This window comes from Eschrichtius robustus, chromosome X (genome assembly GCF_028021215.1).
Source record: "Eschrichtius robustus isolate mEscRob2 chromosome X, mEscRob2.pri, whole genome shotgun sequence".
Lineage (NCBI taxonomy): Eukaryota > Metazoa > Chordata > Mammalia > Artiodactyla > Eschrichtiidae > Eschrichtius > Eschrichtius robustus.
This window is the reverse complement of record NC_090845.1, coordinates 118095100-118239278: the sequence shown is the minus strand read 5'-3', so window position 1 is coordinate 118239278 and position 144179 is coordinate 118095100. Positions and strand designations below refer to the sequence as shown.

The 144179-nt window shown below is 40.1% G+C and overlaps 3 protein-coding genes and 2 pseudogenes across 5 annotated transcripts in view; 2 read left to right on the top strand and 3 right to left on the bottom strand.

Moving 5' to 3' along the window:
* The window catches only part of LOC137757271 (small integral membrane protein 10-like protein 2A), a 1783-nt gene extending 706 nt beyond the window's left edge, over positions 1-1077 (bottom strand). The window contains exon 1 of the mRNA XM_068533958.1: positions 1-1077. This exon is cut by the window's left edge and continues 706 nt beyond it. Within this exon, the coding sequence (XP_068390059.1) occupies positions 612-845 (234 nt within the window). The 5' untranslated portion in view covers positions 846-1077 and the 3' untranslated portion in view covers positions 1-611.
* A 42949-nt stretch (positions 1078-44026) lies between these two features.
* LOC137756434 (transcription factor A, mitochondrial pseudogene) lies at positions 44027-50933 on the bottom strand (annotated as a pseudogene).
* Positions 50934-51747: 814 nt separating this feature from the next.
* MOSPD1 (motile sperm domain containing 1) lies at positions 51748-74182 on the top strand. 3 transcript variants are annotated; one of them, XM_068533986.1, is made up of 6 exons: positions 51748-51849; positions 63499-63753; positions 63865-63940; positions 65405-65610; positions 69712-69873; positions 72248-74182. In XM_068533986.1, the coding sequence occupies exons 2-6, from the start codon at positions 63600-63602 to the stop codon at positions 72277-72279; spliced, it is 630 nt and encodes a 209-aa protein (XP_068390087.1). In that variant the 5' UTR covers positions 51748-51849; positions 63499-63599; the 3' UTR covers positions 72280-74182. The 3 variants fall into 3 exon arrangements, with proteins under 3 accessions (XP_068390087.1, XP_068390086.1, XP_068390085.1); XM_068533985.1 differs by having other exon boundaries at positions 65390-65607; XM_068533984.1 differs by having other exon boundaries at positions 65390-65610.
* A 17755-nt stretch (positions 74183-91937) lies between these two features.
* On the bottom strand, positions 91938-143620 carry LOC137756433 (P2R1A-PPP2R2A-interacting phosphatase regulator 1-like). The gene is made up of 10 exons (XM_068532692.1): positions 143511-143620; positions 137905-137983; positions 126179-126235; positions 116390-116433; positions 114890-114947; positions 113647-113779; positions 110808-110904; positions 110030-110040; positions 108858-108996; positions 91938-91983 (listed from the first exon to the last, which is right to left on the bottom strand). The coding sequence occupies exons 1-10, from the start codon at positions 143618-143620 to the stop codon at positions 91938-91940; spliced, it is 774 nt and encodes a 257-aa protein (XP_068388793.1).
* Positions 128393-129674, top strand: LOC137757399 (annexin A2 pseudogene; annotated as a pseudogene).
* Positions 143621-144179: the final 559 nt, after the last annotated feature.

Below are 144179 nucleotides of genomic sequence, written 5' to 3'. Positions count from 1 at the left end.
ATGCTCTCCTTGTACAGTTTGAAATGTTTGTTTTTCCCAGTAGGTTCTGTTTGCCGTTGTCGTTTCTCTTGGGATGAAGAAATGTATGCCTTCCCGATCATGCGATAAATTTCTGTTGCCTGGAATCAATTCCATTCAGTTGGAAGTCTATTCACTTCTTTTTCTAATTTGGAGGATTTGCCTCCTATTTGGACCATTCTTGTACAGTTTATCTTTTTTTAAGTTGTTAGTAACTTTTCCTTTTTTCCCCCTTAGGGCATCCTGTGCTTATTGTCATTTCCCTACCTTCGGTGCTGTCTTTTGTTTTATGGATGCAAGAACTTCTCAAATATTTCTGAGGATTTTCAGATTTTTAAGTTCTGTTCTTTGAATTAGCTATTTCCTTGAGATTCAACTTTTCATTATATCTTAGGCTTTTTTGGTTATATTGCAGGCTTTCCGCAAATGACTTCTAGCCGCGCATTTATATGAAAAGATGGGGCAATGGCAAGACAGGCCGGCAAGTCTGTGTGCGCGAGGCGAGCTGGTCGCTTTGCTCTAGGGCGGCTGAACTGGTGGGTGGAGGTCAGCCATCCTGCTGGGCACCCCCCAATGCCACAGAGTTAGTTGCTCTAAATATGTACCTGCAGGCGCACGTTGAGAATCACTGAAGCCACGACGTAGAAGTAGGGGAAGTTCACGCGCAGCCGCCAGGCCAGGTCGAAGAAGGTGATCAGCGTGCGCGTGAGCCCCTTGCAGAAGGCGCCGTAGGAGCCGCGGGCCGCGGCCGAGCGAGACAGCCGCACCGCCAGGCCCGACAGGGCCGCCGCCGCCGCCGCCGCCATCGGTCTGGTTTGGCCTCCCATACAGCGCCCAGAGCCCGGGGCCTCCCGCCGGCTCCGCGGACAGAGGGACGCACGCGGGGGAATCGGCGCGGGAGGTGGATCGCGCGGCCGCAGATGCGAGCTGCGCTGCACGGCGGGCGCCCTCCTCCTCCTCTGGCTGCGCTCGGGCCACCGCGGTCCCTGGTGCCCCTCCGGGCCGCCGGGCTAAGTTGCCTCGGGGCCGCGCGGGGCGGGGTCAGGCTGGGCGCCAGGGATCAGGAGCCCCCGGACGGCGAGGAGGGGAAGGTGGGGGGGGAGCCGGGGGGAGGGGGGAGCCAGGGGGAGGGGGGAGGGGCGTGCAGTTTACCCGGGAGACCTAGCTTCCTGACCCCGGTGGTCTTTTTTTTTTTTTTAATTTTTAAATTTTAACGGAAGCAAAACGAAACTTGCTCAGAACGTTAGAAATGTTCCTTCATAAGCACGATCTTGAGCAGCTTCGAAGCGTGAACGCGTTTCCTGTTCCCTCAAATCCCTTTAGGAATTTTTTCAATCCTCAGTTGTGAGCTAGTACAAATACACCAAAACCACTAATTTAACTTTAAGATGTGTACATTCTGTTTTACTCGTTCAAGCGTCTTATTTTTGCTTTTGCTTTACATCTGTAGTATTCTGCTAATGGGAAAAGTTATACAAACAAGTTTTTAGAGATTGTCAGCAGCACAATGAGAACAGTGGAAAGCAAATTCCCTGCTTAGCTTCCCATTCCCCACCCCTCCCCCGCCGTGAACTGAGGTTACGTTTCCTGTATGTACTTCCAGATGTGATGTGTTGATACAGTGCTCTTACCATGTCAATAATGTACAACTACCTCACTCCCTTTGACGACGGATTATTACACCAATACATATGTTGACTAATAATGTTCAATAATTCGTTTAACAAGTCCCCTGTTGATGGACGTTCTGAATGTTTCCAGTTTTTCTTATGCCAAAAATTGTTGCAGTGAGCATCAGTGTACACATGGATTTGCAAGTGGCAGAAAAGGATGAATAATATGATCCCATCTTCATTTATAAAAAGCAATCACATAAGCATATATATTTAGTGTTTGAGGTCAAAAAGTTTTACTAATACATGTGGTTGATCAAAGAAGTTTAGAGATGAGGCCTCTATTCAACACTGAGTGTTAATCTTGGAATTTTTTTTCCTCAGCATCATAGACAATAATTACATCTCATTACTCTTCTAATTTGCTTTTATTTATCAGAGAAGCTGAGCAACTTTTCTAAATTTCTTAATTTTTATTATTGTTTTACTTATTGCTTGTAAAACATTAAAACTTAAGTATATATTATGAGAAAAGTAAAGTTCCTAGGATCACAACCCCCCAAAAGAAAGACTATTAACAGCTTGGTATATATTTTAATCAATTATTTACATATTTAATAAGCAAGGCATATATACATATTTCACACACAAATCGTAAAACAAAAGTGAAACCGTACTAACACACTGCCCTGACAGTTGTTTTTAAAGATAATGATATATCTTGCTTATCTTTCCCTATTGATTCCTTTCTTTATTTATTTGGTTGCCCCGGCGGCCTCCTTAGTTGTGGCATGCGAACTGTTAGTTGCGGCATGCATGTGGGATCTAGTTCCCTGACCAGGGATCGAACCTGGGCTCCCTGCATTGTCTTAACCACTGCACCACCAAGGAAGTCCCTCCATATTGATTCCTTATGATCAATAATACGGTGTATTATTCGTTATGGTTGGCCAGTAATTAACTGAAGGATATTTGGATGGTTTCAAATTTTTCATGATCATAAGCAGTGTTGAGATTAACATCCTTGCATGCATATCTTTGTACATGTCTCTGATATTTCCCTGGGATACATTCCTAAAGGTGGAATTCTTGGATCAAAAGGTTTTCACCTGTTTAATGATTTTGATACATACTGTCAAACTGTCTTCCACACAGCTTGTACTAAGGTATCCATGAACATCCTCAACTTTCGTAATAATGGGCATCGACGTTCTTTTAAGTCTTGGACATTCTAATAGGGTGAAAATGCTATCTCGTTTTAATTTGCATATTTTGTTTACTAGCGAGGTTAGACATCATTCATATGTGTAGATTTCATTGCACATTTGTATGTAAGGAACTACTCTTTCAAAAGATTTGCAATCTTATAGAAAACAAATTTATGGTTACCAAAGGGGAAAAGAGGGTGAGGGATAAATTAGGAGTTTGGGATTAACATATACACATTACTATATATAAAAGAGATAAACAAAAAAGACCTGTGTAGCACAGGGAACTATATTCAGTATCTTGTAATAACCTACAATGGAAAAGAATCTGAAAAAGAATATATATATATATGATCACTTTGTTGTACACCTGAGACTAACACAATATTCTAAATCAACTGTACTTCAATTGAATATATATATATATGTGTGTGTGTGTGTAAACATTTGGACAAGCTAAAAAAAGATTTGAAGTCTTAACTTTAATCAGTATTTCCAACTTCCGTGTAAAAAATGTTGTACCAATTTCCACTCCCTCAGGCAGTGTATGAGGCTGTCCATTTCTCCACACCCTCACCCATATTATTATGATGTATTATTTTATTATCGCTAATCTAAAAGCAAAGCAAATAGTTATTCTAATTATTTTAATTTGCTTATATTTGATTACAGTTGAGGCTGAATATTATGTTCATTGGTCATTTACAGTGGCATCAAAAGGAAGGAGGGCCCCGTGGATGGGATGACTGAAAGGCAGAGGGAGGGCTTACAACTAATATGCAGACTAAAGGGTCCTAGAGACCCCAGGGGCAGTGGCAACAGCAGGGAAGAGGAGAGTTAAGCAACTTTCCCCTCTCTTCCCCTCTGTCTCCTTGCCCCTCAGGCTGCCCAGGCTCTGGTCCCTTTGCTCATTTTTATATTAAAATTTTTGCCTAAGGCAGGCAGAACAGCACAAGCAGCCGGAAAATGATGAAATCTCAATCCCAGCTTTAGGAGAGACATAGAGTACACAAAACAGCCTCAAGTAATGCATTAAACAAAGGAAATAATGCTTCCTTCTCCCTCACACCAGACACCACGAATATAAAATAGTTGTAATAGGCCACAGTTGTTGTTTTTGGGAAACTGTACAATCTTTTAGCTCTTCTTTCCCACAATAGAGCGTATATACCTTGATTCTTCTGTCTGAATCACCCACTCTTAGTATGTATGGGAGGAATATAACGTTTTTAACTGCTATATTGGTCCAGAGATAATAGATTTAAATTTAATGAGAGGCTTTTGAGTAGAAGACACTGAATGGAACAAAGGTGTTTACCTCTCCAAAACAAATAGAAAAAATTATAAAGAAATGCAAGGTAAATTCATTCATAAAATTAGTGGAAGGGGTGAGGGTAGTGGCCCAAAGTGTCTGATAAATTCCTGGAGTGAATACAGATTGGCTCAAACTGAAAAATAAATCTCAGGCAAAGGTTACAGCAGAAGCAGAGCCACTTTGGGGGAAGAAGGACCAGGTATGGAGAGTGGACATGGGAGGATGAGGTAAAAGGAGAAGATTATTTTAAAAGTTATTTGAAAAATGGCTGAATAAGTTGGGCTCTACTTCCACCATCTTCCCCTCCTCCATCACCAGTGGAGGATTTTATCTCCTGGACGAAAATGAAAATGAACAGCGTTTCTCTAAAGAAATTGAGTGATCTGCCTGCAAAGGGCTAGGGCTCCAGAATGGGGGGAGGAGGATGGGTGCCTGTGGCAGAGTAAAAATCGCCACAAATGTTTCTTTTCCATGAACCCATAACTTTGCCTTGACATTGCAGATCTGTCAAGAGGTGATCTGTTTCATTTTTCTTGAAGCTACCTTCTAACTTGCTTTGGTCAATGCGACATTGGCAAAAATAGTGCAGACAAAAGCTAGAAAAGTGCTTATGCATTGGGACCTGCACTCTTGCTAGTCTTGTAAACCTGCTGCCACCAGACTGGATGACGAGACACATGACCCAGTTATCCCTGTATCCCCAAATGGTAGCCAACCAACCCCTAGAAGTAGTGTCACCAAGACTGCTAGCAGCAGCTGATGACAGACACATGAGAGTCCAGCTGACACAAGCACAAGAATAGCTCAGCTGAGCCCAGCCCAAGTTGCCAGCCCCCAACAATTGTCCATTAAATAAATGGTGGTTGTTTTAAGGCTCTAAGTTTTGAATGATTTGATATTTGGTGGTAATTACTTGAATCATGGGGCCCCTAGGACTGAAAGAGAAACATGACCCATTTAACCAAAAGAATTCTGGCAAACAGAAAGTTGGGTCACCATGATAGAGTGTCACAGCCCCTCAGGTTGTATATCCAGGGTCCCTAGGATGAAGGGGAGACTGGGAGCCTTGAGGAAGGATGTTATGGTAACACTGGAATTATGTACTGTAAATCTTCCTAGTTACCCCCCGAAGGACCCACAGCGGTTTCCCAAGGTAACTGTGCAGAGGAGAGATAAAAATCCCCACACTCTCCAGGGATTATTAGACAATGGCTCTGAGCCAACACTCATCCTGGGGATTCAGGGCACCACTGTTGCCCACAGTCAGAGTGAGGGCTAATGAATGTCAAGCGATAAGTGGAGTTCTGGCCTAAATCCAGCTCATGGTGGGCCAGGAGGGTATGCAAACCCACTCTCTGGTAATGTCCCCAGTTCCTGGGTTTAAAGTTGTAACAGGTAAAACCAGCAACTGGCAAAACACCTCCATTGGCTCCCTGACCTGTGGAGAAAGAATTTTTCTGTTAGGAAGAGCCAGGTGGAAACCTGGAACTTATCCTCCTTTCCAATTTTGTAGCGGTAACACCCAACATGAATATAGCACTTGTTACATGCCAGATACTCTTCCAAGCACTTTACATACATTAACACGTTATTCCTCAAAACAGCACTACAAAGTAGGTACTATCTTTTGTTTTGTTTTGTTTTTTAGGTACTATTATTTTTTTATAATTTGTTTTTTTTATTGAAGTATAGTTGATTTACAATATCGTGTTAGTTTCAAAGTAGGTACTATTATTGTACACATTTTACGGAAAAGGAAATTAAGGCATTGAAAGCTTAAGTAGCTTGCCCAAGGTCACCAGTTAATAACTGGTAAACTGGAGCTTAAACCAGAAGCAGGCTCCAGAGTCCATGCTCTTAACCATTATATTGTACTGTCAAAATAGTAAACCAAAACCAATATTGCAGGCATGGGGGACTCACAGAAATTAGGGCCACCATCAAGACTTTAAAATTCCAGGGTAGTGAACCCTATCACATCCCTGTTTGATGTACCTGTTTGGCTAGTGAAGAATACAGAGGGCTCTTGAAATGGAAATGATATCTATGGATTGGCCTTGAACAGGTTCTGAAGGCACAAGTAAGGTACATGAGCAGTGGCTCACACTTCCAGTGTGCCTACAGCTGCCACATTGCCTTCCCTTTGCCAATCCACACTTACGGTTTCATGGGGACCGTTATAGACTAAATTGTGCCCCTCCCAAATTCATATGCTGAAGTCCTAACCCCCAGTATCACAGAATGTGACTGTATTTGGAGACAAGGCCTTTAAACAGGTAACTGAGGTTATACAAGGTCATTGAGGTGGGCCCTAATCCAACATGACTGGTGTTCCTATAAGAAGAGGAGATCGGGACACAAATAGGCCCAGAGGGAAGACCATGTGAAGACACATTGAGAAGATGGCAGAGGAGAGGCCTTCAGAAGAAACCAACTCTGCTGATACCCTGATCTCTGACTTCTAGCCTCCAGAACTGTAAGGAAATACATTTCTGTTGTTAAGGCCACCCAGTCGGTGGTACTTTGTTATGACAGCCCTACCAAACTAATATAGGGGACCTCTTTATATCCAGTTGTATTAGTCAGGGTTCTCCAGAGAAACAGAACCAATAGGATATATATAGATCTATATAAGAGAAGACTTATTGTAGGAATTTTCTCACACAGTTATGGAGGCTGAGAAGTTCCACAGTCTGCTGTCAGTTAGCTGGAGAACCAGGAAAGCCAGTGGCAGAATTCAGTCCAAATCCAAAGGCCTGAGAACCAGGGGCGCTGGTGTAAATCCTGGAGTCCGAAGGCTAGGGACCAGCAGCTCCATCGAATGTTTGAGGGCAGGAAAAGATGGATGTCCCAGCTCAAGAAGAGAGATAATTCTCCCTTTGCCTTTTTGTTCCTTTCGGGCCCTCAAGGGATTGGCTGATGCCCACCCACATTGGTGAGGGTGGATGTCTTTACTCAGTCAGGAATCTATTGAAGCACAGCTTTGTGTGACATAAGGGCATTAGCCGGAAGCATATTGCTGCGGCATCCCAGCCCCACACAGGAGTAGCCCAGAAAGACAGTGAAAAAGTAAAATCTTCCCTGAGAACATAATTTCAAGTGGTATATCTGGTTGTTCACTTTGCTTGGAAGGAGAAATTGCCTAAGGTATGGCTCTATACTGTCTGATGTTCAGGAACTTGGAAAGAAAAAAATTGTAGTACTGGTGACAAGAAGGTTTGGGAGAAGTCATATGTGGTTGGACCTCTAGGAATGGCCACAGAGTATGAATACATTTGTGTTCCATATAAATGCCCAACAGAGAACATCAACTGTGATGAAGGCTCCCAATAATCATGTGAACAAGATGACTTACCTAAGAATGTCAGCCAGCCCCACTCTGAAGCTTGCTCAGGGGCCCATGTGCGAAGTGGCCGTTGTTGCAGGGACAGACGCTCTGCATGTCCCCTCACCAAGGCTGATGTAGCTATCAGAACTGTTGAATGTCCAACCCCGACCTGCCAATAGCAGAGGCCAATAACAAATTCCCAACACGTGTCATTTCCTTGGGGTGGGAGGGGGCTCCAACCAGCCATCTGGTGGCAGGTTGATTACATTGGACCCCTTCCATCATGGAAGGGACGGGAGTATGGACTTGCCTTCCCTAACTACAACACTTCAGCCAGAACCGCTTTCATGGGCATACTCACAATTATGATAGCCCACACACACTGCTTCTAAGGAACTCATTTTACAGCAAAAGGCAAGAAAGAGCTAAACAGAATTCACACTGGTCATACCTTATCCTCCATCATCTAGAATGGTGAATTGCCTATTCAGTGTCCATTTGCAAGTATTTTCTTCATGTCCCCTTGATTTTGGCCTCTGCTGATTTCAAGGTCTGATTATTAGTCTACCGGAAGAAACAACAATGATTCCATTGAATAGATTGTTGAGACCACAACCTAGCCATTTGAGCTACATGCGTCACTGGTCCAACAGGCAGAATATGGGTTTGATTGGTGTGATTGATCCTGATAATCAAGGGGATGTTTGGTTGCTCTTACACAATGCAGGCTGGGAGAATTAAGTCTGAGACTCTGGGGCTCCTCTTAACACTGCCATATTCAGTGGTCAAAGTTAATGGAAGATTACAGCAACATCACATAGGCAGGACCACTGAGGACTCAAACCTCTCAGTAATGAAGCTTTACCTCACCCTGCCAGGCGAAGAGAACTTGATAGCTGAGAAACTGGCTGAGGGCAAGAGAAAATGGAATGAGTAATGGAAGAAAGAAGTTACAAATACCAACTATGGCTTTGTGACTAGTTTCAGAAACAAAATGGAAGTAGCTGCTCATATTTTCTTTTTTCCTTATTTGTGTGTGTGTGTGTGTGTGTGTGTGCATGTGTGTGTTTTGGTTATTACATGATTATGGTGAACTTAAAGAGGAATGAACATGGGTCAACAATCCTAAATTTAGAGCTGGGTGTGGTAACTTGTAAGACTTTGGGTATCCTCTTTTGGGGAGAAGTTGAGTGTGATTTGTTTTGTACAAGGTGTATGGAAATGGAACATCTTATTGTTGCTGTCGTTGTTATTTAGAACTTCAAGTGTGGAAAAAGATTGAATAGACACTCATCATTATTTAAATCTAATCTGTTACTGAAAATATGTTGGATACCGCATTTTTGGATAGCAGAAGCCTATCTTTTATTAATTTAAGTGGGGAAAGTAATGTTTCTTAGCTCACCCAAACCAATTTTCCCAAATGTTACTAAAAGACTCTTTAAAAGTCTATATAATCCACCAAAGTTTTCTGCGTAATATGAAGCATTTATAACCCAACTATCTAGCTATTTAATATTTAAGGAACTCACTAGTTTATATGTTTGTGTGTAGTATGTGATGGATGATGCCATAAAGTATAGGATATGAATTACCCTCCGTTCCACATTGCAGGAAACACATTCTGTAATATAAAGAGAATCAAGTCTTATGCTTGCATTTTATCTATTTTACTTTTTAAATTATTACACTATAATGTTACAGTAATCAAACAGTGTGGTATTGAAGAAGAGATAAATACACATATCAGTGGAACAGAAGAGAGCCCAGAAATAGACCTACACACATACAGCTAACTGACTTTTACAAAGATGAAAAAGCAATTCAGTGGAGAAAGGACAACCTTTCAACAAATATGTTGAAACAATTGAACATCAATAGGCAAAAAAAAAGAAAAATTGAATCTTGACTTAAAAATAATACTTTATTAAAAAAGTAATCCAAACTGGATGATAAATCTAAATGTAAAACATAAAAGTATAAAAAACTTTAGAAGAAAGCACAGGAAAAAAATCTGTGTGACCTGGGATTAGGCAGAGAGTGATTAAGCATGACACAAAAGCACAATCCATAAAACAATGGATGAATTGGACTTTATCAAAATTTAAAATGTGTGCTCTTTAAAAGTCACTGTTAAGGAAACGAAAAGACAAGGTACTGTCAAGAATTTGATAGGATATGAGATTTTACCATACTTAGAAGATAAAAAGTTAACCTGTTACAGTTTCGTGGATACTGGCAAAAGACTCCTGGGTTTGAGACAGGTGGCCTTATTACTCCTGGAAAAAGTCATAGGTAGAGGAGGTGATGCAAAGGCTCTGTCATGGATGTTGGGACACGCAGGGGGCTACGTTACAGGAGAGGGACAGTGGGCTTGGGGGATTCATTGCTTTTATAACAAGTGGAAACAAACCCTCTCTGTCTAGGGGAAGATGCCACCTCATTCCTCAAGGCTGTTTGCAGTGATGAAAACACAATCCCAAGCAATGGCCAGGTAAAGAGCAGTCAGGGTCTTCTAGTCTTGGCATGCCCATCAGAAAAATGTGCAAGGGCGTTAGTGGCCCATGGTGGTCCTCTCTCCCAACATTCCACCCTTCAGCCCAACACATTATTGGCCAAATGTGAATTTTTGCATGAGTATGCCACTCTAATCTGACCCAGACAGTCTGGGATCAAATCTGTTGAATTTGTCTCATAAACTATTTTCAAAAGAACTCCAAGCTGCAGGATGAGACCACCTCGCAGCAGTGACCTCATCCACCCCTCCCAGAGTCCCGGTCTCATCCAACTCTGAATAAGTCCTAGCGGGGAACACTAGGTCTTCTTTCAGACAGTAAGAATAGAGTCTCAGTCCAGACGATTATCCGTAACAGCCCACAAAAGGGAGCTTAGACATCCTGATGATCTTTGATATCATTGCCAATAATTATAAGGGGGAATAGATGGTCCAAAAAGCAGTCTCTATTCCCAATGGAGAGGGTCCGTGGCTCATTTTCTCCCACATACAAACATATAACCCGAAGGGGAACAGTTCAGGATTTGTTGACACCTTTACATTGGTTTGCTTACGCCACATGGGCAGTGTCACCAAGTATTTGCAGCCTCAATCTTCATACATGGCATAACCCAAGGCCACTTGGATGTCAAGAGAAACATATGAATTGGAGCTAGATTGAAACAACATTGTACAGGATCGTGTGTTTATACATGTTCACTTTCAGGCGCTGCCACTGATGGCATCAGGAATAACAAAATAGTTCTAGACCTGTCATAACCACGTGAGTTTTTCTGAATTCATAGCAGCTGCTGCCTGACTCAAGTGACAATGCTAGCTAGATCCAGGAGACAAAGACAACATTAACTGCCCTCCATCCTTGTACCTCCCAAGGTCTAAGGTGTTCTCTCCCAAAGTGCTGGGGATTGGTAATTTCCCTCCTCTGCCACATGATCGGCGTGTCCCATCCCAATACCTATAACTTCACCTTTTCTCCAATCACCCCTCGCTTGTATCCAGACCTTTCATCCTGGTCATTGCACAGGAGGCAGTCAAGAGATCTCTTTCTGGGGATAGCTGCATTCAGTGACCAGACTGCCCCACCAAGGTGTGTGGACCAAGCGGAAGTAGAGTCAGAAGTCGTTCCAATGCTTAACAATATCAGATACTAATGGATGGTAGGGTGTGTGGAATGTTCATCAAATACTTTGACTATTGGCCCATTACCCGGTAACATTTGAGAGAGAAAAAAAAAGGATGTACCATTTGTCATGCTGCAGATGGGCTGGAGAACTGAAAACATGACACAGGTAAGACTCACAGAAGCCGTATGGTGTGGTTGGAGTCAGCTGATCAGACTGAAACAGCAACACATCAACTTAGAAAGTATCAAAAGTGCTGAGACCATTGGTAGCACTGAGGCGGACAGTCAAAGGTCTGAGGTAGACAATCTGTCAGGAGGGAGCAGGGTCAATGCCCCATGCCTTGGGGCCGCCATTGTTGCAAGACAAACAGGCCACCTGTTGGCAAGAGTCACAAGTCTGGCACATAGTAGTGGTTTCTGCAGCAGAAGCAGAGTCCTTTAGTTTGTGCCCAGTCCCCGATGCCAGATGTGTTACCATGTCTGGTGGCATTCTGGCAGTGCAGGCTTGATCAGCAGCTTGATTTTATTTAGTTGGTCTCTTCAAAGAACAGACTTTTACCGTGGGCATCCCTGTGAGTGACCCAGGCAGTCCCATGAACACCCACAGTTTGTGTTTCCACAGCTTACGACCCCCAAAAGAGGGGGTAGTCTGCAGCCTTTCAACTGACAGATCCAATGGCCAGGCCATTGGCAACAGCCCCAGAGTCAGTAAAAGTATAACAAGTTTCATCAAGGGAAGGGTTGACCAGATTTATGAGAACAGCCTTGAATTCTGCCCATTGAGCACAAGTGTGGTAACACTGCAGTCAGGGCTGTTGATTTGGAGGAATTCTGACGTCATCTATACCATAGAAACTTTGGACCTCAGAGGATAAAGGCACTCACAGCAAATGCTGCACCCCTCCCCCCCACACACACAGGTGGTAAACAGCAGGAGTTTGTCCCAGTAGCACCTTTCTACTTGTGTCAATGCCCTGAATGGAAGGAGCTCCTTTGAGTCTTTTTTTTTTGGCTGCCCCGCGCAGCATGTGGGATCTTAATTCCCCCACCAGGGATCGAACCCGCGCCCCCTACAGTGGAAGCACGGAGTCTTAACCACTGGACCGCCAGGGAGATAGGTCCCTCCTCTGACTCTTTATGAGCATTTATTGTACAGTACAAGCATTTAACACATCAATTACCTTATACATTTTCTCATCAGTAGGTTGAATTGGCACAGAGGGCTCTAACTACAAGATCACTTGAACTGTTTTCCCTCGTCTAGAGTTTTACTCACGCTCTATCAGTTGAGTTTAGGTTCTTTTTGTTCCCTCTGGGAGCACAGACCAGGTTGTTTAGCATCTGCACCGGGCAGCCCCAGGTGTGGGAGGAGGGAAGAGGGGGAGGGGATTGGAGGAGGCCAGCCTGAATGGAATAGCTGGAGGCTTTTTCTCCTTTGCTTCCTAGTCCCAGGAGCTCTACCCTGGAGACCTCAAGGCCATTGGCCACCTGTGCGCCCAGCACCCTCTCCAGCCGAAGGACTGGGTAGGATGGTGACTTGGATGCTTGTTGCCAACAGTCATCAAAGTTTGAGTCCCTCCCCCTGCCAGTTCCCCTTTTTTGTTCTTTAAAGCAGCTGAAATCCGGGTAGAGGAGGAGGGAGGCGTCAGAGGGTGTGGAGGGAGAGAGCAGCTCTGCACCAGTGAACAAGGCTTTCCATTTCCTTTAATTTTGAGTAGCTGCCCACTTGGGCTCAACTGTTGAACCTTTAATGTTTTTCATCGCCTAACGCTGTACATCATCATTTCTGACACTGTGTATTTCAGCCTCAGAGACCCTTTGACTCAGCAACCATATTCCCTTGAACTAGGGATCCAGGGCTGTCCCATTGTCATGATAATGTTATTGTCATGATAACAACCCTTCCTCTGCCCTCCCAGAGGAGAGGGATCAAGAACTAAGGTACCAAACTAGTAGAAGAGATTAGACTTGTGGTGGGGGGTGGGGGGCGGGGGCGTTGAAGGAAGGTGGTCGAAACGTACAAACTTGCAGTTATAAGATAAATAAGTACTAGGGATGTAATGTACAACATGATAAATAGAATCGACACTGCCGTACGTTACACATGAAAGTTGTTAAGACAGTAAATGTTAAGAGTTCTCACCACAAGGAAAAATATATTTTTTCTATTTCTTTAATTCTTGTATCTATATGAAATGATGGATGTTCGCTAAACTTATTGTGGTCATCATTTCACGACCTATGGAAGTCAAATCATTATGCTGTACACCTTAAACTTATACAGTGCTGTATGTCGATTATATCGCAATAAAACTGGGGGGAAAAAAGAACTAAGGTACCCAGCAGAGGAATTTTTGTGTCATAACTGAAAATGCCCTAGAGAATGGTGACTTCTGAAATGGATACTAAGTCACAAGAAAAGTAGGTGGTTGAGGGGAACTATTGCCTAGAAGCTAATAACCTGCATGTATGGATACCTTTCCCTTGAGATGGTAGCTATGGGGCCCCTGGCGGGGTAGGGGGTGGGGGAGGAAGAACTAAGGTACCAATCAGGTGGCTTGTTTCAATCTTGCCTCTCACCACTTAGTCTCTAATATCATTCATTAACTGGTAGGACAGTGAGGGATCCTTAACTCCTCACTTGCCCACCATTTGGGCAAGAGCATTCCCTACTGGATCCCAGGAAGTCTTCTCCTATTCTCTAGCCTGGCTTGTGTGGGCCCTTATCCTTTCTCTTCCGGAAATCCCTGTCTCTTTCAGCCTCCCCCGGCTTATCTCCAAAGCTGTCAAGCACTGTGCAGGATCTGAGGTTTTATCCTACTTACAAACCAACAAGTTAGCCTGTTATTGTTTCATGGATGCTGGCAGAAGACACAAGGCTACAGAATCAGAGACAAGGCACATTATTATTCACTGTAAAAGTAGTAGCCAGAGTGTTTGTGTGATGCTTGTACCAGCCCCTTACACCCAAGTCCTGCGGTGCGATGTGAAGGGCCCATCATGGGTGCCTGCACACACAGTGGACTGTGTAACTGGAGGAGATGCTAGTTTGGTGGACTCACTGCTTTCATAACAAGCAGAGGCGAGCCTGCTCTTCGCTGGGGTGAGACAGCACACCCCTCAGGGTGAGAGATGGCTAGGGTAAAGCGTGGTTAGGGCCTCACCCAGCAAAGAATGTGCTGGGACACACAGGGCCTGTGGTGAATTGCCTCTCACAACAGATACAGACCAGGAGAAAATATTACAAATCACATATCTGGCAAAGGACTCATCCAGAATATTTATAAAGAACTCTCAAAACAACAGTACAATAACGCAATTTAAGCATGAGCAAAAGACTCAGATGCTTGACAAAAGGGAATATACAGATGGAAAATAAACATGTGAAAAGATGTTCAATGTCTTTCCATGAGATGTTCAACAATTTCCATGCAAATTTAGACCACTATTAGACACCACTATGGAGAAGACGGTCATCTTCTCATTGTAGCCTCACATGGCAGAGAGCAGAGAGGGAAAGCCAGGTCTCTCCTATCTTTTCTTGTCATCCCATCAAGAGAGCTCCACTCTCATGACTTAATTACCCCCCAAAAGCCCCACCTCTTAATACCATACACAGGGGATTAGGGTTTCAACATGTACATTTTGGGGGGACACATACAGAGAAAAGTCCACAGCAGTACCTATTAGAGTGGCTGAAATTAACAATAGTGACACTACCAAATGCTGGTGAGGGTGTAGAACAACCAGAACTCTCATATATTGCTGGTGGGAATGCAAAATCGTACAGCCACTCTGGAAAACAGTTTGACAGTTTCTTATAGAGTTAACCATATACTTACCACATGACCCAGCAATTCCACTTCTAGGTATTTACCCAAGTGAATTGAAAACTTATGTTCCCACAAAAACCTGTACACAACACATATAGCAGCTCAATTCGTAATTGCCGGAAACAAGAAACAACCCAAATATCATTCAACCAGTAAATGGATAAGCAAACACTGGTATATTCATACACTGAAATACTAGTTAGCAATAAAAAGAAATGAACTATTGCCATACTTAACAAGTTGGATGAACCTCAAAGGTGTGCTGAGTGAAAGAAACTAGCCCCAAAGTTTACATACTATATGATTCCATTTGTATGACCTTCTTGAAAAGACAGAACTAGAGTTATGGAGAGATCAGTGGTTGCCAGAGTATAGTGGTGGGGGGAGGGTATCACTATAAAGGGACTGCAGAAGGGAGTTTTTTGGGGAGTAATGGAACAATTGTGTAACAAGACTATTAAAATCCATAGATCTTTCTGCCCTCCTCCCCTTCTAAAGCCCCTACCTTTCCTAGCTTCCCTTGCTGCTAAGTCGTAGACATACAACTTAGCTTCTGCCAATCTGATGTCATTGTGTTCAGCTTTGATTGCTAAGTTGTCCCTTGCCTCTCCACCGGAGTTGGTCCAAGAAGACCAGTCTAGAGTCTGTTCCACTACCTTTTCCACAGATTTTCTAACATACCTAATACACCTATAATAAATTGTTGCTGATTTAAACTGGTTGAGTGGATTCTGTTGTGTAAAAGCAAGAATGCTAATTAACGTATCTGTGTGTGACTGATGGTGCTATTCAATTCCAGACCAAGGCCTGCTTCTCGAACATACCATGTAACCATGATAATCAGTTACTAACCATGGCAAGCAACCATTTTCAGAGAGGAACAATTGGATGTCCTTTTAACGTGGCCACAGGAGGAGCTGTGAGTCCTTCCATGGCCAAGTATTCCATAACAGTTCCTTGGCACTTGAAGTGGTAAAATACTGATTCTAAGTAGATTAGTCAATTGATTGCAAAAAAGGTCCCAACAATTCCTCCCATCACTAGATGTGCAGCCCTTTGCACTGGGACTTTGCCAGTCTTTCCATCAAGAGGTGGAGTCTCTTTCTCCACCCTCTTGAGTCTGGGCTGGCCTGTGACTTGCTTTGACCTACAGAATGTGGTGGAGGGGATGTTGTGGGATTTCTGAGCCTAGTCAAGGAGGCTCTTGGAACCTCGAGACCTCCGTATCTGGAGGCCTGGTAGCCTAAATCTCCTGGGGAGCTCTGAAATATATAGACTCCTGAGCCACACTGCAACCAGAGCTACTGAGCACGAAGTGAGAACAAGCATGTCCACCCCTACCCCTACCCCAAAACTTAACCTGGAAAATATTGACTTGCTATCTGGATCTGACGCAAAGGACCGGTGGCTCTTGGCCAGAGCGAAGTCCCTGAGTGCCGTATCGGCATGTATTGGCAGTCCACAAGCCGTCCTCTGGGCAGCAGGGCGTGGAGGTGGGTCTGGGCTCTCTCCAGCACACATCTCACAGGCTGCCCACTGCCATTTTCTGAATTCTTGCTCCCTGTCAAAGCTGTCTTGCAGGTTCATTCTCACCAGAACTCTGTTTTGTATGCGTGAGTAGGCTAGAGCTGAGCGGAAAGAAAGAGTACACACGGTGAGCAGACCAGGCCCTGCCCTCCCATCCCACAAGAGGCAGCCCCTCCCATCTTGGTCCACAAGATTCCCTCTGCTCTATCCTGTGGGCTTGTGATCGGCGTCACACCCCACTGAAGTCTCATGGTCTGCTGACAAAGGTTCTCTTCTTGACCATACTCTAGCCAGCCTCCTCTCAGGCTTCAACCTCGGTCTATAAAGACGTGAACAAACACTAACATAGTTTCTGATAGCTCAAAGTCTCCTCCCAACGATGACCTTAGTCCCCTTTAAAGTGTCTGTCTGAGAAAAGTCAAGGCTGCCAAAAGAATTTACTGTTTCTTCCAGGCAGCAACTGAGCATAGTGTCCCTGTCTCCCAGGCTCTGTGGGAGGGTAGGACCTAACGTTGACAGGCACCAGTTAATAAACCCAGATGGGTTTCACACAGACCAACTACCCTCCCCCAACTTCCCACGTTTTATAATTTTTTCTCTTCCCTGACTCTATTGAGCCTTCACTTACTCCCTTCCCTATTCCTTCATTTTCCTTTTAAAACACCCAATCACCTCCGTACAAATCAAAGTTCATGCTGGACTATCTTCTCTGTTGCAATAGTATGTTACTGATTAAAATCTGTGCTAACCACTTTAGTGTCTGGCTTTGTTTATCTTTGACACTACCACCAACAACTACATGTACACAAATCTTCTAGACGGTACTGTGTCATTCAGATGGCATGTCCCAAAGGAAAAGGGGGAAAAATGACCGCACTTGCTGTATGAGTGGGGTGGGATTGTGGCCTCGTTTTCACTCCTCACCTTATACAACTATTTCCCTTGATGCTGCTTTGAAGCTGTTTTGCAGCAAATTAAAAAAATATATAGGTGTGAAAAAGCACGTCCTTCTCCACCAATACTTCCAGACCCAATGCCGTCTAGGATGACAGAGCCTGTCCTAAACATGATGAATGTCGAAGGCGCTGTCTAGAAGATGGAGTTAACCCTACAGAGCTCACCTTGCCTCCTGGCTACTCAGGAATTCAGGGAAATAACAGTGACAGGAAAGGTTGTGGGCAAGGGATTTTGGAGGCCAAAGGCTTTCTCATTTCACGTTTTCCAAAATGAGACTGCGCACTGTCATTATAATTATAGATTTTCAGGCTTGAAGCCTCCTCCCTGTGACTCTGTGTAAGGATGGTGGGAAGGTCCAGGGCTTCTGCTCAGGGACTTGGGATGATTGTTTCTGCCCTTATCATAAGCAATGGCTTACCTTGCTATACGCGTGTGCACGCGCGCGTGCGCGTGTGCATGTGTGTGTGTGTGTGTGAGCATGACGGGGAGAGCATGTGCCCATACTGGGCCTGCTGCATTGGTATCTGCTTTTGTGGTGAGATAGGGAACAGACAAGCCTCCTCCTATTGCAAGGCTTTCTCAGCATTTCACAGTTGCCAGTCCAGAGAGAATGGCGGAGGAGTAGAGTTTGCTCTTTACAAGATGTAGGACATCGTCATTATGGCAGCAAGGAAAGGCAAGGGTTTCATCATGCAGATGGCCTCTTCTTCCTCTGGGGGATAGAGCGAGCCTATGGGACAGATTACCTTATTGGTGCTTGACCAGAAAAGTACAGACAGGTTGATTAAGATTATATTTCTGGGAGAGGTTAAAACTACGATTCGATCAGGTATTAAATGTAGGTTTGGTATCATGAGCTTTTAGCATGAGTGATGCCGTTTGGGGCCTGTGGTTGTCTTTTTATCATCAGCTACCCTTTACCCCCAATCCCCCACCCCACCCCAGTTCACAAAAGAAGAAATGGTAGCTGATGAGCATTTGGGGGGGGGGGAATGTTTAATTTCATCAGTAGCCAAAGAACATGCCCCTTACTAGCTATTACACACTGCCCTGTTTCTTTCCTCTCTGTAACACGTCATCCAACCCAGAATTGCTAGTTTATCAGTTTACTTTGTTTCTGGCATGCCCCATCTCCCTAGAACATGAGACTGGGGAGAGTGGAATGGTATCTGTCTTACTCCCTCCTGGGCTCCTAATGTACGGAATATGACAATGAATCAACGCTCAATAAATATTTCTTTTACATTTGATTTTTGAAGAGGTACAATATAAAACAACTCTGAAGTAATATGTTGCCTGTCAAGCTGGCAAAGACTTCAAAAGATAGGAACAGTGTTGCAAATGACAAGTCCAAAGCAGCATTCTCTCACACTTCCAGAGAGAGCTGAGTTGTCTTTCTGGAAAGCAACTTGGCAATACATGTCCAAAACCTAAAAGGATTACATTGTCTCTGAGCCAGCAATTCCTCTTCTGGTCATTAAGCCCCTAAACTAAAGGGCTTATCTATGGTATTGAAGGGGAGCAGAGCTTGCCACCCCAAAATATGCCTCTTTGGCTTACTGATCATTTGGGGCTGATTATTTCTGAGAGGCTGCACAGGGGAGAAGCTCTGAAAACCAAGTAGAAGTTACTCTTTTATAAGATACATTTACACTTCTGAGGGAAATCTCCATTTGTAAGGGTGTCTCCTGCTCTGTACCAGGAAGTGGGGGTGGTGAGGAGGGCAGGGATGACCTTATCCCCAGGAACTCTTATCAATGGAGAAAGCAGATTTAAATCTGCATCACAACTCTACCCTTGTTTACTGTGCTTTTCCTGGTCACATCCCATAACTACCCCCGACCCCCTAACATCTCCTTTTGTCTTTAGCTGGAGATGGTATTTAACGTGATAGCTTGGGCCGTTTGGGTGAGTTACTCAGTTTTCCTGGGTCTCTCCCCTGTATACAGGAGGTATCCATGTTATTGAACGTGTTTTTCTCCTGTATATTTGTCTTTTATTACGGGGTTGGGCGGGGGAGGTCTCAGCCAAGAACCTAGACGGGTAGAGGGAAAATTATTGTTCCTCCCCTACTGTATGCACAGAAATTAAACCACAATGAAGTATACTGTCCATGTGTTTTGCAATATTTAAACGTTAGAAAATAATGCCATAGAAGAATAAATAACACCTTGGAAAGATCTTTACAAGATTTTGTTACAAAGTAGAAACAAGATAGTATGTAGAGAAATACTACATTTAAAATTTATTTACATTTGGGTAGAGGGGAAAAATAATGTAAACAAAATGCCATGATGTTCTGAGGGATTATCTGATGTACAGGATATCAGATGATTTTTATTTTCTACTATTGGTTTATCTGTATTTTCCAAATGTTCCCCACTTTTGTAATGAGGCAATTAGAATTTACTAGAGCATCTTTGCCCCCTGCTGGTTTATTCAGTAATGGCCCTTGGTCTGAGGGAGGAATGTCGTCCACTCAGATAGAAGAGCAGATACTACTGCAGGCTTTAATCCAAAGGCAGAACTTTCAATATTCCCAAGTCCTTTGCTAGGACAAATTGTTGTGTCCTAGGGGAGCAATCTTGCGGAACTCTGCTACCTTTGACCATATGAGGACAATATGCTCTCTGCTGCCGTAAGACAGAGAAACAGCAACAGCAGGAAGAGGAAAATAGTTTCTGGGATCAGCAGGGCACTCGAGGCAGGGCCTCTGCCATCAGAGGGCTGAAGAGGGCAGGCGATTGGAGTTGGGGCGGCGGCCTTGGGGTTGGAGGAAAGAGGACCCACTGAAGTGGGAGTCCGGGGCAAAATGGATTTGGTGACTGTCTGCAGGGGATCAGTAAGAGGGTGGGCACGAAGAGCACACGGGGTGAGTGGGGGACGGTAGTGCAACCCCCAAGGGGACCAAAAGCAGCAAAGTACAGGGAAGGTAAGGAGCTCTGGTCCGGGCCAGCGGCTGCTGAATCCAGCCAGGCAGCCAAAGCCTTCTCCTAGACATGTCTTACCTCATCATGTTGTCAAGGGCCACCCACCACCCCCCCCCCAACTCCAAGTTCTTAGGGACCCATGGTTTCCTCTTAAGGATCACTGAGAGGACCTAGAATTTTCCATAAATAGTGGTTTCCCAGTTGACCTCTCTTTATTCACTGAGTGTAACAGAGAATGGGCAGCATTGGGCCTGGGCTGGGCCTGGGGTTGAGACCGGGACTGCCCTTACCTTAGTTAGGAGGCTTGGATAGTTAGGGGTGTCAGGGGATAAATGCAAGGGTGGAAGGGGAGAACCCACTGACATAGGAGCACTTTCCCATGACTCAGGGTTTAATGTCCTGGCAAGGACCCACGGAGCCAGCACTAACCTGCTGCTGGGATAGCTACTTGAGGCTGAGCAGGGGCACCAGCTTCTCTGGGAAGATCAACAGTGGTTGTCTTCTGTAGACCAGGATTGACAATAGGAGATGCTGTGGTAGAACTGGGCGCCCCAGTATCAATGGAGATGATAGGATTTTGCGATGGCAGAAGCCAATGATGACGTTTAACTGACCTAGGCAAGACTGAAGTAATTACCATAATGGGCTGTGTTATCGTCTGAATTGTGTCCTCCCCCCTCAGATTCATATGTTGAAGCCTTAACCCTCAGTGTGATAGTATCTGGAGGTGGGGCCTTTGGGAGGTAATTAGGGTTAGATTAGGTCATGAAGGTAATGCCCTTATAAAAAGAGGAAGAGACAGGAGATTCCCCAGCTCCCTCAACCAGGACCAAGAAAAGGCCATGGGAAGATATAAGGAGGGGGAGAGCCCTCACCAAGAACTTGGTCACGCCAGCACTCTGATCTTGGGCCTCCAGAACCATGAGAAATAAATGTTTGTTGCTTAAGTCACCCAGCCTTTGAGTCTGTTACAGCATCTTGGACTGACTAAGACATATGTCAAAGACAGAAAGGTCATCACAAGTGAGTATCCAGAAGCCAGACGTCCAGGTGAGGCAGTGTGTCAAAGTCAGTTAATCCCCAGGAGAGTAGAAGCAGACATAATTCCGGTCAATTTTGTTACCTAATAGTTGAAGCTCAACATATCCTTTTCTATCACCCATCTCTTGGTTCCCATCAATAGCAGAGTCCTGGACTGTACATACTTGAGTGTTGACCCCATTTGCGTTCCTTCTATTTTTACATGTTTTGGAATGAGGCCGTGTTCTAAGGTGACCCAACTAGCTAGAAAGCAGCATCATTTAATAAAACCACCTTGTTAATTTAAAATGCAAGGAGCTGGAGAAAACAGAGCACTTCAGAGGATTTGGATTGGACAATATTTTCATCAAAGAAAAACAGATGATAAATAGCGGCTATACCATTTTTGCAAATTCATATCAACCTACCAAGGTTTCATTGCATTTCCTAACACCCACCTTTCAACACAGAAAAGCCTCAGGCCTAGTGAATCCTGAGGAGGCAATCTGAGCATTGCTTTAGCAGCACCCGTGAAACTGGACTGGATTAGAGGATGGTGTTGCTCCTGGTTTAAAATCTTCATAAATGAATGCTTGCTGTTTGCTGTTATTCATTACATGGATGCTCTTAAGAAAGGAATTTTAGTTTTGACATGAAGGGAATTCCTGTAGGTACCTTAGTAGGTCACAACCCATGCAGCAAGTACTTAGCAAGAAGCTAGGGTGGAGATTTCTTTCCCTGCTAGGGCTACAGTAACCATCTGTTTGAGATGATTGTTTTCTATCATTGAAGAAGAGGTTTTGTCCTGTACATAAACTGAGTAGCATATGATTGTTTTTAGCTGACCAGCTTATACTGAGTTTTGCCCTCATGCTGAGGCAGAAGCTTACTGGGAAACATCTATGTCAGATCTCAGGGCAAGGTCCAGTTTCCCACAGTGGGACCACACCAACTGAGGGGCTGAGTAGTGGAGCTGGGGTCTTCCCACGAGGAGCAGGGCCAGGCCCGGAGGGATGGAGACAGCTGTGGAGCCCTAGACGAGGAGGCAGCTTTGTGTTTGGGTGTGTGGTCAGAGTAGGTTGAAGGGTTCCAACGTGAAGTGACGAGAAGAATATCGATAGACTCTTAGAGCAAGAAGTGAACCAGAACCTCTGAAGGGTCATTCTGAGGAACCAAGGCCCTGGTAGCTGAAGTGTGGAGGATGGAGGGAAGGTCACCAAGTGGGAAGAATACAGGGACCTAGCACTTATATTGGACACCCTGGAGTCTCCACTGGAATCTCACTACTACATGATGATGTCTCTCCTCCCTCCCTGACACACACGTAGGAGGAAGCCAGATGTAGAGCAAGGAACATAGGTTTTAGAGTCAAGCAGACCTGGGTTCAAATCATGGTTCTGTCATTTATTTACCTGCTGTGTGACCTCGGACACATCACTTGCCTTCTCTGATCTTCAATTCCCTCATTTATAAAACAGGAATAATAAGAGTAGTTATCATATAGGGTGTTTTTAAGATTAATGGGGACAGTGAGGTGTCATTAGGTGTCACTCATTAGGGGTATATACCTAAAATGGCTTCATTTTATTTCTTTCATATTTCCCGGTAAATATCTCAACTGCACTGTGGTCCTGATGGAGGCATAAGACCACACTCCGCTGAGGTGTGAAACTCTTTTCCCCCATAAGATGGTAGTTTTTGGTAAGACCATGGGCCCCAATCTTATCTATCATTTTGGGACAATTCCTGGGCTTGCAGACAAATGCCATATATATCTTACTCCTCAAGAATCAGGAAATTGAGCCTTTGGCCCCTTTTCCGCCTGGCAGTGCCCCAGGTCTCCATCTCTCCCGAAGTCCCTTCCTGTATGCCCCGGCAGCATCAGGCACAGTGCCAGCATGGGAGCTTTGCAGCTTTCAGAGGAAGGATAGACACCCGTCTCCATCTTAGTAAGATGGTGGGTGACTTCCAATGACTCTTGTTTTTATGAGTGGATCTCTTAGACCTTCCCCTGTCTTGGCTTGGGGAAGGGAAACATTGCACGGTCCCTAACTAGACCTCTTCTATCAACTGGGCCCTGGGGCATAAAGCTGGTTTTCCCACAGCCAGGTCTGTGGGCTGGTGGCTGGCCCTATTTGTTGCTGGTCCTCTGAATTTAGAATGTGGGGTATTGAGTGTCTTTTGCTTTAAGTTTTAGGCCCTTAGCTATGATTCCAAGAGAACAGGCAAACTACAGAGACAGAAATCAGATTAGTGGTTGCCAGGAGCTCAGGGTAGGGGTTAGGGGATTGACTGTGAAGGGATTTGCAGAAACTTTGGGGGGTGATGGAAAGGTTCCACATCTTATTCTGGTGGTGATTGTGTGATAAAACCCATTGAACTGTGCACCTCAAAAGGGTGAATTTTACTGAATTTAAATTATACCTCAATACAAGGGGGGGAAAAAAACAGGGAACAGGAAAAAAAATCTCTTTGGGTAACTAAGAGTGTCATATCACTAGGTAAAGGGCCTGGCACACCGATTTCAATACCCCATAGCCACTGTTCCTGGCAAGGGCCAGAGCTCTGCGGGAGCCCCGTCAGCACTGCTGCTCAGCAAGCTATGAGTCTAGTCACCTCACTGCTACCTCTGCTGGGCTGTCCTGTCACCTGTGGCTGCTATTTGGCACCAGTAATACCCACACTGGTGATATTCCTATTTCTGTGGGCCTCAGGCCTGCTTCAGCATTCCTGCTCTGGTTCTCTGAAGGGGTAGAGCCGGGGTGGAGGTGGAGAATCCTTCCAGATGGGACCGAGTTCCTGACCACCGAGAAAACCTGCCCAGGACCTCCCAGGAGACTGGCTGGGCTGGTCCTTTGGGCTCTGCTCTCAGCACGGCCTTTCCTGATGGCCCTGTAGAGAGGGACCTCACCCTGAGCCAAACTCACTTATTCTCCTTCCCAGGAGCCCTGGTGTGGGTACAGAGGAGACAGTGAGATAAAGCAAGAGAAAGAAGCTTGTGTCTTGCTGGCTCCCGACCCAGGAGAGAAGCTGATAAGGCCTTACTTATGGAGGATGCCTCCTTTTTTCCATCAGCAACTTTGAAATATTTTTATTTAAATATCTCAAGCTCTTGAGGCTTGACAATTTAGAAAAGGAGGCCTTGCCCCAGGCTGTCGAATAGCAGTTACAGAGCAAATGAGTGACCATCTGGGGTGGGCAGGGGGGTTCTGTGAAATGAGATGTCAACTGGGGTCACCCTGTCATTTGAGATTCCCATAGAATTAGCTTAAAACCCTGTCCGGCATCCATGGGAGCCACTGCATGTGTCTGCGCATTCTGAGGAGAACCTGCTTTTTTCCTAATCACACACCTCTGGCTCCGAGTTCTTGCTTGGGCTGAATCAGCTTAGTAAACAGAGGCTCTCACCATCTCACCCTCACTGACACTGTTCCCCACACCAGAGACTGGAGACCGGGAATGTTGAAATGAATAGCCCAGCCCTGGCTGCAATTTGCATCACCTGGGGAGCTTTTAAAACTCCCAATGCTGGGACTTCCCTGGTGGCACAGTGGTTAAGAATCCGCCTGCCAATGCAGGGGACACGGGTTCGAGCCCTGGTCCGGGAAGATCCCACATGCCGCGGAGCAACTAAGCCCATGTGCCGCAACTACTGAGACTGCGCTCTAGAGCCCGCGAGCCACAACTACTGAAGCCCACGCACTTAGAGCTCATGCTCCGCAACAAGAGAAGCCACCGCAATGAGAAGCCCACGCACTGCAATGAAGAGTAGCCCCCGCTCACCGTAACTAGAGAAAGCCTGCACGCAGCAACGAAAACCCAATGCAGCCAAAACTAACTAACTAACTAAATAAATTTGCTAAAAAAACAAAACAAAACAAAACTCCCAATGCCAAGGCCGCAACCCATGCTGATTACATCAGAATCTCTGGGGGTGTGGAACCCAGGCGTCAGTATTTTTAAAGCCTGTGTTGTGCAGCCAAAGTTGAGAAACAGTGCTTTCGAAGTTCAGACAGACCTGGCCCTGCCACTTCTGGGCTCATGGACCTTGAATAAATTACCTAAGCTTTATGAGTCTCAAGTTTCTTCATCTCTAAAACAGTTTGTATGAAGAGGCCATGAGTTAATCCTGATAAAGCCTGGTGCCTTGTAGAGACTAAGCACCTAATAAATGGAAGCTGTTAATGTATTTTTTATAAGACAGTCTACTGCTGTTATTAATGGTGGATAAGAGCAATTTAACACCCTTAAAACCGCTAGCTTGGGAAACCGGTGCTCTGAATGGAGGAATAAGAGAAGATAAATTCTAGCCACAAATATTCATTGTGATTCTAACTCATGCTAAGCTTCGAGGGGACCCAGTGATGGTTTGATCTACGCTTTCCAGGGACTCACAAATCTAGTTGTGGGGAGACTAGATGTGTAGACAAAGAAGGAGGAAGTGAACTTTAACTTACGTTAGACAATGAATAGATTCAAACTCTGTGCTGGAATGGCCAGGAGAGTTTTCACTGAGAAGGATGTGGCTTTGAAATATGGGTAGGATGAGGGAGAGTGTCATCAGGGAGAGGAAATGGCTGAGTAGAGATTCAGTGGCTGGAATAAAGATGGGTGGACTGTTCTGAGTGAAGCAGAGGCTTTGTTATGGAGAGCACTGGGGGATAAATGTAGAAAAGCAGGTTTGGGAAGAACTTGAATCCCAGGTGAAAGGCTGTGGACTTGATCCTATAGGTTCTTAAGGAGTGTGTGTGTGTGTGTGTGTGTGTGTGTGTGTGTGTGTGTGTGTGGTGTGATGGAATCCTCTGAGCATTCAATGAAAAGCTACTTATATGGTGGGGGGGATCAAGGATGGTAATGAATCACATCCCTCCCTTATGGGATCTGAACCAACAGAGAAATATACATGTGAATCAGAATCAAAGTAGGAGCTCTGTTAATAATAAAGCTGTGTTGGAGAACATAGCATGGCCTTAAGGCCAAAATGGACTTCTTACTCCTTCCTCTAAAATTAGATGAATTTAGCCATCTAGTCACAAGCAGGAGAAGCCCTGACCTGGTTGCAGAAGCAGGAAGCAGAGAGAATATTTGCCACTTGTACAGAGAAATGTAGCAAGAGGTCAGGTCATTTATTTGCAGTACCTTGAACATATTAATCTCTGACCAGAATTGGAACCAATGGAAATCAGGCCATCATAAAATGGCAAGTTTATAATTTCAGAAAGTTTATTGACTCTCTCGGAGTACATGGACCCCAGAATAAAGATCCCTGATATAGGCGATGATAAGTCACAGGTTTTTTTTTTTTGGTAAGGAAATGTAGTAGCAGATTTATTCATCATAGCCCCAAATTGGAAGCAACCAAAATGTCCTTCAACTTTTAAATGGTTGAACAAACTATGGTACATCCATACCATAGAATACTACTCAGCAGTAAGAAGGAATGAAAAATTGATACACAGCAACCTGAATGAATCTCCAGAGAATGATGCTGAGTGAGAAAAGCCAATCTCAAAAGGTAACACACTGTATGATTCCATTTATATAACATTTCTGAAATGACAAAATTATAGAGTTGGAGAATAGAACGGTGGTTGCCAAGGCTTAGGGATGTTGGAGCAGGGAAGGAAATGGCTTTGGCTATAAAAGGGTAGCACAAGGGATCTCTGTGATGGAACTGTTCTATATCTTGACTGTGGTGGTGGTCACATGAATCTACACATGTGACAACATTGCGTATAACTACACACACACACACACACACACACGAGTGCATGTAAAACCGGTGAAATCTTAATAAGGTCCGTGGATTGTATCAATGTTAATTTCCTGGTTGTGACAGTATTCTATAGTTAAGATGTGACCGTTGGAGGAACTGGTGAAGGGTGTATGGGATCCTCTGTTTTATTTCTTACCGCATGTGAATCTACAATTAACTCAAAGTGAAAAGTTTTTTTTAAAAAAGCAAGTTTCACAGAGCATTGAGTGTAGTATGATTCTGTTTGTATTCATGCCCTCAAAAGGATACATTCATATATATGTACTTATATAGGCATAAAAATATTTTGAGAAGGCCACACAGGATACAGTTAATAGTCGTAGTTTTGTGGGCCTGTGGTTAATAAGGAGACCTACTTTTCAGTGTACATCCTTTTATATGCTAAATTATTTTAACAACGTGCATATTTTCTTTTTAATTTTACAGGAAAATTAGTTGAAGCAAATAAATTGTTGTAGTCACTGGAATCAGATATGCCATGTTATCATTGGAGTCACTGGCATCTGATTCGTCTTCCTTTGCTGCACTCTGCACAGGAATGAACACTTGCATATACATAAAATGTTTCCGGAAAAAACTGTTCTCAGTGGCCACCATTAAGGAATGGCGTGGTAAGGAAAATAATGTGGCCTCAAAGTTGTCCATGTCCTGATCCCCAGAACCTATGGATATGCTTTGGCACATGGCAAAGGAGAATTAAGATTGTAGATGGAATTACGGTTGCTTATCAGCTGACTTTAAGATGGGGAGATTATCCTGGATTATTCGGGCATGCCCAATGTAATCACAGGAGTCCTTATAAGTGAAAGAGGGAGGCAGGAGAGTAAGGGGTCAAGGTCAGAAGGAGACTTGAAGATGCTATACTGCTAGCTTTCAAGATGGAGGAAGAGGCATGAACCAAGGAATGCAAGTGGCCTGGAGCAGCAGAAAAGGCAAGTGAACAGATTCTCCCCTGCAGCCTCCAGAAGGAATGCAGCCCTGATCGCCTTGATTTTAGCCCAGTGAGATGCATTTTGGACTTCTGACCTACAAAACTATAAGATGATAAATCTGTGTTGTTTGAAGCCACTAAATTTGTGGTAATTTGTGATAGCAGCAATAAGAGACATATAAATGGCTATGAAGGTAAGAGAATACGCTGAAATATTTTTACTTTTCAATTGACACTCTTCTTTAAGAGAAAAAGAAACAAACTCATCAAGTTTAAGAGCTAAGTGGTGACCCTAGATAAATGGTTTTCATCAAAACTCTGGAGCCCAGAGGGAGAGAGAGGCTCTGAATGGATGGGGCTCTAGGCCCACTCAACCCTGTCAGAGCTGAAGCTTTTTCACTTGTATCTGTTATTTATATTGGGCTTTGGTGGCTGTATTAGTCAGAATTCTCCAGGGCAACAGAGAGAAGGAGAGGGAGACGGAGAGAGAGGAAATGGATTTGAAAAACTCTCTTCTCCTCTTGCGTCTTTCTTGACTCTCACACAGAACCCTCATAACACTCTGATCATTCTAATACCAGATGTGTGGGGTTTTTTCCCTGCCAAGCCATTCTCTGTGACACCGGCTGGGTGTCCTACACTTTAACTCAATTCCCACACTATCTACCTGGAGACAGCGTCAGATCCCAGAGGTTAAGGGCTCAGTCCCACAAGACTGCCCATCCCACTTCTGACCAATCGGCGGTAAATCTGAGTTTCCCATGAGCCCCTCCTCGGGTTCAATTAGTTTACTAGAGCAGCTCAGCGAACTCAGAGGAACGCTTACTTACATTTACCAGTTTACTATAAAAGGATATGATAAAGGATACAGATGAACAGCCAGATGAAGAGATACACAGGGCAAGGTCTGGGAGGGTCCTGAGTGCAGGAGGAGTTTCTGTGCCCATGGAGTTGGGATGTGTCACCTTCCCAGAAAAAGCAACCAGAAAAGTGGGAAACTCAGATTTATAGATTTATAGCCAACTGGTGAGAAGCCCAAGTGACAACTTGGACTCACCATTGGCATCTGAAGTTTGAGGGGGGGGGGCAGCAGTCTTGTGGGACTGAGACCTTAACCTGTGGGATCTGAACCTGTCTCCAGGTAGATAGTGTCAGAATTCAGTTAAACTGTAGGACACCCAGCTGGTGTCAGAGGATGGCTTGGTAGGGGAAAACCCCCGCACATCTGGTATCAGGGTGATCAGAGTGTTACGAGGGTTCTGTGTGATAGTCAAGACCTCTCTCTCTGTCTCTCATTGTGATTTATAATACAAAATATCTATTTGGTCTTCCTCCCCAGTCTCTGACACAGGGCTCCTAAAACCCTTGCAAATCTCTAAGTGATAGGAACACTAGACGATCTTTTGTTCTAATGGGGGACTCTGGGTGGGCTCCTGGCTGGCTCCTGCATGGAGGGGGCTGGTCACCAGAAAGACCAAGTCATGAACAGAAGCTTGGAATTTTCAGCCCCGCCCTCCATTCTCCAGAGAAGGGTGAGAAGTAGAGTTAATAATTGATCAAGCCTACGTGACAAAACCTCCATAAAATCCCAATAGTAGGAGGTTCAGGGAGCTTCCAGGTTGGTGAACGCATCAGAAAGTTCTTGGGTAAACAAAGATATGATTAGGAAGTACAATGAATACGAAGTAGACAGCCCAGGAGCTAAATTAGATTCTCAGGAAGACAGAGAAGCATGCACTAGATTTCAACTTTAACGTCAAGCTTGTAAAAGAGAAAAATATTTTCAGAGTGGTTTCCACAATTGTTCAGAAAATCCCTGCTTTTGCATTCAGTGTTAATGGGCTCCTGTAGGTAGTCTTCAGGTCTATAACTTGTTTCCAGATTTGGTGGCACAAACATCACTATGAAAAACAGCATCCCTCAAATTTGGAAGAACTCTTTGAAAGTTTTGCTCTTCATATCATAGGCAATAGTTAGACTTAGTAACTGATAAAATAAAGATTAGCCATTTATAAGGACTAGAATTATTCAGTTATTAAGGAGAATCCAGGGGCTTCCCTGGTGGTGCAGTGGTTAAGAATCCGTCTGCCAATGCAGGGGACACGGGTTTGAGCCCTGGTCTGGGAAGATCCCACATGCTGCAGAACAACTAAGCCTGTGTGCCACAACTACTGAGCCTGCGTGCCACAACTACTGAAGCCCGCGCGCCTAGAGCATGTGCTCTGCAACAAGAGAAGCCACCGCAATGAGAAGCCCACGCACCGCAACAGAGTCGCCCCCGCTCGCTGCAACCAGAGAAAAGCCCACGCGCAGCAACAAAGACCCAACACAGCAAAAAATAAAAGAAATAAAAATTAAAAAAATAAAGAGAATCCAGGAATATTTCAATTCATACAATTAAACCTGGACAGAATCTTAAGATATCATCTCAGTTTTAGGAAAAGAAAGCTGAGTAGGTGGGTTTTTCAAGGTCACCTAGAGCCGTAGTATGGAAAGTGGCCTCCAGATTTCTAACCCACTGCAGAATGGAAATCAATTTAAAGCTTGTGAACAAACCAAGTTATATGATTTTCGAAACTTTAGGCATTACTTCAATTGAACAGTCTTTCACTAATAGCAAAAACAATAGCTACCTTACAAAATAACTTTTAAAAAAGAAACCTATCCAAAGAGTTTTAGAGAAACATAAGCAATTTAGTTCAATTGCTGGCAGGGTGACAGGGAAGCCATTTTGGTCTTGACCAGGATTTAAACGCCTGTTCTCAAATAAATGTGCCCATTCCAAATGTCATTCGAGGGCTCTTAGACACAAGTTTCCATAGCGCTATGATGACCAATAAGAAGTCACATCTCAGTGTCTTTCACATTTGATGAGTGATGTCTGTAGCCTCACTGAAGTGAGGTCAACCTCTGGATCTGATGCTTGAGAGCTATTAAGACTTTGGACAAGTGACCTTTTTGAACTGTAAGATATTCAAGAAGTTGTAGCTATTTTTATTATTATTACTATTATTATAAATTCCCATTTAAAATGGGGATAATTAAGTACCTACTTCATAGGATTGTTACGGCAATTAAATGAAATAACGCACTTAGCACTTTGGCATATAGTAATTGCTCAGCAAATGGTAGTAGCTATTAATAGCAGTAGTGGTGTGACATCTAATGTGAAAGTGACATTATAAAGTCAAGTCGAAATCCCATTAAAATTATTCTCAAAAAGTCCTACGAACATCCTGAAGTACACTATCTGTGCCTTTGCGTACATCCTGTCCAGCTGATTTCCTTCTGTCTCACGCTCATCCTGTGGCATCTACTCACTGAGTAGATTTTATTTTCCTGTATTGGGCGGGGAGGGAGGAGCAGCACACACACACAGTTGAATTGGCCTCAATTAAATGTGGTAGATGGGACATCACTGGTTTATTAGTCCTAGGAAGCTGGCTCTTTTCAGTGTTATCTCCTGTGAGCCCTACCCTTGGCTACTTTCTTGTTCTCTGAGCCGAAAGACATCAAAAGTTTTAAAAAGGCTGACCACATTAAAAGTTTTAAAAAGGCTGACCACGAGACTCCTTTCTATAGGAACTACAGAATTTTAGAGTTGCAAAGGGTCTTGAAGGTGCTGACCAATGCACTGGGTGGCAGAACGTGCCACCAGATGTGACTGTGCTACTTACAAGCCTTCCATAAGCTCACAAGTGAAATGATGGCCTGTGCTGCCCGCCTCCCAAGGTTGTGAACAAGACTCCCCAAGATAGGATTTATCCCAATAAAGATATTAATAATAGCTAGCACTTACTGAAGGCTAAGTTATCTCATTTAATTCTTACAATATCCTTGAATGAGGTAGTGCCCAATTAACTGGGCATTACCCCCCCCCACCGGGTAGTGCCCAGGATAATTAATTATCCCCCATTAACTCATGGAGAGCCTGAGACACCAGAAGGTGTGTCAAAACACTTTGAAAACTCTGAAGTGCTCTGCAAGCGTAGGGGATGATGGAGATGAGGATGTCGAGGGATAGAAGTACAAATGTGACCTTGGCAAGTCACATCTCCAAATGGGGCTGAGTTTTCTTATCTGTAAAATGAGAAGGTTGAACTCTTTCAAGGTACATCCAAAACTTTAAGAGTCTAAATACAAAAGCTTGGAGCGAGGTCCATTGTCTACACACTAAAAGTAAATTATTTCAAGAACAAATTCTAATAAATTCACTTGTCATGCTCTCTATAGCAGCTCCATTCAGTTCACATGTTGAAGCCTGCATGACATTTCACCCACTGCCAAATCGCCCCTTTCTTCTATGTTTATTTGACAAGCATGAATGCTTTGAAATGTTCTGAATATTTTCTCCTTAGAGCACAATTAAAGGACCAAGGAACATTCCCAGTAAAGCCTGCTTAGCACCGGATTATAATTTAATAATACGTTCGTGGCTCCTTTGGTGTGCCTTACTGAAATGGCTGATGTGCATTTTTCTGTAAGGCCAACAGAATGCATTTATTTTCCCATGTTTTCATTGGAAATATAACATTATAGTTTTTCAGAGACAGAGAGAGAGAGAGAGAGAAGGAAGGAAGGAAGGAAAGAAGGAAGGAAGGAAGGATGGGAGGCTGGGAGAGAGAGACAGAGAGAGAGAAAGAGAGAGAGAGAGAGAGAGGGAGAGGGAAAACCTCTGCTCTAACCCAATTCCGATATTTTTCATTCCCAGATGCTTCCTTCAGTCCTTGTTCACCTGCTTCCAGATGTTTCCACAGTTCATCATTCATTCCACAGGTATTTATTATGCCATAGCATGTAGCAGGCACTCACTGTCCTAGGAACTGAGTTTACAGCAAAGATGAAGCCCCAGCCCTGGCTGCAAGCCTTGTGTACATGCACTTTGCACTTTTATTCCCCCTCACCTTTTTTTTTTTTTTTTTTTTTTTTTTTTGCTCAACATTATATCTTAAGCATTTTTCCATGTGTCTGCCCTGAAAGAATGAGGACAGAGAGAATAAAATCGGCTCTGTAGGTCAGAGGGAGTTTAAGCTCATAAAAGATTTGTGCAGTGCTGCTGGGGAAGAGATTTGAAGATGAATTGAGGAGATTTGAAAGCACTCTCTAGATGATACTCGTACATTATGTCATTTACTTCCATCTTTACGACAACTCTGTGGGGTCGGAAATATTATTGTCTTATTCCCATTTTACGTGTAAGGAAACTGAGGCTCAGCAAGGTTCTTACTGGCTCCAGATCACATAGCTTATAAATTGCAAAGCTGGAGCTGGAGTCCCAGTCTGCATCACCCCAAACATCTCCCTTCACTTTTGGGATGGAATGGGGCCTTCCAGTTCTTCCTTAAGGAACTTTGATTTGCTTCTGTATTTTTTCTTTTTGAGGAAGGTAGGGAGTGGAAAATCATTCTGCACCACCTGTTGCTCAATTTCATAACCACTTCCAGGTTTGCAAGAAGATAGAAGTAGAGAGAAAGGAAGTAACACGCAACCTAGAGGAACTGAAAGAAAACAGGAGCTCTTCCTTTCTTTTTCTCTTTTCTTGCCTCAAGTCCTGCCACTGCATCACTTTTGTTTGGAGAAACAACTGAGAAAATAGTATAAACAATCTACTAGCAATGGCATAAAACACAAATGACTAAGATATAGTAGCTAGACCGAATACTCAAGGGGTGCCAAAGACCCACAGCTTTACTGCATACATGCAACAAGTGGGAGGCCAGGGTCACCTTGAACCTTTGAGATATCTCCAAGGTAATAACAGCAACAAAAACAAAATTCCAATACCAGGAATCCCTGGACAGTCATGCAGCTCTTTCCAGTCTTCAACTCCCTGTACAGCAGTTTCTCAAATATGAACAATGTGTGAACACTTTCTGCTGGGAAAGAAATTCCTTCAGACCCTCAGTGTTGATCTTTTATTATAATATTACTTAAATAGATGGTAACATAAAATGAGACATAAGCTCCTTATGCTTATAGCTAAACAACAATAAAACCAGATTGATTTTGTATATTAAATGCAAACAAAACTACAAAATCAAATTCAAATTTGAACATTAATTTCAAACATTCAAATCACAAACATTAATTTAATATGATGGTTGAGGTTGTTTTGCTGAAACTAAATCACTTTCCCCAATGTGAATACTGGTATGAGCATTATTAAAACACTTCCTCTGAAGTAACTATGATATTATCTACCTTCGTTTGGAACAAATACATCATTTATGCATTAGGTCTACCTCTGTTCTTTTCTCTTGGATCCAAAACAATTAAAAGAGTACTCTCTGTACTCTTATGATTGTAAATAGAAATGCAAATTCTGATGCTGAAATTGCATGACAGGATTTGGTTATAAGGTGGTCATCCACTTAATACAATTCTGGGAGACATCTTAGGGCCACACTTGGAAACACTAGAGATTGAGAGCATAAGCTTTGGAGTCCAACAGATCTGAGTTTGTATCCTGGCTCTGGCTTTGCCAGTTTCTAGTTGGGCAAGTTATTTAACCTCAGGTTTCCTCCTCTATAAAATGGGGATGATAATAATAGTACTTTAATTTTGCCAGCAGAAGCAGGCACCATGACTCACTTTCTAGACATGCGTGATGTTTAAGCCTGAAACTGTAGAGAAACTTCAGAGCTCTTCTGTAACTTATTTCAGAGCTCCTCTGTAACTTGAGAACAACACAGAGTTGGGCAACTTGAAGAAAAAAACATTTCTCTGGGCTCCCACCCTATCCTCCCAATATCTGCATGTGCTGTCCCAGGTTCATGTTTTAGAGTGGAAATGGAAAATATGATTGAGCCTAAAAAGGGAAACAACTGGCAATGCCAGTTAGACATTTGAGAATGAGTTGAACCCGTGCCACAAGACAGCTGTTTTTATCTGAAGCCCACCAATAAGGACTTGCTTTTTTGCTTCCTGGCCTGGCATGAATCCTTTGATTCCTGAGGCCCCCAAGGTTGAAAATAGCATAGCCACCTGCCAATGGTTGGTATATTTTTAGGGCCAGCAGGATTGGAAACAGGGCTCTGTATGCCTGGAACTTGAGCCAGGCTGCTGGGTGGGTCTCTTACCTCCGTTGGGTTGCTGGGTCCTGAGCTGCTGGATCAGATCCAGCAGCCACTCATCGACGAAGAGAGAGAGTTCTGAGAGGAGCAGATTACAATAGTAAAAGGGGGAAGAATACAGGAGTAATGGGGTGAGTAGAAGGCCTTAGCTAGTGGATATTTGGATAAAGAATACAGGAGAATTGTGTAAATGCTAGGATCCCATAATAAGCAGAAATCACAGCACTAGACCCTTTCTTTATTAAAAGAAATGTAGATCAATTTAAAATTGATCTTATGGTCTCTTACCAATCTCTCAAACAAAAAGCCTAATACACTTGAAATTGTCACAAAATCGTGTATGCGTCAAATTATAACAGACGAATCCAAAGATTTTGTTCTCTCCACCCTCCTTATCCCCATCCCACTCAAGAGAAAAATCAGTTCTTCTTGTTCTTCTTGTCTCTCTGTGGGTCTCACTCTCCTGAGTGATTTATCAAAATCATTCTTCCAAACTAACAGAACATTCCTCCTAAGCAAATACACACTTACAGAGAAAGAGGAAATGAATAGACGAGAGAGCAGAACTGAAGGACCTAACTTAATCCGGGAGATGGAAAACATTTCCCTAAGAAAAAAATAGGAATAAAGCTGACTGTATACAAATGCTCATAGCAGCTTTATTTGTAATAGCTGCAAACTATAAACAGCACAAATGTCCATCAGCTGCTGAATGGATAAGCAAATTGTGGTATATACATACAATGGAATGCTACTCAGTAATAAAAGGGAATGAACCTTTGATACACAAAACAATGCAGATGAATATCAAGATAATTATGCCGAGTCAAAAAAGCCAGACCAAAATTAAAAGGACATACTAAATGATTCCATTTATATAAAACTCTAAACATGCAAACTCTAGACATTAAATGTGTACAGCTTTTTGTGTGCCAATTGTACCTCAGTAAAGTGCGAAAAATGCAAATGAATCTGTAGTGACTAAAAGCAGGTCAGTGGTTGACTGAAGAGCAGGGTAAGGCGGGGAGGCAGGGATTAAACAAGGCCATGAGAAAACTTTGGGGGGCGTGATATACCTGTATATCTATGTATCTGTATATCTCTATATTATCTTGACTGGTGATGATTTCATGGGTGTACACATATGTCAAAACTTATCAAATTGTACATTTTAAATATGTGTAGTTTGTTGTATATCCATTCTACTTCAGTTAATCTATATGAAAAATAGTTTCTAAAACTTAATTTGAGAACTGAAGAATGAATAGTGTGAAATTGTAGTGTTGACACGGGGGGAGGGGTAGTGGGCTGGGGAAGAGAGAACTCCAGGTAGAGAGAACAGTGCCCAGAGTTTCTGAGGGGGAAGGGTATGGCATGTTTGAAGAGTTCAGAAAAGTCCCGTTTGGAAGGAGTTGAGAGATCCAAGGGAAAAGGGGCAGGAGACGAGGTCAGAGAGGGCAGCAGAGGCCAGATCGCGCTGGGCCTCACATTCATCTGTTCTTTCAGCAAATATTTGCTGAGTGCTTACTGTGTGCCAGGAGCTGTTCTAGGTGATTGGGATTATTTCAGTTCACTAGGGCTGCGATAGCAAAGCACCATAGACTCGGGGTAGGGGGCTTAAACAACAGAAATTTAATTTCTTACAGTTTTGGGGGCTAGAAGTTGGAAGTCAAGGTATCAGCAGGGTTGGTTTCTTCTGAGGCCTCACTCCTTGGCTTGTAGATGGCCCTCTTCTCCCTGTGTCTTTACATCATCGTCCCTCTGTATGTGTCTGTGTCCTAATTTCCTCTTCTTTGAGGGCACCAGTCATATTGGATTAGGGTCCACCCACCTGACTTCATTTTACCTTAATTAGCTCTTTAAAGGTCCTCCCTCCAAATACAGCCACGATCTGTGGTACGGGGGGTTAAGATTTCAACATATGGATTTTAGGGAGGACACAGTTCAGCCCATAACAGATATAGCTGTGCACAAAACAAAGATGCACGGTCTCGTGGAGGGGGTCTCATGCTAGAGGCGGGAGACAGAGAATAAACAATAGTCATAATAAAGTATATCAACTGTAAGAAGGTGGTAAGTGCTATCGAGAAAAAAAGTGGGGCAGGATAAGGGGATTGGGAATATGAACTGTGTGACAGAAGGTGGGAGTCGGGATGAAAGGAAAGAGGGAGAGTTAAAAGTTTTGTTCTTTAGCCTGAGGGCAGTGAAAAGCTCTTGCAGGGTTTTTAACAGAAGTGTGACATGATATTTGCTTTTGAAAAAGATCACTCTGTTTATGGAAAATAAAATAAAGGGTGGGGGAGGCAGGTAGGAGGATTTGGCAATAGTCCAGATACAAGGTCATACTGGCCTGAACTAAAGTGGTAAGTAGGGGGCTGGTATCATGTGGATAGACTGAAGGTATGCTAAGGAAATTGAATCAATAGCATTTGGTGATTGAATGTAGGAGGTGAGGAAAATGGACAGAACAAGGATGACTCCTAGGATTCTATCTTGCGTGGCAAGATGGATGATGGATAAGGAACACTAAAAGAGAACCTGGTTTGGGAGGGAAGATCATGAGTTTGATTTTGGATGCAGTGAGTGACATGCCCTGTGTGATTCCCAAGTGGAGTTATCCAGTGGTCAGTGAGATATGTGGGCCTGGAGGTTAGAGGAAGGGCACGGACTGGAGGTACAGATCTGGGAACCAGCAACGTATAAATGGTAGAAGCAAGGGGTGTAGATGAGATCAACAATGCCTGCAAGACTACGTTGTTTCTCTGGTCTGCTTGCTCTCCCACTTTCTGCCATGACAATTTCATGCTTTCTCCACCCTTTTCAAAACTTCTATCACTCCTACTCAACCAACACACAAACATACACCACCACCACCGCTGCCACCGCCATCATCATCAACGGAGACCTAGATCCCAATCTCTTCTCCTGAACCCCGCCCATTATTCCCCCTCCAGTTTCTTCTGTCACTCCTTTTTTATTTTCTCCATCCCATCATCTCTTATACATGCTCAAGCCTTTCCCATCTTTAGAACAATTTTCCTCGATACCCACCTTCCCCTTCTAGCTATCCTTCTATCTTTTTCCCCCCTCATTGTTAAACTTCTCCCAAGAGTTGTCTGTTCTCACCGCCTCCATTTTTTAAATTTCCCACTCACTTCTCAACTTACCTCAATCTGTATTCCACCCTCACCACCCACTGAAATCTTTTGAGAAGGTTGGCAGGACGTTCATGTTCCTAAACTTAATGGGCACTTTTTGATTTTCATCTTCCCTGATATCTCAGGAGCATTTGTTACACTTGACTGCAGTTGAAAACAAAGGTTGTTCTCTCTAAGTGCCAGGCTCATTTTGTTCATTTATGGAGAAAAATATCTGCCAAATACTAAGTTTAAATAACCATAGTTTGCCCATCATTCTTTCAAATAAAAATGGAGTCCCATGAAGAAAACAGCTAGTTCAGTTTGTAACTCAACTGGGCAAGTTAATTTTTTTGAGATGACCATCACACTTTTTTCTGCAGAAGTGCTTTATGCATACTTTCTATTTTGTCACACAGGATATTAACAAGACCTGGACTCAAGGGTTGAGATTGAATAAAATTAATACCTCTTACTGATTCCTCAGGTAAAATCGGATTTTACTTTGCTTTCTTCAAGCGTGTGGTGATGAGAAGTACAATGACTGTTAGAACAGTCTGATACCACTGGCTTGATTCATGCCAGTGCACCAGCAGTTTGACCTACCATTGCTTTTGCACCATCGGTGAAAATGTCCACACAGTAAAAAAAAAAAAAAAAGGCTGCTGCCGCTGAGGATGATGATGTAAACAGTTTTGACCTTGCGGGACCTTGGAAAGGGACTTCCAGGGACCACACTTTGAAAAACATCCTTTTAGGTTAATCAGGATTTACCCTAAACTGGTGAATAGAGTCAAATTCCCTGAGAGGTGGATAGTGGAAGAAAGTGGGGTTCTGGTAGCATGAAAGAGGAGCAGAATCAGTGTTGATACCATCCAAATGTCTCTTCAATGAACAAAAACAACAACAAAACACAGGTGTAGTAAAATCATTAAGTGAGAAATGGCATAATGGGAGGTGTAATCAGAAAGTAGAATTTTGAGTTAGGTTAAATTTCTGCTGGTTACAAGGGTAATCTGAAGTGTAACTGTTGGAATCGGTGGCTGAGTGGAGGAGAGGGTCATTTGAAACAAGGAAGTCAAGGAATAGAATGGCCAGGGTAATGGGTAGGTTGGCCATGTGGACCCTGAAATCTCCCAGGATGATGTCAGCAGGACTTGGGATAGAAAGGAAGGAGCCAGTTGCTGAAGTCTCCAGTGAATACAGAAGAGCGACCATAAGTTCAGTTGATAACAGGGACCAAGATGGGGAAGCGGTAGCACACCCAAACAGTATGGACCTCAGAGGAGGGAATAATGACGTGAAAGTGGCATCCCCCAATGTGGAGGGCACCAACCTTACCTCCCAGACTACGGAATGTGGGGTGTTGAGAGATGAAGTAGGCACCATTCAAGAGGGCTGCAAAGGAAATGGTGTCCTGAGAGGAAAATCAGATTTCCATTAAGGTAAGGAGGTGGAAAAAAAAATGCTCAGAAAAGGCATTGAGGATATAAAGGAGTGTGATAGTTATGTAGCAGCCATTCCAGAAAAGGCATGATGGAATGTTTGGTTGCTGAGAGAAGAGGGGAACTTTGGGTAACAGGAGAGGAAACAGTATTATGGTGAAAAGTATACTTGGGAGATGGGAGATAGGGGAATATATGACTAGAGGGGCTTAGAGTTGGGAAAACACCTCTGAATGTAAGCCCATAAGCTACCCTAGATTTAGTCCTGCCGGCCTCTGGGAGGACCAGGCTTAGACTTTCAGAATTCAACTAAGGTTTGGAAAAAAAAAAAAAAAAGGCCACGAGGTTATCAAGTCCTGAGGATACTAGGGATGGGATGGAGTGGGGTGGATAGGACCTGATGGTCTTATATTTTGTTAGACTAAAGGACACTTCAGGTAGTTTTTTTCAGAACAAAAGAATGTTTGCCTCAAAGAAGTCTGCAAATCCATACCTCTTAAGATATGGAAAATGCTTGCAGCTTTGAAATAAACTTTTTCAGTTTCTAACCATCCCATTCAAGTTATTTAAAATTGTAGGGGCTTCTACCAGAGCATCTATTCAGTTACAAAGGATCATTATCAAGTGCTATAAACAGAACACAAATTTAGTTAAAAAAAAAAAGAAAGACTATATGATTACTATTATCAGTGGGACCAAAAAGAGCCAGGATCATTCTTGGTTTAAATAACCTCTACAGTTTTAATCCGGTCTCTTGGTTTGTTGTGATGTATTGAGGCAATATGACTACAGCTAGTCACTTCCATTGGGGTCAATTTTACCTAAAAGGCTGCAGCACTGGTAGATGACTAAAGGTAAGGAAGTGGTTTGAGTTGCTGACGGGAAAATTGCCTTAGCAGTTGTTTCTTGCCTGTTTTCAGAGGCTTGCTAATGTTGCCACCAAAGAGTACCACTGGACCCCAAACTCCTTGGTTCTTTGCAATCATGGGCTCTCCATCACTGCTGAGAATATATAGTTATGCAAGCTCCAGTATCCCAGCTTAAAAGTACCACTGGCCAATCAAAGTGTATTTTGATGACACAATCATTTGTAACAGTTTTTATTGGTTAAACATGGTTTTATTTGGGGGGTTTGCTTCAAATACTAGGAACTTGTTTGGGTGTGTGTAACCAGATTAAACTAGAATTGGCTTCCTAAACATGGAGCGCGGGTGTTTTAAATGTTGTATTTCACTTATTTAGTAAAGTTACTGATTCTAAATATATATCTAGACTCTGATTTTACTCCAAATGTTAACATTAAAAATGCATTTTGTATAGTTATGTTGAGAACCTCAACGTTTATATAATCACTCAATTTTACAGATAAGAAAACTGAAACTAAGAGAGACAAACTTGCCCAAGGTCACATACAGCTGGTAACTGTCAAAGATGAAGTGTGTTTTTTTTCCACTTGTAGTAATACTTTAATTCAGAAATTTAAATATACACATTCATAGCCAACTATTTAAAAAAGCATATGCCCTGTAAAAAAAAAAAGGGAGGCATTTCCAAATAAGGAGTTAGCCAAAAGCAATAGCAAAATTACATGATTACAGTAGGCTGAATTTGCACATAATATCCCTTAAACATCAGAAAGTAAAATAATTACACACTGACCCCTGTCATCAAATTATTTCAAAAAATCTAATATTGGTATTCTAATGAACAAAAGTATAAACATCTCTTTATGACCAACTGCTCAGACAGCATACACACTGCTTTCATTTCCTCAGCATCCTTTCCCTTGGCACTATTCTTTAGCTCTTACAGCAATTACTTTGTTGGGTCAGTTTAAGAAAAGTCTAAAAAGTAAGGCTTTATATGACCGGCCACTGGTTATTGATGTAAGCTCTTATTCTTTATAATAGGATATTTGTGTATATTGTTAAACTGGATGGCATTTGATATATGGCATGCCAGTCTTCAACATGTACTGAAGTTTATTAAGAAAGGTGTGAAATCAGATTATCTTAATATTTAAAGTATTAACAATGACATTCTTTTAGAAACAAAGAAAAACAAATAAAATGATATTATCATAAAATGGTTTTGCTCTAGCTCCTTTCACCGTTTCATACTTTTCCTCCCTATGTTAAGATGTAAATATTTAAGAACTTACCAGACACTGAACTTCCCAGTATATTCGGAAAGATAAGATTTGAATGTGTTTGGTACAAAATGATATAGGTACTTAAATGCTAAAAGAGCTCAGAAAGTAATTGCAAAGATGTATTTTATACTACACTTGTCCTGCAGGTGTTTACATAACTCGTTTCTCTACCTCACCCACTCTATGCTATTCATTACAAACACGGACTCCTATGTGCTCCCTGGGCTCATCTGAAGCACAGAACACAGTAAATTATTTGAGTGATTATTTCCTCCATTCTCCTGAGGATGATACAAAATCAGTACCATTCTAGATGCCATAGGGAATTAGTGCTTAATTCTCTCCTGGAAACCTAATTGAGAAAAGCTTGTGATAGACACTAGCACACGTCCTTTTCTTCCCTAACCCTTCCTCCCCAAAATACTCTAGCCTCATGGTGCCTATTTACCTAATGGTAGACTTTGTCCTGTATTCCTATCCACAGAGGAAAGGTGTTTGAATAAACTCAGCTTCATATATTTAAATCTTAGGCTTCCTCTTAAGCTATATTTTTCTCTACAGTCTCTACCTTTGCCAAGTTTGGTATGTAACAAGCCATTTTTTCGTGCTTTTTACTTATTTTCTATCCACAAACTACAAAAATCTTCATTTGTTTCTGGAGATGTAGAATACACAGTTTTTTGGCATAATGTTTTGTATAATATAAAGTAAATATAAATTTTGAGTTAGCCTATTCCTGTGAACTGATGATGACAGTTGAATATTTTGCTCAAAAAGCTGGTGTGGATTTTGAAAACTTTGCTTGACTCTCCTAAGAGGATAAACAGATGCTAAAAGATGGTAAGTTTTATATGCTAACTGGCAAATTCTTAAGATTTATTTTACTGAGCCGTAGCAAATAAGATCGTCTCATTCCACGGTATAGGGGTCAGTCTTTGCAGGCTATGCATCTCTGTAGCAACTAGTCAACTCTGTCACTGTTGTACAAAAGCAGCCATAAACAATGAGTATGGCTGTGTTCCAATAAAACTTTATTTATGGACACTGAATTTCATATTAATTTTCATGTGTCTTGAAATATTCTTTTTTTTTTTAACCATTTAAAATTGTAAACACAATTCTTAGCTTGCAAGGCCATGAAAAGCAGGCAGTGGGCTGGATTTGGCCAACAGGCCAGAGCTGGCTGTCCCTTATATAGGCTTTTATATGTTATGCAAAATGTTTAAAAACTACAGGTTCCAAGTCTAGAGACTTAGGAGACTTATGTTTTTTTAGATCTCTCATTTTAAAACTTATACCAAATAAGTTCTCTACTTTCTAGATAAATATACTCACATAAGAGAAAAAATAATTCAGAATACAAATCCCTACTTTAAAAAACAAACAAACAAAAAAACCCCAGAAAGCTGTAAAATGAATGTTTCACCTTAAAACATAATTAGGAAACACTTAAATTTTTATTCTATGCAATATAAAACAATATGCATAGATTTGGTACATAATTTTTTAGTTTCTAATTTAGGAAAAAAGATAATGAGGAAAAGGTTTAAAAATCTCTCTATCCCTTTTATAGAAGTTGCAGCTGACACCAGAAATCCCTTGCATGTACGACCATCAACGCTGACTACAATATGAATTATACTTAGGATTTGGAATTTACCAACATGAGTTCTGGATGCTCTTTTAAAAATGCACAATTATATCGTAGAACACTATGGCTTCTACAAACTTTGAGACACTTTTGAATAGGAAACTCCTGCCTCCATAACATAAGGAAACAAGAATATTCTTTCCATAGTCATAGAGTATAAAAAACTTCACAGTCTGATTTACCTTTATCAAAGGTAAAATGATTCACTGCTACATTTCATGGATTATTTTGATGCTCAGAGTTCCTAAACACAAAATAAATTCCACATGAACTCTTATCAGTTTGGGTTTTCCAAAGCAAGACACCAATACAAAATGTGTTGAATTGGCTGGCAGAAGTTCATGGACTACAGAAAAGGAATTAAATGTAAACGTTTACCAACTTTATCCATTCTAATTTTACAACAGCTTTGGGTATTGAGACCTAATTGGTTTCTTGTGTCTATCCATTACAAACGTAACTCAGTCTTCTATTTTAATACTTCTCAGGGTCATTTTTTGCTGGGTATTTCATTGAGCATCGTATAAGATCATCTCTTCCAACTTCAACCACTTGTTCTTCTCAAGATTTCGTTTCGTTACAATAACGAACTTTTTCATCTTTAGCAAGTTGGGTATATACTTGCTTTAGAGAACTAGAGAGATTTTTCCAGTTTTCACTTACAGTTTTCAGCTTTACTTGTGATGGACCATCCTTAGGTTCCTGAAAGCGTTCAGCTATAAAAATGTTGTAAGTTGAGCGAGGTCCTTTCGGTTTTCCAAGCATTGTTAACTCTCTCTTTTCTATTAACGCTTTCTTTTTTAAACGTTTCTGCGTGATTTCTTTTTCCAAAGATACCATTTGACTTGGAGTTAGTTGTTCTTGAATTCTGTTTATCTCTTCTTTGTATGCCTGCCATTCTGCCCTGTAAGCATCTTTGTGTATCTTTTTCTCTGAATCAGGATGTTCCTCCCTCCGTAGCTCGGCGATTTTTTAAATTAGTTCTGAATTTTTCTCATCTGGGTTCTGAGCTTTAAATATAGGTAGCTGTTCTTTAGAAAATCGAACGTATGAAGTCATAGGCTTCCTTGGATAACCACTCATGTTGGATGAAAAGCAACTTGGTACATTCGAAAAACTGAAGGGAGAGCGCAGTCGATGGCCACAGCCCGCGCAGAGGTCCGCTCCTGGCTTTCCCAGAGCATTCAGCACGCCCCACTGGCGCAATAGAACAACCCCAGCAATGGCGACTTGAACCCGCGAGCAACCCTCCCGAATTTGCTGTCATGCCCGCCACTCAAAGATGAGGTTTTAACCCGGATCGGAATGCTTTTTATCCACGCTCTTAAACCACTGCGCTGCAGTACTGTACACCTGTCTTCTGCAGTGGACGTTTGGAAAATACTTAAAACTGGATTATAGGGTTGGTCACTTTTGAAGTACAAAATCACATGGGCTGATGTGAAGTATAATTATATACAAGCTACATCTTAAGTATGTGTTACTGCAGGATCTCCCTGCCATGGCTTATCCGTCCCAGTCATTGAAATCATCTGCGCTTCTATGATGACATGTTCTCAGATGTGCTGTGGCATGCATGCTTACCTCAACATTGTTTTCAGTGTTAGTTCAGTCTGCCTTCCAAGTTTGCCCATAAAGTGAGTAGATAAGTAGGTGAGTGTTACAAGTTATACATCTTGGATGCTTAATGAAATTTTAGTGCCACCCTTTGGCATGTTCCCTCAACAGGGTGGCCCAAAAGTTTTAGTGCAGTTTTAAGCTTTAAATATAAATACATTTTCATTGAGCACCCACCAGATTACTAGATAGAAAATCCCAGATCACTCTACCATTTATGAGACAAGTCGAGGAGCTAAGCGTTAAGGGTTGGGTCACGGGGAGTACAGGCTTTGGGATGGAACAGAGTGAAAGGGTGTAGACAAGAAAGCAGTCAGCTCCCCAGGACACGATGTAGGAGCTCCCCGACAACCTTGAGCATTTTCAGTCAAGTTACCAAATTTAGAAAATGTTGAGTATCTGGATTTCTTGTAGGAAATGGCAAAGCCTCTCTGGGTTAGACACGGGATAGCCAAAATGGCAGGCACAAGTGTCCGAGAGCATGGAGGCATTGAAGTGTGAGGATGTAAAAGCACGGAAATCCTCTGGAGAGTGCAGAGACATGGGCTGGAATTGGGGATGCCCCAAGCCAGTATCTGGGCTACACCATCATAAGTATGGACTCCCCTTGAATCTGTATAACAAAGGTGACCTGTCTCAGTGGCTCATGGCTTTTCTTTCTTTATCAGGTCTCAGATTCTTCATAGTAATAACTAACGTACTGAGTGCCTTCCTTCTATGTTCTAGGCTCTTTACAAACATGCATTATTTCCTCTATCCAGACTATCAGCTGAAAGAAGGCTTCATAGCTGAAGGATCTGACCTCAGAGAAGTTAAGCAACTTACCCCAGTTTCCATAGCTCATGACTCCATGCTTCTTCTAGTAAAGCACTCGGCCTCACATGTCTCATTCCACAGCTGCCTTCTATTTTCAAAAGGAATTCCTGACTTTTACCTCTTTCCCCTTAATACTATGCCTAAGACCATCTCCTTATCTTGGTCAATTTTTTCTGGCATAGTGAATAGAGAGTCTTGTGCAACTGTTGTAACCCAAGAGATGCAAAGAGTACAGGTACCCTGGTTGCCACAACAGAAGGTACAAACCATCCTTAGCTCTGCCCACAGGCTCACTAAGTCATAGGTTTCTCTTGGTATCACTGAGACCATCTCAAGCTCCTGGAGCATGGAAAATGTTCCTACTATTTAAAGAATAAAACAAAATCATTCGTACATAGTATTGGCATCTAGTAGGTAATTCAATAAATGGTCTTGACTAATCAGTAATTTAGTAACTTTTATTTTTATAATGTGGGTTGTGGGGTGGAGGGGAGGAGAAACACAGAACAGTTTTTCTGTGGTCGATTCTATAAGTTGGGGTGGGGAATCAGGGCAGGAGAAAAATCTATTTCCTGGACCTTGAACAAAGATTTCTGGCCAGGCCTGCCGCAGACTCACTGCAGTCCATCCACCTTACTGTACAAATGGGTGAGTTTTGAGGCCCAGGCTGAAGAAAGGATTGGCCTGAGTTCGTACAGCTAGTTAGTGGGACAACGGAAGTCGGTCCCTACTTTTGCAAAAAGTACTCTAGGCAGTTAAAATTCTCTTTCTGCCCTGCCACCGAATGCCTGCAATTGTGATCCTTATTGCTTAATTTTTTCCAAAATGAGCTATGGCAAGAACAGGAGAGGAGCTCTGGGCAAAGGTTTCCAAAATGGAACAGCAATGCAATATAGCTGAACATGGCTGAACAATCTAGGGTGAACGGTACGGCCCTTAATGCCTTTGTGTGCCTGGATTTGCCACGTGTCTGGATGGTCAGCGGATGAGAACGCAGCCGAAACCTTGTTGGTGTTCAATCCTGTCTTAGCCACATCTTCCAGTCCCAGCGCTTGCCTCAAGGTATTGGGAGAACTAGGCCATATTCCCCACTCTTTTCAAAAGGCCCTTCTCGAACTCAGCTCAGGTCAAAAGGAGCACACGTACATCAGGGCTACGAGCAATGGGCTCTCCCTGAATCCCTGCCCCAGGATCACCAGCGCCAGTGCCTAGCAGCCTGCATCTCTCCCGAAGTAGCTAACATAGGCGCTACCAAAAGGGAGACCATTTGGTCTTCAACAAACATTTGCCGACCCATGACTCTGTGCCTGTCTCGAGGCTAGGACATGAGGATACGGCATTGAACTGTGGCTCCCCTCGGCTCCCCTCCCAGTCAAGTCGGTGAAGCAGACATTAAACAATTTCATAGGTCAGCACAACAGAAGCACCGACAATACATCAGGCACAGTGCCACAGCCCAGGGGGTGCGAAGGTGTTCAAGACCGAGTCCGGCTCTCGCCACCTCAGAGACAAACAGGAAAACAGTGACAATACCGTGTTTAACTGCTGGGAAAGAGGTCTGCTTGGGAAGCTGGGGGAACTCTGAAGAGAGGGTTCTAAAGGGAGTTTTGGTCACAGAGCACTGAGAAAGTCCTGGAAAATCACCAACTGGATGGAGACAGTAATGGCTCCTGTTTTTGGCTTCCACTGGGAAATCAGATTAGCTGCCGGCCACAGAGCCTCAAGCCAGTTTCTGGGCTCTTGGAGCAAGGACAAGGAAACCCAGGGGAAGGTTTTGCTTTACTAGTTGTGGGCACAATTGTGACGCAAACTGAAGTTTTTCTGCCCTTCTGGAGCCTCCTCTCAGGATCTGTTCCAGTTTTGATTTCTCCTTATCTGAGAGGCCTTTCCCAGAAAGAATCCTAAATGAATTCATTCTGATCTGTGAATAACTGGTAAGAGCAGTGTCTCCCAGGTTTCTCTGAGGATTAGAATCACCTGGTGTCGTTCCTAATTATACTGTTGATCTTGTTTTTCTCCTGGTGCGATATTGTGATTTATAATAAGAAATATATATTTGGTTTTCCTCCCCATTTCTGGCACAGAGCTCCTAAAACTCTTGAAATATCCAAAGTGATGAGAGCAATAAAGGTGTCTGGGTATTCTTAACAAACCCCTTTCAACCACATCTGAGTTTATGTTAATGCAGTGACTTCTGGAAAACCCCTAAGGATGGGGACCTCCAGAGGGGAGAGGGGCTGCAGGTTGAATCAGTCACCAGTGGCCAATAATTTAGTCAATCACGCCTATGTAATGAAGCCTCTATAAAGACCCAAAAGGACAGGGTTTGGAGGACCCTCAGGTTGGTGAACCAGAATGCTTCCGTGTGCCACCATGCTGGGCCCCAAACTCCACAAGGACAGAAGCTCTTTTGTTCAAGATCTCGCCCTATGTATCTCCTCATCTGGCCATTGGTTCATATTCTTTAATATCCTTTGTAATAAATCAGTAATCTAGTGAGTACACTGGTTTCCTGAGTTCTGTGAGCTGCTCTAGCAAATTTATCAAACCCAAAGGAGGGGGTCATGGGGACCTCTGATTTGTAGCCAATTGGTCAGAAGTACAGGTGATAACCTGGACTTGTGATTGATATCTGAAGTGGAGGGCAGTCTTGTGAGACTGAGCCCTTAACCTGTGGGATCTGACACTATCTCCGGGTAGATAGTGTCAGAGTGGAGTTCAGTTGTGGGTAGAGAGTGCCAGAGTGGAGTTGAATTATAGGACACCCAGCCAGTGTCAGACAGTTGGTCAGTGGTGTGGAAAAGCCCACACTTTAGAATCGTTGGAGCAGAATCTTACCTGGAAATTTTTATTCAGTAAGTCTGGGTAGGTTCTGGAAATCTGTTTTGTTTTGGTTTTTCAGGTACAAATAATATATGAAAGCAGGGACTATTTATTCTCTGAAAATGGGCAACCCTCCTTAAAATTCTCTGCTCGTTTTCTACACCTTCATGAAGTTGCAGGCTTTGTAAAATGAACAGGCTACTGCAGCTGGGCTCACAAATCAGACAGACACGTGCTGAAGCCCCAGCGAAGTCTGAACTAGAAGAAAAGGTACTTTCTGAAGTGCACAGCAAAGGGGATCAGAAAATTGTCCAAGCTCTGAATGTCAGGATAGTTCTGAATTCGTGGCTTTCTTTTGTGGACATCATGGAAATCTGTTTTTAACAAGGGCTCTGTGAACAAAGAAGAACAAAGAGCGTTGCTCACCACCCAGTTCCACAAGGGTTAAGTTGTAACCCACTGCATTTGCTGACGGACAGTGTACGGCTGAGAGGAATTCAGGATGAAAAACAGGATGAGGCACTCTGTGCTTTGGACAAGCAGGCCCCATGGATAGCTAGATGCATATCTCAGGAAGAATTTCAATGACCCCAGATGCTTGCATCTTCTAATACGTAGGAAAGCACAGTTAAAATCATTAACTTGAGGTATCTGTTCTTTGTGAATAGCAATAATCTTTTACCAAGAATGCATGCTTGACTGCGCACATTTCCTAGCCGAAAGTCGTGGATAAACTGGTTTCTCCCCTACCTCTTTGGGGCAGTTTCCTCAGAGCTAACTGAATGGCTGCCTCCTGGGCTGCAGTCCTCAGCAAGACCCCAAATAAAACTTAAACTGACAACTCTTATATTGTGTGTCTTTCTTTAAGTCAACAGTGACAGGTAATTCTTCAGGCAAATTTGGGAAACCATGATTTAAAGCATTATCCCCAGGGATTCACAATAAAGGCTTTGATTTCTAGTCAAAATAACCCAGACTTAGTGAATAAAAATCTCAAACACACATACCTAAGTGGTAGAGTGTAAATGTTTTAAAAACGTAATAATAAAACAGACCTTACACTGGAAAAGCATCCTACAGTTGCATTTTCACACATACTATAAATATTACTACATCAGAACCTCCTAACAGCCCAGCAAACTCAGTAGGACAAGGATTCTTGTCCCCATTGTACGGATGAGGAAACTGCGCCAGAGTGTATCTTGTAATGTAACTGGAGAGCAAACAAATACGCATTAAATGGTGCAAGAACAACACAAAGCAAGATGCCTGCTTTTGTAAAAGGATACCTTATAACACGGTTTACAAGGTCTGAAGGGATGTGGATGGAGCCCAAGGGTAGCCTGAAGCAAATAGGAGTCTGAAGCTTCCCAAAAGTAGGAGATACATCTGCATTTGGAAACTCAGTTATTTTCTATGGCACCGTGAAATCTTTCTACACTGGATTGTCATGTGAACTATACCAGTAATATCTTCCACAACCACATATTGTACCACAGACCAGTCTGACTTGCAAGGGAAGTACAAGCTTTGGTCCTTTTGCAATGCTCTGCTGACTAACCAGTTCGTGTTTCATGTGGCTGGGTCAAGATGGAGATGTCCTAGTGAAGGGAAGGTGGTGATTATACGAGGCTTTGCCTAGGATTCTTTCTGGACCTACTTAGGGCTTCAGATGCAGTGAAGTTGAAGGACTTCATTCATTTCATCCAATTGTATGTCTCTTCTGGATCAGGCATTCTGCTGCCAGCTATGGGTGGGTTTTGAGAAATTCTTAGCCTAGGCAGGAGAGAAAGGAAGACATATACATAACTAGTGATTACCTAAGTCAGGAAGAATTGCAAAGCAGAAAAAGTAACATTCTGTGATGGTGGAGCAGGAGTTAATGGTTCTCATGGACGATCCTGGAGGGTTTACAGGAGGAAGTGACATTTCCACGGGGCCTTGAAAGACAGAAGGGCATTATAAACTGTGGGAATCTGTGAGCAAAGGCATCCGAAGCCTGAGCCCAAGGGAGATCTACTGGCAGCCCATTGCTCGGGTGGGACAACTGGGGGAAGTTCTTTGGGCCTTATACTTGTGGGGAGGGGACCTGGAGTGGCTGTACCTTACTCTCCTTAATGGACATGATTCAAATTTAATTTTGAAAATTCTCTTTAATGATACTCAAGGGGCCTATGAGCATTACTGACGGTGTGGCCTCCTCTCAAGAGGGAGTATTTTGGGCAGCCAGCGCTAGTTGAGTTGTCCCAGGCCCCACTGTCTTCCATGGATGGCCAGTTGATGGGCTCAAGTGTTGGGTTATTAGAAAAGGATTGCAGAGGACCTCATATAAAATGCTAAGGGGTTGTAGATACTGCTGAGACAGTGAAAGGTTTTAAGCAGAAGAGTAACTTGTCACGTATACATCTTAAATCTCTCTGGTTGCCGTCTGGGAGATGGTTTAGACAAAGACAAGAGTGGAATGAGAGAGTCCAAGCGGGAGGCTACTGCAACAGTCCAAGCAAAAAATCATGGGGCCTAAGCAGAGCCTGTAGCACTGAGGATGGCGTGGAGAAAGAAGAGGTGGTTAATAAGACATCTCAGAGGCAGAATCAACTAGCCTCTGTCCTCATTCTGTGTGTGTGTGTGTGTGTGTGTGTGTGTGTGTGTGTGTGTGTGTGTGTGTGTAGGGGAATAAGACGAGGGAGGAGTCAAGGGTCACTGCCTAACAAGTGCAATGAGAGATGGTCCTCTGTAAGAGTCCCCTTTCTCCTTCCTCAAGGGGCGGCAGGAAGGGAGAGGAGGGGAAGGTCAGAGACAGCAGGGAGAAATCCAGAGGCCAGGTGGCAGTAAGGAAACCCCGCCCCCGGATCCGGCCCCGCCTCCGACTCCACCTCTTCTCCCTCTTCCCACCCACCCCGCAACCGCAGCTCATCCTCCAGGGCGGAGAGAGGTGGCATTTGAGTCCTCCGGTATCCCAGCAGGCAATGCAGCCTAGAGATGCTGACAAAGGACTGGAGGGAGCAGTCGCAGCTGCTTTCCGAGGACCCGGTGTTGCCGAGGTGAGAGTCCCCCACCGTCCCGTCACCCACTTCCTCCGACTTCGGGAAGACGTGGAAGTTACGTTGCCAAGAGACCCCGCGGAAAGAATGAGCTGTACCCAAACCCCGAGCTTGGCTCTGTGACTGACAGCCGGGCTCCGTGGCGCCGGGACGCGGGTGGGAGGTGGGGGGAAGGCAGATGGAGTCCTTTCTGCCCCATCTCTGACTGTCAGTTGCCCCGCCGCCCGCGGATCTCCGCCCCCGGGTGGGGCTGGCGCGTGTGTGTTTCGCTTTTGCCCGGGCGGAGGCAGCTGGCTCTGGATCCTCCCGGTGCCTGCCCGGCAGAGTTCGGTTGCCCCGGGGATGCGACTCCAGGGACGACTCTTTGGCGGATGTTTCGAGGAGGGCTGGGGGAGGGAGGTGGACTCCCTGTTCGGGATGACACCGTCCTCGTCCTTCCTCCACTCCAGCGGGTCCCCGCGGCGAGCAATTGGAAGGAAATCGGCGGGGCTGGAGCGAGGCGTCCCGGGATGGCTGGAGGGCGATGAAAGCGGGGTGGAGAGGCTGGGAGTGAGAGCAAACGCCTTCTTGAAGTGATTGGCGGGGGATGTAAGGGGTACGTGGCCTGTGTCTTCCCCCTTCCTGGACCTCCGCACGGATCCTGATGGTTGCACCAGCTGCTGGGCTGTAAACAGGCTCACATGACCGGTTTCACATGGAGCCGGCCGGTGTGGGGACGAGGGCTGGAAAGGCTGGGCCCCGGGCTGGTGGAGCCGAAGTCCTAGGATGGATCGTTTGAGACTCCCTCCTCAGCCTTCCAGCCCTTCGTCAGTGCTCTGTGGTGTCCCCTCTGGGTAAAGTAACTGACGTCTGTCCTCTCCGGACTGAAGTAGCATTTCTGCCCCAGTAGAATCGAAGAGACCTCACTTCGGGGAGCGAGAGGGAAAATGTTAAGTGAAAAAGGTCCCGGATTTTTTTTTACATTTGAGGGAACTAAGAGAAGGACGGAAACCTGAAAAATTGGGTCCTTTGGATCTTGCCTAAAAAGCAGTCCTGTACTTTCGGAATGCATTGTGTTCTTAATGTGAATTCCAGACAAAAATCTACTTCTTCAGGCAGGGCGCACATGGGATTTAATACATTCTTGATGGTGAAAATCTTGTCCACTTGTTTCCTCTAAGTGCTGGGAAATCTCTGCCGAGAAAATATCATATACAGGATATTGAATAGGGAGTGGACACCAACTTTTAGATTACACGTATATTTGGCTATAAAGCAGTGGGAAGTTTGGAAAACAGGAAACGGGCCCACATGTGCCTTTCAAGTTGTTCACGTCTACATATCCAAACAGGATTCGAGATTAAACTAGCTTCTGAAGCATTTCTAGAACTCTCAAAATAAGAGGTTTACTCAAATACCAGGATATTTGAAAATTTGGAATTCCCTTTATTTGGATTCCCTCTATTTATAGAATATAATTAAATGTAATGGACAATATTCAGTACAGAGTTACCATGTTATAGGCAAAGATAGAAAATAGAACAAATAGATTATAACATAATGCATGTTTCTCCCCTTAAATTGTTCATGCACATTTTCTTCCTAAATTTTTTATTTTCAATTTTTTTCTCATGGACCTTTTACATATAACTCCAATTTCTGAAAAGCAGAAAACAAGAAACTGCAAGAAAAGCTTCCCATTCCTCTAATAGCCCAATGAAGTAATTTGTTATTCTTTTTCTGATTTTAAAAAGTTTAAGATGGAAAATAATTTAAAATCTTGTCTGAAACTTAGATTATTAGTGTTCTGAATCTTGTTTTGCCACCTTGTAGCATTCTGGAGAATCTTGCCCTACAATAAATAGATTAAGTGATTTACTCTTTGAGGCCCTCCATTTCCTCATGTGTAATATGAAAGTTTTGTTTTAATCTCCAGAGCCCCTAATAGCTCTCAAATTCCATAAAATGGTGTAGTTTTTGATTGGGCACTATTCTTGGATAAAATAAGCTGGTCAAATAAGGCAAGATGTTGGTATCCACTAAAAGGAACATGCAGTAAGTAACAAGAAGTACCCAGAGTCCTAACAGAAACAGGAACTGCATTCTGCAAAATTCTCATTAGGTTAATTAACCGTATAGGTTGACCTGTACCTGTCTCTCCTCCTCTCTATCAGGGAATTGAAGATTGCCTCCGCTAAACATTAGAAATAACAGTTCCATCTGACTTTCTTGATCTTCAGGGCATAGTACAAAGTCTTATTCTTTCACTCATTCCAGCTTCTTCCTGAATTAAGTGGGCTATGTGATCAGTGATGAAATTAGAATAAAAAGACAGCTCTAGCAGGGCCTTACCTTGGCAGTACCTTGATTAGATCACCAGAACCAGTATCTGGTTTTCAGCTTTTCAGGGTTCAAAATTACATTTTGCCAGCACATCTAGAAACTATCAGTCAGTCTCAGGGATTGATCCATACTAACCAAACTCACAAGAGATTTCTATGTTAATATGAATACCAGTTTATTAATAAAGGGAGACGTAGAACTGCCAAGCAGACCAGAGATTCATGTACAAGCCAGGGCACCCTTTGGTCTTGACACTGTGGGAACACATAGAAATTGCTCTTGACCTCCCCTTTTTTCTAGGGTCTGTGTGGACCACTTCTTAAAACACTTAGTAGCTGATACAGTTGACAAAATTATAGCTTGCTTTTATATAAAAACCATTTTGGTTATACCTTTGTATGGATATACCCTAGTCACCTGATTGAACTTGAGCCACCCGAAAAACATCTCTGAAATCTGTTTCCTCTCCATTCCTCCTGCCTTAGTGTCGGCCCTCATGTCTCCGTGCCACATTCATTCAATATTTATTTATTTTTTACTGTAACTACTTTGGAGTCAGGCCCTGTGCTTGACTGGTCAATGGCAACCAGTTTCCTACTTCAGATCATATCCAGTCAATTCCCTGCTTAAAATCCTTCCGAGGTTTCCCTTGGCCTGCAGCACTGCTTCTCAAAGCATAGTGTGCACCAGAATCATTTGGAGGGCTTATTAAAACACAGATGGCTGGGCCCCAACCCCAGAATTTCTGATTCAGTAGGTCTGGGGGGAACCCAAGAATCTGCATTTCTAGCAAGTTTCCAGGTGAAGCTGCTGCTGCTAGTCTGGTACAACATTTTGAGAAACACTGGCATCCAGAATCAAGTCTAAAGCTCTCAAACTTGGCTTACAGGATTTTCACCATCTGCCTCCAGCTTACCTTTCCAGCCTTCTCTCTTGCCGCTCCCCCATACGTGCTGTTTTTTAACCACAAGCAATGCCAAAGCTCATTTTAAGAGTCCCTTTCATGCCTCCACACATACTCTTCCCTGGAATTCACCCCCCTCTCCCTCCACTCCTACTGCAAACCCCTATTTAAGGCAGACTGTCACTTTCTTTATGCTCCCAGAGCATTTTGTATCTATCAGCATTTTAACACTTGTCACATCTTATCCTAATTACTATGTATATCCGTTTTTCCTGCTAGACTCATTTTGGAGGGCTGAGACCATGATGTCATCTTTTCTCCATATGCTTTAGCACAGTGCCTGGTATATAATAAGTGCTCAGTAAATGTTTGTTGAAATAATTTGTGATTCTCTAACTTCTGAGAGTGCTCTATGTAGCAACATATGTATTTCCTATAATGAATTAATATAGATTTTCAGAATTGCACATACATCATGAAATAACTGAAGACATTGGGATAGTGTAAAACAAGGGTTAGAAAGAACTAGTTTGAAAGAAATGTTTTAAAAAAGACATTATTGGAGGGCATCCTTATTTCTTTTACTTATTTATTTATTTATTGGTCATGCTGCGTGGCATGCGGGATCTTAGTTCCCCAACCAGGGATTAAACCCATGTCCCCTGCCGTAGAAGCTCGGAGTCCTAACCACTGGACCGCCAGGGAATTCCCCATCCTTATTTCTTTTAAACCTTAAAAGGTACACTACTTAAGTTTTACATCTTAAATACGTAATAGCCTAGCACTACATATCATTGATAGCAGTCAGTCTGACTATTAGTAAGATATCAAATTATACAAAAAACCCTCGAAATTGTATAAAAACAAAATTGCCTAATATTGAGCAGTGAACCATTTAAAAATATAGCGTGAACATTAGAACATCGCTTGTGAAAGAGCCGATTTTAGGAACAGACCAGCCATTAAAAAGCCTGATAGACGATACTGGAAACTCAGAGATGAGGAGAGCTGACTTTATGAAATGGGAAGGAAGGAGAGGTTTCAATACCAGTGAGAGTAAAGCAAAAGAACATACTGCTCTTCACTATTTACTATGCAGTTGCCATTGGCAAGGACTGCACCAAGTATGGAGGAAAGAGATAGCCCCTGTGCCCAGATAAAAGGGAGCTGGGCCTGGAGGTGGAGCTGGGAACCCTAATCAGTAAACACAAGAGCCAGGCACAGGTAGTAAGTAGCTGGTGCACTGTAGCCAAGCAGATGGGTCACTAGTTTCTGGGAGAGGCTGTACTTCAAATCATCCTTAACTGTTTCAAACTTTGAACCACTTCGGTGCAAGAATCCCCAAGGATCACTTATTTCATTTTTCTTGCAGCCTCCTCTCCCCCAGATAAGGGCGGGGCGGGGCGGGGCGGGGCAGGGGTGGAGGGCAAATGACCATATGGTTTGCAAGGGGTTTCTATGCTCTTTAAGTCTCCAGGTTTTGAACCTTTGGGGATAAAAGATCTCGAAACTCCCCTGTTTATCTCAGAGCCTTATCTTTCCCTTCCTCTGGTCCATCCAAAGTGAGGAAGACAGAGAAAATGATCACACTTGGGGTATTGGTCTCTCTGGACTGATGGTGGAAAGTGTGGGTGAGGATTTCAGTGTGTTGAGGCTTTTTTTTTTTTTTTTTTTTTTTTTGGTGGGAGAGTAGTTTGCAGACTGGTCACAAGGTGGTGTGCACACATAAGGTTTTCGCTCAAGTTTCATTCATGTTTGCATTTCTGTGCTTTGGGATCAGAGGAAAAGGATGAGGCAGCCTCCTGTACCACCAGCTCCCAGCGGTTCTGTCTCCCTGTTAAGTCAGGGGTATGTCAGAGCCTCAGATTTCTAAACCCTGCTGGCCCAGTTGGGCACGAGGAGGCAGGGAAGATGAGGAGAGGCAAGTGGGAGGGAGGGAGGAGGGGAGAGGCAGCTGGGAGTGTCGATGCTCTCCGTTCTCCTCTGACTGCAGCCCATGGCAAGCAGCCACCAGAGTTACGGTTCCTCTAATTGGGATCGGTTGCCTGTCTTTCGTGGATGAAGGGTGTTCAGCTATGGGGAAGGGGAATGTTCCTTGATGGAGGAGACAGTTATTAGTGGATACCTGTAGATTAACTGCTAAGTTCAGTATCTTCTTCTTTTTTTTTTTTAAACCCAGATTTATAGAATTGCCATTACATGATGCTATCTTTTATTTTTAATTTAATTTAATTTTATTTATTTATTTTTGTCTGTGTTGGGTCTTCGTTTCTGTGCGAGGGCTTTCTCTAGTTGCGGCAAGTGATGGCCAGTCTTCATCGCGGTGCGCGGGCCTCTCACTATCGCGGCCTCTCTTGTTGCGGAGCACAGGCTCCAGACGCGCAGGCTCAGTAATTGTGGCTCACGGGCCCAGTTGCTTAGTGGCATGTGGGATCTTCCCAGACCAGGGCTCGAACCCGTGTCCCCTGCATTAGCAGGCAGACTCCCAACCACTGCGCCACCAGGGAAGCCCAAAGTTCAGTATCTTCTAAGTGCCTAACACTGAGCTTGAGTCTTTGGATGCAAAAAACAAAACAAACAAAACAGAACAAACAAAAACCCCACAGAAAAACAATACAGCATTATGACTGAAATCTGGGGAGTCACAATTAGTCCACACAAAACAAATGTCAAAGTATTCACTCTACCCAGTAAGTACATTAAAAAACAATGTAATAAAATTAGTGAAATGCTTATAGATCAGAACAGTAGCAGAAGGCCATAAAGAGGGGACATTTGTACTAGGCTTTGAAGAATGTGTAAAATTTTGGTGTCCAGAGAGGAAGAATAAAATAAACCTTGGTTATTATCACCCTAATGAATAGTTACTGACAGCCATAGCTCTGCTTTCACAATCAGGAAAAGAAAGTGTGCGCAACTTAGTAAGTGAAATTGTCTCTCGATTTTTTTTCTTGATAAAACTGAAAAGGAAACACATGCATCAAGACTTGAATTTTGGATCATCCTTTGGGAACTCTTCTCTTCTGGAAAAGCAGGGGAATTTCCTAGAGATGAGGGCATGTGTTGCCATCAGCATCAGGGAAGCAGGGGTTTTTTGTGTTTTTTTAAAATATTTATTTATTTATTTATTTACGGCTGCGCTGGGTCCTCGTTGCTGCACGTGGGCCCTCTCCAGTTGCCGCGAGCAGGGGCCGCTGTCTCCTGCGGTGCGCGAGCTTCTCATCGCGGTGGCCCCTCCCGTTGCAGAGCACGGGCTCCAGGCGCGCGGGCCTCAGTAATTGTGGCACGTGGGCTCTAGAGCGCAGGCTCAGTAGTTGTGGCGCACGGGCCGAGCCGCTCCGCGGCATGTGGGATCTTCCCGGACCAAGGCTCGAACCCGTGTCCCCTGCATTGGCAGGCGGACTCCCAACCACTGCGCCACCAGGCAAGTCCCCGAAGCAGGGTTTTTGAACTGAGACGCAGAGGAGATGATTATCGTGTAGGGAAGTGCGGGTCTGGAGACCAGAGTTCTGCCACCAGTATCCTGTGCAACCTTGGGTAAGACCCTTAACCATCCTGGGCCTGTTTTCCTTGTTGGTAAAATAAGAAGGGTTAGGAGCTGACATCCTTTGACTCTGTGTGTGCTTGACTTTGGAAAGCGACCTTATTAACTGATTCACAGTGACGTTTTACCGGCTTAGTGTATAATCTCTCCCCAGAATTTTTGCACTCTTATCATTCTGCAATATTGACTAGAGCAAAGAGAAAGTGTTAGTCTCCGGAAAACCATCAATTAAAGGCAGGTATCCATCATGTTTGTTGGCAGAGTCTGTATTATTGCACTGGTGACCTGGTGCTAATTTCTCCCTAATCTCCTCTGGTTAGAGTTTGGGAGGCAATTTATATCTTAGCCAAGATAAGTGAGAAATGGGAACACAAATTCGAAAAGAGATAGTAAACTGCTCAAAAATGATTCAACACTTTTAAGATGGTGACTAGGGGACAGACAGCCTATTCACAATTCATGGGAAAATATTCAACTCATAAAGAGAAAGCTTCAAAATTCAAAAATAAGAATTGCTACTAAGCTATCATTTAAAGCTAGTAAAATTTCTACTCTGACCTATGCCAACTAACTTCCTGAGGTTAGAAGCAAGAGTTTAGCACTTGTTCTGTGTGTTTAATTTGGACTCCCCAGCCAGCTTTATAAACCATCTCATACTCCTTTGTAAGAAAGTGTTACATTTTCCTAAGTTTTCAAGTCATCTTAAATAAATCTTGGTTCTTCCCATTGTAATGAGTTTCTGTTGCATATAAAATTATTTTAAATAATTAAAAAATCATTCTATTTAACACATAGTTTAAGGTTTTCAATGTTATTAAAAGATCATAAATGGAAAATGTAATCAACAGATTTTTCACACATTGTTTCTAAATTCCTTCTTATGTTTCAAAACTGGCACCTTTTTGGAACTTCCCTGGCCGTGCAGTGGTAAACACTCTGTGCTTCCACTGCAGGGGGTATGCATGCCATGTGGCACAGCCAAAAAAATAAAATAAAAATAAAAGTTAAAAAAAAACCTGGGACCCTTTTCAAATTAGCCTCTAGTAGAGTTGTTGTTTGAGTCAACTTTTTTTTTTTTTTTTAGTTTTGAATTAGGTCTTCATGGGGTTCAGAACTCAAAAGATTTAAAAGGGTATCCAGAGAAAACTCCCCTCTCACCCCTGTCCCCAGCCATTCAGTTTGTCTTTCCAGGGGCAGCCCTGGCTGTCCTTCCAAAGATATTTTACCCGTACCCAAGAAAATAGGTTTACATAGTCTTTTATCTTCCTTTTCTACACAAATGGTAGCATACCCTACTCTCTGCATTGCACCTTGCTTTTCTCACTTAATACTGCATTTGAAGATCAGTCCATATCCACACCACACAGACAGCTTCCCCTTTCTTCTTGACAGATAGCTGGTATCCCAACGAATGGCTATATCATACTTTACTTAATGAATCCCCTATTAATGGCCAGTTGGGCCGTTTCCAATCTTTTGCTATTGACAACAACAACTAGCTCTTACTGCGTGCCACGCTTCGTTCTATGTGCCTCACATAAATTATTTTATTAATCCTCAGTGCTGCTGCTGCTGCTGCAAAAAAAAAGCCCTGTCACATATATGATTTCACACAAGGGGAATATTTATGCCTGAGAAATTCCTAGAAGTAGAACGTCTAGATCTGAGGGTTAGGTGCATTCAATTTTGGCAGGTATAGTGGTTGTACCAACTTATATTTATATCCCCGCCAGCAATGTAAGAACATGCCTGATTGCTCCCACCATGTACTATCAAACTTTTTGATTTTTGCCAATCTGACAGGTAAAAACATGTATTTCAAGTATAGCTTTAGTTTGTATTTCTCTTGTGAGTGAGGTTACACATCCTTTTGTAAGTTTAAAAACAATTTGTATGTCCTTTTCTATAAAATATTATAGTGTTTGCTCATTTTTATATTGAGTTGTCTTTTTTAATGATTTGGAGGTCCTCTATATATAGTAGGGCAATTAGACATTGCCTATGATATGAACTGAAAATGTTTTTTTGGCTTTACTTATAAAATTTTTTGCCATGCAGAACTTTAAAAGTTTTTATATAGTTGAATTTATTAATAGTTTTTGGTTCCTGGTTGTTAGAAAGCCTAAGATTATTAAAAAGATTTTCCATGGTTTCTAGTGCTTTTATGCTTTTGGTTTTTTTATACATTTAAAGCTTTGATCCATTTGGAATTTACCATAATAAAATTCTGGAATTTTATAAGGAGTGAGGGATAAACTCAATTGTGTTTGTAGATGGATACCTGGTTTTATCAACATTTATTGACTGAACTATCTTCCATGAATTAGAGATGCCACCTTTTTAAAAAAATGTTTTTTTAAATTTATTTTTGGCTGCGTTGGGTCTTCGTTGCTGCGCGCGGGCTTTCTCTAGTTGTGGCGAGCGGGGGCAACTCGTTGGTGCAGCGCGTGGGCTTCTCGTTGCGGTGGCTTCTCTTGTTGCGGAGCACGGGCTCTAGGCGTGCGGGCTTCAGTAGTGGTAGCTCGCGGACTCTAGAGCGCAGGCTCAGTAGTTGTGGCGCACGGGCTTAGCTGCTCCGCAGCATGTGGGATCTTCCCGGACCAGGGATCAAACCTGTGTCCCCTGTATTGGCAGGCAGATTTTTAACCACTGCGCCACCAGGGAAGCCTGAGATGTCACCTTTTATCATAAGCTAAATTCTCAGCGTAACTGAGTTTTAGAATAAGATGTTGAATATTATTTAGTGATGCCAAAGTTGGATGTTCTATTCCTGGTAGCCAAGCTTACTAAGAAAGTAATTGTAGAGCTTATTTTCTATTGAAAAAAGTAACATGCCAAACTTCTGAGAGGACATTATCCAAATAGAAATATGTATGGCTCTTAGGAAAGAAAAGAAATTCATGGCAAATAAAAACTCAGAATTAAAATGATTTAATCAGATGCTTTTCAGAATAACCTTAGTTTTATTTTATTGAAATGGCCAGTTAGTTTGGTATAGTGGAAAGAATACTGGACTAGGAGAGGCCTGCTGGCATTTTTTTATCTCCCTTGGTCTCTTCCTAATTTAGTAATAACAACAAATACTTAGAACAGCGCCTTGCCTATAACCAGTGCTAAAGGCTTTACATAGATCAGTTCATTCAGTATACGTAATTAATAAAGAATTTGTAATCTGTTGTGAATTAAACAAATGTAAAATATTATTACTAATAAATATGTCTATAGGCGCTTTCAGCTTAGTCAAAAAAACCCAAAAAACAAAAAACAACCTAACACTGTTATGGGCTACATGCATGCTGTAAAGTATACAAATAGAAAGTGGAATCTGGGGCAGCCTGTGGATGATGACCTTACCAAGGTTCTCCCTTACCTTCACATTCCTGTGTCTTCACTTATGCTGATCCCCAGGTCTCAATGCCCTCCCTACCTACTTCCCCCAGCACAGAAGCTCGTATCCTTTTCTTTAAGGGCCACCCCAAATGTTGTCTCCTGGCCTCTCTTCCAGGTAGAATTATTCATGCAGTCTTCTAATTCCCTAGCGCTTTATATACGACGGTATGCATTATAATCAAGGTAGCTTAAATATTTATTTTGTCTCCTCAATTATACTTGAGTTTCTGGAGGGCAGAGTTTCTGGAGGGCAGGGCCTGTGCATTATTCATTTTTGTATCTCTGTGCAGCTCTTGACATAGTTCCTGGCCTATAATGTTCAGCTGAGAGAAAAGAATAAAAATTTGCATACATGATTATACAGTATCCTATTTGATAAAAGTGGGCAAGGCCTCAATCAGAATCTGAGCCCCGATAGCTGGTAAAAACCAAACAATGGTACCTCAGAAACTAACACAACATTGCAAAGCAGTCATACCACAATAATAATAAAAAAAACAACCAAACAATGTAATCATTTGTTATATTTCTCTCTGAGTGTATGAGAACCTGAGTGCAAAGTATTAAATGGATTTTGGCCTACTGTATTTTATAGGTGTGATCTACAGGGTGAAAATCAAACATTTTCTGTGACTGTATGTTTTAGCTTTCTCATTTTATTTTAAAAAGCCACACTTAGGATGCTAGCTAAATAAGAATGTTGTTGATCAAAATTAGATTAGGAGATAAATACAGAAACATTACTTATCAGACAGGCTACAACTCTCTGGAACATATTCAGCAACCCCAGAAGAAATCCAAAAAGGTCTCTGAAGTTGGAAGAAAATAGCTCTCATGAAGTCTGTGTCCTTGATGTAGGAGGGGAGGCACGGGGCCACTTGCATGCCAAGGCCTGCTTACTGACTTTGAATTTTCATGGAAAACTCCAAGGACTGCTTAGCAAGTTTGGATATGCGTCTTCTTTTCAAGACATTTTTCCTTGTCTTGGGTTTTGGTAGAAAAAAAGATTAAGAGAACTCTTCCACCCATGCTGCCAGAAGGCACTAACTAAAGCATTGTTGAAATGAGTGTTAAAAAAGTGAGTCTCGTGTTTTTCCTTTGTAAATCATGGACGCTTACTTTGTTTTATATTTTTTTTCATCTTTAAGAATTCTGATTGGCTCACATAAAATCAGTTGTGACAGATTAAAACTTTTTTTTTAATCTGAGGTTTTAAATGAGTGACATCCTTTTGATCTCACCTTTTTGAGGGTGATTAATTTTAAGTAGGAAGCCTTCTTTATCATAGGTTGATATCCTGAATGTGAAAGGAGCAAGTGTAAGTTTCTCTGCATAGTTTGGTAGAAGCTGTATAAGTAAGCCAAGCGGAAAAGTCAAAAGGCATGTTTAAATGATCTGGGGACTGTTCTAATGCATGCTAACCATGCTAGTCATAGCTAACTCATGATAACAGGTATCACTCAGCTTGCTTTTTCTCTTCTCTTTCCAGATTGCCAAAATGCTTTGGAGTTTTTAAGTGATTTTAAGAAAAGCCCAAAATAGATTTGAGACTGTAAAAACTGAAGCCGCAGCAAGGGGGATTCAGTGCCAATGCATCAACAAAAAAGACAGCCAGAGTTAGTGGAAGGAAATCTTCCTGTCTTTGTGTTTCCCACAGAGCTGATATTTTACGCAGATGACCAGTCAACACATAAGCAAGTGTTGACGCTGTATAATCCCTATGAGTTTGCCTTAAAGTTCAAAGGTGAGTCTCCTAGGTGTGTTTTCTGGATTTTCACTACTCCCTACTAATTTTTGACTTGTAGAAACTAATTTTTTAAAAAACACTAATGGCCATTGTGACTTTTTCTTTCAGTTTTGTGTACTACTCCAAATAAGTATGTTGTCGCTGACGCTGCAGGTGCAGTAAAGCCTCAGTGTTGTGTGGATATGTAAGTCACAACCACTTCCTGGTAACATGTTTTCAGTGTGTTCATATTTATGTGTTTAACTTGAAAAAGATCTTTTCTTGAAGCTGCTCCCACATAGGCCTTCATTATATTTTGAATTTTTGCTGAGAGTTTGTCTCGCAACATACTTTTTAAGAAGTTTCTAAGAAATTCTAAACAGGTTGGCCAAACAATAATGCATTATGTTGGAGCTGATGTGTTTGTTAATATTTCCACGAACACTTCCTCACTGTTGAGCTTTTATTCATAGCAGGGAGATTTATGGAGGCAACATTCTAACTTATTCCTTTAAATTTCTCTAGCTATAAGAGGGAACTTAGCCCTCTTTGGAACATCTTGCTGTTATAGTGTCATTTGTGGAGCTACTATGCTCTCAGAACAATGGTCATATAAATTCATCTGAAATGATTCAGCTAATAAAACTGAAAGTCTATACAAACAGGAAGCGAGTGTATAACTACTCATCTGTAAAAGGTTATCTGAGCTCTTCCAGATAACTTCGTCTTAGAGTGTCAGATAAATGATTGTTTGTTCAAGCTGTTCATATTTAATTTTCACTTTAGAACTAGTGGTGACCAGATGGATCCAATGACCAGCCCTTAATTTAAGCTACCAAGTAAACTGTATTTGTTTAGATCTTCCGTTGAGAATGAGAAGCAGAAGTCTTTTCTCTTGCATACATTTTCATCATCTCAGAGCCATAAAATGATGTATCTTTGAGGACGTGTTTTTGCACATTTCTTTTGATTTTCGTTCAGTACGTAATAAGCACGGACTATTGCAAAGAAATATAGTCTCTTGCCTAATCAATGTGTTACCTTTGACCCAGTTGTTCTGTGTTCTCTATTAAGAACGAAGTAAAATAAATGACACTGCAGATAACTTGCATAAAATTATAGTACTTTATATACTCTTTCCAGAGAAATACGGAAATGCATCGTAAGCCTTCTGTTGCATTGGTCTTACTGTGTTACCTACTTACTCAATTGCTTATTTTTGCCTTCGTGCACGGACTTCAATTTTAAGTGTAGGTGAGGTTTGTTATTTTGTTACTTGAACAATAAATAAGTGGCAATAGGAATTTATGAGACTTTTGTGGGGAAGAAACAATTTCACATATCCTGTTTAGTGAATATTGCTGTACACAGATAGCCAGGAAAAAATGTCATTGCTAAAAGGAATTTTCTTTACCTATCATTCTTTTACTTTTCTTTACTTATCATTCTTAAGATGACTCTTATTCGTCAAATATTTCAGAATTACCCATTTCTTTTTGGGTTATACTGTGATTTTTTTTTTAAAGTATCACTAGCAAATTTCTGTATTTGAGTATTTGGTTATAGTCAGTTAATATGTATGAAATCTCTTGCTGAATTCTGCTTGACAGGCCCCCAGAAACCTAAACAGCATGTTCTTTTTTAACGTTTCCAGTGTGATTCGTCATAGAGATGTTCGATCCTGTCACTATGGTGTGATAGACAAATTCCGTCTCCAAGTTTCCGAGCAAAGCCAGAGGAAGGCTTTAGGAAGGAAAGAGGTCGTGGCTACTCTTCTCCCGTCGGCAAAAGAACAACAAAAGGAAGAAGAGGAAAAAAGAATAAAGGAACATTTAACTGAAAGTTTATTTTTTGAGCAGTCGTTTCAACCAGGTAGTCTGGATTGTTTTTAAAACCCTTTTGAGGTCTTACACATTTCTTACTTTAAGAGAATCAGGGAGCAAAGAATAATTACTAGAACAATAACCTGCCACTCTAAACCTAGTCGACTACTTCAAAAGTGAACGTAGAGATCAGGTACCTAGAATCGAACAAGAGGCCTAGAGCTGGCCTTTCAGCGGAGAGAAGGGCTCCCACTAGATGAGGCTCTAAGGAGAGGGCAGTCGTTGCCAGAGCCTTTTCAATCTATAAAACCTGAGACTGCAGGCACTGTACTTTATAATGCTAGCACAATTTGGCAATTCTATACTTTTGTTTCTGTGACTTTCCTATATCCTTTCTCATTTAATTAATTCGAAGAAGGAGAGAGATTGTGTTTGGCAATAGGCCAAGCTTGGTGCGCTGTTCATATTATTTTGAAAAAAAAAATCTCATTAAAGTTGAAGTTAATTAAACTAAGTAGATTATAATATCCCCTGTGGGCTATTAATTGAATCCCTCTCCATTCCTCATTTCCTTCCAGCTTAGATATTCAGGAGTGTTGTGATATATTCTTTCAACATCGACACTATCCTCATATTCAACTCTTGGACGTCATTCCGCCTCCCTCTGAACTTCTCATTATCTCCCTCCAACCCTATTATAAGGGGAGGAAGATAAAATTTTCCATAGAAAAGCATGGAAACTTTTTGACCGTGATATATGAATGTGATAGCAGCTGTCCTTGAAATGGCAACATTATATATGAGGGATTAAAAACCATCTACTTGTCATTACATTAATTCATAGATCTCTATCAGTTTGTTCATCTTAGAATGTTTATCTCGACAAGACAGGGAGTAATGCCTCTTTGATTTACTGGAGCCAAGTGTCTTCTCATTCCATGCAAGGAGTGCCCAGATTTTCTGGTGATACCAAGACTAGGAACTAGGTAGTAACTAGTAGATTGTTTTCTTCTCAGCAACTATTATTAACCGACAGGACCAGTTTTTCATGTTTCGAAGCTGAAAGAGAATCTCTGTCAAATGTCACTTCGATGTCCAATCAATACTGTGAAGTTGACTTATAAATAGATATGAAATGCAAGATTCCTCTTTTAAAATGCCTCCTGTAGAACAAGAAAGGCCATTTGAGCATTTGGTTTGGGGTGTTAATTTTATAATTTAAAGTAAAGTGGTCGTTGCAGGTCATTTTGGTATTTAACAGACTGGTTTAATGCCGAACAATAATAAGGGTTAAAAGTTTACAGTTTTATATATATATTTTTTTCTTTTATTTTTAAATTGTTGGAATTCAAGCGAAAATCATCCTAAAATACAAATGTGTATTATTTGAGCATTTTATTCTTATTTTATTTTTATAACGAACCTTTGCATCTGAAGTACATTAGAGAATTCTTCTCATTGTAAAATTGGAGTAGGTAGATGAATAGAATAGGTGGTACTGGCATAGCACATGGTGGTCTCTGTTTTGGGGAAAAAAAAAAACCACACACCTCTCTAAGCCATCCTGGTCAGAAAGCTCAAGGAAAGCAGACACCTTATTTGTCTTGTTCATCATTATGTTCACCCTATTTGTCTTGTTCATCAAGTTCATCACTTGTTCAGCACAGTGCCCGGCATACAGTAGTTACACAGGAAATATGTGCGCGGGCCTCACTAGGAAGGCTGGACTTCTCAGCTGGTAGGGTCGGCTGGACTGGTTTTCTTTGTCTTACAAGGTTTCCACGGTTCCCGCTAGTCTCTAGAGCAAGGGCGACAGCACACGGTAGAGCTCCCCGCTCCCCGCAGGTACAACAATGTTGTGAGGGTCTCTCTGTGAGTTTAGCTGGAAAAATCGTTGGAGGCTGTATCGTGAAAGATTTGGATTTTAAAATGTGGTGAAAGGCAGTACAAATGAGAAATTTCTTCTCAAGTTATGTATTATATAAAAAGACATATAGTAGTAACAAATTAAAAAAAGCAACCAGCACCTATAATCCCACACACTTAACAGATCTGCTTACATGTGTTCCACGTTACTTTCTAGACCTCGTCTATGTGCATAAATACAATTTATATATTTATATATATATATATATATATATATATTCTTTTTTTTTTTCATTTAGCAGAAATTGAAGAGAAACCCACAAAGCATACTTTCACAAAATATCAAAGCCCAGGTCATTAAAAAGTTATTTTAAAAAGATTCAGCTGAATCTTAGAGGGTTTGTCTTAATTACATTATTAATGAACTGCTATGTCTATGCCAGGTTTGAGCCAGTGCTCTCTGGCTTAAGAAAACTACGTTCTTTATTATGGTTTATAATAATAAAGAATTGAGACTGACCTAAAAGTCATTTAGGGGATTGATTAAATTACGAATATTCATAAGATGGAATGTCAGGCAGACATTTACAGGGATTTGATAGAATGGTAGATAGTTATATATTGACATAGAAAGAGGTTCAAATATATTTCCAAGTGAGAGAAAAAAAGTTATAGAACAGTATGTATAATATGGTCTCATTTAAGTAAAAAATCATTTTACGTGTTTATATGGGCATTTATAAAATCTGAAAGGATCTATACCAAGCTGTTAACAGTGTTATCTCTAGGAGGATGGGATTACAGAGGAACCTTTATGTTTTCTATATCTCTAAAATTTTTACAACCCTGTAGTATCAGAAAAACTTTCCACTTTGAAAAATGTCAAGCATTTATGTGAATGTTTTTGGAATTTCTTTAAATAGTAAAAATTCCTTGAAATAATCTTTACTGTGGGTTTGCATTGAACAGTGTAGTTGTCATAAATATTTTCCTTGAAAACCTACCTTTGCAACAAATATAAATATAAAAGTACTACATTCATTAGCAAAAGACAGACTTGTTTTTAGGCATTTATGGTATTGTTTCATCTCAAGCAATAATCACTATAAGATTTGAATTTGTTTTCACCTGTCTGTCTTTGGTGAGGCTCAATTAAACTTCACACAACAGCTATGGTATTAATAATTTAGAAAAGCTGCATCTAATAATAAAATGAACAGCATTATTTCATTAATAAAACACAAAGATTGTGTTGCTGTTGGCTATTCCCTTTAATGAAAGGAAGGGTCGTGGGAAAAGCCATATGACAGAAAATGCTGGTGGGTTTCTTAAAAACATGGGTATGAATATTGTACACACACAACCAGAACTGTAGAATAGCAGGCCGATAATAAATATTTTTAAATTTTATTTTATGGTGGTAAGAACACAACATGATATCTACTCTTTTAACAAATGTTCGTGTACAATATAGTACTGGTAACTATAGGCACAATGCTGTACAGCTGATCTCTAGAACTTATTCATCTTGTGTAATTGAGATTTTTATGCCCATTGATTAGCAACCCAGCCCCTGGCAACCACCATTCTGCTCTCTGATTCTATGACTTTTTGACTATTTTAGATTCCTCATATAAACGGAATCATGCAGTATTTGTCCTTCTGTGACGGATTTATTTCATTGAGCATAAAATTTGCCTGACATTGTTTCTGCTGCTTTCTTACTTCTATGCTATAAATGGCGGTAGAGTGGAAGGCAAGAGTTTTCATAGGCAGCTTTAGTCACATTAAAGTAGAACCTTTTTGCCGCCTTAACACTTTCAAAAATGATAGCAGGATGCTGCAGGTATTAGGACCAAACCTGTCTCGAGACCTACCAAAGATACTCCCAGAAGGTAGTGGAGCTCTACTGCAGTAGAGTACACACACGCAATGCACTGGGGGTACGGGAAGAAAATGCCAGAACTTCAATTCCTATCTATTTTTAGCCCATTCTCTGCACAGATAATACATGCTTGAACACTTTCTACGAATTCCGGTGGGGTAGTGGGGAAAGGGTGATACCCACTGTTCTCTTCAGTAGGAACTCACTACCTCACATTCCATCCTGTAATGGGCTTCCAGACAAGTCCAACAGATAAGGCCCCACGAAATGGGAAAGATGGGGAAAGAATCAGAGAAGTTAGACAAAACCAGACTCCTGGTGAGGGGTGGCCAGTCTGTGTGAATGAACTTCTGTCTTAAGCTGTTTTTAGAAGCAAGCTCAGGGATTTTTATCTTTTTACAGAAAACAGAACTGTCTCCTCAGGACCTAGTTTACTAACTGTCTTCCTGGGAGTGGTGTGTATTGCAGCTCTGATGCTTCCCACGCTGGGGGATGTGGAATCGCTGGTGCCTCTCTACCTCCACTTAAGTGTCAATCAAAAATTAGTGGCTGCTTATATCTTAGGTAAGTGTTTTAAAGATGCATTGGGGCATATGGGTAGGCAATTTGTTTTCTTGAAAAGAATAATACGTTGTTCTTTTATTTATTCCATTCTTTCTCCAAAAAATCTCTTCTGGACTAAATTGTGTCCTAAATACTCGCAAAATACATTTGTAAAAACATGAGAATTGGGCTTCCCTGGTGGCGCAGTGGTTGAGAATCTGCCTGCCAATGCAGGGGACACGGGTTCGAGCCCTGGTCTGGGAAGATCCCACATGCCGCGGAGCAACTAGGCCCGTGCGCCACAACTGCTGAGCCTGCGCGTCTGGAGCCTGTGCTCCGCAACGAGAGAGGCCGCGATAGTGAGAGGCCCACGCACCGCGATGAAGAGTGGCCCCCGCTTGCCGCAACTGGAGAAAGCCCTCGCACAGAAATGAAGACCCAACACAGCCAAAAATAAATAAATAAACAAATGTGGGGTTTAAAAAAATTTTTTTTTAAAAAACAAAAAAACATGAGAATTATGGAAACACTAGCATTAAACTTCAGTAAGACAAGGATTCCTAACCTGAATCAAGGCCCAGAATCTTTAGATGGCTTGCCCGAGGTCTATTGATTACAGTTGATTCTCTTAAAAAAGTTATTTAAAATTTTAATACAGTTTTTAAAGGTTACTTTCCATTTACAGTTATTACAAAATATTGGCTCTATTCCCTGTGTTGTCCAATATATCCCTGAGCCTATCTTACACCCAATAGTTTGTACTTCCCACTACCCCACCCCTATTCTGTCCCTCCCTGTGTAGGCAGTTTTTATGGCCTGGAGGTGGTAGTGCTGGCCTTGATGTGTGTGTGGGGTGATGGTGGTGGCTTGACTTTTTTTTTAAAGAAAAACAGACTGCTTCAAAAGCACGTTGAGGTAAAGTGCATTTTAAGATTTAATTGTTGGCTCACATTTAGTTCTTTTCAGCTTGTTTTATCTAGTACCTAATACTGTATTTTTCAGTTATTTTCCTTTTGCTGATTTACAATGGTATAAAACATGTATAAAATGTAAAATGCATACATTCCATGATACGGCATTTTTACTTCTAGGAATTGATCCTAGGGAAACATACAAAGCGCATACAGTGATAAAGATGAACAGGGCAGCCTTGTTTAGTGTTGTGACCCTTTCTCTTTAAACCAGTTCCCTTGTTTCCTGTTGAATCATTCTTTCAGTCATCCTGGCCTGAAATCTTATAGTTAATTAGTTCCAATGAGCAAACATTCATTCAGGACCTACCATGTGTCAAGGATTAGGGTTCTGGTGATGAATGACTCTCCTCATCGTCTCCTCTCACCTCTTCTGAGGTGCCAACCCTTTTCAGTATTCTCTCTCAGAATTCCTTGGTGTGCTCCCTTTTTTAAAATTTCCAAGTTGTCTTCTAAGTTGTCTCCGACTTCTGTCTGTGTCCCTCCTATTCCTGTTCCTCCCCTTTACCCTCATTATCTCCCCCCACAAATCATCCATCACATTACTGTCGGGTCGATTTCCATCCTGTGTTGATTTCACCACCACCACTCCCTACTCAACAACCTTCAGTGATTCCCCATAATCCATAGCCTCTCCACACTCTGAGTTACTCTTGCCTCGCTGCTTCCCTATGTAAATTCTTGATTAGAGTGCGTTAGGTTATTTACTGATCCCCAAAAAGCTCATCTGGAGCCCCGGTCCTACCTCCATGCCCTTGTTCTTGCCATTCGCTCACCTGAAATGCCTGCCAACCATACTGTTCTATATCTTTCCTGTCCATCTTTTCGGCTTACTTCAGCTTGACCTTTTGGGTCATCTTCTCTGACTGCTCCAGTCCTATGTGATTATTTTCCTTCTCTGTACTTTATCACTCACTTTTTAAAAACCACTCATTTAGGACTGAGGATGTTCGTATATTATTAAATTTTTTAATGGTTTTATGTATGGAGTCTCTTCAGAAGAAACAAGCTAAGCAGAAATACTATGCTTCTGTCTCTTTGTGGCCTTAGGGCCCTGGGATACAAACAGGCTTGCCTTGTTTTTGTTGATGCAATTAGCAGGCTTTACTGACACTTTAAAATGCCATGTCTGCTATTATTATAGTTGATGTGACTGGATAAAGCGAGAGATATATGTGATGGTTAAAAATTAGCTACGGCCAGACATTAGTGATTGTATTAAATCTATCCAATGACTGCCTATTGCTGTAAATTGGATTTCTTCTGTATAGTATCAGCTAAATTCAAGTTGATTTTGAGTTCTTGGTAGAGTGCCTGCCTATGTGCTGTGTTTTGTTTGCTCATTGAGGTGTAAACAATTATTTATTGAATGGAAGATTTTGTAAAATGCATGTCCTTAACTGTTCTCCAATTTTTTCTTTCAGGTCTTATCACAATGGCTATACTTAGAACATGAGCAAGGAATTCACTTGACTTCTGAAGTAAATTTATCTTGAAAATATGAATGTGGACTGCCTTTTATCTCTATTTCACCCCATTAACGTGCTACAAACTATTGATTGATTTACAATCATTGCAAATGTATAATATATATTTTAAATTACTCTGTAATTTTATTCCAAGGACTCCAGCACATTATGTTACAGACAGCAAGGAAGCTTCTGAGTGACACTTAGGAAATTTTTTGAAGAAATTCTTTTTATATCTAAGCCTACCGTGCAAAAGACTTTAATTAAGACATTCGTTATTTTCTCATCTTTTTTCTAATTCACTTTGATTGTTGAGATCATGTGTCCTTCAAAGTTAAAGGCCTAAAAGAGCAAACTGACCAGCCTGAAAATAAAGCTACATTTATTTCCTAGCTACGAACATCAATGTTACTATATAAATTATGCCTTGTCCTCTATCATTATATACAGTCACCATGGTGTTTCTAAAATAAGAGTTTTACAGTTAATAGAGAAGGTACAGTTAATGTACCTTTATATATAAATGTACCTGTACCTAATACAGTTAATGTAGAAGGTAAAAAAATGAAAAAGCATAAAGTACTGAGGGATCATGTTTATCTTAGGGTCTCACAGAAGACAGGACATATTTAATTCATCTGGTGAACTACAGGATAGGTTGTGGTCCAGCCACCAAGAAGTAGGGTGACCATTCTGTTTGGTCTAAGAATTCTGAAGGAAGGTAGGCGTTTGTTTAGTTAGTTGGTACACCTGGCTTTACCTCTGGATAATGCTTTATGTTAACAGGAGGAAAAATCACTTTATCTTTTCTCCCCAGCCCTTTGCCTGACTGTAAGCTACTGGCCCAGATTGGGACTACCAATGCCAGGTGGTTTATGTGGAGATGATTTTTCACCTTTAAACTCTAAGCCAAGTATAAAAAATCCTTAATATCTGTCTATTTTTTAATCAGTCACTGAGACATTTTTTAAGTTTGTATTTATTATTAAAACAACTTTACCAAAAAAAGTCCCCAAAGCACAACTATGTACATTTCTTTATAGCCTCTTCTGATCTCTAACATATATATGCGGTTTTAACTGTGATTGTTATAGTATCTGATCTTTTGACTTAGGATTTTTTTCTGAGAGCACAATGTATTGAGTCTCTTGAAAATCATCTTCCAGATCTTTTTACAGAATGATCTTATGCACTGCTACTGTAGTATTCTCAAGGGATATATGTAAACACGAGATGTATGCCTGAGGTTGGGTTTTGCAGGAAACAGTACTTTGCTTCTAAAGTAAAAGCTTTTACTTATACTCTTTTCATAGAAAATCCTCATTGTTTAACCATTTGGGGAGCATAAATCATTAAATGGATCATGTCTGTACGTTGTGTAATGACTAAAAAGCACATAAATGTAATCTATTTTGAACTTTGTAAAAAAAAAAAAAACCCTTGTGTTTGAAGGTTCCTTCTTTCTCTGTCCATCTCAAGTCGCGCGCGTGTGTGCGTGCGTGTGTGTGCGCGCGTGTGTGTGCAGGTGCACGCACATGTGTGTGTGCATGTGATAACACATTGTACAGAACAGAAGTTACTTTAAAAAAATAAAAGAAAATGGAGACCTAAGTTTCACAACGATTGACACATTTTGTTTCGGTATATCTCTGAGGAACTCAAAGTCTCCTGTTTCCTAAAGCTGTCTCCTATTCCTGTGAGTTAAATAAGCAAAAATAAGAAGTGAAATCTGTGAGCTAAAATGTCTTAAATTTTTTAATTTACCAAAGGAGTTTATTTGTTTTTACAGTTTTTGAATAGGTAACAGTTATGTGCTTCAAAAATCAAAAACTATAAAAAGGTGAAAAATCTCTCCGCGCCATCCCTGTCCACACAGCTCCTTACAAGTGACCACTTTTATGAGTTTATATATACTTCGTTTGTTTCTCCAAATATATATTCTTATTTTAATGCTTTTATATATAAATGGTAACATGTTCTACATACTGTACTGCACCTAGCTTTTTTCTACTTAACGCTATATCCAGGAAGAACTTTCTATATCAGTAGTTAAAGAGTATCCTCCTTCTTCTTATTACAGCTGCATAATATTTTGCATGGCTTAGAGCATAATTCATTTTACCAGTTCCTGACTAGTTCTACCAGTAACGCATGAGAGTGCATTCCACAGTCTCATTAGCTATGTGTTTTGCCTATCTGATAGCTGAGAAATGGTATATCCGTGTAGTTTTAATTTTTATTAACTTAAAAGTGAGGTTGACCATCTTTTCATAGAGCTTATTCGCATCTTTGGTCCCCCACCCCCTGCTTTCTGGTGGGTGGGTGGTTTTTTTCCTTATTGGCTTGTAGGAGCTCTTTGTGATATGAGTTGCAAATATTTCCTTTCAGTTTATCATTTTTCTTTGACTTTGCTTATGGTGTCTTTACCATGCAAAACTTATTCTGGAGTCGTTGAATTTATGAGTCTTTTATGACTTCTGGATTTTGAATCATAGTTAGAAAACCCCACTCCAAGGTAACAAATCATAGATACGCACATGCATACAAACACCAGTTAGAAGATATAATGTAGAGAATAGTCCATTTACAATAGCAAAAAAATTAAATTTAAAAAACCTAGGTTTAAACTTAAAGGCCCAAAACTTTTATAAGGGAAACTAAAACACTCCTTAAAAAAAAGAAAATAAAATAAAACACTCCTGGGAAACACAAAACTAGACCTGAACAAATGGAAAGACATCTGGGATGTGTAGTCTTAACATCATAAAGATTTCCTATCTTTCTAAGTTACGAAAATTTAACATGATCCCAAAAAGAATACCACAAAGTTTTGGTATTTTTTTTTTTTTTTTACCTAGACAGGTTGACTCTAGAGTTCATATGAAGAAATAGCATAGCTAGGAAAACTTGGAGAGTAAAGGGAGAAATTTTTCCAGAAATTAAAACTTTTATATAACTCCAATAATTCCAATAATGTGCCATTGGCCCGTGAACAAACCAATGGAAAAGAATTGGAGTACAGAAATAGACCCAAATATATCCAGGAATTTAGATAAAGGTGTCATCTGCAAACAGTGGAGAAAAAAATATACTGGTCAAGAAATGGCATGAAAACTGGATAGCCATCTAGAAAAAAAATTGAAGTTGGATTGATGCATTCCACCAGGATAAACTCCAAGTGGATCAAAAATTTAAATGTAAAAAGATGAAACCATCAAGGTGCTAGACAACAGAATGGGAGAATTAATTCCTTTATAATCTTGGAAGGGGTTAATTCTGGATGACTCAGTAACAGTATTTCATATGAAAAGACTAAATTCATAACCAATGTCTCCCCCAGTTTTGTAAAAGGACTGCCCCAAATGAGTTTTCAAAGTAGATCCCCAGAATCATAAACCGGTTGGATTTTTCCCTTTTAGAGATTACTTGATTCAACTCACTTACGTTCTCCTCTTTAATTCAAACCTGCCGCGTTTTGACACGATACAATCAACAAGAACTGGGTGACCGGCAAGTGATCGTACACTGTGTGTCTGCACTGTGTAGATTTGCGGTCCACATCTGAGTGTGGGGTGGCACCTCAAATAGCCTTTGATCCAATTCAGTGCTGAAGTGCCTGGCACACCCCACAAATGCTGTAGGAGCTGGAGAGGCCTGAACTGGTCTTAAACGGTGGGCTGACTCATACACAAAGAGTAGCGGGGTTCACAAGAAAAGGCAAGGATAAATGTGCCACGAGGTGAGGTGAGTTGTTTTGAAACGATTTCCAGGGAGATATTTGAGACTGTGATTGTGTGTGCCGTTATTTCCTGTCTACCATGAAGAAAACTTCTTTTCTGCCATGATTAAAGGGGCTGAACACAGGCTAGTGAGGAAGGAACCAAGCTTGCCAAGGGGCCACTGGCATTACAGAATTTAATCAGGGACATGGTAAAGAAGTTGTCATCGTGAAAATGAATATGATTCATCTTGAAGGCAGCTAGCAGACAGGAAACGCACAGCAAGAGGCATGGCAATAGTTGTAATTATCTGTCACTGTAGGTGTTTCTGCCGCCTTGAAATCGTTAGGCCTGCACAATTCTGCCACTCACATTCACTTCAGAAGGAGTTATACAAAGTCAGCGTGTAAAGCTTCAGGTTTCTAGTAGGGATTCTGGAAACGAGTGTCTCCTCGACGTTTTCATTTCACCGAACAATTAAGTAGAAAGACTATATAGCAGCTGCTGAGGAGACACCTACAGGGTTTCAACATGAACATGGAAACAGAACTCTGAGGTTTCAAAACTTTGCTATTATAAAAGAGATTGAAGATTTCAAGTAGCACCTAAAGCCCTGACATTTTGAGAGAACAGGCCTAAAAGGAACAATTTAAAATAGACCTAAAGGAAATTGCAGGTAGGGGAGTGCTTGGGACCGTGTAGCTACACTAGGAGATTCAAATGGAGGGGTCTCGCTGTATTATCCCAGCAGCAGAATGTCAAGTTAGTGATTATTTCATTAGGAAAATATTTGCTACACCTGTAATCTTGAAGTGATTAAACAACATACCAGAGCAGAACATTACTCTCCGGGATTAAATACCAAACAAAATAACAAAGAGTTGACCCAGCTACGGGCCACTGGGATGAGACCTTGTCCAGTTACCACGTCAAAGACCCTTGAAGTAAGCCATAGGCAGAGAAAAAGAAGAATCAATTAGAATACTGGACTAAACTCAAGCTGGCTGTTTCCTTTATTTTGTTCATTTAGTTTCTGATTTGCCCCTGTCACTTAGTTAATCTAACTATGTCCAAAAAATTAAAGTGGCACCTACCCTGAGCTATGTCAACTCAGTACCTAATAAAAATGGGGCCCAGTTCAAGGAAGATGATGATGGGGAATGTCCAGCTCACTAAATGCATTTTCCAATTAGCTGGGAGATTGCTTTGTGAATCACTGACTTGATGAACACACAAGCTGGGCAGTTCAGGATGGGGGAAAGCCCTCATTCAATAAAGTGAAAAGAATAAATGAAATGATTTCACGAGGATATAGACAGATTTTAGTGCACCAAGGTAGAGAAAAACAATGCAAAACCTCTCTTGACAAAATGAAGTGTGAACTGTGATGATGTTAAAGGGAAAAAATGTGCTAAACCCTGGGAGGGATGGGTAAATTACTTTTGCACAATCACAAGTCACGGCAGACGAGGTTAGGAATGGATTTATTTGGGGAAATTGAAACGAAAGCTCCCTCTCTCCCCTAATGAACATGTTTTGGAGCTAATCACTGTACTAGGTTACCTGTGTCTTCTACTCTTTGCAGGCTGTTTGTTTGTGGGCTTTTCTTAATAGACTTTGTTATTTAGAGCAGTTTTGGGTTCACAGCAAAACTGAGCAAAAAGTACAGAGACTTCTCACATACCCCTGTCCTAACCCCCAACACGTGCATAGCCTCCTGCACCATCCACATCCCACAGAGGTGCATTTGTTATAATGGAGGAACCTACACTGACACATCATTATCAAGCAAAGTCCAGAGCTTACAATAGGATTCACTCTTGTCGTATGTTCTATGGGTTTGGACAAATGCATAATGCCATGTATCAACCATTATAGTAGTATCATATAGATAGTATCATATAGAATAGTATCACTGCCCTAAAAATCCTTTTTAACTTAAAAACCTTGTTATGGAAAATGTTAAACATGTACAGAAGCAGAGAGAATAGTATAATGAACCCCTCCCATTTACCGATCACCTGCTTTCAGAAATTACCAACCATGGCCAATCCCAATGAGGTATTTTGCAAAGGCTATGAGAATGGAGCTATAGGCAGACTGGTATTACTTTTGTGGAAAAAGGGTTTCTTCTCAGTTAAGTGAGTGATTGAATTATTTTGGAGTGACCATGTATTAAGCACTAACTGTGCTAGGTACTTTGCAAATGTTATCTAGACCCTCACTACTCCAAGTGTGGTCGGTAGACCAGCAGCATGGGCATCCCCTGGAGCCCACTGGCAGTGAAGACTCTCTGGCCCCATCTCAGACCTACGGAATCAGGGTCAGCAGTTTAGCAAGATCCCCCCAGGTGATCTGTATGTGACTTCAAAGTTAAGAAGCACCGACTCCCTGGTCCAGGGGAGACACTTAAAATAGCATCCCAACAATCCTGCAACAACTCCTCAAGGCAGATACTATCCTGCCCAATTTATAGATGAGATAGCTAAAGCTCAGAGATATTATTTGGCCTTTTCAAGGTCTCCACAGCTAAACTTAGATTTGTCCGGCTTCAGAGTTTATGATTTTACCGCTTAGAGCATGCTGCCTCCCACCTAGGGGGCTCACTTTTGGGTTAACTCAGTGGAAAAAGAAAAGGAGGTGGTAGTATGTGTTTACACGACAGAGGACCAACCAGTCATCCTGGCAGATGATGACGACAGTGACGACGACCGCGATGATGACGGCAACAACAACAGAAAACCAAACACTTTGCTATTATGCACGCAATCACTTGCTCCACTGAAAGACTTTTTCACTTTTCAACCAGTTATTATGGAATCGTGTAGACAGCTAAATATTTCAGAGCGGTCAGAGGTCAGGAAAAAAAAAAAAACTGGAGCAATTATCAAAGTTAGTCCCCCTTGACAGTGTCTGTTGACCCAAATATGAACCAAACTGCAAACCATACGCTTTCCCAGAACAGAGAGAAGATGTGCTATAGACTCACATAACTGGTAAATGCATTTTTAAAGATCCGTCAGGCCAGTTTGACATCATATAGGCAGGAAAGGCAGGTTTCACTTTCCAACCAGCTGGGCAGTTTTAGCCTACAGCTCTGCTTATACTGAGAAGGGAGCCTGAAATTGCTGAGCACTGCTGGGCAATGCAGTGGGACCCTTTGTGTTCTGGGTAGCATTTTGAAAGGAATATTACAGGAGAAGGTAGAGAAAAAGCATAATTCTGGGAGCACACCCCAAGTTTAGCAGAAACTCATTAGATCTTAGGAACTTCTCCCTCTAATCCTAGGAGGAGATTAGGCCGTTTCCTACTCTTTCTGCTGCCCTAATGACTCAGGGGATCAGCATGGCTGCTTGCTTTTGCAATGAGCCGATCTGATGATTAATTAGCCTCTAGCAGAAACCTGATGAAGTCCTCAGTTCAAAGCCCCAGGGATCTAGTTCAGGGCAATCTGTCCTCAACAAAAAAAGACTAGGTGAAGAGGCGCACAAACTGGCCTGGTGAGAGGGGGCCGCAGGGCTTATGATTGACTTTCTACTTTACAACCAAATGACCTGGACGCAACCTGCTGTCGTAAAACAGTATTCCTACTGAAAAACAGTAAACCCACTGGCTCAACAAAGCTAATTGTCTACGTGCATGAAATCAAATTCCTAGTGTATCTTCTCTGCCTTGTAAATACCTATTTGGATCACTTTATCCCACATTCTTTTTTTTTTTTTTTAATCCCACATTCTAATAGATTTCATAACATTTTACGGCCAACCTTGCCCTCATGATAAAAAATATAATGAACAATACTAAGAATTTAGTCAAAGGAGGCCCAAATAAAGCCACCTAAGGTAAAATAGATGACTTATGAAAGTTATTTTAAGAATGTTTTTCTAAACATTGAAGAAGATTTTAAATAGTATTTTAATACTGTATTTGAATATTTTGATCACTATATTTTCCCTCTGAAAATTTCACAAAGACATTTCTAAGATCTGTTTATCTAAATGAGCACCTTTGTAAGGTTAGGAGGGCAGTTATTATTTATCCCTCTTGTGCAGATGAGGAAGCAGAGGCTCTGACAGTTGAAGTTAATTGCCCTCCAGCAAGGAAGGGGCACAGCCAAGACCAGCATCCTGATCGTGAGCCGGCCCTCGCTTCTTTCCACTTACCACAGGTTGAAGAAAAAGATAGCACAAGAGTAGCCACAATACTACCCCCTAAAAAAACTAAAAGGCAGCTGAGAACGTGTCAGGATCATTAAATTAGTTGGAAATACCTTTTCACTTTGGAAATTACAAGTTACACCCATGGGTTATTTGGTGAGGGGGAAGACACTGAGACACGAGTACTGAAGGCCTTTGGGTTGTAAGCTGTGATGTGGACCCAGAGGAATGGCACTTGGGGTGGGGCACAAAGCTAGCTGCATTCTGTCCTTCCTTTCCTCACTGCTCATACTCTCCCCACCTAAGGGGAAGTCAGGAATGTTCTGGAAGGCAGGGGCCCCTACTCAGAAAGTAGGGAGCTGGGGCACTGTTGTTCCAACTTCAAGAAGAGGGCATTCAGTAGACTGCAGTGTCTCCCGGGCCAAAGTCAGATGCCTTCCCCACTTCTACTTCTGGGGCTGGCTATGGAGGGAACCATTAGTTTGAATTTATTCTAAAGGGCACGTCCTAATGGGTCTGAGTCTGGATCTGTATATGTGCTGCTATCCAGTTGAGGAGAGCACAGCGCTCTTTGTGACGTGAAGAGCGAGTTAAGCTCGTGAAAAGATTTCAAAATAGTCCAGGGGAGAGGAGGTGGGGGAACCCCCATAGCTTCGCTTCTGCTAGCCCCTTCCAGTTTTACCATGACTTTGAGTCATTATTTTCTGATGTTCTTACAACAGGCTATAGGGTGCCCCATAAAGCTCTCTTCCCCACAAGGGAGTCCTGGGGAGTTGGGCTCCAGTTCGGATTATCTAACAGAATGACCCTTGTAGATACCATGTAGATAACACACAATCAGCCCAAGAAATAAATTCCACACATGAAACACATACATTTGAAAGGCCCCAGCTGCTGGGAGCCAGACTAATCTGTAGTTAAGGAAGGGATTTCTGGAATTTTCTGTGAGCCTTCCAGGCTTCCCGCATCTCATCCCTCTCATTACGTAAAAGGAATGGAAAAAGGAGATGTTTGTTTGGGACAGGGCAGTGTGTGATGGGAAAAATCAGCAGGTGAGAGGGCATTTTGTAATATTTAATCTAAAGGTAAGAGTTTTGCTTACTACTGAATAAATTTATGGAAAGAAACAATGCCCTTGGTCTAAATATTTATATCAAATACCTCAACACTCCTAAAATCCTGGAGAACGTTCTGGTTTGCATGTCATAGGGGCTGGCTGGACACTTGGAAGAGATGTCGTAGACAGAATTTGGCCATGGGATGGGAGACTGGGCTGGAGAAGTTACTCCTTCAGGCCTGAAATTCGGTGAAAACTAGAGGTGCCAATCCATTTTCTTACAGAAACTGTACTTTTTAAAGTACAAAGTTATAGAGATGGAGAACAAATTAATGGTTACCAGAGGTTAGGGATGGTGGAGGGGGACGGGGTAGGTGTGACTATAAAGGGGCACACCAGAGAGATCTTTGTGGTGACAGAATAGTTTTGTGTCTTGATTGCGGTGGTGGTTCCATGAATCTATACATGTAATAAAATGGCGTAGAACTATACACACACATTGTACCTATGTCAACTTTATGGCCTTTATATGGTACTATAATTATGTGCAATGCAATCATTGGGGGAGACGGAGTAAAGGGGAACTTCCTATGAGTCTATAATTATTTCAAAATAAAAAGTTAAGAAACATCAAGCACAATCCTGCATTTCTTTTAAGTGCTCTACAAAACACTTCATTTACACAATTTTTCTTTTAAGAGAACCCTACCCCACACACCATAACTCCTTCACTCTTGAGGATTAGAACTACAGACTTAGGAACAAACTTTTCCTTTTCCATCTTAATTTCTTCACTGGGGAAAAATGTCAGAGAATGCATCTTCCCTTTTTTAATTTTAATCTACAGGTCTGATGTTTCAGATGGAGCTATTCGGTTGGTAATGCCTTGAGCAGACACAGACGGGGAGTTTCTATGTCTGACTAAGCCAGCTCTTCTCTCTGAAATGGAAAAAAAGCAGAAACATGTTAAATTCCTGTCATGTCTTGCATGTGAATAGAAGCACAAGGGTAGGCAGGAGGGAGAGGACCGGTCAGGAGGGTCTGGGGTCCTGTGGTAAAGCAGAGAGGCTCCTCTCAGCTCCTCTGTGCTTCTGGTGTTGAGAAGCGTAGAGAAATTGCCCCAGGAGGTCAGGCACTTGAAAGGTAAACAGTTCAACTAGCCTCAGAGAGGGGGCCGTTGGAGTCAAATGTAGAAATGTGAACCAGCTTCCTTCCCCACCTCCCCAAGTCCATCAGAAGCGGAGGTGGACAGAGCCTGAGCCCTTCAGTGGGAACAGGTGGTTGTAACGGGCAGGTTATAAAGGGGTTTGGGATGGGAGCACCTGCCACGGGCTGTCAGCTTCCTGACACGCTCTATCTGCCAGAGGCCCCAGCTTGGCCTTCATAGATTCCATGCATCTCTCTGAAACTTCTTCAATCCATCTCATCTGACCCAGAGCACATGACTATAAGCTGTCTCATATTATTCTCTTATTTTGAGTCATAGGGGCCTGGGTTCAAATCCTAATTCTACTGCTTATTATTTGTGTGATCTTGGGCAAGTTCTCTTAACTTCTCTGCCTCTCAGTTTGCAGATGGGGCAAATGGGGCTAATACCTGACTTACAGGGTTTGTAAAGTGTCTGGCACCTAGTAGGTGCCTAGCAAATGTTAGCCTTCTCTTTGCTCTGCTCATTGTTTTCAGTGTGGACGCCACATTACCCACTAGAATGGAAGCTCCTTGAGAGAGCTTCTTTCTGTTCTTTCTCCCCCTGTACCTAGCATCGGGTTGAGTACACTGTTAATGAGTCCCTATTGGCTAGGCTAAATGGTGCCTTCCCAGCTGCCTCAGTGATACTACTGATGGAGACCCAGAAATGGGCATAAGGGAACATCAACATTTCATTTCTGTTTTGCTTGGTTTTGGGTTTTTTTTCACTTTCTTTTTAAAAAAAATTATATTTTTTAATTGAGTTATAGTTGACTTACAGTATTATATTTTTCAGGTGTATCAACATTCCATTTCAAAGATATGAAAGTAACATGCTGAATTCTTTACTTCCCTGATACATTGTTATAGTAAAACTGTCCATGTGATAAGGCCCACCTTTAGTGCAAATATAATTTTAGATGAATATTATGTACCTCAAGTAAAATTAGAGTCAGTATAGCAATACAATCCTACCTCAAGAAACAAGAAAAATCTCAAATAAACAACCTAACCTTACACCTAAAGCAATTAGAGAAAGAAGAACAAAAAAACCCCCAAAGTTAGCAGAAGGAAAGAAATCACAAAGATCAGATCAGAAATAAATGAAAAGAAATGAAGGGCTTCCCTGGTGGCGCAGTGGCTAAGAATCCACCTGCCAATGCAGGGGACACGGGTTCGAGCCCTGGTCCGGGAAGATCCCACATGCTGCAGAGCAACTAAGTCCGTGCACCACAACTACTGAGTCTGTGCTCTAGAGCCCGCGAGCCACAACTACTGAGCCTATGTGCCACAACTACTGAAGCCCGCCTGCCTAGAGCCCATGCTTCGTAACAAGTGAAGCCACCGCAATGAGAAGCCTGCACACCGCAACGAAGAGTAGCTCCCGCTCACTGCAACTAGAGAAAGCCCGCGCACAGCAACAAAGACCCAACACAGCCAAAAATAAATTAATTTTAAAAAATATATAAAAAAAAAGAAATGAAGGAAATGATAGCAAAGATCAATAAAACTAAAAGCTGGTACTTTGAGAAGATAAAGAAAATTGATTAACCATTAGCCAGACTCATCAAGAAAAAAAGGGAGAAGACTCAAATCAATAGAATTAGAAATGAAAAAGGAGACGTAACAACTGACACTGCAGAAATACAAAGGATCATGAGAGATTACTACAAGCAACTATATGCCAATAAAATGGACAACCTGGAAGAAATGCACAAATTCTTAGAAAAGCACAACCTTCTGAGACTGAACCAGGAAGAAATAGAAAATATAAACAGACCAATCACAAGCACTGAAATTGAAACTGTGATTAAAAATCTTCCAACAAACAAAAGCCCTGGACCAGATGGCTTCACAGGCGAATTCTATCAAACACTTAGAGAAGAGCTAACACCTATCCTTCTCAAACTCTTCCAAAATATAGCAGAGGGAGGAACACTCCCAAACTCATTGTATGAGGCCACCATCACCCTGATACCAAAACCAGACAAAGATGTCACAAAGAAAGAAAACTACAGGCCAATTTCACTGATGAAGATAGATGTAAAAATCCTCAACAAAATACTAGCAAACAGAACCCAACAGCACATTAAAAGGATCATACACCATGATCAAGTGGAGTTTATCCCAGGAATGCAAGGATACTTCAATATACGCAAATCAATCAATGTGATAAACCATCTTAACAAACTGAAGGAGAAAAACCATATGATCATCTCAATAGATGCAGAAAAAGATTTTGACAAAATTCAACACCCATTTATGATAAAAACCCTCCAGAAAGTAGGCATAGAGGGAACTTACCTCAACATACTAAAGGCCATATATGACAAACCCACAGCAAACATCGTTCTCAATGGTGAAAAACTGAAACCATTTCCACTAAGATCAGGAACAAGACAAGGTTGCCCACTCTCACCACTATTATTCAAAATAGTTTTGGAAGTTTTAGCCACAGCAATCAGAGAAGAAAAAGAAATAAAAGGAATCCAAATTGGAAAAGAAGAAGTAAAGCTGTCACTGTTTGCAGATGACATGATACTATACATAGAGAATCCTAAAGACTCTACCAGAAAACTACTAGAGCTAATCAATGAATTTGGTAACGTAGCAGGATACAAAATTAATGCACAGAAATCTCTTGCATTCCTATACACTAATGATGAAAAATATGAAAGAGAAATTAAGGAAACACTCCCATTTACCACTGCAACAAAAATAATAAAATACCTAGGAATAAACCTACCTAAGGAGACCAAAGATCTGTATGCAGAAAACTATAAGACACTGATGAAAGAAATTAAAGATGATACAAGCAGATGGAGAGATATACCATGTTCTTGGATTGGGAGAATCAACATTGTGAAAATGACTCTACTACTTAAAGCAATCTACAGATTCAATGCAATCCCTATCAAATTACCAATGGCATTTTTCACAGAATTAGAACAAAAAATTTCACAATTTGTATGGAAACACAAAAGACCCCGAATAGCCAAAGCAATCTTGAGGAAGAAAAACGGACCTGGAGGAATCAGGCTCCCTGACTTCAGACTATACTACAAAGCTACAGTAATCAAGGCAGTATGGTACTGGCACAAAAACAGAAATATAGATCAATGGAACAGGATAGAAAGCCCAGAGTTAAACCCACGCACATATGGTCACCTTATTTTTGATAAAGGAGGCAAGAATATATGATGGAGAAAAGATAGCCTCTTCAATAAGTGGTGCTGGGAAAACTGGACAGCTACATGTAAAAGAATGAAATTAGAACACTCCCTAACACCACACACACAAATAAACTCAAAATGGATTAAAGACCTAAATGTAAGGCCAGGGCTTCCCTGGTGGCGCAGTGGTTGAGAATCTGCCTGCCAATGCAGGGGACACGGGTTCGAGCCCTGGTCTGGGAAGATCCCACATGCCGCGGAGCGACTAGGCCCGTGAGCCACAAATGCTGAGCCTGCGCGTCTGGAGCCTGTGCTCTGCAACAAGAGAGGCCACAATAGTGAGAGGCCCGCGCACCGCGATGAAGAGTGGCCCCCACTTGCTGCAACTAGAGAAAGCCCTCGCACAGAAACGAAGACCCAACACAGCCATAAATAAATAAATAAATAAATAAATAAATAAATAAATAAATAAATAAATAAATAAAAATGTAAGGCCAGACAGTCTAAACCTCTTAGATGAAAACATACACAGAACACTCTATGGCATAAATCACAGCAAGATCCTTTTTGACCCACCTCCTAGAGAAAGGGAAATAAAAACAAAAATAAACAAATGGGACCTAATGAGACTTAATAGCTTTTGCACAGCAAAGGAAACCATAAACAAGACGAAAAGACAATCCTCACAATGGGAAAAAATATTTGCAAATGAAGCAACTGACAAAGGATTAATCTCCAGAATATACAAGCAGCTCATGCAGATCAATATCAGAAAAACAAACGACCCAATCCAAAAATGGGCAGAAGACCTAAACCGACATTTCTCCAAAGAAGATATACAGATTGCCGACAAACACCTGAAAGGATGCCCAACATCGCTAATCATTAGAGAAATGCAAAGCAAAACTACAATGCGGTATCACCTCACACCAGTCAGAATGGACATCATCAAAAACTCTAGAAATAATAAATGCTGGAGAGGGTGTGGAGGAAAGGGAACCCTCTTACACTCTTGGTGGGAATGTAAATTGATACAGCCACTATGGAGAACAGTATGGAGGTTCCTTAAAGAACTAAAAATAGAACTACCATACGACCCAGCAATCCCACTACTGGGCACCTACCCTGAGAAAACCATAATTCAAAAAGACACATGCACCCCAATGTTCACTGCAGCACTATTTACAATAGCCAGGACATGGAAGCAACCTAAGTGTCCATCAACAGATGAATGGATAAAGAAGATGTGGCACATATATACAATGGAATATTACTCAGCCATAAAAAGAAACGAAATTGAGTTATTTGTAGTGAGGTGGATGGACCTAGAGTCTGTCATACAGAGTGAAGTAAGTCAGAAAGAGAAAAACGAATACCGTATGCTAACACATATATATGGAATCTAAAAAAAAAGGAAAAAAAAATGTTCTGAAGAACCTAGGGGCAGGACAGGAATAAAGATGCAGATATAGAGAATGGACTTGAGGACCCAGGGAGGGGGAAGGATAAGCTGAGACGAAGTGAGAGAGTGGCATGGACATATATACACTACCAAATGTAAAATAGATAGCTAGTGGGAAGCAGCCGCATAGCACAGGGAGATCAGCTCGGTGCTTTGTGACCACCTAGAGGGGTGGGATAGGGAGGGTGGGAGGGAGACGCAAGAGGGAGGAGATATGGGGATATATGTATATGTATAGCTGATTCACTTTGTTGTAAAGCAGAAACTAACACACCATTGTAAAGCCATTATACTCCAATAAAGATGTTAAAAATAAATAAATAAATAAAAAATAAATAAATGCTAGCCTAGGGACGTAGCAAGTGAAAAAAAAAATAAAGTCAGGGACTATGTACTTGGCAAAATGGCTTTTTGATCAGTTTATCATGTGTGAAGCATGAAAAAATTCCAGACTAACACGCTTATTACCACAGAATTCATAAGGTTATCAAATATAGCAGAAGAATCTGAAATTGACCCAGTCACATCTATATTCCAGTCATTGCCTTGGGACCACACCTTAGTCTATACTCTTTTGTGAGGTACAGTGAACAGAGCAATGGATCAGGAACTGAGGACCAGAGCTATTGGCCCAGATTTTGTCATTTCTTCACTCATTCAGCCCATAAATATTTACTGAGTGCTTACCATGGGGCTAGGCTCTGTGCTTCAGAGACACGATCCTGGCCTGCATGGAATTTACTAGCAGTAGCTGTGTGACCTGTGGAAGTTACTTTACCTCTCTGGGTCTCATGCTCGCCATTTGTCAAATGGTGGCAAATCTATTTATATCCTAATTATGAGAATTCTATGAGGGAATGCAGGGGCAAGAGACTTGCAACTGTGACTGCTCTCTATTATTGTCCTGTATGTAATGGTTACACGAATAGCTTGTGATCACTTGAAAATTATGTCTGAAGCCTATTTCAATGGCGCTGAGCATGTTCTCCCATTTTCCTTCCTTATTTGTTGGCACACCAACCAAGAGTGAGTCAGAAGGACAGAGAGTTGTTATACTGGGCTGAAGCATTACAGGGAATGGCACTCCACTTCGTGTTCTCAAATGGATTGGATTTCAGAGATGGTTCCTGTTATGGGTTAATTTGTGTCCCTCAAAAAGATATGTTGAGGCCGTAGCCCTGGGTACGTGTGAATGTGACCTTATTTGGAAATAGGACCTTTGCAGATATAATCAAGTTTAACTAATGTCATTTGGGTGGGCCCTAATCCAATATGACTGGTGTCCTTATAAGAAGAGGGAAATTTGGACATAGACACATACACAGAGAGAATGTCATGTGAAGACACACACAGACACGGAGGGAGGAAGGCCATGTGAAGATGGAGGCAGAGATTGGAGTGATGCAGCCACAAGTCAAGGAATGCCTGGGGCTACCAGAAGCTGGAAGGGACAAGAAAGGATCCTTCCCCAGAGGCTTGATTTCAAACTCCTAGCTTCCGGGACTGTGAGAGAATAAATTTATGCTCTTTTAAGCCACCCAGTTGGTGGTAATTTGTTACAGCAGCCCTAGGAAACTAATATAGTCCCCAGACAGAAATAGCCCTAACACGTACTTCCCTCTGCCCTCCAGGTACTCATGGTGTCCTTTCCTCTTCTCTACATGAATCCATATGAAAATGATGCCTTGACTCCAGTGCCTAAGAATGTGGGTCTCCAGAATGGCAGAAGAGCTTGTGCAGAATACTGAATTCCATTTTGTGTTTTTCAAACAAGTCAAAATGAAAGGCAAAAGTACCCCCATTACCTCCTCTGCTCTCAAGTTTGATGGAAAATAGTAAGAGCAGGCAGGCATGGGACCCACAAGGCATGGGGCCTCAAACAGCTACTGCTGCTAGCCCACAGCATGGAGACCATCTTGGGAAAGCCATGGAGTCCATTTTGGACCCTGATAAAGGCCAGCGGGGCTTGCAGGAGAGCCGACCCCATCTAAGGTTTCCAGGCACTGCAAAGTATCACTGTGCTTTAGAGCCAAGCTGCCAGCCAGAGGCTGCTGTCCTAGCAAAGAGGCATCCCTTCTGTGGGACAAATGAGTGATTCACTTAACCAATGTATATGTATTATTTCGAAAATTACTATTTGGCAACCACCATAGTAATAACCGATTTAGGGAAGAGTCAACACTGAATCTTAAAACTAGTGAGTGAAAGTTTTCTGAGAAACATGGTATTCATGTAGTCTCAAAGTACCTCCCAATACATTAGTTATTAAGTACAAAAAGAAAAACAGTATCTTTACAGTGGAAAAACCTGGCAGACATCATCTTAGCCAAGTAATCAAAGTTAACATCACCAAAATTCATTGTATGCCTTTTTAATGTTTTACTCCTGCCAAAAATACATAACCTCCCATCATGAGGACGCATCAGGCAAACCCAATTTGAGGGACATTCTACAAAATAACTGGCCTGTACTCTTCCAAAATGTTGATGTCATGAAAGACAAAGAAAGGTTGGGGGCTGTTCCAGGTTTAAGGAGATTTAAGAGAATTAAGCGACGTGACAACCAAATACAACAGGTGATCCTAGACTGGAACTAGGCAAAAACCAGCTATGAAGGACATTCTTGGGACAATGAACAAAATTTGAGTATGACCTGTAGATTCTATAATAGTATACTGTATCAGTGTTATATTTCTTGAATTTGCTAACTTTACTGTGTTTATATAACAGAATGTTCTTAGGAAACACACATTGAAGTATTAGGGAGCAATAGGACAGGATGTCCGCAACTTACTCTCAAGTGTTTTAGAAAAAAATGTGTGCGTGCTTGTGTGTGCGTATGCGCGCGCGTAGAGAGACAATGGTAAATGTAATAAGATGCTAACGATAGATAAATCTTCATCAAGAGTATGTGAAATTTCTTTTTACTACCTTTGCATACGATCTTCTTTAAGTTGAAAATATCTTGAATTAAAATTTTAAAAATATATTATTTTGAGCATTTAACCATAGTGCCTGATGCTGTGCTAGGTATGATATTCAAGGGAGAACAAGACAGGGTCTCTGTCTTTAACCCAGAAGCTCATGGTCTGGGGCTGGCAGGACAAAAAAGAGGCCAGCACAATTCAGTGTGGTAAAAGATGGCACAGAGGAGGTGTGCTAAACCCAGACTTCCTAGGGTGAGTGCGTTGCAGAAGGCTCTTTACAGACGACGTAAAGGAGAAGCTTAATGTTGGGGGAACTAATTAAGTTTGGGGTGCCAATAGGACATGCAAGCAGAGCTGACCAACAGACTGTGGGTTATAGACAAGAGGTGCCTCCTGAGGACAGACAACAAGGCCTGGATTAGCAGGTGTCAGGGGCCAGGCCAAAATCACCATAGCCTCTGAGGTAACATAAGAAGTGCAGGCATAAGCAAAAACACCTGAAGCTGAAAGGTTGAACACAAGTGTGCTTACTGATGACTTAGGATGAACTTTGTGGTGCGAAAACTGAATGTCCTAGAGACATCAGCCCCTAGATTGATAAATATCAATAGAAGTAGCCTGGATAAGGGCATGGCCCCAAATTAGCTAGGACTGCTAATAATAGACTGTGAGGCAGGAAGAGGACATTAAGTGATCATAAGAAACTAAAGAAGTGATTTTTCAAGAACAGGATGAGCTTTACCAGCAATAAGGGTAAGGTAGTACCCAATTAACACACAACAGGATGGGGAGAGATTGTTGTTAATAGGAAAAATCCTGAGAACAGTGCTGGGTTCCACAATGAAGGGAAATCAGCAAGGCAGTACTGCTGTTTCAGAAGTCAATGGGGGAATGGGAATTTCCACTCAATTATTAGATATAAGAGCCAGGATGAGAAAGTACATGAATGTTCCTACCAAGGGCCTGGTGGGAGCTCATTTTTATCCTTTCTTTGAAAGCTTTTATATTATGGAAAATTTATAAAAATAATGAGAACAGCATTGGCTTAAGCCACATAAAACTGCCAAAATGTGACAATTTTTGACCCACAAAAATGGCAATTTCATGTTTCAAAAGAAAATGAACCCCCATATATACCCATCACCCAGCTTCAGCGATTATTGACACATAATCAATTTCATTTCATCCAAATTCCCACCCATTACCCTGGCAAACTAATTTGAAGCAAATCTCTGGTGGGAGTTTTTGTTGTGCTTTTAAATAAATGATTTAATACCTATAAAAGAGACTCATATTATATATACATATGTATTATAATGTTTTTACTTAATTTTCTCAGTCAAGTAATATATTCATGTGGCTCAAAATTCAAAAGATACATCCTGTTGTATACCTTTAATATATACAATTTTTATTTTGTAATTACACTTCCATACAGCAAAAAAACACACAAAAAAACAAAAAAAAAACCGTACAAAGCGAAAGGACAACAGCTCTCTTTCCTCAGAGGCAACCGACATTAACAGCTTTTTATGTATCCTTCCAGAGACGTTTTACGCATATGTTAGCAAAGAGATTGCAAACTATTCCCACTGATTTGTACCTTGCTTCTTCCAACTAACAAAATATTTTAGAGATCATTCCATATCAGCACATAAAGAGCTTCCTCTTTTTTCCAGCTACCTAGCATTCCATTTAAGAACCACAGTTTATTTAACTAATCAAATCACTATTGGTGGACTTTTAGGCTGTTTCCAATCTGTTGCTGCTATAGACAGTGTTGCAATGACTCACCTTGCGCATTCATCTTGCATCAAAGCAAGTAAGTGTTTATATCTGTAAGAGAAATGCCTCAAGGCTGAATTGCTGGATGAAAAGGAACATGAACTTGTAATTTTGATAGATATTGCCAAATTGCCCTCAATCAGGTAGGAGTTATTTTAATGCTGTCTTCACCCTTTTATCATGCGCAGTTTTCTTGCTGTTCCTTTCCACTTCCTCCAAGGGCCCTGTAGGGGACCATTTCAACATATCAAACTCAGAAACACCTCTCTGACCTCAGCCTCCTATGGGTCTCTCTCTACCACTCTGGCCACACGACCGCCGGCCTGTTCTTCCTCCCCTTTCCTTGCCCAGAGGTCATCAGTAGCCTGCCAGCTTCCTTTCCTCCTTCCAAGCTGGCCCCATGATCAGCTGTCTTAGCCATGCTAGTGTTGAACCCTGGACTCACTCTCCCCATGACCTTCTGCAGTACCTGCTCTGCCAATCCCCAGCCCTGTGAAAACCCCACCATCCATTCTCTCCATCCCCCAGTCCCAGCCTGCTAACTATTGCTGGAGAAGGTCATGAGATTGGCTCTGCTACAAAGCCAGGTCAGTCAGTCTCAGCGGGGCCCCAAGGGCTGCGAGGCAGTCCTTTTATATATCTGCATCAAATTTCTCTCAGTGATTGTTCCAAATCCTCTCCCTCTCTTCAGGTCCCTTTGCCCACTCTCACCCCGACCCCTCAGTTGAGGGCCTAGCTTTGGGTTTCAATGACAGGACACAGGTCATCAAGCAGGATCTCCCTCAATTCTCTGGGCTCTTTACCTTGCCCTTCCTTGGCTCTCCGCATTTTCGCCTCTGCCTGCACATCCCCCATCCCTCAGCCTCAAGAGAACAAGGGACTTCCTCCTCAAGGCTGCCTCTTCCACCTGGGCCCTTGACACTAAGTCCTCTTGCATTCTCCTGCACTTGGCCCCAGGGGCCATCCTCTTTCCCTTTGGGCAAGCTCTCCCTCCCTGCTAGTTTTTCCCTCTCAGCCTAAAAACACTTCCCCCCTCATATTGGTGTCACTGTTCCACACTACCAAGAAACTTTGAAAATTCAGTCATCTTTAAAATGACACAAGTAATTCATGCCTCCTGGCTTCACTTCTTCCTTCTAAGTCAGCCCCAAAATTTAACAGGAAACTCAGAAAATAATGATAAGTAAAAAGAAGAAAATAAAAACCACCCACAATCCCACCATGTAACTGTTAATATTTTGGTGTATTTCTTTCCAATCATTTTATATGCACATATATTCATTTACATATCTATATGTATTTTTTTCTTACAAAAGTGGATCATAGTACACAATGTGCTGTCATACTATATTTCAGACATCTTAGCTTTGCTATTTATTAGTTGTCTGATCCTGGTTAAGTAAATTAACATCCCTGAGTCCATTTCCTCCTGTGTAAAATGAGGACTATTGTAGTAACCACCTTGCAGGGCTGTTACGAGGATTCAATGAGATAAAAATATATAAAAACACTTATCACAGTGCCTGATACATGGCAAGTTGAATTAATGTTAGCTATTATGATCTTCCAACGTCAATAAATATAGTTCTACATAATAATGTAATGAGTTCTGTCAGTGTTGTGTCTAATAGGAGTGACTAAAGCCCTGCAGTGACTCACCAGCACATATTCATTTGGTACATGAGCAAGTGTATCTGTGGGATAAACTCCTTAAAGCACAACTGCCGGTTCAAAAGCTCTGCACATTTGTAATTTTCATAGATATTGTCAAATTGCCCTTCCTCAAGTGGAAGTTACCATGATTTCTCTAACTTATCCCTTATTGATGAATATTGAGGCTGTTTTCAAATTTTTCACTGATACAAACCCGGACTGTGAAGAACATTCTTATAACTAAATATTTGCATGGATCCATGATTATTTTTTCAGGGCAAAGGAAAGAGTATGAGTAAATGCACAGAGATGGGGGAGCAAATGGTGTACATGGGAAACTGCTAGTATCAGTGACACACAGAGGGGAGAAGGACAAGAGGTAAGGCTGTAAATAAATTGGGACCAGACTATAAAGGACTGTGAATGCCACATTTATTCATTTAGTCAGTCACTAAATATTTAGTGACTATCTATTACAGGCCATGCACTGTTTTAGGCACTTTATCCACTTAGTGAACAAAATCAGAAAAAGATTCCTGCCCTGGGGGAGCTTACATTCTAGCGAAGAGATACAAACAATAAAAGTAATAAGTAAACTATAGACAGTGTTAGAAGGTGAAAAGAGAAAAGGGAAGGTAGAGCAGGCTAAAGGGGATCAGGAGTGCTGGGAGCAGAATTATTATATTATTGTAATATTATAATATATTGTTATTAAATATTAATAATTAATATTAATATTGCACAGTGCAATATTAAATAGAGTGGCTGCCCCATTGCAGAGTTTAAACTTATTCTAGTAATGAGGAATCACTGAGGTAGGCATTCATATATATTCATCATCATCTGTGCCATATCCACATACCACCTGATACTTGATACCTAATGATTTCTTTAAATCAACTTACCTTTCACGAATTAAATTTATTTTAAATGAAGTTTTATAACACCAGCATAAATGGAAACCCAGTATTGCATGCCATGAGGGCCTAGAAGGGGATACTGGATGATAATAAGACTGGCCTCTTCCCTTCATTACAGAGACCAGTTAGTAAATAAGAACAATAACAACCAGCACTTTTAAAATTGTGTGCTTATTATTTGCCAGGTAGCTTAGCATTTTACGTGCAGCAGATAATTAATTTTATCTTCACAGTAATTCTATGCTGTAGGTACCATTGTTGTTCCCATTTTTAGGAGGAAATTTGGGCAAGTGATTAATTCTCCCAAGCCTCAGTTTCCTCCTAAATAAATGGGGACAATAATGAGGATACAGATTTAACACCTATCTCTCTCAAACTATTCCAAAAGTTGAAGAGGAAGAAACGCCTCTGAACTCATTCTACAAGGCCAGCATCACCCTGATACCAACATCAGACAAAGACACTACCAGAAAAAGAGAATTACAGGCCAATTACAGGCCACCGATGAACATAGATGCAAAAATCCTCAACAAAATATTAGCAAACTGAATCCAACAACACATCAAAAGGGTCATACACCATGATCAAGTGGGGTTAATCCCAGGGATGCAAGGATGGTTCGATATCCACAAATCAATCAATGTGATAGACCACATTAACAAACTGAAGAATAGAAATCATATGATCATCTCAGTAGATGCAGAAAAAGCTTTTGACACAATTCAACATCCATTCATGATAAAAATTCTCAACAAAGTGAGTATAGAGGGAACATACCTCAACATAATAAAAGCCATATATGACAAATCCACAGCTAACATCATACTCAATGGTGAAAAGCTAGAAGCATTTCCTCTAAGATCAGGAATAAGACAAGGATGACCACTCTCACCACTTTTGCTCAACATAGTATTGGAAGTCCTAGCCACAGCCATCAGACAAGAAAAAGAAATAAAAGGAATCCAATTTGGAGAGGAAGGAGTAAAACTGCCACTGTTTGCAGATGACATGATACTACAGAATATCCTAAAGACAGCTCCAAAAAACTATTAGAACTAATAAATGAATTCAGTAAAGTTGCAGGATATAAAATTAATACATAGAAATCTGTTGCATGGCTAGGCACTAACAATGAATTATCAGAAAGAGAAATTAAGAAAACCATCCCATTTATAATTGCATCAAAAAGAATAAAATACTAGGAATAAATCTAACCAAAGAGGTGAAAGACCTATACTCAGAAAACTATGAGACACTGATGAAAGAAACTGAAGATGACACAAACAGATGGAAAGATATACCGTGTTCATGGGCTGGAAGAATTAATATTGTTAAAATGACCACTCTCTCCAAGGCAATCTACAACTTCAATGCAATCTCTATCAAAATACTAATGACATTTTTCACAGAACTAGAACAAATAATTCTAAAATTTGTATGGAAACACAAAAGACCCCAAATACCCAAAATAATTTTGAGAAAGAAGAACAAAGCTGAAGGTACCACACTCCTTGCTTTCACACTACAGTACAAAGCTTCAATAATCAAAACAGTATGATACTGGCACAAAAACATACACATAGATCAATGGAGTAGAATAGAGAGCCCAGAAATAAACCTACACATATATGGTCAATTAATCTATGACAAAGTAGGTAAGAATATACAATGGGGAAAAGACAGCCTCTTCAATAAATGGTGTTGGGAAAACTGAATAGCTACATGCAAAAGAATCAAACCAGACTGACTACTTTCTCACACCATATATAAAAATAAACTCAAAATGGATTAAAGACTTAAATGTAAGACCTGAAACCATAAAACTCTTAGAAGAAAATATAGGCGTATGCTGTTGACATCGGTCTTAGAAATATTTTTTCAGATATGTCTCCTCAGGCAAGGGAAACAAAAGCAAAAATAAACAAACGGGACTACATCAAACGAAAAAGCTTTGTACAGTGAAGGAAACTATCAACAAAACGAAAAGCTGCCTAATGAATAGGAGAAGATATTTGCATATGATATATCTGATAAGGGGTTAATACCCAAAATATACAAAGAACTCATACAATTCAACATCAAAAAAACTCCAAACAACCTGATTTAAAAATGGGCACAGGATCTGAATAGACATTTTTCTAAAGAAGACATACCGAAGGCCAACAGGTACATGAAAAGATGCTCAATAGCACTAATCACCAGGGAAATGCAAATCAAAACCACAATGAAATATCACCTCACACCAGTTAGAATGCGCATCATCAGAAAATCTACAAACAATAAATGTTGGAGAGGGTGTGGAGAAAAGGGAACCCTCTTGTACTGTTGGTGGGAATGTAAATTGATACAGCCGCTATGGAGAACAGTAGGGAGGTTCCTTAAAAAACTAAAAATAGAACTACCATACGACCCAGTAATCCCACTACTGGGCATATACCCTGAGAAAACCATAATTCAAATAGAGTCATGTACCACAATGTTCATTGCAGCACTATTTACAATAGCCAGGATATGGAAGCAACCTAATTGTCCATTGCTAGATGAACGGATAAAGAAGATGTGGTGTATATACACAATGGAATATTACTCAGCTATAAGCTGTGGCATAGCACAGGGAGATCAGCTTGGTGCTTTGTGACCACCTAGAGGGGTGGGATAGGGAGGGCAGGAGGGAGGCTCAAGAGGGAGGGAATATGGGGATATATGTATATATATAGCTGATTCACTTTGTTGTGAAACTAACAGCAGAAACTAGCAAAACATTGTAAAGCAAATATACTCCAATAAAGATATAAAAATTTTTTTTTAATTTTTTTAAAACTTAAAAAAAAACGATTGAAATCTTGCCATTTACGACAACATGGATGGACCTAGAGGGTATTGTGCTAAGTGAAATAAGTCAGATAGAGAAAGACTACCGTATGACTTCACTTAGATGTGGAATCTTAAAAACAAATGAACAATCAATCATAACAAAACAGAAATAGAGTCATAGATACAGATAACAAACAGGTGGTTGCCAGAGGGGAAGGTGGGTTGGGAGGCTGAGTAAAATAGGTGAGGGAGACTAAGGTACAAGCCTTCAGTTACAAAATAAATGAGTCACAGGGAACTAACATAGTGTTGTAGGTCAATTATAGTTCATTTTTTAAAAAGGAAAATAACTTAAATGCCCCCAAATGAGGGTCTAATTGAAGAAATTATATACTTATAGCTTCTAGTCAGAGTTTATAATAACATAAAAAACTTTTAAGATTTTAAATAAGTAAAACAAAACACATAAAATTATATATACAGCATGATCACAAAAATATTTCAAAAATATGCACAGAAGAAAAGACTGGAAGGAAGTACATCAAAATATTGTTGATTACCTTTGGGAGTTAGGACTATTAGTAAATTTTTAATCTTGTAGTTCTTTGACTTTTCCAATTTTTCTATGAGTATTTATTATAAAATATAAACTTTTCAAAAAACTTTTAAAATTTTATTTATTTTTATTTTTATTTTTAAAAAAAGGCAATATAGGAGAGAAGGGCCCATGGCTTCTGCTTACTCCATGTCGTGCTTGGGGGAGACTTGGAGAGGGGACAGGAAGGGAACAGAAGCTCCCAGCTACATCATCCCCTGACCACCAACCCCACAAAATCCAATGATTGAGGTTAGAGCTAGATTACTGCTTTAAAATACAAACACCTCCCCTCAGAGTTAAATTTATTGGTCACTTTAATTTTCCTGCGAAGAACTTTAATCAGAATGTCCAAATTGATTACAGACTCACTAGGATGGGAGTTTTGATTAGAAGAGGGGAAGAAGATGAACTTCTGGAGGTACCAGCAGAGGGAGGGAAGGCTGGTACTTGGGCAGCTGGAGGGAAAGAGGCAACAGAAAGCAAGGTGGGACAAAACTAAAGACAAGCTATCAACTTCGGTTGTCTCTAATTCAAGTCCTTTGGGGGAAAGAAACAGAATATAAATACAATAAATAATACATCAGCAGAGAGACAGTGCCTAGTTTCTGTTAACATGCTTAGTCTCTGAAAGTGTAGTACTGCTATTCAACTTCCTGAGAAGTGAGCTTTGTTTCTAAAAAAAAAAAGCCACTTTCATTCGTAAGAAATAATATGGGACTTTGAACCACTCAACCTAAGAATCTGAACCCGAGATATATCTTTTCCTGGTTTCAGTTAACATTGAATAATGAGATTCCCATAAAGTCACACAGATAAAGTCAGGTTCCCTGAAAGGCTTACAACCAAGAAAAGTTCAATATAATATAGTAATGCAGTCCTTCAATATGTGATTTCTAAAGGGAAGATGAATCTTTGAACGGAGTAAATAATAATATTTTTAAATAGCTCAGAGAAAATTGAAGACTGAAGAAAAGCTTCTCATGGAAACAAAAAAACTAGGAGCAGTAGGGTTATATCTCTGACATAGAGCAAGCATTGCCTAATGACCCCCAATAGTCCTCAAATGTGATATTATGTGGGTCCTATGTCACGAAGGAAAACAGTATTGGATCTGTTTGTTGCGGACCATCTACGATGGGATAGACATCCCTAAAGGCAAGTACACCACTCCTGCTTTCACAGTGTAGGAAAGGAGACAGCAAAATCCTTTAGTTGATAGCCTGGTGAATGCGGTACCACATTTTCTAGTACACAAATAGCTTCCTTCTCCTGCCCAACACTTGAGGAGTCCCAGACAAGACTCAGACAACCCTGGCACTTCTGCTGGAGTTCCTGTTTGGTAAAGTGAAATTAGCAAAGCTTGTTGCTTGGTAACATGTGCTCTATTAAATGCTTGGATCTTGGGTATGATGAAATAGACCAAGTACATCCACTATTTTGGTTTGCTTTTTTTTTTTTTTTTCTTTCTTTCTTGTCACCAAGATCCAAAGGCTAATACCATGCTTCATATCTTTCCAGGTACCCACAACCCCCTAACCAACAGGACACTGGCAAATGCCTTTGAAAGTCAGACTCTTCTCCTGCCAGTAGGTGAGGGAGTTTGGGAGCCTACATACACATTTAGTATGTCACTGAGACTTTAGCAGGCCATAGATTCTCTTGAACTGACTATGATTTATCTATGAATTTATCTTGAAGTTATCCAGAAGAAGTGGGAAGTCATATGATGCTATTCCTAAGAATCTCAGAAGCCTCTGGAGAAAGTCAAGTTTATTTTCTAAATCAAATAGGATTATCTTTTGAAGGAAGTATTCCCTTTAGCTGATCATTTTAAACAGTAATGAATAATTGCATTTGGCCAAATACCAAAACCCAAGATATACAAGGTAAATTCTTTGAAAACAAATATAATCTGATGAGCATTTTTGATAAAATAAATATTTAAACATATTTCCTCACTCTCATTGATGGCTTTCTTATCTCAAGCAACATTTAACACAACAAATCCTTTGGAAAAACAGGATTTCAAAATCAAAATATTATTTAACAAACTACATACATGAGGCACATAAATGAACATGCATTGCTGGTGGGAATATAAAATGGTAAAATTACTTTGGAAATCAGATCGGCAATTTCTTATAAAGTTAAACATGCACTCGCCATATAATATAGCAATCCTACTAGGTATTTACTTAAGAGAAATTAAAATACACATCTACACAAAAGCTTAAACACAAATATTCATAGCAGCTTTATCTGTAATAACCCCCAACCGGAAACAACCCAAATGTCCATCAAAAGGTGAATATACATACAATGAAACACAACTCAGCGATAAAAAGTAATTAAGTACCGATACAGGAAGCAACGTGAATGGATTTCAAGGACATTCTAAGCAAAAGCAACAAGACACAAAAGAGTATATACTGTATGATTTTATCTCAACAGAGTTGATTTTTAAAATAGCATAAATGAAAACTCTTCAAAAGTTGAAAATTTAAAGTTATATCTGCTTAGCAAGTGTAAATATTAAGTATCCTGTGCAAATTGTGTACCAAGATGCAGTCTCTACAATTAGGAAACTACTCTCTTGAAAAAACTAAGCACATAGGAACATATGCATGGTGGAAGGCATTGGGCCCAATGCTATTTGGAGCTGGTATATACAGTTAACCAGGTTCTTTTAAATAGTGCCTACCATGTGGAAGGATTGGCAAAAGGAATAAAAGGAAAGGATTCATTAGGCTGGAAAGAAGACCAATATACACTAGGTTGGTTGGGAGATCTGGGATCAGATCAATGACAAGAAATGATATTCCAGTACATCACCATGAACCCTGGCTTGTCACTGTCCTCTTGTGAGGTGCCTCTCAGTAAGGAGGCCAATTAATCTGGATGCAGCTTGACCTTATCTAAAAACTGGTACCAAATAACTGGGACAAAGAGTAGAAAATGGTATAGGACAAGACGTTCTTCAGATTCCTTGGCCAGACTACAGGGAATCCCTTGCCCTGCGCATCAGTGTGGAAGCTCTCTCATTCTCCTTTCAGCGTTTGGTAAAAAATTCTACTAAGGTTTTAATAAATGCAGGAGATCAGATGAGGAACATATCTGGAATATTTTATTCATCTATATAGCTTTAGAAATTAAAAGATGGGAAAAATAGATAATTGAGTATCTCTCATATACAATCTTAGGATAGGATTCAGAGTACAGTCACACCACACTGGGAAATATTCTGAAATTACTTTTTGAATCAGAGGGATCTAATAATATCACAGTCTTTAAGGAACTGATAATGAAATGTGAAAAACAAGTGTGGAGTGTTGTGGTCATTTCTGGGTGCCACACTTGAAGGATATTGACAAACAAGAGGCTAATGGCCAGGATGGTAACAAAGCCTGGAAACCATCTCAGAGAAAAAAAGACTAGAATGGAAACCTTGAGGAGAAAAGATCTGTCTAGACGTGGTAGCTGTTGCCAAGCATCTGAAAGTCTACATCTATGGGAGAGGTGATAGACTTTGCCTATTTTGTGGCATTCCCTACGACAAATTAAGACCAAAGGATGGAAGACAGACTTTAGTTCAATATCTGGGGGAATTTTTGAATGAGTAGAACTTTCCAATAGTTGACAGGCTCTTTGACTCTCCTTCAGTGAAAATTCAAATAGAAGTAAGTGAAGAATCCAATAGCAGTAAGGGAGTGCTGATCCTTTTATCCTGTCCCTCACATAATTAATAACTGCATATGAGTTTCTAAAACATATTTAACTTCTATTATTTCTTGATTATACAAGTAACAGATATGCCATGTGCAAAAAATTGAAAATACAGACAAGCAAAGGGAAATGCAAATGAAAACAAAATCATGCATCTTCCCATCTCCCAGAGACGTAAACATTTTGGCATATAGCCTTACAGACTTTTTTCTGTTATAGATCCTTATAAAATATATACATATACTTTTTAAAAACAAAAATGAGATCCCATTAATCACACTGCTTTTTTATTTTATGATACAGTGTAAACATCTTTCCATATCAAGTAATATATGACCATGTCATCATTCTTAATGGGTGCAGAGATTTCCATGAAATGAATGTACCGTAATTTGTTTAATCCAATGTTTCCCAAAGGGCATTCTACATAACATCAATTCCACAAGATGACCCTCCAAAAAGAGAACTTAGGTTAAATAGTTTAAATATGCTCCATACCATATCCCCTTTCTTGGGCTTTCACAATGTTAAAGAAATGAATTAACGGAGTTTCCCAAACTTACTTGACCATAGATTCTCCATGGCCTCTCCCTTCTTTAATTCTTCAGGACACTTACTTATTCACATTTTATAAAACACCCTGATAAGTGCTGGCTTAACTGATCCTTTAGTGTTAATACTACGTTTTTTGTTTTTTATACAAAACTTGCCATTTTAACCATTTTTAAGTATACAATTCAGTGGCATTGATTACATTCACAATGTTGTACAACAATTCCCACTATCTATTTCCAAAAGTTTTTCATCATTCCAAACAGATATTCTGTACCCATTAAGGTTAACTCCCCATTCTCCCTCACACCAGCCCCTGGTAACCTGTGATCTACTTTCTGTTTCTACAAATTTGTCTATTCTAAGTAAGTGGCGACATGCAGTATTTATCTTTTCGTGTCTGGCTTATTTCACTTAGCATAATGTTTGCAAGGTTCATCCATGTTGTAGCATGTGTCAGAACTTTATTCCTTTGTGTGGCTAAATAATATTCTGTTGTATGGATATACCACATTTTTATCCATTCATCTGGTGATGGACACAAGTTGCACCTTTTGGCTATTGTGAATGAATAATGCTGCAAGGAACACTGGCATACAAGCACCTGTTTGAGTCTTTGTTTCCAAGGAGTGGAATTATTGGATCATATGATTATTATATGTTTAATATTTTGAGGAACTGCTAAACTGTTTTCCACAGTTGCTGTGTCATTTTACATTCCAACCAGCAATGTGCGAAGGTCCTATTTCTCTGCATCCCCACCAACACTTGCTATCATATGTCTTTTTGATTATAGCCATCCTCATGTATGAAGTGGTATCTCTTTGTGGTTTTGATTTGCATTTCCCTAATAACTAATGATGTTGAACATCTTTTCATGTGCTTATTGACCATTTGTATATCTTCTCTGGAGAAATGTCTATTCATGAGGTCCTTTGCCCATATTTTGATTGGGTTATCTTTTTGTTGCTGAGTTATAGGAATTCTTTATATATTCTGGATTAAACCCTTATCAGATATGATTTACAAATATTTTTTCTTATTCTATAGGTTGTCTTTTCACTGTCTTGTTAATGTTCTTTGATGCACAAAAGTTCTTAATTTTTATAAAGTTCGATTTATCTATTTTTTTCTTTTGTTGCTCATGCTTTTAGTGCTATAGCTAAGAATCCATTGCCAAATCCAAGGTCATAAAGATTTACCCCCTTTTTTTCTAAAAGTTTAATGGTTTTAGGTCTTAATATTTAGGTCGTTGATCCATTTTGAGTTAATTTTTGCATATGGCATAAGGTAGGAATCTAACTTCATTGTTTTGCACGTGGATATTCAGTTGCCCCAGCCCCATTTGTTAAAAACATTAGGTTTTTCACAGTGACAAAGAACATTACAGTAAACATCCATTTCAACCTGTCCTATATTTTTCCCTAAGAAAAGTTCCTATGAGTTGCTATATCAAAAGATGTACACATTTTGAAGGATTTTGATACATACTACCAAACTTCCTCCAGAAAGGACATTAGGAATCTACCACAGTGAATTCAAATACCACTTTCCCCACACTCTTAACAGCCTTGTCTATTATAAAATTTTTTAAATCTCTGCTAATCAATATGGCATGGCAATGTATTCCAAATCAAGTTTAAGGGAGTTTTAGCTGAACTTCCCTTGACAGCCCGAACATGCTAGCCTTAGCACCTTCCTCTCCAAAGACCTCACACTTATGAAAAGATTATCTAAGAATAAGACTTGATGTAAACCACTGCAGAGTTTAATATGTCTAGCTAAGGAAGCAAACTAAACCCTTCCTCTCAGGAAAGCGGGACTAGAAATGAAAAGTATGTTTAGGTTCCTCTGCTGGATAGTGTAATTTCAAAATATTTCTTTCCTCAGCACAAAGCCACAGACCAGCTGTTCGCAACTTTCAAGTGTGTCCTTTTTCATTTGTGTTCAATGGAGAGTTACCAAACACGAGTCATGCCAAAAAATCAACTAAACTGAAATTAGAGGAAGAAATTGTTCTTATAGCCATATAATAATTATCAAGGAAAAAGAAAAGCCTATTTTGTTGGTTGTCTGCTTTTTAGTACTAGCTGAATACTTCCAAATGTGTATTGGGACAGAATTTTTTATAGTTGATGTTGCTTTTGGCCCTGTCTCCTTTGCTTCTTTGAAACAAATATACCAAGTATACCTTTACTTTGTTTTGTCTCAAGCTGTAGTTATAGTAGAAAGAAAATGTTATGATTAGTGTTTTGTCAGTGGCAACTTGTTATTAATATGGAAATCCTTAGAGGATCATCTATCCACACAAAACAAGAAACCAGGGGGAAATTAGCTTTCCACATTTCATCATAAAGCATGCATAATTCATAGAAGAGAGGAAACTATTGATGAGGCTGAACAAAATGAGTTTCTTGTTGCCAGAAAGAATCAAAATATTAGGTACAAAGCTCTCTAATTTCCTAAATATTTTCTTAAGGCCTTCTGAAGTTTAATGTCATCATGACTTTCACTGTCATGCTAGCAAAGATGAAGGCAGATGTTTTTACAGAATCAATAAAATTTTAAGAGGCAGAAGGGATCTTACAAATATCTAGTCCAACTCTATTTTACAGATTGGAAATATGAAACCCAGAGAGGTGACGTGACCTGCCCAAAGTCATACAGAGCTAGTGACAGAGCTGGACCTACAAGTCAGGCTTCCTGACTTCTGTACTCACTAATAATGTAGGCTGTTCCCTCGCCTAAAAGGTTGGTGTGAACCGATGTTACCAATTTGCTTTGCTGTCAGTAATGCCACAGAGATCTCTGATTTCATAAAATAGCTTATTGGGCAATTTATGGGATTCAGTTAATAACTGCATCAGTTTAACACATTTCTTCTGAGAGACTAGGGCCATTGTTTCCCATTATTAAGAAAGTTGAGCAAGTTTCCAAGATTCCTATATTCCTATATGATTCCTATTCCTATTCCTTTCCACCTATACCTTGTGGACATTTGTAAAAACCAATCTTATTTACTCTTGGGTTAAGAAGCACATTTTAAGAAATGCTGTGAGATATCATGGAATTTAAGGGAAAGAAAGCTACCTTTTCACCAGAGTAATCTATTGTTCTCTAGCCTTTTAGAAATGCACAATTTCAACTATCTGAGAGTGAAGTCTACCTATATGATATATTTTTCAAGCTCAACTTTTAAGATTTAAAATACTTAAAAACACTTCAGGCAAATTGTAATTAGTTTTCTCCATAGATACCCAAAGTACCATACATGCATTTTCATCATGGATATTTATATATAGTTGCTTCTAGGTGAATTTTAAAAATTCATTTAGCAGATGAGATTAAATATCCTGTAGTGGGAGTACTAATAATTCAAGGAGCAGGGACAAAGATTAATGCAGAATTAGAATCTTAACTCATGTGCTTTTAATATCTCACTTGATTTGCCTCAGTTCTAAAGAGCCAGTGAAACAGGCCACGTAGATACAAATTCTAACTCCATACCCGTTTTTAATGTAAGAGCTTTCTAATAGTGAGAGTTGTCCAACAATAGAATGAACTGGCCTGTGAGGGAGTTCAGTCAGTCACTTTGAAATCACAAGATTTCAAACTCAGGCTAAAAGGTAATCTGTCTGGAGTTCTTAAAAGGATTCTTGCATTGAGAGGTAGATTAAAAGACTTCTAAAATCCTTTAAGTTCTAAGTTTCTGTGATTTCAATATTGTCTTTCTCTCATACTTTTATAGTACAGAGGTCCTTTCATATGTGTATTTATAGTCATATTATCTTAGACTGCCTTGTACCACTATTTTTGCACTTATGTTATCCTGCTTAAAGATAGCAATGGTATCTCACTCATCTTCATATAACCTACAGTTTTAAGTATAGTTTATGTACACAGAAAGTATTCATTAGATACTTATTGAATATACTTGAAATTACAAGCTTGATTAGTTGACTTAGTCATTATAAATTTTAAGAACCATATTTTTTTCCCTGGTCTGAGAATCTAATTTATAACTGCAGTGAGTTTTCATGTTAGGATGTATCTGAGCGCTGCTCTTTTGTAGGGTTATAAGTAAAATAGGAATACTTGATTGAACACGAACACATATTTAAGGGTTAAAAATGATGCTTTTAAAATATATGAAAAACTATTTCCATTTTCATTTATCCTCTTAGTGACAATGTGAAAACTAGCATATATATACACATATATACATTTATAATATATAGGAAGAAGACATACGAACACTTATATACAATATGATCACCTCTTGTTCTTACATTTTTTTAAAGATGGGTTATAAGATAGACAATTTAAAAAACTAATTTAAGAAAATTGGAACAATCAAAATACCAAAACTATCCTGTTGTGGGTTTAATTGTGTCCCCAAAAAAGATAAATGTTGAATTTCTAACCCTCAGCACCTGTTAATGTGACCTTAGTTGAAAATAGGGTCTCTACAGATATAATCAAGTTAAGATGAGGTCATGCTGGATTAGGGTGGGCCCCAAGTCCAATGACTGATGTCTTTATAAGGCCATGTGAAAACACAGGGACACGGGGAGAACCCCAAGTGATGATGGAGACAGAGACTGGAGTAATATGTCTGCAAGGCAAGGATTTCTGGCAACCACCAGAAGCTAGGAGAAAGACATTAACAGATCCTCCCTTAAAGCCTCCAGAAGGAACCAATGCTGCTGACATCTTGATCTTGGACTTTTGGCCTCCAGGTCTATGAGATAATCCATTTCTGTTGTCTTGGGCTACCCAGTTTGTGGTACTCTGTTATGGCAGCCCTAGGAAACTAATACATGTCCTTCCCTGTGGAAAACTGGCATGACAATTCCTTGGCATGTTTAGGATAACAAAATATAGTCTTTCCATAATTTTAAAAAATCAACCACAAAATACCTCATGTAAAAGTTAGAATTGCTTTGGTCTGAAAATTAATAAATGGAAAATCATTTAAGATATGGAGGCCCCCAATACACAAACTCGAAAGGTAACAGAATGGAAAACCAAGTACAAAGTCCTCAATTCTGAGCATATTATAGTGATTGTGGCATCCTAGGATTCAACTAAAACAATAAAAACTAACCAAATAGAGTGAAAGAAATTGTCTGAGTTGGAAAAAAAAAAGTATATTGAGATGAGATAGTCAAGATTACCAAGATTTATTGATGAAAGTTCCTCACACAAATGAGTAGTAGTCTCACCCCCATTGTTCACTTTATCCACCCTTAGTCTTTGTACTTGATCATTCTGAAAAACTTTTTTTGCTGAAGTGTCGATAGTGCATGGGGACCTTTTTTTCTGTCATTGATCTATAATTGCAGCAAGGAACACCACTGCAATCACACCTCATTCCATGAGGGCCCCCTTATATGTTCACAACTCGTCCACTAAAGTCTGGCAAGAAGCTAAGTAACAAAGGCAATATTGATAGTTCACTTGTCCTTAGCCAATTTGTAGAATCCTATCCCAGTTTCAGGAGACCATATGATTCCAGTCATCTCAGAAATATTCAGTTTCATTTATTCATAGGTGAATAGAATCTCCCCCCACCATATATATACATTCTAATCAATTGCATCAGGGCTATTGTCAAAAAATTCTTGATGCCAATCTTTTTCCCATGTGGAATATACCTACATCAGATTTCCATCATTCTGATTATTTCTAACGACAAGGAAAAACGTTTAATAAATATTTTAGACAGCCATTCCTACCTTCATTAGCTGAGGAAATTTAAACCAATTTTCAACTTCATTTCATGAAGATACATTTCTATTTTTCAAAATGCTAATACTACCCCCAATTACCTAAAGCACTTACTTTATATTTAAAAATTTCAATACATGATTTTTCTTATTTAAAAAATCCTTAAGACTTTTGAATAGAAAATTGGGTTTTAAACAAACCTTTATAGCCCTTTGGGAACAACTGAAAGTGCATGTTTCTTGCAGAAAAGCCCTAACATATTAAGCCTATATTTAATCAAATCAGTAGTCATGATGATGAACAAAAGGTAATTCATAGAAATGTAAAAGACCACAATTTATCCACATTGTCTTTTTTCCACACTTAGAGTACAAAATTGATCAGGGATAATCAGGTTAAGTACAAATTGAGTGAAGCCCCAGTTATATATTATTTTCTTGCTATTCAATTAGCTTCCATTCATCTTGCTTCCCCTACCTATTCTTCCCCAACAAATTAAACATCCAAGGATTCATGTCAAAAATTGGCAATCCTTGGATCAGTACAGTATAACTAGCTTAGTTTTAAAACTGCTTTTGATAGATGATTTTTCCTTACCAAATGGAAACTAGCAATTACTGAAAATATTAAAAACTAGCATAAGTATTCAGTACATAATTTGAAAAATCATTTTACCTGTTGATTAATGGAACAATAATATTTCATTAGAATGTATAATTTTATTTATTTTTTAATTCACATAAATAGATAGAGCTCTCAATTATTTTTTTAAAAAATCAAGGTACAGCATATTTCTATACATTAGCAACTTGAAGATGTATGATTGTATCATCAACATACTTCTTATTTAGAAAACATCTTTGAAAGTATTACTACATTGCTCTTAAGGGCATACCCAGGAATTAGACATGCAAGTTCTATAGATAAACAGAATTCTAGGAAACTGAGAAAAAAAGATAAATAGGAAATAGCCTAAATTATACCACGTACAATCCTGTTATTGCTCCAATGTGTGTGTGTGTATGTGTGTGTGCGTGAGAGAGAGATCAAGCAAGTGCATGTTTGTTTCTCCATTGCTCTATTGGGGAGAGCCTTGGGATAGGTAAACCACTTAGTTAAAAGCTCATCTGCTAGAATGAATAGAGAACTAGAATCAGAAGGCAACACAGGAGAGTTTGTGACAGTGCTGATTTTAGCTGGTGAATTATGAGAAGACCCTGCACTGCTGCTGTTTCTATCAAGAGCATCTGAAGATAGACCAGGAAAAAGAAAATACCACTCATTGATAACAGAATTCAAGAGATCTCTGTGCTTTGTCTACAAATGAATGCAAAATATATGAAGCAAAGAATTGGCATTAGTTACAAGAGCAGTTTCATAAGAGCAGTAAAACAAAACCAACAGTAACAGTAATAAAAATCCATTCACTGTATTTCCCATTTTGATCATTAAAACTTGCTTTACTGGCACACTTTTAAATAATATGCTCAGCCTAACAAAGCACACAAAAATCCAAGATAGAAAAGATGGGGCAGAAGATGACTCTTTTCCAAGCTTGCATTTTTATGTATATCTCTAATACCTCTTAATCTAATGCCAAAACCCCACTTCTAAAAATGTGTCTAATAAATCATCACAGCAAGATCCTTTTTGACCCACCTCCTAGAGTAATGGAAATAAAATTAAAAATAAACAACTGGGACCTAATGAAACTTAAAAGCTTTTGCACAGCAAAGGAAACCATAAAAAAGACGAAAAGACAACCCTCAGAATGGGAGAAAATATTTGCAAACAAAGCAACTGACAAAGGATTAATCTCCAAAACATACAAGCAGTTCATGCAGATCAATATCAAAAAACAAACAACCCAATCTAAAAATGTGCAGAAGACCTAAATAGACATTTCTCCAAAGTAGACATACAGATTGCCGACAAACACATGAAAAGATGCTCAACGTCACAAATCATTAGAGAAATGCAAATCAAAACCACAATGAGGTATCACCCCACACCGGTCAGAATGGCCATCATCAAAAAATCTACAAACAATAAATGCTGGAGAGGGTGTGGAGAAAAGGGAACCCTCTTGCACTGTTGGTGGGAACGTAAAGTGATACAGCCACTATGGAGAACAGTATGGAGGTTCCTTAAAAAACGAAAAATAGAACTACCATACGACCCAGCAATCCCACTTCTGGGCATATACCCTGAGAAAACCATAATTCAAAAAGATACATGTATCACAATGTTTATTGCAGCACTACTTACAATAGCCAGGACATGGAAGCAACCTAAATGTCCATCGACAGATGAATGGATAAAGAAGATGTGGCACGTATATACAATGGAATATTACTCAGCCATAAAAAGGAACAAAATTGAGTTATTTGTAATGAGGTGGATGGACCTAGAGTCTGTCATACAGAGTGAAGCAAGTCAGAAAGAGAAAAACAAATACTGTATGCTAACGCACATACGTGGAATCTAAAAAAACGGTACCAATGAACCTAGTGGCAGGGCAGGAATAAAGACGCAGACGTAGAGAATGGACTTGAGGACATGGGGTGGGGAAGGGAAGCTGGGATGAAGTAAGAGAGTAGCATTGACATATATACGCTACCAAATGTAAAATAGATAGCTAGTGGGAAGCAGCTGCAGAGCACAGGGAGATCAGCTCCGTGTTCTGTGACAACCTAGAGGGATGGGATAGGGAGGGTGGGAGGGAGTCTCAAGAGGGAGGGGATATGGGGATATATGTATACATATAGCTGATTCACTCTGTTGTACAGCAGAAACTAACACACCATTGTAAAGCAATTATACTCTAATAAAGATATAAAATTAAAATGTGTCTACCATATATTAATGTCACACATAAGTGTTGGGGAGAAGAACTAAAGTTAATATTATAGTATCCATTTGGGATATTCGTTTTTTAAAACTTCTAAAAATATTTCATAATACACCATACTTCTGAGTATATACAATAACCAAAGTAGACTTAAAAACCAAGTTAAAAGTGGCCAACGAATGCTTAAAATCTCATGTTAATCCTCACAATACATTCCTATCAGATAGTTGGGTAGTATCAGAAGAAAGCACGTTGGTTGTGTCTTGGAAAAATCTCTTTGGCTGATGTTCAAATGTCATTTCACCTATGACAAAAATGCAGATCAAGGTAGATATATTTTGTCTAACGTGTTTATTATGCTTTTAATTGCAAAAGTAAAACTTGTTCATTGCAATTAATTTATAAAATACAGAAAAACAAAAGGAAAAAATTTTACATCACCATTATCCAGAGATAACCATTTTTCAGTAATTCCTGAATATGTATGTATACATGATTTTTTTAAACAAAATTGGATTTGTACTGTATATAATACTGATATGTAATCTACTTCTTGTTTTTAATGATTACAATTTTTCTCATATTATTAACTAAATTCTACAACATAAGTTTATATAGCTATGTAGTAAGGATGTACCATAATTTAATCTCATTCCTTATTTTAAAACTTTAAGTTACTGCTCTCCTTATTTTGCTAAACATACACAATGAACTAAATAGATCGATTTTTTTTTACAGCATACAATGAACAAAATAAATACATTTTCAAAGATTAGGGAGAAAAACTTAATCTCAAAAAACCACATTGCTATAATCTTCACTTTGAAGTAAATGTTACACATTCATGTGATAACCATGTCTGGATGTGAGTAAAACTGATGATCAAGTCCATAACTTCTAGGGTGGAATATATTTGAATGATAAAACACTAATGCCACCTACTCATTAAAAAATATCCCTAGGAATAGAGATTTCCAGACCTTCCTTAGGAGTATAATCATGGCTCACAAAGCTCGAAAGAGGTCTAGGTATTGTCCCATGCCAGATACACTTACACCATTATGGAAAAACTACTCATCTCTCCTTTTCGGTTTAAATTAAAAACAAGACAAATCAAAACAAATTCATCATAGAAGAAAATTAAAATTTTCTTTGCTAAAATCATTATTACTTGTAAAACAATATTTACAGCTGCCCAATTTCTGTAGATTTCTCAGAATTCCCACTTGAAGCCTTATTTTTTCTTGCTTGTTCCCAATGGAAGTAATTGCTGCTAATCACCATAAAATATGCTTTCATATGCCTGGAGACTCTAACCCTTATCTCTCCTCCACTTTACAGAGAGTCCTCATTCTTTTTTGTTTTTCCCCCCAGGACCTCTTTTTGATTTTTTATACCATCTTTCCCCACACTTCACTTGTATTGTATTAATGTGATAATCGGACATACTTTGTTGTTTCCCAAATAAATATTCATATTCCAAAATATATAAATAAAATTAAATTTCTGTTTAATCTGTTATTACATCTGGAAAGTCAGATAAACTTTGACCAGATCTGTATAGACTATGTTTGGGAGGGTCTGACTTAAAACATATAGACCGTGTGGTACTTATAGAATTTGCTTTGGAGTTCTTAGGGACACCTCAAAGAAATGAGGCAGTCGACTTCCAGAGCAGCTGAAAACCAGGTAGAAGAAGCTCATGTGGAACATGCCACATCCACCAAAACACTGGGTGGAAACCAAGTCTACTATGTCAAAATTGAAATATAAAAACAATTTTTAAAATCATAAATTCTAAGAAAATTCCAGGCATTTTCAATGTCATGAAACATTTTATGTGTTATCTTAAAAGAAGAATTATTTTAATTTAGTAAAACTCTGTCTTTAATTTAAGCGTATTTGATTTTAAATACTCAAATGACCCCCCAACTTCCTAACAGCTCCTCAGCTGCTAATACATTTGAATGTTTTTTTCAACATTAGCCCAAACTTCACAGCACAGGTAAAAGACACTTAAGCTAGGTCATTGATCCATTGTCATAAAACAATGTGCTTAGTTTGTAAAAGAGCATTTTCCAGAACTGATCTCCTCTTAGTCTTAGAATATAACGAGTACACGCTGAGTTAGGTATGTTGTTAGGAAGATTGCCATGAATTCATGCCAAATGCAGGGAACACTGCAGTACATTTCAGTTTCCTTCCCTCTAGTTTTGCTCTCCTCCTTCTCCTTCCCCTACCTCTCCCCCTCCTCCTCCCCTTCCATTTCTTCTTTCTCCTTCTTCTTTTCCATCTTAATGGATTTTTCACAAATATACATTTTTAAGTTTAATCTCCGTTCCCATTTATCCATTTTCCCTCTCTATTATAGTTTAACTTTGTATTAAGCCTATAATTCAGTAGTCATATCAAAAAAAAAGGAAGAAGTACATAGCTTAGTGAGGCAGGGGTGAGAAAGGGGATCCAGAACTGTGGCAGTTTAAAAAAAAAAAAACACTTCTGTTCTTTCCCTGTCCTTTTATTACTGAATAGGTGGATAATTTTCCATATATTTAACCAAACATAACCCCCATAAACAACTGAAACATCAACATACACTTTAGCATATATTTTTAGCGTTGTAAGTGGATCTAATTTGTGTCAACTTATTCATATGATATCAACGTGTACGTGTAGTGGTGGGGCAGGTCAGGGGTTGAGATTCAGGAGAATACTTGATGGCTGAATCACTCTATTTATTCATTCATTCCCCACCTTGTTTCAGAAAGTATTTAAGGCAGCTAGCTTGGCGAATTATATAATGAAAATCATAATAGTTGACTAAACTGGAATTAAATTTTTCAATTCACATTTATATGGCTCTTTATAGCTTTCAAAATGTCTTTACATATAGTTTCATTTCAGTAAAACAAAAGGCCTCTAGTAATTTATCAAATATATTTTAAATAAATAAATCCTTTAAAATGAATTTTTGTATAATCCTTGATTTTATGTGATATCTTATGAAAATAAAGTTATATTTATTTCTGTTAGTAGATAAAAGTACCTTTTCTTTTTAATGGTCCAAGGATACTTGGTCTAACAGTGTTGGTTGGGGCTTTGACTTCTAAAATAAAATTATAATCGTTACAAGAAAACATTTGAACAAGATCAGCTGTGACTATTTCGTTATAACAGATCTAAGGATATACACTAAAAGAGGACTCTATGTAGTATCCCACATCACATGATTTCATTGCTTTTCTCCAAATCTAGGTAAAAACAGGAAAGCCTCAGGACAGAAAACTGTCTTGTAACTTATAAGGATTCAGGATTTTCCCAAGTTGTGGGGAATGAAAGCTAGAAGGACCTGTAGTCCTGGCTGTGACCTGCCTTAAGACAAGGTGAAAATCATGAGTGAATGAGAGGGTACGGTTGTTAAACGTTCATTCGTTCATTCGAGAGTTAGCTCTGATCCTTACGAACAAGCTGGGTCAGAGGAAGGCTATGTTCAGACAGGCTTAATGAATTACTGATTCTTCATATGTTCACATGTTTTCACATGTTCTTAGTTGATTCTTTTCAATAATACAAAATGATAAACCAAAACAATGACATTTTAATTTAGCTAAAAAGACATTACTTGTTTGGTTGTCACAGAACCTGGAGCTTTAATTTTTTTTTTTTTTTTTTTTGGCTGCACCGTGCAGCTTGCAGATCTTAGTTCCCCAACCAGGGATTGAACCCAGTATAACTTTTCTCAGAAAGTAGATCAGTGGTTTCCTAGGGTGGGCAGGGGTGGGGGGGAGGAGATCAAGTGCGAAAGATCACGAGGAAACTGTTCAGAGTGTTGGAACTGTTCTATGTCTTGATTATGGTTACGGTTACAGGATTGTACACATTTACCAAAATTAATCAAATCATATACTTAAAGGCTGGTGACTTTTGTAATATGTAAATAATAGTTTAAGAAATGAAAGGGAAAACTGCCATTTTGAATCAGATATAACTATAGCAAAATGTGTCCCCCAAAAGATTTGGGTGGTGAAACATTGATGTTTTATAAGTATTTCAAGGGACACAGACTTTTAGACACTCCTTTCTTACCTGCTCAGTCGCCCTGGTGAGAGAAGCTGTTGGGGGTGCTAGAATAAAATCAGTGGACTTTGGAGAAGGTGGTTTCTCTCAGTCGTTGTTACTCTTTATAAGCAGTGTCCCCTATTGCTTACTTATCAAGTGCTGAGGGTGATAGCTATGGCACGGGGAAGGGAATCCTTACTGTGTCAGTGGTTGTACCATGGAGCTCTCACCATCCTAAAGCAAGCAGGGAACCCAAGATTCACTTCAATAAGCAAAGGCACCTTTTGCCTTTTGGGAAAGAGAGCTACATGCCGGATAAGGGGCTTCCCTAGCACCCAAAAAAGACCTAGAATGTGACTACTCAATATTGAGCAATACCTAACATATACACAAATCCTAAATTTCAGTCTTTCTCTTTGGGTTTGACCTGTGCTTTGTTATTGAAAACTACAATGCTGTGTCCAGGAAAGGATCAAAAAAGCATTGGTTAGAACTAAGATACAAATGGGACAACAAAAATTAACAGCTATAAAAATGTTTATAGATTTTATGTGGACAAAATCAGGACCACACAATTCAGGATTTTAAAACGTGCTCTTTTCTTCTCCAAGACACAAGTAAAGTTGTATTACATGTTTCTTTCCTCTTTCTAACACACTTGCAGATTTAGTCACTCACACCAACAGTTAAAGTAATTAGAATTGGGTCAGTTAAGGGAATCCAAGAGCCTCTATAAATTGTATTAGCACCAAAACATGAAAAGTGACAGGCTCCAGAGGTTATCTACTCATTCTTCAGGACTTATTCCTAAATCAGGAATAGATGGCCATCTAAGGCGCTCAGGGCTCAAAAGAAAATAAGATGTCACTGCTTCTGCTGAAGACCCATTTCCCGACCTAATAATCCCCAAATCTAGAAACTGACATCTAACCAGAACCTCTTCTACTCAAATTTCAGCTCAGTTCTTATTTTGTCATTATCTGAGATGTCCATGGAAAAGAACCCTAAACATCATTCAACTACCACAACTTAGTAATTATAATATGTACAGGGACATAAAAAAATGTTAGCACGGAATGTAACTACATTCCAAACATGTTTAAATGAAAGGCTGTACGTTAAAATGTTAGTAGGAGTATATGTATTACAGGCATAAAAATGCAGTATTTTCCCAGTAAATCCATGGTCTGTGGTTTAAAACTCTAATATATAGCTAATAAATTACATAGAAGGGAGTGAAATCATTTATCATTTCATCATCTAAGCAATTCAACCAGCACAACTGAACTTTTTTTAGACTCACTAGGACAGAGAGGAAGTTGATCCACAGGAACAGTGGTTTTGTATCAGACAACTATTTACTTTGAACCCCACTCTCAAACAATTAGTTATTTTTATGGGTAAATCATAAACTGTTTCTTAAGAGCAATAAAAAATTATGCAGCATATATAATTTTAGTTTCAAATGAGAGTTTAAATTTCTAGAAATTACAGCAAAACTACATAGTGCCAACATTAAAAATCAGTAAAAATTTCAAATTTTCTACAAAATTGAAGTGCTAATACCATACCATACCATACTTCAAAGTTTCTTTCCAAGATTGACCCATCTGTGTTGCAGTTTGTACCTCCTTACAAAAGAAAAGATATCAGTACTGAAGCTTACCTATCTAAAAAAAAAAGATATAACTGAATGTGATCAGAATAGTAATTCAATGCACACTACTCACCATTCATGCATTGTTTCCCTATTCATTAAATCCATGGCTTCTTCCTGAAAGGTGAGAACGTGAGAATAAACTGAATACCCTGTTCCTATGATTTTACCAAGTTTTACTTCGTTTGGCTGTACATTTATTGTTATTCACTGGGCTATAGTAGAGCTAGAGTATAAACAAATCTCTAAACAAGTGTCTGGTTCTCTACTCTTCATTGTTGCACCTACCGCACCAGAGATCTATTACTTATGCATTATAGTACATTGGATATGCAGGAATTGATTAGATGAAAAACTTTGTACCTTTCTTCATTCAAAAGAGAAAACATCAAACATTAAACATTAAACTATTTTTCCAACCATTAATACTATTATATTAACAAATAGTACTCACAGTCCAACAAACTAAATGTCTTTCAGCATGGGTTTGCTTAAGCAAGTGATGGTACAAGCATTATTTAAATCTAGTCATTGACATTGAAAAACATGTATTACATATTAAGTAGGAAAAAACCACAAATGCTTTTTATGTAAAACTGTAAATGAGAGGTGCTCAGAAGGATGTTCCCCAAAAAGTTAACAGTACTTATCAATGAGTAGTGAGATCTGTGGCAATTTGTTCTTTCTTTCTCTGTACTTTACCATATTGCTTGACCTTTTTATAAGTATGCAAGTATTCTTCACATAAATAGTTACTTTAAAAAATAACCCACATATGGAAAGACATCCTGCGTTTGTGAATTGGAAGACTTAATATTGTTAAAAAGGCAATACTACCCAAAGTGATTTACAGATGCAAGGCAACCCCTATCAAAATCTCAATGGCAGGGCTTCCCTGGTGGCACAGTGGTTGAGAATCTGCCTGCTAATGCAGGGGACACGGGTTCGAGCCCTGGTCTGGGAAGATCCCACATGCCGCGGAGCAACTAGGCCCGTGAGCCACGATTACTGAGCCTGCGCGTCTGGAGCCTGTGCTCCGCAACAAGAGAGGCCGCGATAATGAGAGGCCCGCGCACCGCGATGAAGAGTGGCCCCCACTTGCTGCAACTAGAGAAAGCCCTCGCACAGAAACGAAGACCCAACACAGCCATAAATAAATAAATAAATAACAAAAGTGATTGTTTAAAAAAAAAAATCTCAATGGCATTTTCTGTCAAAATAGAAAAATGACCTTGGGAAAGAAGAATAAACTTGGGAGGACTACACTACCTGGTTTTAAAACTCACTACACAAAGCTACAGTAATCAAAACAGTGTGATTCTGGCATAAGGACAGACATATAGACCAATGGAATAGAATAGAGAGAGCCTAGAAATAATCCCTTGCGTATATGGTCAGTTGATTTTCAATAAGGATGCCAAGACCATTCAGTGGGGAAAGGACGGTCTTTTCAACAAATGGTGCTGGAAAACTGAACATCCACATGAGAAAGAATGAACTCTTTCCTTACACCATATACAAAAATTAACTCAAAATGGATCAAAGACCTAAACGTAAGACTTAAAACTATAAAACTCTTAGAAGAAAACATAGGACAAAAGCTTCATGTCATTGGATTTGGCAATGATTTTTTTGGATATGATACACAGGTAACAAAAGAAAAAATACATTGAACTTCATAAAAATTTAAAATTTTCTGCATCAAAAGAGAGTGAAAAGACAATCACAGAATTGGAGATGTTTGCAAATCATATATCTGATAAAGGATTAATATCCAGAATTTACAAAATATTCCTACAACTCAGCGACAACAACAAAACAACTCACTTGAAATACAGATGGTCCCCAATTTACAATGGTTCTGCTTATAATTTTTCGACTTTACGATGGTGCGAAAGCAATTTGCATTCAGTAGAAACCCTACTTCGATTTTGAACTTGACCTTTTCCCGGGCTAGTGATATGCAGTCAGATACTCTCTCGTGATGCTGGGCAGTGGCAGCCATGGCAGCTCCCCGTCAGCCACACAATCATGAGGGTAAACATCCGATACCCTTACGACCATTCTGTACCCAGACAACCATTCTGTTTTCACTTTCAGGACAGTATTCAATAAATTACATGAGATATTCCACACTTTATTATAAAATAGGCTTTGTGTTAGATGACTTTGCCCAGCTGTAGGCTAATATAAGTGTTCTGAGCACGTTTAAGATAGGCTAGGCTAAGCTATGATGTTCAGAAGGTTCGGTGCATTAAATGCATTTTTGTCTTAGGATATTTTTAACTTATGATAGGTTTATTGGGACATACGCCCATCACAAGTTGAGGAAAATCTGTATGGGCAAAGGATTTGAATAGATGTTCCTCCAAAGAAGATATAGAAATGGCCAATAAGCATATGAAAAGATGCTCAACATCATTTGTTATTAGGGAAATGCAAATCAAACCCATAATGAGATACTGCTTTACATGCATTAGGATAGGCATTATTTTAAAATATGGGGGAAAAAAACAAGTGTTGGTGAGAATGCGGAGAAACTGGAACATAAATTGCTAGTGGGAATGTAGAATGGTGCAAACTCTGGGAAAAAATTGGCTTCTCAAAAAGTTAAAGATTAAATTATCATATGATCCAGCAATCCCATTCCTAGGTATATACCCAAAAGAATTGAAAGCAGGGACTCAAACAGATACTTGTATACCAGTGTTCATAGCAGCAGTATTCACAGTACCAAAAGGTATCCTTTACCAGATGAATAGTTTTTTTAGATGGTATATACATACAATGGAATATTATTCAGCCATAAAAAGAATGAAGTTCTGACACATGCTAAAATATGAATGAATCTTGAAAAGATTATGCTAGGTGAAATAAACCAAACACAAAAGAACAAATATTGTATGCTTCTACTTATATGAGCTACCTAGAATAGTCAAATGCATAGAGACAGAAAGTAGAACAGAGGTTACAGGAGTGGGAGGGTAGAATGGGGAGTTATTGCTGAATTGATACGGAGTTTCTGTTTGGGATGATGAAGAAGTCCTGGAAGTGTAGAGTAGTGATGGCTGCCCAACATTGTGAATGTACTTAATACCATTGAATTGTAGTCTTAAAAATGGTTAAATGGTTAAAGAAAACCGCAACAACCCACAGTCCAAATTCATCCTGGCATTCCTAAAAACATACTTCACAAATAATGAAGAACTTAGGATGGTGCCGGGGAAATATGGTGCTAAATATTATGCGGAACATGAAATAAGCAGATGAGCCTTCCCTTAAAGAGGCCTAGAATCATATCGGAAAGACAAGCTTTATTATATACATTTGGTCAATCTCCAAAGTAAGCATAGTCATAGCCCAGGAGGTGTACAAGATGATCCACTGAGAAGAAAAAAGAAAAAAAAAATAGAAATTTAATTTATATACTTTAAAATCTAAGACAGTAAGAAATGAAAGCTTGCCGATATTAGACATACACATTGACACTGGTGCCCTCACTCAGCCCATAGGGTCCAAACATCTTGTGAGAGAAGAGCATTTTTTTGGCCTTTAGCTAAGTACAACTAATTGCAGTTCATCTGTGCCAGGTTAGGCGGGCATATGGATATATTATCTAGTTTGAACTAAACCAAGCACCACAAAATGGACAAGTGCCTTAACAAGATTCCCACGAGAAACCTTGGACAGAGATTAGTAATGCAAGTCTGGGCAGACAACAGCCTCTCCTGGCACAACTCCTCATCAGCCCCCTGACTGAAAACACAATGCTGAGCTAATCTGCTTTGTCAAGGAGCTGGCTAAAGTAATTCTAATCCTCAAGACTATTGGAAATATGAATTCATATTGACTCTCAATAATCATCTATAATTAATAGAATAAAATTTAAAAATTTCTAGAAACATCATTTCATCTTCATCTCATCCTTGTTATGTCTCTATCTTGCATATATTCTATGATTCACACTATATGCTGGCACTCAATATACACTATATTCACAGTATATGGCGATAATGTAAATACAATATACATAAATTGGAAGCATGTGCTCAGTTTTTATTGATGCAGTGCGTGATTAAAAGAGTTTAAATATTATTGGCTACAGTATAAACAATAAATGTCATAAATGGTCTGTAATAAAGAGTGGTGTGAGTTGTGTGAGTTACAATTTGACCTTGGCCTTGAAAGATGTTTAAAATCTGGACAAGCAGAGGGTGGAGGGGAGGCTGTAACAGCAGAAGGAACCATATGAACAGAAGTTTAGAGGACAGAAAGAATATGGCAGGTTAGACGGTAGTGAGACTAGCTTGGCTGAAAGGCAATTTGCACTACAGAGCAATGAGAAAGAAAACTGGTAAGAGCACCAGATTTATGGGATCTTAAATAATGGAAGAGATTGAATTTAAAGAGTTTGGGCCGAATAGCATAGCTGTTAGGACCACTGGTTTTGGAGCCAAACAGAACTGAGTCAAATCCCAGCTCCATAACTTGCTACCTGTGTGACCTTAGGCAAGCAACTTAACCTGAGCCTCAGTTTCTTCATCCTATAAAGATGACGATAATAATAAGGATAATGAGGTGTTTGTACAGCTCCTATTAAAAGGTCTGGCACATAGTAAGTGCTCAATACAGCCTAGCTATTCTTCTTCTTATTATTATTCAGAAGGTAATGGGAAGCCATTGTAACTTTTTGCACAGGAGAGAAAAAGATGAAAATAATGTTTTAAAAAAGATATTTTGGTGTTTGTTGTGGAAGTCGGATTAAATTAGCAGAGATAGGAAATCTATTAGAATATTATTACAGTAATCTGGACCCAAGGGACAGAAGGAAGTAGTAATGGGAACAGAGAAGGTGTCGTCAAGGAAGAATTAATAGGATTAGATGCCTAATTGGATACAGCACAAAAATAAGGAAGAATTGAAGATGAACCTAGAGCTTTGAGTCTTAAAACTGTGAGACTGACTATTTTGATGCCATTATGGAAAATGAGAGAAATTGGGAAAGGAAGTTTAAGAAGTTAATCAGTCTTTTAAAACAATGGAATAACAGTAAATCTTTTCCGTGAAATGTAATTGTTAGTATAGTTCTTCCATTTAATATTGACGTAGATGTTTTCCTCTAGGGAGAAGCTCAAAGTATTTTGTAATTCACTCAATCCACAAGTAAAGAGCAAATTTTCCCAGAACTAGGACAGAATTTTGCTTATTGTTTCTCCCACTGAAAGTTGGAGCATTCCCCAACAACAGCTATTTTAGGATCATTAGTAAAAGTGGGTTGCCACTTTTATTATTTACATCTTGCCTATTTCCAAAACGGATATGAGATGGCTTATAATAAAATAAGATTGTTAAATTAAGGATTAAAAGTCAAGAGCCATGTAACTGTCAAGGGCAAAGAGTACTGTATGCTAGAAACCTAGGTTAAGGACAGTTGTTGTACTTGAGCACTGAACTTAGCTTTCAACTTTTTAGTATCTAAGGTAAAAATGAAAATAGGAAGTCACCCACTTTTGCTCTCTGAAGGAGAGTATGCTTGAAAGATTTTAGTTGCCCAGTGGCACCTTGCTCAATAAATGCTTGTTGAAGGAATGAAACAATCTGTAAACTAAGATCAAATTAAATTTCTTTTAAAACAAGCTAGGCTATTCCCTTAGAGAAGGTCTCTTCATAAGAGGGACTAGGTACTTTGTAGGTTCCAAGGAAAACTCAAAAACAAATCACAGAAATCTAATGTCATTGCTTTACTAGACTAAAAAATGGTAACAAAGTCCATAAGACAGACTAACTGTGAAACCTGGCCAGCAGAAGAAAAAGCTCACAGGCACACCTTATGGAACAGACAATATCTAAATTGTCCCTATCACAATCATGCCCTGTACTCCAGCTGGTATAATCTGTTTTAAATGGCCTCATCTCATAAACTTCCCCTGCATTTGTGTCTAAACCCAGTTTAATCTATCCAAACTAGGTAATATAAAAAGAAGACTGTAAAATATGTGGCTAAAGTTTACATTTGTGAAGATATAAATACAAGGGATGCTAGAAATGCAGAGGTCGTATGTAAGTAGATAATTTTTTAATTGATTTTACTGAAGGCACTACAGAGAAAGTCAAGTTCTTATTGGGTACCAATGATTTTATTTTCTATTTAACAAGTCGGGAAATAAATGTAGAGTTATAGAATAATATGTTGTGAACGAACTGTTACGGGTTCAATTGTTCCCCCCTCAAATCCATATGTTGAAGTCCTAACCCTCAGTGCCTCAGAATATGACTTTATTTGGAGAGAGGGTCTTAGCAGAGGTAATCAAGTTAGGATAAGGTCATTAATGTGGGCCCCAATCCAATATGACTAATGTCCTTATAAAAAGGAGAAATTTGGAGATAGACACTTGTACAAGGAGAATGCCATGTGAACATGAAGATGGCCATCTACAAGCCAAGGAGAGAGGTCTGGAACAGATCCTTTTCTCACAGCCCTCCGAAGAAATTAACCCTGAGAACACCTTGATTTCAGACTTCTGGCCCCCAGAGCTGTGAGAAAATGAACTTCTGTTTAAGCCCCCAGTTTATGATACTTTGTTAGGGTAATCCTAGCAAACTAATACACAAACTATTTCTGCAGGGACGTTATTTGTTCAGGGGACTGGGAGAGAGGGAAATAAAGGCTGAGCGCTTTCAAACCTCTTGAAATATAAGCTCAATTGTTATTAGGAAAGGAAAATGACATAAAAAGAATAATTCCTGAATATTTAGGAAGAATTACTATGTTTAGAAAATCAACTTCCATGGTAATCATTTTGCAGTATGTACACATATCAAATTATTACGTTGTACACCTTACAGTTAGACAATGTTATATGTCAATTATATCTCAAAGCTGAAAAAAAAAAGAAAATTAACTTCTAGCTTGATGTTCTCAAGCTCTCTAATACCTAGAAAACAACTAACAACCACAGTCAAGAAGAAATTGTCCGGGACTTCCCTGGTGGCGCAGTGGTTAAGAATCTGCCTGCCAATGCGGGGGACACGGGTTCGAGCCCTGGTCCGGGAAGATCCCACCTGCCGCAGAGCATCTAAGCCCGTGTACCACAACTACTGAGCCTGCACTCTAGAGCCCGCGAACCACAACTACTGAGCCCGTGTGCCACAACTACTGAAGCCCACGCGCCTAGAGCCCGTGCTCCACAACAAGAGAAGCCACTGCAATGAGAAGCCCGCGCACCGCAACGAAGAGCAGCCCTCGCTCACCACAAAACTAGAGAAAAACCTGCGTGCAGCAATGAAGACTCAACACAGCCATAAATGAATAAATAAATTTTAAAATAAATAAATAAATAAATGGCTTCATTTAAAAAAAAGAAGAAGAAATTGTCCATTAAATGCCTAATAGGAAAAGGGCAACTTAAACCATACCCTTACTTAAAAGTTGACCCAGAACCTAATATTGACTTGGGGCTGTGTGCTTGTTTTAGAATAAAAGCAAATATAATCAAATCAGTTTGTAGAAAATACAGGGAATAAAAGAGCATATTAAACAGCACCACATGGAAGCAAAATCAGAATGTGGGGCTTTCCACAAGACAAATGGCCTGGTTTCTTCAATAAGGAAGTGTCATGGAACAAAAACGGGAGGGGAAGTCTGTTTCAAATAAAAGAGACCTAAAAGCTCATGGTTGGAACATGTTTGAATCAGTGAAAAAGGCATTTTTTGAGAATCAGGAAAATCTAACCTGGACTGGTTATTAGATAAAATTAAGGAATAACTCTGTTAGACGTGATGATGGTATTGCGATTATGTAAAATAAAAAGTCCTCAGCGATTCATACTGAGTATTTAAGGGTAAAAAGATATTAGGGATTTACTTTAAAGCACGCTCCTCCCCCCAAAACAGAAGGGGATAGTTGAAAACTGATGTACAAAATGTAATCAATAGTTGAAGCTGGATATTGAATACATGGAGGTTCTTTTTTGCGTGTTTTAAAATTTCCATTAAACGATTTTTAATGTAGTGTGCCAGGAACCACACATATATTAAATCCTTTCATCCTCACAAAAATCCTATGAAGTAGCTACTATTATTTCCCCCATTTTGCTACAAAATGAAATTAAGTAAATGCCTTTGTTAATGTCATTAGAGTGAAAGTTCAGAATGTAATGAGGCAAGAAACAGACATTTCTGTTTTGTACTTAAAAGGTTAAGTTCAATAGCTAAAAAGAAGTCATGGTTAAAGAATGCATGTAAAGAAATATGCAACTTAAGATATCTATCAGACAATTAAACTGCTGAAAATAAGTCTTAATTTTCCATTCAATCAGCACCCAGATTGAAAGTTAATGTTATTTCTATTTTCCCATTTCATTCATTTTCTACTTGTGTTTCATTTTATTTTATTTCAGCTTTAATTTTTGTTTTATAATTTTATTTAACTTTTTTAAATTTTAATTTATTTTTTACTGAAGTATAATTCACCTACAACACTATGTTAGTTCCAGGTGCACAACATAGTGATTCACTATTTCTATATATTACAAAAAATGATCACCACTTGTGTTTCATTTTAAATGTTTATAATATATATTCTGTCACTATGGAAGTAAGTTGCTTTACAATTTATATTACTAACCAATTAAATTAGTCCTGATTTCAAGCTTCATAATCAAATAGAAACATGTAGTAATCAGTGTTAAAATATTTGGTCTAATTTAGGGGAAGCAAAAAAAAAATTGCACGAATAAACCAGAGGTCCCTTTAACTACTAGTTTTAGGTTCTTTCATTAGGAATTTCTTAAATAGCTACATACTCACAAAGACAAACAGTAAAAGAATGTCTTATTTACTAAAAAGTAAAAGGATCTTTTAAACCATACTTTCTTGCTAGTGCATGATAAGCTGGGCGTTAGGGAAGCCATGGTGTGAGGGAGAGAGGGAGAGAGGGAAAGGAAGCAGGAGCTGGAGTACAAAAAACTAGGGTTACAAGATACTCCAGGTTTTGTGCCACTGAAAACATGGTGAGGGTAGCTGTAAAAGAATCCAGTAATTTGGGGCTAAGTCTTGGCTTGACACTTGCTAACTCTGGACATCTGGTAAATTACTAAATTTCTGCCATCTTTGGTTTCTGACCTTATAAGTTTGTTGTGGGATGAAATGAGACCACAGATGAGACCTATTATAGTGCTAAGTGAATAATAAGTGCTTCATAACAGTTAAGCGCCCCCGCCCTGAACAAAAGTCTGCTTGTAGTTGGGTGAAAAAAAAAATCTCACCACCTGTGGTGGAATGGCGATTTGATCTTTTGAGTTCTGTGGCTAATCCTTGGATAAATCAAAGATTTAATTCTGTATTAGGCTTTTGCTATTAAACACACACACACACACACACACACAAAACATAAGACAGTGAGGTACAATGTGTCCCTGAACTCAAATCACTGAGAAGTGAACACAAAATGATAGCATAAAGACCGTTTTATGTGTCAAAAAAAATTCTTCATCTGGGGATTTAAGAAAACCACGATAACTATGGCTATTATGAACCTGAAAATTAATTTTCATATATAGCATTCATCATCTTCTTTGAGATCCCTGAAAGAAATTAGATTCAAGGTAAGAGTATGCAGTATTTCAGGAAACTATCAGTTTATTAAGATAGTTAATAACCCAAATAAATAGAGGGCTCCTTAGTTGTTTTGGATTCTTTTTTCTTTTTTTTTTTTTTTTTTAGAGAAACCATTCCTGGAATTAAAAACTTAATCACATGTGACCTCACTTAGAATTACTGAACCACAGGTATTTTTTAAAAGAAAAATAAAATTTACTTCTTTTAATGAACAGCTGTCAGTTTCTCAAAACTTCTTCTTACCTGTTTGATTTGATGAAGGTGACTGGTGGAAGCCTGAATGGGAGAAGGTGGCACAAACTGAAATTTAAAATATAAAAGTCAAGTTTCCTTTAATGTTTCTGATTATTTCTAAACAGTAATTAAGTCAATGTTGAATGGCTTAAAATATATCTTGAATGCCTAATGCATGCTAGCAACAGCATTAATTAAATTTAGAGTTTTTAAAAATTAAAAATCCAATTGAATCTTGTCTGAAAATTATACTACTTGAAAGTCTATATATATCATAACAGAACAAAATAATTGTTAACATAAATACGGGGCAGAACATCAATAGAACATTTTGTTTAACTCTAGCTGTCCCTTCCCAAAGCACTAAGACCTTAAAATCATTTCATTTTTCCTTGCCATTTTTAGCTCATTATTAAAGCTTAGTGATAGGCATTATCCAGAAAAAACTGAAACAGTCATTAAATCAGCAGCTAACTTAATAAGCATATAAAAGAAACAAACAAAATAATTCCAAATACCTTGGAATCTAGCTGGGGAAACTAAACTTTCATAATAAGGAATGACTAAAGGCAATCATGTTCAAGGAGTTCAACACATTTTACTCTTGCTTGGTCAGATACTTGCTGTCTAGGCCCTTTCTCTTTTGCAGGACTATTTTCTCCTTTTTGGTCTTTTCTCAAAGCTTATGAAGACCCATACAAGAGGGAAATGAAAGAATGGAGAGATTTAAAGCTGTGTGAAAATAAGGCTTGAAAATTACCTCTAGAATTCGTTTATCAATTCTAGCTGCAGCCTGGTTGGTTCTTGAAATGCTAGATAATGAATTTACCATATCTTACGTTCACATTATATCTTAAGATCACATTGAATTGTGTGTTCAAATGTATTTAATGAGCACCTACCATATGCTAAAGCACTGTGCTAGGCCCTGAGGATCCAAAGACAAATAAGACATTTTCCCGTCCTTGAGAAATTCAAAGTCCAGGTAGGGAAAACTAGGCCACAGGTAAGTGCCAGAACAAGTTAGGATTTGTAGGAGTTCAAAGGACAGAGAATATGATTCTGCCCGGGGTCTTCGAGATGGCATCACAGAAGAGGGCAGGAATTCATTAGATAGAAAAGAGGAGGGAGGCTATTTCAGGGAGTGGGAAGAGATGCTCAGGCAGAGAGCCACGTTTGGGGAACAGAGAGATTCAGGGTGACTGAAACTTGGCACACGATAGTGCATGGCAAGAAGCAAACTTGGGGGAAATTTGGCTGAAACCAGGTTGTTGTTTTTGTACTTTAGCCTTTGAGCCTAATAGGAAACCTAAAGCATAGGGCCCTCTGAGGTCTTAAACCTCAAAGGTATTTTAGACAAGAAGATCATATCTATTTTAGAAAGGCAACCCTAGCAGCATATGCAAAACAAATTGAGGGTGGAGGGAAGAGGGGCTAGAAGCCGGGTCACGGGCCAGGTAAAAGATGACAAGGGTTTGACCGAAAAAGAGAGGGATGAAGACAAGGAGGCAGACTGGAGAAATGATAAGAAAGTAAAAAGAGCTAAAGGTTGGCCTGAGGGTTCTAGCCGAAACTATAGATGGATGGTGGTCAAGAAAGGCAGTAAGTGGAGCGTGTTGGACAAATAAATGTTCTTATTAAGCAGACAGTCTGAATTTTTATTACGTTTTAAAATTTATCATGACTTTTAAAGGAGATATTACCTCACCAATTATATTTTTCTGAAGAAAGTGTTGAAATCAGTTTTTTTCTAATCATCTGCCAGAAGATGGAGGAAACAGCCAAGGTTCAAGGACATTGACACATCATCAACCAAAGTTCATAGCTTATATTAGAGTTCACTCTTGGTGTTATACACCCTATGGGTTTGGACAAATGTATAATAACACAAATCCATTGTTACAGTATCATACTGAGCAGTTTCCCTGCGCTTAAAATCCTCTGTGCCCCACCTATTTATCCTGATCTTTAATTTTTTCAACAGAAATTGACTCACTTTTGTTCTCATTATAAAGCAATCAATACACGCTCAGTATAAAACATAATTAATGGGGGAAAAAAAGCATCATCCACTCTCCAGAGATGACCATAGCAAATATTTCAGTGTTTATTTTTCCAGATACTATTTTGCAGTTTGAGTTTTTGGGTTTTTTAAATAACACATTCCAGCTCCACATCTGGGGCCACTTGCAGCTCTCAGCTCCTGGTCCAGCTTCTATCAAAATGTCTACTGTTCACAGAATTCTGTGCAGGTGCAGTTTAGAAGGTGACCACTATCCGCCCCCAAATGTAGACAGGTCAGTCAAAGCATACACCAGCTGGGATGCTGAGCGGGGCACTATGAACACTGAAACGGCCATCAAGACTAAAGGTGTGGATGAGGTCACCATCGTCAACATTCTGACCAACTGCAGCAATGAACAGAGACAGAATATTACTTTTGCCTGTCAGAGAAGGACCAAAAAGGAACTTGCATCAGCACTGAAGTCAGACTTGTCCAGCCACCTGGAGAAGGTGATTTGGGGCCTTCTGAAAACACCCACTCAGTACGAGGATTCCAAGTTGAAAGCCTCCTCCATGAAGGGGCTGGTGACAGATGAAGACTCTCTCATTGAAATCACCTGCTCAGGGACCAGCCAGGGGCTGCAGGAAATTAACAGTCTACAAGGAAATGTACAAGCTTGATCTGGAGAAGGACGTCGTTTCTTTTCTTTTTCTTTTTTTAAATATTTATTTATTTATTATTTTTGGCCGCGTCGGGTCTTAGTTGCGGCACGCAGGATCTTTCATGGCGGCGAGCAGGCTTCTCTCTAGTTGTGGCACATGGGCTCTCTAAGTTGTGGCGTGTGGGCTCAGTTGCCCCGTGGCATGTGGGACCTTAGTTCCCCGACCAGGGATCGAACCCATGTCCCCTGCATTGGAAGGTGGATTTTTAACCACTGGACCACCAGGAAGTCCCAGGACATCGCTTCTGACACATCTGATGACTTCCGCAAGCTGATAGTTGCCCTTGCAAAGGGTAGAAGAGCAGAGGATGGATCTGTCATTGACTATGAACTGACTGGCCCGACATACTTGAGATCTCTATAACGCTGGAATGAACAGCAAAGGAACTGATGTTTCCAAGCGGATCAGCATCATGACAGAGCGGTGTGTGTCACCTCCAGAAAGTGTTTGAAAGGTACAACAGCGATAGCCCTTATGATCAAGAAGGAGGGCAAAGGAGACCTGCAAAATGTTTTCCTGAACCTGGTCAAGTGTATTCAGAACAAGAAGTCCCTGTATTTTGCTGACTGACTGTACAGCTCCATGAAGGGCAAGTGGACTCACGAGACGGTCCTGATTAGAACCACGGTCTCCTGCAGTGAAGGAAGGGGACACATTGAAAATTAGGTCTGAATTCAAGAGAAAGTATGGCGGGGCCCCGTACTACCACATCCAGGAGGACAGCAAGGGTAACTACCAGTAAGCGTCGCTGAGCCTGGGTGGTGGGGGTGATGCCTGAGATGGCACAAGTGTCCAGAAGTGGGGCTCCTATGATGCCAGGTGACAGTTCTAGAAACTCAGTTTGCAATTAACAGCCCCCTTGTACCCATCCCTCACCTTGCCTAAGCATTGCCTGACTTTCCCAGCAAGTTTCTCCTTTTAGCCAAAGAAATGAACATTCCAAGGAGTTGGAAGTGAAATCTATGATGTGAAACACTTTGCCTCTCTTGTACTGTATGGTAAACAGATGAATAAACTGAATTTTTACTTTAGAAACAAAACAAACCCAAAATACATTCCAAGTATCTTTCCATGTTAAAATTCACCTGCAACACCATTTTTAAAGGCTGAATATTATACCATATAGAAGTACCATAATAATAAGAAGCACCTATTTACGTGCCAGACGTGTCTTATCTCACTCAATTCTCCCAACAACCCCGTGAGAGAATGGCCCAATGGGAAATTTACACCAAAGATACCAGTGAGGTTTATTGACATCTCAGGAAACTAGTTCTATTTTACTACCTTGTTTCATGTAGAAAAATTGACATTATTATTGTCCCCATTTTAAAGATTAGAAAACTGAGGACCAGAGAAATTAAGCAACTTGCTCGGTCATACAGCTAATAATTGCTAGAACTGGGACTCAAACACAGATAAGGAAGGCTCATTCATTTAATCTGTTCCCTGTTGCTGGACATTCATACTGTTGCCACATTTTTTGCTTGCTTTTTATAAATAATGCTATGATAACCTTTAAGCTAATCTTTGCACACATCCTTAGTGAATTCTTTAGGATAAATTCATAGAGTTGGAATTTCTGGGTCACAAGGCTGTTGATACGCATTGCTGACCTGCCCTACAGAAAGCTTATACAAATTCACTTTCCAGCAGTGTATGAAAATATTGATTTCCTTGTACTTCTCCAACATTAGATATTATTGCTAATTTTTAAAAAATGTATGTCCACTCTTAAGGCATACCGTAAAAAATAATCTATTTTCCAAAGCAAGTAGAAAATATTGTGATTTATCCACAGTTTTGGATATTCTCCCCCAATGTGCCCGTCTATTACCATTGATCATTGAGAAGTTGTGTGGCAACATGCACCAAATCTGAAAAATTTAGGTTTACCTTTAAAAAGTTCAAATATATTGGGTTGGCCAAAAAGTTCGTTCGGATTTTAGGTCAGTGTTACAGAAAAACCCGAACGAACTTTTTGGCCAATCCAATATATATCCACACACATATCTTTGAACAAGCAGAATTTTAACAAGTTTAATTCATACTACTGATGCTCATATCATCCTCATTCAAATGCCCAGAAAGTTCACAGTATAGAATGTGCAACACTAAGGTTTATAAGATTTATAATCTAATTGAAAAGACATGTTAACCTGAACTTAAATATATACATACACCCTATATACAGAAAAATATCGTACTTTAGCTGTTTTATAAATGACTGTTATTTTTTAAAAAGCCAAAAGAAGAGAATTGTATGGTGTGGCAAACTGTTGTAAACTAATTATGAAAGACCTCCTGGAAGAGATTATTTTTAATTGATATCTAAGAGATGGGAAGGAACCAGTTTAGTTTCAGGCAACGGCTCAGAATTTCCTACTGGAAAACTTTATCCAGGAAATCCTGAGAAGATTGCCTGACTGAAGTTGATGACATCTGCAAGGATATAGTTTGAAATGTCTAGGGAAGGTAGAATTTGAACTTGAGCTATAGAAGTATAAGCCACAGTCAAGCTTTTAAATTGGACAAAATATGGATCACTTATGGGACTTGGTTCTTTTAGTAATAACGTGGAAAATTAATTGTAGAAAAGGCATCTGGAAGAGAATTCGCCCAAAGATTAAGTACTGTACGTGGTATATGCAAGGGAATTACCTCAGATAATTTTTCTACATGAAACAAGGTATTAAAATAGAACTAGTTTCCTGAGATGTCAATAAACCTCACTGGTATCTTTAGTGTAAATTTCCCATTGTGCCATTCTCTCACACTTTAGGAAAAAAAAAAGTCCTTGGGAGGAAGCAAGAGTCCCAGCAGCAAGGAATGATGTCACAGGGCAGGGAGGGTAGGAGTGGGAGTAGGGGTTTGGGAGGGTGCTGGGTGAAGCTGATTCCCAAGTGTTATCTCTAGTGAAGGAATTAAGATAGGAGGAAAGGTCATGCTTAGTTCCATTTAAGAGAGACCACAGAAAACTAATATTGTAAAGACATTAAATTCTTTTAAAATAATGTTTAACTTTCCTAAGTTTGCTATTTTTAACCCATTTCCTACTGTAGTTACTAGAGATAAAGCACTTAGAAAATTCTGAACAAGGGTTGTATGCTAAGTTTATGAATGTCTCTGCCTAGTTCCCCAAATGATTTAAGGTGGCTTATGAAGATACTGAACATGAATTGAATGTAGGCTAGAAGGACAGAGCATAATGCAGGGCAAGGAATGTATTACACACTCACTACCGGGTGGGCCATAGATTGGATTTAGAGTTCATAGTTGCCAATGTGTAAAGCAAAACCTAATCAGGTAAATACTGGTAGCCATAAAATTAAAACGGACAAATTGCTCAAGTAAAGTACAACCGTTTCTGACAGGAAGATGAGATACTTTTCCTGGAGAAAAGACAAGGCTGCACCAAGTTTAACAGAGGTTCCAGGAAGAGAATTCCAAGCAGAAGAGTGGGGAAACAGGCATGCCAACCTCGGAGGTCTTAGGGGATACCGCAAAGGGGTAATTCAGGGGGAAGGCATAGTCTCCATAGCCAGAAGAGGGCCTCGGGTTTCTGCCCATCAGAAGTGGGATGGGGTGATTTCCTGATATTGGTGAACAAAACATTTGAGCTTAATTAAGAAAATAATTGTGAGATAGCAGATTTTTACAAGGTTTGTAAATATACATCTCTATTTGTGTGTTAAATGGCACCCGTGATTCTTCAATGCCCTCTATCACCGCAATTTTTTCTAAAACACTGTTCTACCTACATTTTAATACATTAAAAGCAGCGCCAGTTAAAATTTTTTTTAATTGTGGTAAAATATACATAACATCAAATTTACCATCTTAACCATTTTTAAGTGTACAGTTCAGTAGTGTTAAATATACATTCATATTGTTATGTAACCCATCTCTAGAATCCTTTTCATCTTGCAGAACTGAAACTCTATACCCATTAAACAACACCGCCACCACCATTCCACTTTCTGTCTCTGGGAATTTGAATACTCTAGATTCCTGCAGTACCAATTTTAAGGACAGTCTAGTATGGGACAGGATCCTTAAACTTATGGTTCATGATATCATTCAATAACACTTTTCAAGTACAGTTGGCCCTTGAACAACATGGGTTTGAACTGCTCAAGTCCACTTACACCTGGATTTTTTTCAATAAATATACAGTTGGCCCTTTGTATCTGAGGGTTCCCATCCACGGGTTAAAACAACCACAGATTGCAAATTTAATACACAATCTGTGGCTGGTTGAATCCGAGGATTCAAACCCTTGGATATGGAGGGTGGGCTATGGGACTGGAGCATACTCGGATTTTGGTATCATCCGCGGGTCCTACAACCAATCCCCCGCCAATACCAAGGGACGACTGTATTTTCAAAACAATATTTTTTCAACAGGGATGTTTCTGTTTTGCAATGTGGTATATCAGCTAGAAATGAAAACACCTCTATTGTTGATGCTTTGTGAAAAACATTCAAATAGTATAGAAATGTATAAGGTGGAAGTAAAATTCTTCCTATAATTCCATGCTCCAGAGATAACTACTAATAATAGATTGATACATATCCTTCTCGACATGTGTAAATATATAGAAGATCGTGCTATACATGTGATTGTGAACCCTGGGTCTAATTACTAGGTACAAAGGTTAGTGAGGCTGCTCAGGATGGTAGAGCGGAAAGATGGAAGGAACCTGGGTCTCTGATGACATCCCTGAGCCACTGAATTGACCAACCCTGGAACCTCCTTTCATAAGACTTATTGTTGTTTGAGATAATAAATGTCCCTTATTGTTTAAGTCACTTCTAATTGAATTTTGTTACTTCTGCCCCAAACATTCTAATTATTATGTCATTTTCCTAGATAACTCAGCCTATCTATACTTAAGGCAACTATATACCTCCATATGTCATATAATTATAATGAGGTGATACTTGGAACAAAATAAAAGCATATGCATAATGCTGTTACAGCAAGCTAAACCAATAAGCCTTGAAATTCCCATCATCAAATAAGTTAAAATGACTTCAGTTCTGCCAAACCCAATCCATTGTACAAGATGGTTTATTTTAAATATGCATGATATTAAGCTGAACCTTATGGGAATTAAGAGCCTAGAAATCCTAAGGAAAATTATGCATTTTAAAAAATGTCAGGTACATAGTTTCTCTACATATGTACTATTACTAGCAAAAACACATTTATTGAGCATTTAGTATGTACCAGTGCTGTGCTGAGTGCTTTACACTGATTAATATAATCACAACAAACTTATCAGGCAGATACTATTACATCCCCATTTTACAGATGAGGAAATTAAGGCATAGAAAGGGTCATCTGCCCCCCCCCCCAAATAATCAAGCTCATATGTATGGTGCCATTTATAGGTCCTTTCCTCTCAGTCATTATTTAACCCAATCCAATCTGGCTTCTCATCCTACCCTTTTCTCCACTGAACTTTCAAGTTCATGAATAAGCTCCATTTTGGTAACTCAAAAGGACACCTTTCAGTCTTTATCATGTTTGACCACTTAACATGATACTCTCTTCTGAGTCTCCTCCCACCTCTCTGACCATTCCATCGTAGTCTTCTTTGGTGGGGTCTCTTCTGAGATTGATTTTTAAATCTGGTGATTTTTAAAGCTTTTTCCTGTAGCCTCTTCTCTTCTCCTTTTATACTCTCTCCATAGGTCATTTCATTCATTCCCATAGCTTTAAATAATAATCTATTGATGATTCCTAAATGTATCTCTAGCCCAGATCTCTATCCCAAGCTTCAAACTAGTATACATAACATCTCCACTTAAAGATCTGAGAACCTCAAACTTAACATGTCCAAAACTAAACTCATCTTCCCTTCTAAATCCACTCTTCTTCCAATGTCCCCTTCTTCTGTGGTACCACTATCCCATCAGTTGCCCAAGCCAGAGAGCTAGTAGTCATCTTTGCCTCCACTGTTTCCCCCTCTCCATCGAATCTATCACCAATTGATTCTACCTTTCAAATATCTCACGCATCTGCCACCGTTCTCCATGCCCACTGCCATCACATTAGTCCAAGTTACTATCAGCTGTTTGCCAGGGTTACTGCAGTTGCCTATCTGAGCTTCTTGTATCTACTTTTGTCCTCTTCCAATCTATCAATACTTTCCCCCTCTGCAGCCAGGGTAATCTTTTAAAAATGCAAATTTGGGACTTCCCTGGTGGCACAGTTGTTAAGAATCCGCCTGCCAATGCAGGGGACATGGGTTTGAGCCCTGGTCCAGGAAGATCCCACATGCCGTGGAGCAACTAAGCCCACGTGCCACAACTACTGAAGCCTGCGCACCTAGAGCCCGTGCTCTGCAACAAGAGAAGCCACCACAATGAGAAGCCCGCGCACCACAATGAAGAGTAGCCCCCGCTCGCCGCAACTAGAGAAAGCTCACGCACAGCAACGAAGACCCAACGCAGCCAAAAATAAATAAGTTAATTAATTAATTTTAAAAACAAAAATGCAAATTTGATCAGGTCAATCACAGACTTAGAATTCTTTAACGGCTTTCCACTGACCTTAGGATAAAGGGCAGAATCTTTTTTTTTTTTTTTTGGCCACACTGTGTGGCTTGTGGGATCTTAGTTTCCTGACCAGGGATTGAACCCGGGGCCCCGGCAGTGAAAGCGCCGAGTCCTAACCATTGGACCACCAGGGAATTCCCAAAGTTCAAAATCTTTAAAATGACTTGGAGAGCCCCACAAGATTTTGCACTAGTTTATATCTCCAACCTCACTTCTCACCACTTCATCTTCCACTCTAGCTAGAATGTACTTCTTTCAAATTCTCTACACACTCTGTTCTCTACACACCACACTCTAGGCCTTCTAGCATGCCATTTTTTTAACCTGGAATATTGTCTGTTCCTGTAACCAATATCCCAAACTAGTTAATTCTTACACAGCAGTAAGATCTCAACTAGTATGTCATTTCCTCTCTAAATCCCTCAAACTAGGTTAGATCTCCCTGGCAAGTAGATCAGGGCTTAATACATAGTAGGTTCCTAAAAATATTTGTTGACTTGGCTGAGTAGAAAAGAAGACTGGATAGGTATGGAGGGCTTTTAAAAAAAATTTTTTTTAACATCTTTATTGGAGTAGAATTGCTTTACAATGGTGGTTAGTTTCTGCTTTATAACAAAGTAAATCAGTTATACATATACATATGTTCCCATATCTCTTCCCTCTTGCGTCTCCCTCCCTCCCACCCTCCCTATCCCACCCCTCTAGGTGGTCACAAAGCACTGAGCTGATCTGGTATGGAGGGCTTTGATAGACAAGCAAGTGCTCAGTAAATGTTGAATGAATGAGTAAATGAGCGGGTGGGTAGAGGAAGAAAGATTTGTTTAATGAACAGTTCTATTTTTTTCCCAATATACTATTAGTACATTTGTGGGAATAATATTGAATATCATTTTATAAAGAGGAAAATGTCCAGTTTTAAGATTAGGAGGCAATATTTTAAAATAGGTTCCAAGCTATAACATTTCATTAAAATATGTTCTATAGCTTCCATCATATTAAAGCATATAAGAGAAACTGTATATGAATAACTGTATATCAACAATTTCCTCAGATAATCTAGACAAAATGGACAAATTTCTAAAAACACACAAATTACCAAACTAACTCAAGAGGAACTATAAAATCTCAAAAGACCTGTAAACAAGTGAAGAGATAGAATCTGTTTCCACAACCTCCCAATAAAGAAAAGTCTAGGGCCAGATGGCTTCACTGGTGAATTCTACCTAACATTTAAAGAATCAACACCAACCCTAATAAAACTCTGCCAAAAATATAAGAGGAGGAACATTTCCTAACACATTCTATGAGATCAGCATTACCCTGGTACCAAAGCCAGCAAAGATACTACAAGAAAAGAAAACTACGGCCCAATATCCCTTATGAATACAGGTGGGAAAATCCTCAACAAAACAATAACAAACCAAATCCAATAGTACATTAAAAGGATTATACACCAAGACCAAGTGGGGTCTATCCCAGGAATTCAAAGGTGGTTCAACATAAGAAAATCAAAGTAATAAATCATATTAACAGAATAGAGAGGAAAAAACAAATGATCATCTCAATAGATGCGGAAAAAGCATTTGAAACAATTCAACACCCTTTCATGATAAAAATACTCAGCAAGCAGGAGTAGAAAGGAATTTCCCTAACATGATGAAGTGCATTTACCCAAACCTATAGCTAATATCATACTCAATGATGAAAGACTGAAAGCTTTCCACTTATGATCAGGAACAAGACAAGGATGTATGCTTTTGGAAACAAGAGAGAGGTGGTGGTTGAAAAACATTGTGAATGCACCAAATGCCCCTGAATTGTATACTTTAAAATAGTTAACTATGCGTTATATGAATTTCACCTCAATAAAATGATTCATAGAGTGAATCATTTATTCACTTTGGCTTACTGATGTACAAGCATATTTCCTATGTTTACAGGATAATTTGTAGATGAGTTCTAATTTAGAGATTGCATTATAACACCATGTAAAACACACTATATTTTCAATTCAAGATAAATGCGAGATAAAGTCCAACTCTAAGCCTGAAAACTACCCTTAGGAGAGCCTGCAAGTTTTCCTCTCAAAATTAGAATGTTCTTTTAAAAATTGAAAGCCAGATGGTTTTATATATAAAAGCAAATCTCAATGTTAAATCCATGTGGGATTTACAAGTTAATTCTGCTGCAGCTGCAGCAGCTGTACCAATCATAACCGCAGTCAATGTGTTTATTTTTCCTTCAGTAATGTTTAGAGCAATGTTTCTCAAAGTGGGAACTTGTTAGAGATGCAAATTCTCAGGCCCTGCCTGAGACCTCCTGAATCAGACATTCTGGGGTTGAGGGCCAGTAGTCTGTTCTAACAAGCTTTCCGGGTGCACACTCAAGTTTGAGAACCACTGACTAAGACCAATAGTGCAAGTCTATAAGCATTTTCTTACCAGATAGTGCTGTGCCATACACGATGTACTGTTTCTTCGAGTTCTTAATGTATCAGATTGGAACACCTGTGAATTACCACTAAGAAGAAAAGGAAAACATTTGTCATTTAAAATCCATTACAAACATTTTTTAAAGAAATAACATTTCAAATCCTTAAACAACAGTGCCATTGATGTAAATGGCTTCTTTGTGGAGACAGCTGTGCAGATGTAGAAAATAGAACACACACACACACACACACACACACACACACAAAGCCTTGGTTGGCTGAGCCTAAACAACTGTCCATGTAAGGTAAGGAATTCTCAAGCATGCCACGTTACCTCTAATCATGCTACCAAGAATAAATATAATTTATTGTGGCCTTGGAGAGACATCATTTTCTGTGTAAGCCTGTAACCGATTTAAACTTATGATTGAAGCTATTATGTGCTAGTACCAACTCCCTCTCGACTCCCAAACTTTCACATGAATGAGAGGGCTAGCCAGTAGCAGGGGTCGACAGAACTGGGGTTTTCAGATATGTTTCATTTGGCCTACTCAGTGTTAAAAATGTTTTTGAATTAGTTGTGCACACTTGGAACAACTATGGAGATTTCACATAAAGAATCCAGATTCCAGATTTCTGGATTCTACTGAAAATTTGCAAGATTTTGCCGCACTGGGCCACATTCCCCCATGGCAACAGTGTACTGAAGCTGAGCGGCTGCTGCATGCTGAAGATGGTCCTTGTTCGTCCAGCTTTGAAGGTGCTCACCTGGCGGGCCTCGGCCTGATTTGAGGTTGGGACCCTGAAGAAGTCCTCTTTTCCTTTTTATGTTTTGTTTTTGTTATAACTTTAAAAAAATTATTTTATATTGGACTATAGTTGATTTACAATGTTGTGTTAGTTTCAGGTGTACAGCAAAGTGATTCAGTTATACGTGTGTGTGTGTGTGTGTGTGTGTGTGTGTGTGTGTGTATATATTCTTTTTCAAATTCTTTTCCCATTTAGGTTATTACAGAATATTGAGCAGAGTTCCCTGTGATTTACAGTAGGTCCTTGTTGGTTACCTATTTTAAATACAGTCGTGTGTTGTTATAACGTTTTATTTGGAAACTGTTTAAGACTCACAAGAAATTGCAAAAAGAATAGAGAGAGTTCTCATGTACCTTTCATCCAGGTTTCCCCAGTGATAATAAGAAAGCATCTTTAACATGTTCTTTTCTGCCACCTATATCCAATCAGGTGCCAGGTCTTTTAGGTTTTACCTCTGTGATCTCTCATGTCCATCTTATTCTTTCCAGGCTCCTTGCCAAAAACCAATTCAAAGCATTTTTACTTTTCCACTGACTCTGCAATAGTTTAATTGGTCGGCTCACCTCTGTTCTTTCCCTACTGCAATCAGCTTGCTCTCCTGCTCAGAACTTTCAATGACTCTCTTCATCGCCTGCTGAATTCAGCTACATTCTTTCCTATAACTTTCAAAGCCTTCCACAATTTAGCTCCACAGACTTTTGGATTTCATAGACTGGGAAACTTTCAAAACAAAATCTTGGCACAAACATACAGTTGCTACCATTTTCTCTTGCCAAGTAAGGTCATTCTTTAAAAATCTCACCAACTATCAACACCATCATTTCATTTATAAAAGGATATTTTGTTATTAAAAAAAAGCAGGGCTACTATTAAAAATAATAATAATAAAGCAGGACTAACAATCTGAGTAAAATACAGTCCTGCCCAGGAAAGCATGCTGTAACTTTTTAAAACCATGGATCGGTAAAATGTCCCCTAGGATCAGCACTGGTCAGCAGATGAACATTTGGGAGCCAGTGATCCAGACAGAGTTGACCAGCATAGTGGGGCTTCCCTGGTGGCGCAGTGGTTAAGAATCCGCCTGCCAATGCAGGGGACACGGGTTCGAGCCCTGGTCCGGAAAGATCCCACATGCTGCAGAGCAACTAAGCCCGCGAGCCACAACTACTGAGCCCACGTGCCACAACTACTGAGCCCACGTGCCACAACTACTGAAGCCCACGTGCCTAGAGCCCGTGCTCCACCACAAGAGAAGCCACCGCAATGAGAAGCCCGCGCACCGCAACGAACAGTAGCCCCCGCTCGCCACAACTAGGGAAAAGCCCGCACATGGCAACGAAGACCCAACACAGCCAAAAATAAATAAATTTTTTAAAAAAGCTTATTGAGCCTAGATATACATCTTTGCAGAATAGTAACTTGCATATAACAGGCAGTAACTCAATATTTTTTGAGAGGATATATGTACAGGTCTAATTTTTACTTCCTTTCCCAGTTATTTTCCCCTACGAGAACAGGAATATATTTTAGCAGTCACTACTAGGAAGTTGGAGGGAAACTAATGGGTTACATATTCCACTGTCTTTTGTGGGGGGGGGGGGTAATTCTTTTTTTTAAATTTTTATTGGGGTATAGTTGATTTACAGTGTTGTGTTAGTTTCATGTGTACAGCAAAGTGAATCAGTTATACATATACATATACCTGCTCTTGTTTAGATTCTTTTCCCATATAGGCCATTACAGAGTATTGAGTAGAGTTCCCTGTGCTACACAGTACGCCCTTATTAGTTATCTATTTTATATATAGTGGTGTGTATATGTCAACCCCAATCTTCCAATTTATCTCTCCCCCCGCCCAGGCTAATACTTAAGGCTGACAATTATATTCTCCCCTAAATTTTCGTCTGCCAATTTTATTTAATAAGACTATAACTGAAAAAAAGTCATTGAGGCAGCATATATTTCAACTGATATGAGTCACTCAACATGAATTCATAAAATCCTAGGTGATATCTAGAATTAAGTGCTACTTACAATTTGGAAAAAGTGAAAGTAATATAACTAGATAATGTTTAAGTGATCAGTAAGCAGTAATATAACTAGATAATGTTTAAATGATCAGTAAGCAGCTCTGTCTAAACTACAGTATATTTATGCCAGTTATATTCCCAAAGCAATCACTCTTCATGGCCACTATTCTTCTTCCAGGTTTGCACAAGTTTAATAAACCCGATAGTTGGCAAACATTTTCTGTAAAGGGCCGGACAGTAAATGTTTTGGGCTTGGTGGGCCATACAATCTTCGTTGCAACTACTCAACACTGCCAGTGTAGTGGGAAAGTGGCCCAAGGACAATAAGTAAACAAATGGGTGTGGCTGTGTTCCAATAAAACTTTATTTACAAAACGAATCAGCAGGCTCAATTTGGCCCCCAGGCAGTAGTTTACCTTTCAAACAAAACTGAGGCAGTAACATTTTAAATGCAGGGTCAGGCTAGCGGTATTTAAAGGGGGAAGCCACTGGCAGAATCCAAGAATTTAATGTCTAATTCTAATAAGGGCCAGAGAAGTAGAAGAAAAAAAATACTACCTTTAAATAAAGTCACTGACACCGGTATTGAAGTCAGCCAACTAGAGGGGCTAAAGAGTATAAAGAACCAAGAGGTTTAAAACTTTTGACATTGGTATTTTTATTAATACAAGATGAACACAAAACTAGGCAGGACCTTCTTAAAAAATAGTGATACTTGTATTAAAGAGTTGACATTTAAAGAACAAATTCTGCAAATGCTGGTGCAAGAGAGACTGAAAGTCTTTATATACAGGAAACATCAAGCAAAATTGGAAAATTGCTTGAAAGAAGTGCAACGATATTTAGTGAGCTGTGATAGAGGCCAGGCAATGAGTATTAGAGGCCCACCTTAAGGAAAGTGGGAAAAGTGAGCAGTGGACATATGCAACTGCCAAGAACTGGGGGGAAGTGAATTCAACTAAGGCTCAGTGTAATTCTACTCTAAATTTTTTCTTGTTGATTACATGACCTCGGGCATGTGATATACCATTCCTATGCTACTTCTTTTTGACAGACAAGAGTCCCTGGACTTGGTCTGCTTTGTGGGTTAACTCCTACTAGATAAATATGCAACTGCCCCTAACCTTTCTGTACAAAATTCACTTCCTGCATCAGGATCTTAAGCTATGGAATTCAACACTGTAACCATGCTCTAATATGATAAAAGCAAAATTTTCAAATCCTTTGCAGAACAAAGCAAAGTATGAAGGGATAACTGGGATCACTCTTTGCTTCCAGGACTTCGAGGATCGGGAAAAGGGGCCTGGTCACCCACCCACCCCCGCCCCAGCACTTAATATATTAAACAGGATCCACACGTTCCTTCAAATATATATCCTCTGTCATCTACGTATTTGCAAATTGTTCATTTCATAAAGACTTTCAATAAAATGAACATTATCCTCAAGTGTTTTCTTCTACTAGCAGTGTGTCCAAAACAGCTCATTTATTCACACAACAGGATTTAGAGTAGAATCCTGAATTTATAGAATGTTCTTGTTCTCAGTACAGCATGCAGAGCTGCCTCCACCCTTTATTTTTCTATCTGCCTGTTTAAAAAGGTAATGTATTATTTTCTGGTCACTTAGTTTGCTTTTCATTTTGTTACAACATATTCTCCCTTAACTCAAATGACCAGAAAGCTGCATCTGTTTAGTTAATCAGCTTAGATACTGATTAGTAGTGGACAAAGCACTAGCCTAGGAGTTTGGAGACACAGCTTCCTAGTACTGGCTCTACTACTGACTATGGCATTTTGGAGATTCACGGGCCTGTTTCCCCATACATTAAACAAGGAAGATAGATCTGGTCTCTTGAGTTCCCTTGTAACGGTGAATGCATTTTTCAGACATTTTTACAATACTGAGAAAACCTTATGATACTGGGATGTGAGATCCACGACCTCACTTTAAAATTCTATTTTAAGAAATAATAAGCTTAAGTCATGCCAGATCTTTGGATATGTGCAGGAAATACAGTTAACCGTCAGTTAGTTAAATCTTTTAAATCTTTTTTCATCAGCAGAGCTCTAAAGAGCCTTTTAGACATTTCCTCCCCCAACTCCTCCTCGAAAATCCCCACACCATTTAAAAAGCACAAATATACTGCATATCAGTCTATGTGCTGTATGTATATCTGTGCTTTATACATATGAGAAAAAATTTTTCACCCACCAAGAACTAAGTAGGGGCAATATCGGCCATTGAGAATGCAAAATTTAGGAGGTCAATTTTCTGTGATACCTAAACTTTTCATTCAAATAAAAACTAGGTGTAAAAAAGGCCCCAGCTTATTTGCTTGACAACTATTTCCATTCCAACTGTGCTGAAGGTGAAGGTCAGAGGTGACAAAGCAGCGGAGAGAATGACAAAAATTACAGTCATTACAGAAGATCTGAAGGCGAGGGTGGGGAGTGCACAGTTTCTTCAAGAGTGGGTAAGAGATGGGGTGAAGTTAGAAAAAGTCGTGCTCCAAACCGAATGGTTGCTGCTTTCCGGTCGCGATGAACTGTCAGGACTTTCAGGTTCCTGTGTGCGCTCGCCCTCCGGTCAGCCCGCCCCGCCTCCCCCCGCCCCCAGACTGAGGGTGGGATCTTCCGGACACCAGGAACACCGGACATACCTGCAGAACCTCGATGAATAAAGGGGTGGGAATGCTATTGGAAGTCACTTTTTTGCAACTCTTGCCACCCTCCACCGCCCCCGCTTGCCTCCTCCAGTATCTCAGTCCTGCTCACCCAAGCCCACTGATCAAAGGGACGCTGTTGGATCTTCTCAGAGTGTTGTCTTCTGTGGTGGTTGAACTCGGCAGCACCTCCAAGCCTAGTTCCATTTTCTCCTGTGCCATGTCCGTGCCGAAGCTTAGTTTGGAGCTCTCAAGGTTTTCTGGCTCCCGTTCACATAAGCACAAGTCAAAGTGAGGAGCTGATGTAGGGAGAGAGGAAAAAGGGGGGAAAGAGAAGAAAGGAGGAAGCTCTTAGACGAGTGCGTGCTCACATTTGCAGCCCTACCATCCCTAACACCGGTGGGTGGGCACAAAGTGGGGCAGGACTGGCTCCGACCCTCCTAACTCCCAAGCTCGGGGCACCAACACTGAGATCCTCCACCTCCAAGCCTGTAATGAATATGAGGAATTTATCTTAATCCGTGAATCCTTCTCCTTTATTTCTCTCAGCCAAGGCAACCCCGGCTAAGCCTCTCCGGCCAAAACAAAAACTACAACCTGCAGCCCTGGATAAATCATTTGGGCACCGCCCCTCTGCGCATGCGTCCTGGGTCCGGCCCGCTGACGCCTGTTTACCACGCAAGCAATGAGCATTAGCGCAGGTGTTTGTGTTATTCTTGCTGGGGGTGCACAGGCAGTGAGGGAGCCGTCTTTCCCCCCCAAACCCCGTTCTCTCTTCTCT

Coding starts and splice junctions, on each gene's coding strand:
- LOC137756433 (XM_068532692.1), bottom strand. CDS start 143,620: ATGGCACAGGAGAAAATGGAACTAGGCTTGGAGGTGCTGCCGAGTTCA. Junction 137,984..143,510: donor CCTTTGATCAGTGGGCTTGG/GTGAGCAGGACT, acceptor TTTTCTTCTTAG/TGGTAATTCACAGGTGTTCC. Junction 110,905..113,646: donor TGGACCATTAAAAAGAAAAG/GTACTTTTATCT, acceptor TTTTTGTCATAG/GTGAAATGACATTTGAACAT.
- MOSPD1 (XM_068533984.1), top strand. CDS start 63,600: ATGCATCAACAAAAAAGACAGCCAGAGTTAGTGGAAGGAAATCTTCCT. Junction 63,754..63,864: donor GTTTGCCTTAAAGTTCAAAG/GTGAGTCTCCTA, acceptor TTTTTCTTTCAG/TTTTGTGTACTACTCCAAAT. Junction 65,611..69,711: donor GCAGTCGTTTCAACCAGGTA/GTCTGGATTGTT, acceptor ATCTTTTTACAG/AAAACAGAACTGTCTCCTCA.